At 46.2% G+C, this 121,896-nt stretch overlaps 2 protein-coding genes and 16 non-coding genes across 18 annotated transcripts; 2 read left to right on the top strand and 16 right to left on the bottom strand.

The window, feature by feature from the left end:
• Window positions 1-1,894: 1,894 nt before the first annotated feature.
• Trnag-gcc (transfer RNA glycine (anticodon GCC)) lies at window positions 1,895-1,965 on the bottom strand. Its single transcript has one exon. It is a non-coding gene; the product is annotated as a tRNA-Gly (tRNA).
• Window positions 1,966-5,294: 3,329 nt separating this feature from the next.
• Window positions 5,295-5,365, top strand: Trnag-gcc (transfer RNA glycine (anticodon GCC)). The gene has a single exon. It is a non-coding gene; the product is annotated as a tRNA-Gly (tRNA).
• Window positions 5,366-9,898: 4,533 nt separating this feature from the next.
• Window positions 9,899-9,969, bottom strand: Trnag-gcc (transfer RNA glycine (anticodon GCC)). Its single transcript has one exon. It is a non-coding gene; the product is annotated as a tRNA-Gly (tRNA).
• A 2,541-nt stretch (window positions 9,970-12,510) lies between these two features.
• On the top strand, window positions 12,511-14,167 carry LOC144175357 (uncharacterized). Its single transcript, XM_077704438.1, has 3 exons — window positions 12,511-12,547; window positions 13,113-13,298; window positions 13,843-14,167. The coding sequence occupies exons 1-3, from the start codon at window positions 12,511-12,513 to the stop codon at window positions 14,046-14,048; spliced, it is 429 nt and encodes a 142-aa protein (XP_077560564.1). The 3' UTR covers window positions 14,049-14,167.
• Window positions 14,168-27,600: 13,433 nt separating this feature from the next.
• On the bottom strand, window positions 27,601-27,671 carry Trnag-gcc (transfer RNA glycine (anticodon GCC)). Its single transcript has one exon. It is a non-coding gene; the product is annotated as a tRNA-Gly (tRNA).
• Window positions 27,672-36,173: 8,502 nt separating this feature from the next.
• Trnag-gcc (transfer RNA glycine (anticodon GCC)) lies at window positions 36,174-36,244 on the bottom strand. Its single transcript has one exon. It is a non-coding gene; the product is annotated as a tRNA-Gly (tRNA).
• A 293-nt stretch (window positions 36,245-36,537) lies between these two features.
• Window positions 36,538-36,608, bottom strand: Trnag-gcc (transfer RNA glycine (anticodon GCC)). The gene has a single exon. It is a non-coding gene; the product is annotated as a tRNA-Gly (tRNA).
• Window positions 36,609-42,423: 5,815 nt separating this feature from the next.
• On the bottom strand, window positions 42,424-42,494 carry Trnag-gcc (transfer RNA glycine (anticodon GCC)). Its single transcript has one exon. It is a non-coding gene; the product is annotated as a tRNA-Gly (tRNA).
• Window positions 42,495-42,787: 293 nt separating this feature from the next.
• Trnag-gcc (transfer RNA glycine (anticodon GCC)) lies at window positions 42,788-42,858 on the bottom strand. Its single transcript has one exon. It is a non-coding gene; the product is annotated as a tRNA-Gly (tRNA).
• Window positions 42,859-43,153: 295 nt separating this feature from the next.
• Window positions 43,154-43,224, bottom strand: Trnag-gcc (transfer RNA glycine (anticodon GCC)). The gene has a single exon. It is a non-coding gene; the product is annotated as a tRNA-Gly (tRNA).
• Window positions 43,225-45,423: 2,199 nt separating this feature from the next.
• Window positions 45,424-45,494, bottom strand: Trnag-gcc (transfer RNA glycine (anticodon GCC)). Its single transcript has one exon. It is a non-coding gene; the product is annotated as a tRNA-Gly (tRNA).
• Window positions 45,495-46,723: 1,229 nt separating this feature from the next.
• Trnag-gcc (transfer RNA glycine (anticodon GCC)) lies at window positions 46,724-46,794 on the bottom strand. Its single transcript has one exon. It is a non-coding gene; the product is annotated as a tRNA-Gly (tRNA).
• Window positions 46,795-47,086: 292 nt separating this feature from the next.
• Trnag-gcc (transfer RNA glycine (anticodon GCC)) lies at window positions 47,087-47,157 on the bottom strand. The gene has a single exon. It is a non-coding gene; the product is annotated as a tRNA-Gly (tRNA).
• Window positions 47,158-50,698: 3,541 nt separating this feature from the next.
• LOC144174979 (uncharacterized) lies at window positions 50,699-52,033 on the bottom strand. Its single transcript, XM_077703985.1, has one exon. The coding sequence runs from the start codon at window positions 52,031-52,033 to the stop codon at window positions 50,792-50,794; it is 1,242 nt and encodes a 413-aa protein (XP_077560111.1). The 3' UTR covers window positions 50,699-50,791.
• A 6,060-nt stretch (window positions 52,034-58,093) lies between these two features.
• On the bottom strand, window positions 58,094-58,164 carry Trnag-gcc (transfer RNA glycine (anticodon GCC)). Its single transcript has one exon. It is a non-coding gene; the product is annotated as a tRNA-Gly (tRNA).
• A 5,700-nt stretch (window positions 58,165-63,864) lies between these two features.
• On the bottom strand, window positions 63,865-63,935 carry Trnag-gcc (transfer RNA glycine (anticodon GCC)). The gene has a single exon. It is a non-coding gene; the product is annotated as a tRNA-Gly (tRNA).
• Window positions 63,936-70,999: 7,064 nt separating this feature from the next.
• Window positions 71,000-71,070, bottom strand: Trnag-gcc (transfer RNA glycine (anticodon GCC)). Its single transcript has one exon. It is a non-coding gene; the product is annotated as a tRNA-Gly (tRNA).
• Window positions 71,071-75,744: 4,674 nt separating this feature from the next.
• Trnag-gcc (transfer RNA glycine (anticodon GCC)) lies at window positions 75,745-75,815 on the bottom strand. Its single transcript has one exon. It is a non-coding gene; the product is annotated as a tRNA-Gly (tRNA).
• Window positions 75,816-121,896: the final 46,081 nt, after the last annotated feature.

Raw genomic sequence — 121,896 nt, 5'->3', positions numbered from 1 at the left:
CCTTACACCCCACCAAAAAGCAAAGAAAACACTTTACAATGGTGTAATTAGCAATAAATCATCCATCAATATGATGTAGTTTTGTTTTCGGCGAGGGTGTAAAGGTACGTTACAAACGACAAAACACCCGCAAAGGTGTTTTCCTTTGCTTTTTTGCTAGGGTGTAAGGGTGTTAGTTTTAGACAGTGATTTACACCCTTAAGGGTGTAAATCATTTTACAGCGAACTAATCTGACGAGCGGTGGAGGGACTAGGATGGTGATTCCTCCGCCCACTAAGCCTATAGGTGGTATTCATTGAAAAGTATAGCTGTCAATTTCGTTGCTTGGCAACACTGGAAACGTCCACAGACATGGCCGCAGCGCCACGGACACGGCGCGGCTTGTGCCACGCGGCCCGCATGCCGAAGAAAAAAAAAAACACCGGCGTGCGTCATCTGCTCCGCTTCAACCCGATTCTCAAAGGTGGTGTCAACAGAGATGTTTTTAATCGCACTCACAATGAACTCGAGGCATTAATTTGCGTTTGCTGGAACTTACAACACATATCATGTGCTTAGCAAGGACAAGTACCGCCATCCCGCGGAGCCCGACGTAACCAGTGGCGGCGCGCTCACATGGTTGCCTGCATGCGTGCCTCGCCAGTGAATACAAGCCATAGAATGGGCCTCTTCTGTACCCGCGGGTGGGACGGAGACAGGACAGAAATCGCAAAGCCGCTTCCCCTGAAATAAGATAGGGGGAGGAATACGTCATTGTTGAATACGTCATTGTGCTGTCTGTGTAACGGGATCGTGGTACCCCTCATCACGAGGTGTAGTGATGCGCTGCCGGCAGTATGGCGAGAAGAATGGGGACCCTTCTTTTCAAGGGCCATTATGGCGTGCCATGGGCTCCTCAATTAGCCTGGATAATGGAGAAGGTTTGTCCTACGTCTTCGGACGACGACGACGCCAGGGATGACGACGATTGCTACTGAATAAAACGCTGTACACACTTTAATGGTATTTGCTTTACAAGGGGCCGGGGGGTGTACATACGCAATCACCGCAAGTGTGTGGGGATGGATGCTTGCGTATGAATACGCCCCGCCTCTGTCATCGTATTCAGAGTTTTTACCCGTTAATTTTGCCAGAGCAATCAACTGCTGATTTTTGAAGACTCGTCTTTGTTGGTCCCGTTAATACGAAAATTTTGGTCTGTCTGCCTGTCCCCCGTTTCAACCATCCACACCAAAAACAACTAAAGGCATGCTCAAACACGAAGTATAAATATGCAACGTTAGTCCGATCTACTAATGGTTCATATACAGCGCCTTAATCTGCGCTATAGAAACCCCAGACATATGTAAGGCAAAATGCAAGTTCATACCCGACAGTGAATGCAGCGACCTTTTAATAGGAATACACGCTTGGAATGTTTTTTAAGATGATAAATAAAAAAAACGCGTTAAATATATGAGTTAAGAGAGGTTAAATTAAAGCAAAAGGAAAACAAAGAGCTCGAGCTGTTGCACGAAGAATAGAGACAAAGGGTAAGAAATGAAGGCGCGTCAGCGAACCGAATGCGAGAACATTAAATTGCGCTCAATTCCTATGCATTTATGCTGGGGACACTCAGGCGGGAGGGGAAAAGTGAGAGAGATGAGAGGTTGAGAGCGGATAGAATGTTAAGTGACGGGGGCAGATGACGACAAGTCGCCTTTCGAGAAATTTTGAGCAAGCAGATACCCGGCGCTTTCTTTTTCATGTCCGTGGACACGTTCCAGACAGAACAGTGTCAATAAAATGGATTTCTGTGACCGGCGGAAATTGACAAATAAAGGCAGAGGGAGGGAGGGGGCTTTTGCTCTACTGCAGAGCTCAGCCGGGAGAACATACAAAATAAAGGAGATTTGCGTCGGCCGGGAATCGAACCCGGGCCACCCGCGTGGCAGGCGAGTATTCTACCACTGAACCACCGACGCCGATGCACCGCTCTTGAAATCACTGAGCTCCGTACGAATGAATTGAAATATGGCCAAGGCCGGTTTCCCTACGTCTGGGCAAATGTAGGTCAGCGCAGTTGTTGGAAATGACGTGGCCACGCCGTGCACGGCTGCATAGCTTCTACTAGTTCCTCAAATCAATATAGTGCCGAGGAAACTGACGCTGGAACCACGTGTTATCGCAAGAATTTTAGAAAGAGCACAAATGATCCGTTCTCTTCGTAACTGACTTCGCTTGTAACGCTCTAGTGGTGGTGGGCACACGTCAGTTGCTGCAACAAAAAGACGATAAAGGTGTTTGTTGACATCGGAATGGTATTAGAATGCTTCAGCAATAAGCAAGTTAAATAAGGCGGGTTTTGTTCAGTTTTCTGGACTTTGTTAAGGAGGCCCACGTGAGGGAGGTCCACGCTGTTCTATGTTGGTGCAAGGTAGAGCACTCGTTATCTTTGCATTTTGCGTTTCTCTAGATATGTATTTACGGCCTATTTCTTACCTAACTTTCTCGTGTATTGTGTTTCTTTCTTGTGCCTTTCTCAAATATTGTTAATTTCGCACTTTTCTTATGTACTCCTCTTACTCAATGCCCTGTCAGGGACTGAAAGGTACTTTAAATAAATAAATAAATAAATAAATAAATAAATAAATAAATAAATAAATAAATAAATAAATAAATAAATAAATAAATAAATAAATCTAGCCGGTGGTTTAATGTGTACTGACAGGCCAAGTTAGTTTCTAAAAAAAATTGTTAACACTCGCGACATCCAACGAAACAGTTTTTAGTAAATTATTCATTATTTCGAACGAACAAAGCTGGACGTTGGCTTATTGGGGTAAGCAATGCTTGAAAAACAGCGCGAAAACCTTGGACAGAGTAGAGGACAACCACAAGCGCTGTAGTTGTCCTCTACTTCGTCCAAGATTGCCGCGCTGTTCTTCAAGAAATTTCGGTAGAATAGATAATTTGAGAAGAGCGCAAAAAATAAACGTTAGCGACATATCATTCGCACCGTGATCAAACCCACCAATGTATGCATATAACTTTTACGGACTCTTCTCGTAACTCATTGTGCTGTTTCTGATATCCACAAACTGCTTTACCGGTTATCTTTTTCTGTTCTGTTATTGTTCTTTTTATCTTACTTACTCTACAGTTTTTATAATCCGTGTTACTATTTTCGCCACCCACAAAATATAACAGCGAAGTTCAGGAGCTGCAGATAAACAGAATGAAAGGCAAGAAAGTAGGGATGAGCGACATAACGTCTTTGGAGTCAAATAAATATCATGTTATAGCTCCCTATCGCAATTATTATTTAAATCAGCTTTTAGAAAAAAAAAAACATAATATAATTTGAATGGACCGGCCGCGGTGGCTCAGTGGCTAAGGCGTTACGCTGCTAAGCACGAGGTCGCGGGTTCGATTCCCCGTCGCTGCGGCCGCTTTTCTGATGGAGGCGATAAACAAAAATGCCCGTGTTTACGAGCTTTCGGCGCACGTTAAGGATCCCCAGGTAGTCAAAATTAATCCGGAGCCCACCACTACGGCGCGCCTCATCGCCTGCGTTGCGTCGGTGCGTTAAACCCTACAATCAATCAATAGAATTCGAGTGGGAATCGTTAATACTTTCGCCCTTTCTACTCTTCTAAATTTAATTAGGACCGAACTTGTCGCGAATTTGGTAGATATCTGCTAACGCGAACTCAAACTAAGTGTTTACCAGCTTCTTTTCTTGCTTTCAGCATGGGAATGAATGAAATTCACTCTGCTACCGGTAGTTTGCGGAAAATAGCATTATTCTAGCATCAATTTCCTCCTAAGGAGGCGGATTCTTGAAAAATGAGCTGAGGATCGAAAAGTGGTGTGCAGAAACTGCAGTGACCCCACATGAGGGAGATGGGACGCCTTTCGGTTGCTGCTGCAGTGGAATACAAACTTCTGCACCCCACACTACATCATTTTGTTTTCTATTGGGTGTGTATTTCGAATAGATGTTTGCGAGCATTAATGCATCTGTTGCGATTATATTTCATTTCCCGCGTAGAAGTTTTCTTGTAGAAAGTTTTGCCCCAGAAAGCTTCACCCTGGTGTTATGAATCGTTCCTCCACTTGAGCATCTAGTGGAGGAGATCCTTGAAATCGATTTCCCCGTGCATAAGCACTGCGGAATCCTCCTCGCAGCCGAGTTGAGGTATCAGATGGGGTTGAGGAGGGACTCAGAATGAGGCCCTAAGTCGCAGACTATGAACTGATGCCAAGAAACCTTCCTCGAGATTAAATGATTCAAGATACCCATTTCTTATATTTATATCTGTTCTCACCCGCAACAGTACATGCATTTTTTTCTGGTTGCCTACGTTGTGTACTATCGTGTATTGTCTGCGAGGTAGCTGCAGCCAAACGTGTTGAAGCATGTGCGCTCCCCTTCAAACAAAACAACCCCATTTTATTCGACGCATTTCGTCGAGTACACAGTAAGCTTATGCCGTGCATGGGAACAGGCCATACTAAGAAATCTTGCCTGTCTGGAGCACTGATAAATGCTTTCGTGACAAGTATTGAAAATCAGACGACCACGCCCATATGGACATGCGTCCACAGAATATCGTAGAAAATATTCCAACTACCATTGGTATAGTACGCTAATAGGTTTTTGAGCACCTTATGGAGTGCTACTTGAATACAAAAATTTTCGTACTTACAAGTTTTATGCCAGCGTTGTATGGGTAGGGGCAGCTGACTCTAAAAGCTCTAGGAGATTTACAAGTTTTGAAGTATTAGCAAAAGAGGCCAAGAAAAATGTTAAGATCCCGATCCCAAGCCGGAATCCATCGTCGTCTCAACAAAGTTCTATTCACATACAAGGGTATTAGCAGAAAATAAATTTCTGTACTACTAGAAAAAAGTCAAATCGAAAATTTCCCAGGTGTGCCCCTAACAGGAAAGGCCGAAGATATTGTACGGGCCAACTTTCCCTCTCCTTCAAAAGAATCAATGCAGCGATCTTCCAGAATGCAGCGCTGGAAATTTTTGCCGCGTCATTTGCTATCACCCGAGCTTGATCACCTATCGCAGTTTCCGTATTATAAAGCAGCAAAATCTGCATCCATCATTTATTAGGCCAAGGCTGCAGCTTTCGTCTTTCTAAATGTTCTATCACTGCGATCTCAGGCGTCATAGAATCTGCAAGTTGCGTGCAGCGGGCAGCGCCTGACCACGCTGACCGAAACTGTAGTGACCTACATAACGGCCGACACACCGAAACCGGCTGTGCATGGATTTTTTATTACGCTTTAACCTGTCGGCGTCGGTGGTTCAGTGGTAGAATACTCGCCTGCCACGCGGGTGGCCCGGGTTCGATTCCCGGCCGACGCAAGCTTTTTTTTACCCGTCCAAGCTATACACAAGGTAAATATAATTGGTAGCGAAGCTTACATAGAAGCCCATGCGTTCAGAAAATGGCGGCTCTTAAGCTGCTCATGGGGCTTAGCGCCATCTGTGTGAGGAGGGAACACTTCCGGCGGAACAAAAAATAAACAGGATGTGACGCAAGATCCGGTCAGAAAGTGACGTCATTTTGGTGGCATTAGCGGGAAACTTTGACTTCAAAATAGCCTTAGCAGGCCTCTGACCACTGAGGGCCCAAGTCATTGCATCTGACGCAAGTTGGGCAGCCCTTGGCGCGTGTGCTTCAAGTCAACGGCAGCTTATACTCGTGACTAGAGAAACGTACTTTAGCATAATGTCGTATGATTCGCCTCGGTGTTTATAAAAACATCTTGCATCTTCTCTGAACCTTTATTCTGTATTCATGCCTTCCACTGCGGTATAAAAGCAATTTTGATTGCAGTGGGTGGCAAACGTACCCCCCCCCCCCCCCCACCAACCGGAATTTTTTTTCTGCCTTGGGATACAGAGCACAAAATGACACTTGACCACTCTCCCCGGCCCCCCTTTCATATAAAAAACGTCCCCACTGCTTAACCCGATACCGATTTCTACTAACGCCACTGCTTGGTTTAATTGCGTTGCACATAGGCAGGTTGCGTGCGTGCCTTACGTATAGATCAAGGTTATATAATGCTTGCTCAGTTTGTGTACTTCTGTTCCAAGAGAAGAAATAACGCATAGTCATGCTATAATCAAGACATTTGAATTTTATTCCAAGATAAACATAAAACAAATATACCACACTGCACAAAATCAGCACGTATTGTATAAGTACAAAATGTTCGTGGGCACTACATGCATTATGATTTTCCTTACGTGCCGAAAAATTGACTTTACCCGTAACACACGGCATTATAAGCAATGAAAGCGTCAACAGCAGAACTACTTCGAAACAAGAGAAAAGAACTAGGCACTGCATCTTGACGCAGAAAACCGGGGAGCAGGAATGCCGATTCACGAAAGTGCAGCGAGCACACCGCAGCTGTCCTGGCGTCTTGTCAAGTAGACATGGGTTTCTAAAGAAGTTCACTCAGCATTCACGCCTTCAATATCCTGGTTGCATTATTAGGCAACTCTGTCGCAACAGATAAGTAAAGAGAAAAATGGATCAATTCAAACGAAAGCGACGGCAGTATGTAAAAGCACATAGCAGGAAATATTTGGCAGCAGCGCAGCACGGAGCAGCACAACACAGTACTGCGATGGAAATAATGCTTGCGCATACAGGTGCGGGAAGCAACGAGCCCTACAAGCGTTGTAATGCAATAGAGAAGACACTGAAATAGACAGTTAAAGCGACTCGTTTAAATTCGAGTGGTACTACGCTGACAAGTCCTAGAGTAATTGACACCACTTGCTCCGAGCCAGCCTGAGGTGAAATCAAGAGATAACTGTGACATAACAAAGCTTTAGACCCATTTTTTTCGAAGCACCACCACGTACCCTTACACAACCCCCGAGCACGTATTTACTATAGTTTCGCGTTACCTGAGGAAATGAGAGGAAAATGGTGCAGTAAAACGCCAGGCGTACGGGAGTTGCTGTTGCAACCTTTACAGCACATCGTTTCCGTAGGTACCGAGGAAAGCGCTCCGCTCCAACCGTTGGCAGCATCGTCCCGTAGTTCACCGCACCCACCGGGCACGGTACTAAACGTGTTCACCGACGATCCAACGCACCTCGGAACTCCACGCACAGAAAAAATTAAGTGTACACCAAATTAACAAGGAAAAACGAATGCAAATGCGCACCACCAAAACACGCGAGGGGCGTTTCCCAGCAGACGAACTTTCGGAGCGCCTTACCGAACACTACAAGGACTGCATCACAGAGAAATGACATGTGCAATTCTTCAGAGGGCGCTACAAAAAAGGTTTTTAGAATGAACAGCATTTTCATAAATTATTTACACATTGTGCCTAAATAAATGTGATTCAGAAATAAATATCGTTCGTAAAATATAAATGTTGTTTTATTGTTGAACAAAACTTGGTTTTTTGCTACTAGTGTTTTTTCCCTCCTCACCTAGTCGCGCTTCAATCGCCACTCCCATAAGCCCCCATGCTGATGTCGCTGGTAATAGGTTCTGAACCGCTTTTCGCCCGAAGCTTCGCTACCATTTATATTTACCTTGCAATACATTCACAGTTACAGTGCATAGCGCGTAGGTCCCCCTCACAACAGGCTATAGGATAAGGGCCTCTGTTTTTCTCTCTGGAACTTGCCGAACCTATCATGCAAAGGCTCCACGTGATTTATCGAAAGAAATGCGGTGTTGCTTGCCAGAACTGCCCTCCATGACAAATGCAATCTTTTTTAAAAAAGAACAATTAGCGAATAAGCAATCATCTAATTTTATTAAAATAAAAAAAGAACTTTCAGGTGTAAAAACAGTGGACTTTGTTTTAATGCTGTCATGCCATACATCTCCATTTATCAGTCAAGAATAGGGACGCCACCAATTAGCCACCAATTAGTGGCACACAGTCATTCAGCTGGCATCAGTGCCAGGTTTGTCAAAGCCACAAAGTTATTTTATTTACCTCTCGCTCCAGTTCCAGATTTTAAATTTTCAAATCTCGTATAGGTTTCAAGTCTTGTTTCCCCCCCCCCCCCCTCCCCAAAATTAAAAGCCAATCCAGCGTCCCAGGTGACACCATCTGTAAGGTATCCGGGTGGTGTACGTCTGGGTTGTTGATTACATTATGGCATTCATTTCTATCATCGGCCTGATGTCTTGATTTTTGTAACAAGATCGGATAATTCAGGCAAAAAGGGCGATTTTTTAACGTCACAAATTTCGAAAAATAATGCCAAGAATGGCTTCACTGCATAGCTATGGCGAATGGAGGGAAAATTACAGGAGATTTCTACGAGAACAGTTCGACGAGTGCGACGGCTTTAAGTAATTAATACACTAAAAGCTCGGTAATTCGAAATTGAAGATCATAAAGTTGTTCGAATTAAGCGGAGTTCGAATTAGCGGGCGGTCGCTAGAAGGAATGGACATCGCGCCACATTACGCTGGCAGAACACAAAGAACCCACCTCTGGACTTCTTATCGCGAATTAGGCGCTACTACACGATTGTGGGTTTAGACGAGCGACCGTGGCACAAAGAAAACTGGAACACTGGGGCGGCGGCACGGCGCCCGCTGTGGAAGCGAAAGCTGCGAAACAAGCTGTCGCAGCAGCGTAGAGAGCGCGCTATGCTGTTGTCTCTTGTGTCGTTGTTTTGCATCTCTATTTATTTTGGTTTGATTTGGATTTCAAACACATTGTAATCACTCTGGGCCTACTTCTTCGGCGAGGACCGATGGAAACCAGGGGATCCCAGTTCGAATGAACCGTTCTGGATGCCGACCCGTTCGAATTATCAGGAACTTTCCCCCATCGATATATACAGGGCTGTGCAGGGACCAGGGCGTCGGTTCGAATTAACCGTAAGTTCGAATTAACCGACATCGAATTAACGAGCTTTCGCTGTATGGCAAATACAACTGCCATAAGGGTTTACTAGTCTCGTTTGATAAAACAAGCTTCCACGGTATGACTAGTATGAGTTAATTTTGACGAGCTTAAATTCCCTTTTAGGTGTCCTTGGTTTATGCGAATGAGTAATGGGAATGCAAGAACAAGTAGGATAACGTTAAACGGGGCAACGTCCGCAACTACCAAAACGACCGAACGGTGAGACAGCCACCAACACCAGTGCCGTAGGTCACGTTGTCGTAAGCGCCCCGCCGCCAATGTGGCTCATGCCGACAGCGGAAACACGCTGTAGTTTCTTTTCATTTCTTTTCCCGATTAAACGCGTACCTTGCAGAGTTAACCGGATGTGTGGGGTTTAGACCAGCCGGATGTAATTTTCAGTGGCGCTCGAGCGCGTTGCGCGAGCCAGTATCTTAACATGTTGTTTTTGCACTCTCTTTCCTCGCCTCTCTGTGACGCCATTCTGAATACCTTTTTTTCTTTATTTTGGCGAAAACCAGTCTAATGTGTATTTTTTATTACCAGAACGTTATAATGTTTCTTCTTTCACTTTTGTTGGGCCTAAAATGTGCCCTAGACTTGGCTTGCGCTGAGTAGAGTCGACAAGTACGAGACTGCCAGCTGTGCTAGAAGCTTGTAAAGGCTTTTGTATTTCGAAAAGTATATGTATGCTTAGTGGTCAGGCTGGCTATGGCAGAAATGATTTTTTTTGATCAGGAGCTGAAAACAGCTGGAATGATAGGAGCGATGCCGAAAGGCCAAGACCAAGAAACATGAGCTTAGAAGCGCACCAGCAGGTTCTTATGCGAACATTGATGGCGTAGAACTACCACATACAAAGAATTAAGCGCTTCACCGCCTTGTGTTAGGTTAGTGGCAGTGGTGTTTGCGGCAAAAAATGTGAAAACGCGAAAATCGTGGCGGAGTTCGCCATACTTCGCAAATTACAAGCCAGAAGAAAAAAATCTGCGTCGGCCGGGAATCGAACCCGGGCCACCCGCGTGGCAGGCGAGTATTCTACCACTGAACCACCGACGCCGCTGACTTCGAGTATATCGCATCTCCATGAAGCCGTTTCGTAACGTCTGACCGTATATAGGTTACTGCTATTCTCGTCGGCGACTTGGCTGTACTTATCCCGCAAGCTAAAAGGTTTTTCCTTTACGGGCGAAAACAGACCATCCCCCAGTATTACACGTGTTAATGTAATTTTCCCCGAAATATTCCCACAAAACATATTTTTGCTACAGCATAGGGTCCTGTCCCGCACGAAATTCCTCTTGCAAGATAAATAGCGCTGTGCAGAAAAGCCCGCGCAACATCTCCAATTAAAGTCACAAATACCACTTTGCTGTCCCTGTCGGTCATAAAATGTTATTTCTAGTTCAATGGCACAGCGCAAATATCAGCCTCTGAGCTAGCTGGATTAGTTTAATTTAAACCAGCCGAATGTAGTCACTGGCGACGCTCGAGCCCATGGAGTGAGACCTCCAGCGTTTTTTTTTAATAATTGATTCTTATTTTTTTACGTCAACGCTGCTGAGGATTTGACGGTGCATGTCGGGACAGAATTTCCAGTCCCTTGCTTACGGGTCCGCCACCAAAATGTAATGCTACACAAACAACAAAAAAGCGACGACACACAATACTTAGAATTGTCGGAACAGAATTTCCAGTCCCTTGCTTACGGGTCCGCCACCAAAATGTAATGCTACACAAACAACAAAAAAGTGACGACACACAATACTTACAATTGTCAGGACAGATGGAAAGGTTTCATTTCCTCGCGCCGGGCCACAACAAATGCCTAACTTGCGTTTTAATTAAATGGGCGGCCGTTTTATGCGGACTCAAGGAGGAATACCGCCTGACTGTAACATATACGATACTTTCACGGCATCTAAACAGACTATTACTAATATGTGCTCGGGCTTCATATTTTGAAATCAGACTCCTTACATTGCCCCTAAAAAAATGTCTTCCCACCAATTATTCTGTGCATAGTTATGAAATCAACTTTCAAGGCACTTGGTGTATTACGGCTACATGCGGTGTTGTTTGAGGCAGTTCATTAAAGGTCATTGGGCTATCGTTGATATCAGACATCTTATGTTGCCCATAAACATGTTTCCCCAGCAATGCTTTTCCGCGTAGTGGCTCGGTGTATAGCGCTGTATAGGAGGCTGTGGATTTATGGAGGCATTATTGTGAGTCCCTAAAACCTTCATGGTACTGTACAACGCTTCTCATAATTCCACCGAAAAATGTTGTCTCAGCAAAACATCCGTGTATGGCAGATAAGCATATTTTAAAATTTAAGCTTACGTATTACAACCAGGTCCCGGGCGCCTTCAGAGCGAGCCTTTGTCAGAGATGTAACATCTTACGCCATCAAAGGCCCTCCCTTGCTCTCATCTGTCATAACCTGTCGTAGGACATCTCCTTCATTGTGACCCACGCCGATCTCTTTGACTCGGGCAAGATAAACCTATTCGCAAGCTAATGTGAAAAACAGAACAAAAAAGCCCGGGCCATCTTCACTAACGTGAAATCTTGGTAGCGGTGTAGCATGCAGCGTATAAGTGTATGATACGGTTTCGATGATGCGGTTTAGATGTATGCTGAGGTTTCGAAATTATGATGAAGTCTATAATGGTGTTTTGATTTTGAGCACTCGGTATCTTAGGCCTTGGCACTTTTGCCCACGGAAATTGTACCGTTGGAAGTTGGAGGTATACAGCTTTGCTGTAAACGTCTCGTGTCTTTTAAGCGCGAAGCATTGTAGCGCGAGGCGTTGGAATCGAGTGTCCCAGTGTTTTAGTACCTTGACTACATGAGACGTCTGCCGCCCGAGCCCCTAAGGGGCCTCACCCCTAAGGAGGTAGAGTGTAGGGCCTTAAAGGTTTACACATCCCTTGCTGTCACCGAAAAAGGTTGTCTCCGCAAAGCATTTGGGAATAGTGGTGAAGCCGAACTTTGAAATGCTAGGTTTATATAGTTTTAGTAAGGCTACGTGGGGATTTTGTGGATGTTCTTAAAAGACCCCAAATCCTTCCTACTTTGGTGTTTTTATTACTTCTATAACGTCTCAAAAGGCCGTCTTACCAATTCATGTTTGTATAGCAAAACTGACCTTAGAGAGGCTTGGTGTCTATCAGAGCGGCTTATGGATATTTTGGACAGTTCGAATTGTATTTATTAAGTTCGTATTAAAGCCACTATTCGTCGTAATACGCCAGATGTGAGTACACAAACAACGCAGCGTGATTCTAGGATTCCTCTCATGGGAGCAACGGATCAAGTCATCCCTCAGTTTTCATGGGTTCTTCGCAACCTGGTTTTTAGGCTCGCGGCTTTAAAATTTGCTCACTAAATATTGTATATGCTCGCTTGTAAGAAAATAATCCCAATTCGATATTGTAGTGATTTCTTTCGCTTACTTGTTAGTACCTGCGTGAACGTGGCGGGCGTAGCAAGCGTTATAGGCACTTGTAAAGAGTATTGCTTTCCTATTCGTTTGTAATATCGATGTTACAAAGTAGTGATCTACTGGGTTTTCCCTAACAATGCCTGAGAGAAATGCCTATCTTGGAGTTCTGCGGAGGAATCAATGCTGGTATGCTTTAAATCGCCATCATCATTATGGATTCTCATGGCAGCTGGCGATTTGATTAGGAACTAATTTAAGTGTACTCTGCCGAACTTCCAATAAACGCTATCTGTCTTTCCTTCGCGTCCCGAAGGGCTAAGAAAGCTATAGTTACCGCCAGCACGGAGCGACACTGCGTGATTTGCTCGTCGCAGCAGACGTGCCTTCCGTTTCTGCTTTGCTTTTGTGGCTTTATTTTTAGAGTGGCCGTCGAATGCGTTCATTGCTGCAACTGGAGGAAAACCAGCCAATAGCCACTTCATTGCTGACGTAATGACGTAATTCCAGGTGTCGAAAAAAGCCGAGACCCGGAAAGAGAGAAAGCTTTTGAGCAAGTTTCAAAGTTGTCTGATGAGCATAGGGCAGTAATTTTTAGCTGCAGTACTTTGCGACCCCCCAATCTAAGTACTGGATGTGTTCGTTGACTACATTCTGCAAGCATTTAAGATTTCTAAACCAGTGGAAAAAAGCGTAGCAGGGTCCCTTTAAATCGTTGGTTCAGGAGAAACGCTTCTCTTCTACTCTGGTGCAGAGGCTCCCGCCGAATGTCTGGAGCCGGTCCTTTCCTCCAAGTGCACGGACGAAGATCTCGTTTTCCGCGAGCACTCGTTCTTCTTTGAGGAGGGCAACTGCACCAGGTACACGGGAGCCAAGTGCCTCTACGGCCCCAATCGGTTCACCACGGCGGAGCAATGCAAGCAGGCCTGCCTCGTAACAGGTAAGCCTTACAAGCTTTGCTCTCCTTAGCACATTATTGTCATCATCATCAGCCTGTTTGTTCACAGCAGGACAAACGGCTGTCTTCCGATCATTTCTACATTGAGTCGTTGAAGCCCACAATTTGAGAGCCATTTCCTTCCTACGGAAATCGGCTCTCACGCAACGTGATCCGCTTCGGAGGGAGGTCGCAGATGCGCTCGCTCAGAGCTTCGCCGCTGCGGTACCACGTGACGATGTGAGGGATTAACCGCTGCTTCACCGATGCTTGGTCGCTCAATCTCGCCATGGGCAGCACGCCGGCGTGTGTGCGCGTCAGCGCAAGCGACAGACTGAATCCAATTATTAAGCAGCCTACCGTTTAAACATGGTTTGCATGGTGTTTGCAAAACCAATCCGAAAAGAGCAGGCTCGTGATAATTAGGTTTACAGGTGTAAGCCAGACCAGACTAGATCTGTTTCAACCAGAAAGTTTTTTCCCGCGCTTTTACTTTTTTTTAACAACTTCATCGCGGTGTCGTACTGGCACCCTTTCTTGACCGCAGGCGATCCTTCCTGCCGTGTTCCACGTTTCCTCGGGGCGTGCCGGTCCAGCCAGAAGCGCTTTGGCTTCCACTACGACCATTCGCTGTCCGCTTGCATACCCTGGCGAACGGCCTGTCTGGCCGGGCCCAACCGCCACGAGTCACTCGCCGCATGCGCTGACACCTGCGAGAAAAACTTCTTCAAGAGGCTCGCCGGCGCATTCTAGGCGGAACGACCACTCGGCGCTGGTGGCTGCTGAAAAGGAGGGCAATCGAAGAATACTTCGACGAGACTAAATTTTGCGCGCTTTCACCCGGCGTTTTTTCAATATTACTTAATTTGACTTAGCGAATAACTCCTTCGAAGATGTTTTTTTACCGGCAACTTGGGATTCCGTGTTACTGAGTCTATGCACTCTAATCTCGACGCTCACGGGAAGGAAGAAATTGCCATGACGATTTTTGTATCATCGAAGATCAGTCCATTTGCTTTACAGTATACACTGTCCAATGTCTGTATCTTGGTCGAAATAAAGATCGCTGTAAAAGAAACAGTGTTATTTGCTGTAGAACTCAATCTAGTGGCACCGTCAGGTGCTTCAAAATAGCACTCTAGTCTGAAACTTGAAATAATTTCTTAGCATCCTACTCCGACCATGAAAGCGGAAAGTTTTCCCTTTTAGACGCGCTATCGCTCACTGGAATTGCTTCAGGTGGTTCCTTTTATTAAGGAGAAAGCTTCATATCTCTATGTTTCATAGAACGCGTGAGGCACAGAAAACCGGGGCGCGCAGAGGGAAAGGGAAACATCGCAGGAGGAAGGTTCCTAGAAAGCGCGACGGAGCGTGCGTGGAGAGAAGCCACTGCCGCGCGTGCAACACGCGCCGCCTTGAGAGTTTAACGCACCAGCGGGCTGAACAATGGGTTCATGGAGGTGGCCAGCCAGCGAGCGAGTCAGCGGAACGAGCTTCCGAGGGTGCTGTCCAGGGATCTGGCGAAATGGTTACGTGCGGGACCACATATTTCACCATGCAGTTGAACAGCAGATAAACATGAGGTCAAACTAGGCTTCCGCCTTCACATGCTTCTAGTTCTTACTAGAACTTCTAGTTCTATGCATCCTCCACGATGTTTTTATCTATTATTATATGAGGCTTTCTCAAAACCACCGTATCCGTTCAAATGGGCGAGAGAAGCCTCCGGAATCACGCCTGGGCAGTGAGGGTGTAACTTCAGTGGCCGGGTGCAGGCACGCAGGTGTCCTGTATTCCCGCTCGGTTGATCATACCTCCTCCCTTCTCACCTGTCCGGGCAGCTGTGTCAGGTCACAGCGCCTGCGCAGCAGAAACGTGACGTCATGTGGTCGGTCGCAGGCGCGTGGGTTGGTGTGTATGCGCATGACGCCCCGTGGCGAACGTGGCGTGGCGATCTTTAGTGCTCATGTCGGAACGCTGGGCATCCATGCTTACACATCCATAGCGCCGTTTAATCTTTTTCTAAATATAACGGATGACGATGTCAAGCTGCTAAAACGTCGCTGCAACGAAGCGATAACGTGCAAGTCGCTTTCACCGCTTCCGTCGTTTTGGTGCGTCAGTCGTTCCGTTTGGGTGGGAGTGTCATTCCTGTTTCTTCGTCCGGGAAGGAGAGATAGACTCGGCTTTGAACGTTTGAAGCGGAACAAGTGTTGGCACCGTCATGAAATGGCAACACAGAATGCACACCCTCCCATATTTTTAATAATATCACGGGAGCGATGTCCTATCGGCATATCAGCGCCTTATCACGGTGTCCACCGGCGAAGTAGGTGAGAGTACGCGCACGCGCGAAAACCCCTCTTATTTGTGAGCATCGTGTGCTACGATGTTTCCTTGAGAGCGACACAGCCGCTGCCACGGTATCGGCGTCCCTTTGTTTACTAGAAACCGCAGTTTATTTGAAGCACACGCACATCTCCAATGTGCGTTCGATTTTTCTTTCGTATCACTTGCGCGACACGTGCGTCAGGAATGTTACACTGCTTAGCCCGTGCGAAACGACCTCCGAAAGTAAGAGCAACAAGGGTGCGCTGCTTTAAGAAGAACAGCGTAAGAGATGACAGTCATACAGCATATAGTTGTATGCGCGTGCGCGTACCCTCGCCTATTTCGCCGTTAAACACCGTGATAAGGCTCTGACATTTTTAAATACGTGGGCGCTCACGTAAAAACCCTCGGTTCTACCCATTAGGCTGCGGAGGACCAACAGGGGAGGTCTTTTAGCAGTTGCTCGAAACAAAAGAACAATCAATAGAAACAATAGAATAGAATAGAAGCAATCGAAGTGAACCAATACATTGCGCTGCGTGCCCACAGGAAGTGGCGGCTTGTACCCACAGGGCAACAAAATCTCGCTTCCCAGCCACGTGACCGTCGCTCTTAATGGCGACGTCAGGGAGATACACACACCCGCGTTCGCGGCCAACGGAAATTTTGCTGTGCGATTTCTGTCTGCACGCTGCCCAATGGAATTTGGCAGGTTCTGGCCACGGGGAAATATGGAGGCTGCCTTTGTAACAGCGGAGCTGTTGTTGCTGGCCGTAAGTTCGCCGTTTCAGGAGGAAATACCAAGAAAATTGCGCGCGTTCGTCAGCGCGTGCCTCGTGGCGACCACCTGAGTACCCGCCTCGGGCACTGGCTTTAGGGAAAAAAAAAAAAAAAAAAACTCCACCCCTGTTTTCAAACGCTACCGCACATGTAAAAACAAAAATTCCAGCGTAAATACTAAAGTTGAAAATACACCTTGCTTGGGAGAGGTCACGGCCACCGCCGCATTCTCTAGAAGCCATTGTGGATAATTGGAGACATGGCTACGCCGGGGTTACTCCTTCCCAGGACGAGTTGCAGATCCCGCCACCGCTGCCTCGAGTCGATGACGAAGAGCTGGTGGAAGTCTACAATGCTGAGGATGACTTTGCATCCACCACTCGCCGCGAAGAAGACGACGACCTCTTCGATGAATGTGAAGACGATTGCTAGCACCGCAACTTTGCAAATAAACGATGATACTGAAACTTAACTGTGTGTACGGCGATGCTTACCTACAACAACTTCGCCTTTCAATTCTTGCGCGTGAGTGCAAGATTCTCTGAAATTTTAGCCAACTGAGCATAGTGATGCATAACTGATCACCAAGCATTCATGTGCAGCTTTCCCGCTCATGGCAGTGCTTTATAACAGTGATTACTCTATAGTTATTCAGCTAAATGTAAAGTATTTTCGCGCAGCTAATGTTAGGGGTGAAAACGTCCTTTGTGAGCAGTTTCAAGCCCTGAACGTTGGGCGTCCAAGTTCCAGAGCCATGGAAACTATCCGATACGAATGCACGGGCAGTAAGATTTGCAATGAATTACACAAAAAATATTGAGAATCCTGGAAAATCCTTCTGCACATTTCATCTTCACGTGAACTTCTTGCTGTATGCCAGATATCACTTTCCCGAAGTGGTTTTGCTAGGTTCCGCCGAGGTCGTAATTTTGAGCGAGACAGCTGGGTATGAAAAATTGAGAAGTTATGCCATTTCATGAAAGAGGGTCGCCAGCGAGGCTGTGTGGAAACGCCACAATTCTCCGACTCCCAATTACCACTTTACAGAGGGGAGAAAACAATACCCCCAACTGTGTGCGTGTACCTGTTGTGCCGACAAGTGACAGGATATTAATCTTCACCATGTTCTCGCAGCCACAAAATAAAGCGGACCAAGCGAGCGGCCCACAAGAACTATGGGCTAGACACTTCCCAGCCCAGCGCCTGTTGTCGAGACAGCTGAGGGCGCATGCGGGTCCTTCGATAATCAGCGGATATCAGTTTTCGGGATTTCGGCCGAAAAGCTTCGTTTGTCTCAAAAGTTGCACTCGACGGCACGCTCCGTCGCAGCGTGCGGCATTCACTGAAGCTGCAGCACCGTGCAGCTCCCAAGTATGTGCGTCAGGGACTCGTTTGAATTTGTATTCAGTCTCTGCAAAGTACCTCACACGTAACGCCATTCATCTGCACAAAAATTCGGAATTCGGGGAGTTAACGAACTTAATTTTTTTTTTATAGCGAAGATGAAGATCACCATCATTACCATCACCGATCCAATTCATTTCGCATCCACGGTGGCGACTTCTTGTAATTTTTTTTAGTGTTAATATATGCTGTATCACTTTTTTATTCCTGTCAATATGGCCCTCTCCTCTCTAACGCCTTGCAGCCATGATAGTAAATAAATGGAATGAAATGAAGTAACGGGCAGAAGGAAATTTTAAAACCGGGAAAGACAAGAAATTATAAATAGGAAATAAGAAAAATAAACTAACGAAATCAAAAAATCTATGTTATGCACCGCTATCACTGGACGGAGGCAAAAATAAAAAGCTCTGAAGAAACAAACCGAAAGGGAAAAAAATTAATAAAAATTCAGCGACCCGTAGCGCCCTGCATACAAATAGGTAAGCATAATTGACGAAGCTACCACGTTCAATCGTTGTAATATTGTAAATAACTGTGCAATATCTGGACGGAGGCAAAAATAAAAAGCTCTGAAGAAACAAACCGAAAGGGAAAAAAATTAATAAAAATTCACCGACCCGTAGCGCCCTGCATACAAATCGGTAAGCATAATTGACGAAGCTACCACGTTCAATCGTTGTAATATTGTAAATAACTGTGCAATATTTGGCAAAGGAAACAAACTTAGAAATCAGTAAAGCAACCCGCCGCGGTGGCTCAGTGGCCATGGCGTTGTGCTGCTGATCACAAGGACGCGGGTTCGATTCCCGGCCACGGCGGCCGCTTTTTTGATGAAGGCGAAAAGCAAGAATGCCCGTGTGTTCGAGATTTCGGCGCACGTTAAGATCCCCAGGTGGTCAAAATTAAGCCGGAGTCCTCCACTACGGCGAACCTAATCGCCTGCGTTGCGTCGGCGCGTTAAAACCTACAATCAATCAGAATGAAGTAAAGCGGCGCAGCAATGCTCGATGTTATCGCTTTTTTTTTTTTTTTTTTTGTTGCATACTGACCAACGTCAACCATTCAGTCATAGAAGTTTTATCGTCGAGTTGCTCCAACGCCAATCTATTGTAGAGCCAACAAAATGATAAGAACCGAGCTTCTTACGCACATATTACCTCGAAGCTGAACACAGACCTTTACAGGCTTCGGCACGTGCCAGAGGCTGCCGGCTGCTACAAAGAATCGTGCAGCTCGCTCCGGCGTGCGGTACAAGCTATCGCCGGGTGTATTATTGCACATAAACTAGGCGCTGCCATCGAAATCAAGAAAAGCTCCCACCTCCCCTCGCGGGAACCCCTGTGTAGATGCGACGCGTAGGGGGTTCACGTTGTAGCGAATTGGGCAGCGGAGGAACGGCGCTGGAACGATGGAGCGGAGCGGCGCAGGCACCGCGTTTTATAGCGCGCATAACGGTGAGGGGACGCGCCGGCGCCAGTGCGTCTGCCGCGGCTATGACGCAACGCAATCCAACACAATCCACTTTAATCCAATCCAATCCAAATCCAATCCAAGCCAAGCCAAGCCAAGCCAATTCATTCGAATCCAATCCAATGCCCCTCGCGAGAGAGTGTTCGCTATCGGAGAGGAGAGGGGGTGAGCGGCGGAGAGCGCAGCTCACGCGGCGAGGAGAATGGGGGAGGGGCGGACGCCGACACTGATCTCCACCAGAGTTGCTGGATGGCGCTTCGAGCTCTCCGGCGCACGGCCGCCGGAAGTTCGAGCGCTCCTCCCGGAAGTCGGGCCGTTCCAGCATAGCGCATGCTACGCATGGGCTGGTTTCGCACGCATTTCGCCAAAAATGCCTGCTTGTAGCGCCGTAAACTGCACAAGCAGACCAGAGCAGTCGTCTGGAAAGACGTTCTACTTGGAAGTATTACAATATTCTGAACGACGTGCGTGATACGCAGCGAAACGCAAATGTCATATCAGTGTCGTTTTTAAGCTGGGGCTCTTGTTACGCAGATTCCCTCGCTCTAAGCCGGATTTATACCGGCGTTGGGTGGCAAACTTATACCCTAGTTACACGGTGAAAGTAACCGCAGTTAAGTTTAACCGTGGTTACTAAACTTTAACCGCGGTTATCGTCAACTGCGGTTTTGGATGTTGCACGCGAAATTGCAAGTTTGGTAACCGCAGTCACTTGATTATGAGCGCAACAAAAATAAATTACCACACTTTTAACTTCACGATAAAAAAAGAGAACCAGTGTAGACAAAAAGAAATATCGTCAAAGCATTCGCTTCTGACACAAACGCAACGCACTCGTGGGCGGCGAGAAGAGGGGCTTCCCCAACAGCTCGCAACCGGCTTGGTTTGCTTAGGTCTGTTCGGTGTTGGGAACTTTCATCTTAGCATCGCGGTAGATATTTGACCACCGCTATCTCTACAACTGCAAATTACAATCCATAGCACAATTTTTCACCGCACTAACATTCATTTTCTCGAATGCGGAAGTTCTTTTCCGCGATCAGATTGATTTCGAAGAGCGGCGATGCGATAAGCTGTTGCTGCCGTGGTCTGGGACGGTTCGGGCCGCAAGCAGTGCCGTGCGGGCAGGCGCGCCGGCGTGTTTACAGGCACGGCCGACGCGCGCGCCGATCGTTTCCGTGTGCTGAAAACGCTTCAAGATTGCCTGCTATATCCATTTCTGGCGGACGACGCGCGGAATTTACAAATTTAGCACGGCGTTTGTCTTAGTTGATCGGGCGGATCGGGAAACGAGCCGCTGCTGACGGGCAGTCGCGCTGATTGCGAGAGCGATGCAAAGAACGTAAGCGCGTCTTGGGGACATGTAGCTTTTGGGCGCCCGCTATTTGAGAACCTTTGTCTCTTCCGAACGCCAGGTGATTTTTTTTTTTTTTGCCTCCGTTGATGCACCGCAAATTGCGTCCGAACTGAATTGTGCGATTTTGAGCACTGCGGCTGCAGAAAGTGCGGTTAGCGTGACCGAACTGAGGTGCCAAGCTCAGTTTGCGCTAACCATGGTTAGCGACGTAACCGCAGTTTCGTCTGTCGTGTAACGCAGCAAACTGCGGGTTTTGTCTAACCGCGGTTTGCTTAACCGTGGTTAACTGTGCCCGTGTAACTAGCTCTCCATCCCCAGGCAGCAGGCTCTGCAGTGACCACTTTACTGACAACTGTTTCGACAGAACGGGCGCACGAACTCGGCTACAGCCTGTCGCCGTGCTCACGTTGTTTTCTTTCTAGCATAAATCCCTAGCATAAATTTCTAGCATAAATCCCGTTACAGCTGCGTCGTCTCTCAAACCAAGACCCAAGTGACATTTTCGTTCTCCTTTGCAATTAAATTCTGCTTCATATTAACGTCGCATATTTCGGTTATAGCATATGTTGCGGTCTGAACGCAATGTGTATAGCCAAAATGCAATAAAGTGAGAACAAAATGCCAAAATCCGCCAATCGGGACGCTTATGAGCGGTTGAAAAGCATAGCAGACGCCCGACTTCCGGGACGAGCCGTTGAACTTCCGGTGGCCGTGCTCGCGCCGGGCCGCGACAGCGGCGAAGCGCCATCCAGCAACTAAGTGGAGATCAGTGGACGCCGACAACAACGCCGACGCCGGATGCAGGGACAAGGCGAGTGAATGATATGCAGTCGCATCTAGAATTGACCTGCAGAGACTGACTTACGAAGGTCCCGCATGTGCACTAATCTAGCTCAACACCAGGCGCTGGCCCCGAAGGTGTCGCACGGATAGTTTTCGCGCACCACTCGCTTGATCCGCCTTATTTTGTGGCCGTCGTATACATATCCCGGAAATCGCCCGAAGTTGACAGGGATAGCTTCGTGCAGGCGCACTTCATTCCGATTATAGTTGGCGCGGACTTCAATGTAGACGTTTCAACACCGGTCAAAATGCGGAACACCCACTTAATGTTGGAAGAGTTTCTACTAGAGAAGCCGTCATTCCTAACATGGTGCGTATAGTCTTTATTAATTTTGGGCCGATTCCCTACTACTGAATGTTGGGTAGGTGGGAATGTGGAAGTCTTTTTATTTACGAACCGACACGGAAATTGATCTTGATTCGCTAAAAATAAAATTTTCAGAATGACCAGACGGTGCTTACGATTATTAGTGTTAGCTAATCTTGTAAATAATTTAACTCGTTAGTTTTTCAATACCTTTAGTTCACCTACGGCAGTATTATTTTCAAGCGAAGGTTCGCTGGAAAGATTCGTAGATGCAGTTTTGTCAGGTGGATGAAATACAAAGACTGTAGGAACCTACCATAACACGGCAAAGTGCCGGTAAACATTTGTGCAGCAAGTTACTGTTCCTAAGCCTTTTTCGTATGTCACGTTGCACTTCTACAATGCGCTGCTTGTATATCATGAACTTCCTGTGGGCATTCATAGGTAAGCATGCCAAGTAGTGCTTCTAACGACACAAACGTCCTCTGTCAATTCTCCCTCTTTTCGGATTAGCCACATGTACAATAATTAAGAATGACTTTTGAGCTATTCGTGCGGCTAATATTTAGGTATATCACTGGCGAATGTGAGCATATCACAGGCCTAAGAGCTGGTGAGATACACGTTCTTGCCCAGAACCTGTATTTGTATCCTTTAGGTAGTAAGAACTTCACTTTTAGGGCGTCGTTGGCGGAACGTTTTCTAGAACTTCAACTCGCTAGGCTCCGCTGTTTTGGTAGCACGCCAAAATTCTACAAAACTTGGCTTTATTAGAGCTAACATTGTTACGGCGGAGACTGTCACAAACGCTGCAATTTTTTACGCATTTAAGCAGCCATCTGACGCAAAATAAATTAACTTTGGGCACATAAGAACCGCGAGGCATTTGTGAAAACCTGTTTATACAGATTAACTTCGACGAGAGGAACTTTTTTTTTTTAAATTTGGGAATGAATCACGGAACCCCTTTGAACGTTCAAAGTTTTTGGCTGGTTAAGGGATAAATTTGAAGACATCGTGCCGTTCATTTTTAAACATTTCTAGGAGCTTTGTTTAAAACAATTTGGTTAAATAAACAATTCAGGGAAGCTTGCACTCACGTGTAAGACTTGAATTGCAGACTTTGTTGTTGGTGGGCATTGCCGGACACATAGTTAGGTTTAAGTATCATTGTTTATTTGCATAGTTGTGGCGCTGTATAGTAATCGTCGTCATATGCATCGAAGATGTCGTCGTCGACTTCACGGCGAGGGGTGGATGCAAAGTCATCCTCGACATTGTGGACTTCCACCAGCTTTCCGTCATCGACTCGAGGTAGCGGTGGCGGCATCTGCAAGCCGTGTCGGAAGGATTGACACACTTGTAGCCATGTCTTCAATTATGTACAGTCAAACCCGGCTATAACGACCCGGATAGAGCGAATTATGCTATATATCGAACAAAAATATTTCAGTGACGGAAATACATGGGAAACATATTCCTTATAACGAAGTTCACATCCGATATATCGGACTCTGGGCGCCTAGAATGGCCACCGAAATGCATGATCTCGGAGCGGCGATTGAGATGTGGATTGGTCGCGACCACGAAGGAAGAGCCGCGACTGAGACATTGCCCCTCGCACGGAGCGACGTGACGCCCAATGCTTTCCGTAACTGTTTCCGACGCGCGGGACTCGCGACGGAACCCTCCCTGTCAGCGAGTCCGGACCAAGGCAGCAGGATCGGTCAACTGTGGGAAGAGCTCGCCAGCGTTCCCGATGATGTCGCGAGTGAAATCCGTCCGACGTCTATAACGAAGCGCTTTCGGCAGTCGATGTGTTCCGCCAATGCTTCTTAGATTTTTGAGGACGCGGACTCGAGCTGGTGCAAACAATGTTTCATGTAGAGAATGCTATGCTAGTTGAAGCCGCCAAAACAAAAGTGAAAACAAAAATCACCGCTTTGTTTTTTTGCAAAGTGGGCAGTTAAGGCGGAAAGTAGCTTTATTACTTGCAATAAATGGATTATTTTGGTGTGGTAATGGCTACTGTACTGTGTTCGTTTCTGCATACGCGGATGGCGGAGTTGGTGGGGGGGGGGAGCTCCCGCGGATTGCTAACTCGTAACAATAAGCTCGTTATAGGCGGGTTCGGCTATATCGAACTATTGGATATATCGAACTAATCGCGGTGCATATTGCAGTTCGTTATAAACGGGTTTGACTGTATAATGGCTTCCAGAGAATGCGGCGGCGGCGGTGACCTCTCCCAAGGAGGGGGTCTTTAGGGCGCTGCCATGCGCGACAACTCTTCTACGGTACCTAGCGCATGCGCACACGAGGACGAACGAACGAGGGGGGTTCGCTATGACGTGTCATTCTCGTTCCGAGCAAGTGTTGCCACGATCATTGAGATTACTAGTAAGTATACTAGAGCGGAAAGTGCGCCTGGTAATTCATGTCCGCGTGGGGAGATTATTTCGTTATGGGAAGACCACAGCTGCTCGCTTGGCATGTCTATTGGATTCTAAAGCGTCTTCGTGGGTATGGTGTCTTCACTGTGCATTCCTAGGTAGCTTCTCCAGCCGAAATGGCCGAAGCTCGCTTCGCTGCTCTCACTTCGTTTGTCTCACTTCACTTGGAAACCCAAAATTCGCTCCATTTGTTGATGCCAAAACACCTAGGCTTCATTGTAAGCAAGTGCGAGGACTAGTGCCGGCGAGAGACCATCAGTATATATTTACACAAGTACAAGCTCGCAATTTAAAACCGTTAGTGTGTGGTAAGGAGAGTGCGCTTCCCGGTTCTTTTTTGCAGTAGCCGTAAATGAGTTAACAGCACCCGGACGTCTTGATTGAGCGGGAAATTTGCCGCCGCGAAAGTTGTAGCGGACGGTCTGTTACGGAAACGCGAACGAAAACACATCGAAGGCGATGTTCTCATAGTTACAGGCATAAAACCTTTCTGAGCTTTTCAAATAATTTATTATTTTAAATGTTCGCAAATTAGTTTCTCCCAAAGTTTTACGATATTGTTAACTACCAGCTTCTTCTTAAGAATATTAGCATAACCGCTCTGGCAGACTTTCAGTAAAAAAAAACACGCTTTATTGTTAGCTTTTACGCTTTAAAACAGGGTATTTCATTTTATAATTATATAATTACACCCTTTTCCTTGCGTTCTTGGGGCATTTTATGTAAATTTATGGCCCCTAAAACGTTTCATTCCTAACCAATGATAAAGCTAAGGCGAGCGCACGGTGTAATGACGGCCCATGACGACACGGATGGCTTTATGTGAGCCGCATAGAATTGCACCAGATTCATTTCTAGTGTATACAGAAAGAAATTCTGTGATCCGGATTACTGGGAACGCGGGAGTGTTCTTTTTTTGCTAAAGCCACTGCGCAAGCCGGGGAGTCGGTGGTCGCGGCGAGGCACGCGCTCACTAGCGCTTGGAATTTTCTTGGTATTCTTTTCGGCCATACCGAACTTACGATTTGTACAGCCATTCCACTTACGACTTGTACAACCGTTCCGCTGTTTAAAAAAAATCTTACAATCATGAAGTTCGTTTTCACAGATGTGTATAATGACAACGTATGCATGAGTGACAATATAGAAGGAGATCCCAGAGACAGGGGCTGAAAGGGGACCTCGTGTGAGAACGCATAGACAATGGTACATGAAATATTGGCAGTAGATCAAGTAAATCAACAAAATTAGAACATAGACAAGAGCAACAGAAGACAGGCAGCTGCATATTGACAATAAAACGTGCCAATGTGGTCACGACTGTAGAAAAAATTCAAGAAGACCCCTTTTAAATACATGCAACGACGACGAGAGTTTAACGTTAGTTGGCAGGGAATTCCAAAACACGATAGCGGCAAAGTGGGCAGCTTGTTTTCTATAATTACAGTGTGCAATAGGTAATAGAAATTTATTATTAGACGCAAACCTAGTGAAATTTAAGTTAAGACTTGACCGAGTGAAAACATTCAGTGGTACCATGTTATGTAATGACTTTAACAACAAGATTGTCAGGTTATATTTGAATAATTCCATGATAAATATATACTCAACTGCCGAAGCAGGGAAGAAGCACGGGTGCAGAGTGGGCTAAAAGTTAATATGCAAATGACCTAATTTTGGATATGTTGCAATGGCATCAAATGAGTGGGGTATGTGTTACCCCATGAAGATTAGCAGCACGTAAAATGGCTATGAATAAAAGCAGAGTAAAGGGAAAGTTAAGTAGATATACTGAAAAATTGGCGTGCTTTGAGTAACATCCTGATGCCATGAGCAGCTTTTGCCCTTAAATATTAAATGTGCTGCGTATATTTTAAATGACTCTCAAGAACAACTCCAAGAAACATGCATTGGTTAACTACTTGAATTGTATGATTTTTAATACTTATTATTGGTTCATGTGTAAGGTGCCGTTAACTCGAATGGAAGATCATGAACATTGTTTTAGATGCGTTGATATGCAAACAGTTTTGGCTAAACCATAGCAAAATGTTGTTAAAGTCAGGGGTAAGTTTTTTTTCAGGGAATCAAGGCATTTGACAGAAACTAATATTATGGTATCGTCGGCGTAAAAGAAGGGTTCGTAGTTGGAAACACAATTAGGCTGGTCATTGATATATCAACAAGAGGGAAGGACCAAGTATTGAGCACTGGGACATGCCTTTGTTTGTGGTTTTAAATTTTGAAGGATATTGTGAAACACAGACTGCTTGTCTTCCATCAGATAAGTAGCTTTGAATAAGGGACAGAGCAGGTCCTACAACGCCTATTGCAGTCAGTTTATGAAACATAATGCCGTATATTATCGAATCTAAAGCTTTTGTTAGATCAATGAAGAGGGCTCCATCATAATTTTTGGCATTGAGCGCATATTTAATTTTGTTAGTGAAAGACAGTAAAGCAAGATTAATGGAGTGACAGGCGCGGAAGCCGAAATGATGTTTAGATATGGTGTTGAACTTTGATAAGTACTTGTTTAAACGCCGAACAATGCATTTTTCGATTATTTTTCTAAAACACGGCAGAATGGAAATTGGTCTTTCATTGGAGATTAAGGTTCGAACTCCTCTTTTTAAATACCGGTGTGGCTTTGGCTCTTTTTATTTGGGTAGGAAATACCCATGTTTTGAAAACAAGATAAATAATGTGAGCACGTGGTTCAGCTATCTGGTGAACTATCCATTTAATGTGGCAAGGGTTAATGTGGTCCAGGCCTGCGCTTGTAATTTTAGACTCTTTTATGGTATTGATAACTCCGTCCGGGCTAGTTGGAAGTAGAAAAAAACGACTTAAAGGAACGTTGGTGGTGCTGCTCAAGAATTACTGGCGAGCATGGTATATTAAGCAATCCCTAAAGCAAGTAATGGGTTAATAAACACTAGGAAAGCTTTGAAAACACGTTTAATCCACCCGCCGCGGTGGCTCAGTGGCTAAGGCGTTGTGCTGCTGAGCACGACGTCGCGGGTTTGATTCCCGGCCGCGGCGGCCGCTTTTCTGATGGAGGCGAAAAGAAAAATGCCCGTGTGTACGAGATTTCGGCGCACGTTAAAGATCCCCAGGTGGTCAAAATTAATCCGGAGCCCTCCACTACGGCGCGCCTCATCGCCTTCGTTGCGTCGGCGCGTTAAACGCTACAATCAATCAAAACACGTTTAATCCAGGTCTCACTCATTCTCAGAGTTATTACAGCAGAAAGAACGATCTCCGATGACATAAAGAATTTTCACACATCCAAATCAGGTGAAGCTGATGGATATACTTAAGTCAAAAAAAAAAAAAAAGAAAAAAAAAAAAACGTGCGTCGGCCGGGAATCGAACCCGGGCCACCCGCGTGGCAGGCGAGTATTCTACCACTGAACCACCGACGCCAGCTGTCACAACCGACGAAGCAATACAGGCAATTTCTTAACGGCCGTATAAATGTAGGTCACGCGCCCCTCTCAAGGTACGCCTCCCTACTGTTTCCCCCCGAGGTTCATGAAGCATCTTAATATCACGCGCTCCTTAAGTAAATCTTCTGGAATGTTCGAAAGGAGAACGTCAGTAGAGAGATATGACTGTGGCGAAACGGGGTGGAACGGGGCCAAACTTGACGGAAATATTTCAGGAGACAATCTTTAAGAGCAAACGGTTTTATAGTCTTTTTTCTAGTGAGAGGAGACATTGAGCCCTGTTCTGACTTCTAATTCACATGCAAATTTATTATTATTTTGTTATTTTTAAATATTATTGTGGCTATTTGCCGTGGGCAACAAGTAGATGAAGCAAAGAATTTTCAGGATTTGGAAAACGTAAACCTTCGCTTTTTAACTCAGAACGCTACAGGGTAATCGTTGGTGTTCGCGTTTTATTTAAATAGCGTTTTCTTTTCTAAAAATGATTTCGTATTTTAAAGTGGTTAGCGGGCCTGGTGTTTGAATTTTGTATTGCATGACATTTGTATAACATTTGTATAACTGTAAAGGACGTACGAGGCAGGCGTGCATAATTAATTGAAGCTATCCCGCGGTGATAATGCCTTATTCACTGCATCACCATCATCATCACCATCACCATCATCATCATCATCGCTAGCCTACTCAGGTCCACTGCAGGACTAGAGTGAACTAGTTCACTCTAGCAGGACGAAGGCCTCTCCCATCGACCTCCAACCGCTCCTCTCCCGCGCCGCTCGAGTCCATTCTTTGCATCCGAAATTGCTTATTTCGCGTTTAAAAATGGCGTGGAAGGCGGCCCTAAGAAAGGAACAGACGACCTCAGTCCCGTCTGCCGTGGTATTTTTCGACGCTAAAATGTACCATTAGCCATTGGCCTTCCCCTTTTTCTAGGCCTCTCTCGGTATCCACTATGTCACCTTGGTAGCCCTCTGGTTGTCATTTCGAGTGACTACGTGGACAGGCCAAGTCCATTTCTTTTCTTTATTCGAACTATGATATATTCTGCTGTAGCTGGTTTTCTTACCCAAGGAGCTCGTTTTCTCTCCTTTAACGTCATTCGGGGAATAGGCTAGAGAAATTGATTGATTCATGGTGGGGTTTAACGCGCCGACGCAACGCAGGCGATGAGGCGCGCCGTAGTGGAGGGCTCCAGATTAATTTTGACCACCTGGGGATCTTTGACGTGCGCCGAAATCGCACACGAACGGGCGTTTTCGCTTTTCGCCTCCATCAGAAAAGCGGCCGCTGCGGCCGAGATGCTAGAGACACGACAATGAAGGGTTCAAAAGCAGTTCTCAGGCGAGGTTAAGTTCTTTACACCGAATTTATTCTCCTCGAAACCCTCCTAAACTCCTTTAACATCCAAAGCTCTTTAGTCAACACGTACGTCCAGTCTCTAAATTAGGTGGCCTTGAAATACCCGAGCTGTTACTGCTCTGCACACGCAACGTACATTAAAAACTCGTACCAATAATTGTTCCTTCTTTCTCGAGTCCTTCAACGTTCCGGCATTCTTTTTGTGCTGATGTGAGGTTCTACAGGCTACGTATCCGAAATTGACCGGCTTCCCTTTGAAGTTGCAGGAGTGAAGTCGCTGAATATTGCCTTTATGGTAAATAATAGCTACAAACGTAAAGATGAATAAAAGCGTCTGTTGCGGTGAGCCAGTCACTGGGTCCCGTTTTGTGTTGGTGATAACTAAGCTGCTACAGTGCTTTCATTCACGAAGGAAAAAGCGAAAGCATTTTCCTGCCGTTCATTTATAAATAACGAGGGAAAGAACAAAGACAATTGGTTTGTTGTTATTCCTCTCGGGAGAGCGAAAAAAAAAGGATATTTCGTATGCATACTAAAGAGTATTTAGTATGCCAACTGAGAAGCTTTGTGCGAATGCTCAGCCCATTTAAAAGCTCATAACAGAAACAAAAGTTGCGCAAACTTCATAATACTTATCCGAGCTGGCCTACTCGCGTTACAAACGAAGGCCGAGGAGGCCTTGGCTGCCTCATACGTCGTATCTCGAAAGCTGTGAACAATGATACGGAGCTGTAAGTAGCATAACACTTGCAATCCGCTTATTTAGGGCGTGACGAGTAAGCCGTCTTTACGGGGGTTATTTTTAAGGAAGCTTCCTTAAACGGGAGCACTGTAAGCCTTGGCTCGGTCGCCTTACAAAACGACTCGCAGGTCTCTACTTCTGGTGTTCTAGAGCTACTGCAACGTTACTTGAGGTCTGCAAATGGAGCCGTTAGTTGCAGCGACGGGCGTCCGGATAGGCTAGTTAGTGCCTGCACTCAGCTACCTGTTTCTTTATATCCACCTACGAGGCATACATCTGGCGCAGACTGAAAACCGGCTCCTACTATAACTACATATCATCACCCACATATCCCCCTCCCTCTACAATCACCTATGCCAACACTGTGTCCTCACCCTCACCCCCTACCACTTAGCCTTCTCTTGCCCACATAAACCCCACCCTCCACGAAACCTTACCATCGAGCAATGGGAGACCACGCTGAACAAATCATCGCTGGAGCAACAGTAAGCCCTCGTGACTAGAGGCCTGTAAGCAGCGCGGGCTCGCGACCCCCTGGACTAAGGAGGCGGCACTCACACTCCTACCATCAAACTTACGTCAAATAATGTTATGACTACTACTATGAACTAGATTTTGTATGATCGCCTAGAGGGGATGGACATGGCGAAAGTTCTTAAGTTCACCTATGACTACCTACTCCTGCTTCGTATACCGACGGAATTACAACGAGAATTTCGCATTGTTTTGGGAACGTTTAGTACCACTTGTTGTAACGCCTGACGTGCCACATGATTCTTGCATAAGTTTTTTTAGGTTTGAATATTAAATAGGCCCCTGGACATGCCTGCTTGTAACCTTTGCTGCCAAATGTTTCGGCCCATTCCAAGCTTGTGAACTAAGTATTGGTAAGAGCCTGTTAAACGAGCGCTTCAAACAAGTCGTACTTGCAATGCTAGGGCTCCATTTTCAAAATCAAACGGAGCGCTAGCATTGGCAGGGTAGCCCTCGCACGGGCTCATGGCCAGGTTGTGCTATTTTTTAAAGCAGTTCCATTGTGTATAGGCATGCAAAACAACTGGCGCGAGAAATGACTAAAGAAGCAGCAATTCAAAAAGAAAAAAAAACTGCACAGCGTCCAGTTCGCACTGCAGACTACACTCTTAGCGTGGCACGAAGTATTAACTTATCTTACAATTTAAAGCAAAAAAAGGGAGCACAGAGAGGTCTTCGCTGCCTTCCTCCGTATTTACAGCTACAGAGTAACTTTCATCTCAATAAAATTTGAGCAAAATGTGTTGAGCTGCGTCGGCAGGGAATCGAACCCGGGCCACCCCCGTGGCAGGCGAGTTTCTACCACTGAACCTTCGACTTTTTTTTCTTTATTGCCTGCTTGGTGACAACACAAAACGCACTGCCCAGTACACAAATTAGTTGATCCAGCCACCAGGCGGCTGAAGGGGGTGGCTTAAAACCTCTTGAACTGCGCTAGAAGATCCAGAATGGGTAACCACTCAGGTTCTTCCGGCATGACTTTATACACTTTTCTTATATAAGCAACGCTTTCAATGAAATACTCTCGCACTGTGCGAGCATCTACTTCGGCACTTTGAACTGCCATGCGAGTTTTCCACAAGAATGCAGACTAAGACCCATGAACATATCATAGGGCACGCCTCCGTAATTGTTTACAGGCAAAAAGCGAATGCCATAAGGCGTTAATGGTAAGTCTTTTTTCATGGTTCCTTGGAGGATGTCCCAGTAAAACACCGCAACCCAACAGTCCAGGAAGATGTGCTCATTTGTTTCCAGCTTTTTGCATAATCGACAGTTAAGTGCCCGTGGGTGTGCGTATAGTCCTTTTTCCTGCAGCCAGGGTTTTACCGGTAGCGTGCCGATATGAAGTTTAAAGAAGAAACATTTAACGGATGAAGCCGACGGGCTGAAGGCTAACGGAACCTCGCACAGAGCGTGTTTTTCTAAGCTGATATCTAGGTCACAGGCATTTGTACGGGTTGGGGGGCTAAACTGTTTCCTGCTGCACTGAATTCCCTAATTTATGGTTATTTCACAAAAAGCGCCGATTCCGGAAAATTGCATGCCACGAATTTACGCGGAAGTTGTTGACCAACTGCAAAGGTCAGTTGCTATCCTTATTGCTCATACACGCAGCTTTTGGGTGCTTTTCGCCAATATAAGTGCAGGAAGGCTGGAATTGTTTTGTTCGTTTCAGCCTTTCCTTACTCTGCTTTATTACTTTTGTGCGGGACGCAATCCTAACAATACTTTTCATGTCGTGGTCGGGGACATTTTTAGAGCAAAGCTTTCTACCTCTACCAGCCAGCGGTTGTTTCGTGGCGTGCGGGACAAGAAACTCTCCTCTACGCTGCTTCGGACGGGGAGGGCGGTTTTCACTCACGGATCACAGTGTAGGTGGCGCGACGAATTACCCAGCGTTCCCCGCGCGCTCATGCTGGCGGGCGCATCGGCGCGACCCGGCTTTGTCGTCTGCTTTAGCGACTGTTGTTTTAAGCCTGTTTAGCCTTCGCGTCCATTGCGTGCTTCCTTCGCACGGCTTGATTAAATTGTTCGACAGCACTTGCTGGGTAATCCGGACATGACGGAATGAAGTGGTCGTACTGCACAGATACGTTAAATATTGGTTTGCAGGGCGGGAAAACAAGATGTAGAGGCTACATACCGACATCTGGCCGCTATGGAAACAGTACCTTTTGCGCACTGCTTGCAACGAATGGGGCTCCGTCCTCTAAATTGGTGTATACTAATTCGGTTGTGTTTTAACAGGTATTAAAATCAGGCGAAAAGATCAACTGATTCTGATAAATAGCCATTGTAAGAGATCCCTTAGCTTTCTAGCACTTCTCAAATTTAGTAAAGTAACCACTTTAAATCGGTATAAATGGGAATCACTATAAGATCACATGGCGAATTGTTTCGGTGTCCGCGCTTGGGTCGCTCGGTGGTGTAGCCCCGAGCTAGCACATCAGGATGGCTAGGTTCCGATGCTTGACCCTTAGAATGACGCTCCTCGCCGTATTTTTTTTTTTTTTTCTGCCGACGCGCGCCCGGGCTACATCGGTGGCGTCCGCCGCTCTAGCCCGGCTGCGACCGACGCTTCTGCTTTCGGGACGCCGCCCCTGCGAATTCTACGCAACGGCAGGCAGTATCTCTGGTTTCACTCTTTGTAGAGCCGTGTGTGTGAATTCAAGTTGCGTCGCATGGGCTAATGCTGTGGGTGTCGTTTACAGCTTTCCTTTCCAACCACCTTCACAGCCTAGATTGGAGCTATTTTTTTTATTTTTATACAGTGTAGCCCGGTTATAACGAAGTAAGCGGGAATCTGAAATTTCTTCGCTATAACCGCTTTTTCGCTATATCTGGACTATTATAAGACCGCTATAATTGGGACGGGAAATCAAGATCACTTCGTTATAACCGCTATATCGCTGTAAGTGGGTTCGTTATAAATGGGCTACACTGTACCTATATGCTGGCACATCAACACCAGAAACGTCTCCAAGTAGTTATAAATATTTCCTTCTACAGGAATACAATTTGTTATTATTTATTTATTGTATCATTGTCATGACGCAACCCAAATAAATGCCTTGGCCTCGAGGATGAGAGAATTGCGATTTTTTTAGCGGAAATCTGCGGCGCTAATATGCAATGCAACAACTGAGAAGGGGATAACACGGGAAAACAATTTGGCTCCACTTGCACTCCTTACCAGTCGGTACGTTAATAGGGACGCGACGCGTCCGTTCATTTTGTCAGGTGCCCACATTGAAGATGCTACACATTATTCCTAGATGGTGGGCCTGCAGTAAATTGTAAAAGAAAACTGGTTGTGATTGCAATGGCTACGAGATATTGAGTGCATGAATACCGTTCCTTCAAAACCAGCGATAAAATTTAAAAACTATTTTTGTTCATCTTGAACGATTTGTTTCGTAGCCAGAACTTTTAGTTGAATACAAGTGACTGTATACGTTTAGACAGGGTGGCATTCTAGTACAAACAGTTGGCCGCATTATTGTCACGCATGCATACAACGTAAAAGCAAAAATAGGAATATATCGTTACTGCGAGTTTTAATATTTTCTCTTGACAGTGGGCGGCGGCGCTGACCAGCTCCGACCCCTGCTCCCAGCTTCGGCTGGTGAATAGGGCACGGAAGGCCGGCTACAGCCAGGGAGTCCTGGACTGAGGACACCCCTCACTGGTCCGGAGTGACTGCGCTCAACGGATGGGACAAATAAAGTTTTTTCCTCCTCCTCCCTTCAAAAGATTACAAATTCTAATGATGTTTTCAGAATATTCCCGCATGTCGCATGATCAATATTCATACATTTTTATGATAAATCTCTATCCGGTCATAAAATGTGTATTCATACTTTGCTTAAGGGCATATGGAGCGTTCTTTCTTTAAGCTCTTTCTTGCTTTTCGGTTTGGTTACTTGAATGGTGAGTGGAAAGTTTATATTAACAGTTAGATATTCAGAAAGAATTGCACACGACACTCTCCTTTTTATTGTCTGGTTTAGTGCTTCCAGTTGGAATAGCATGGCAGGGGAGCCCAATTTCCAAGATTATTGTTTTATGAAAGCTACCTTTCATACACGTCAAGCAATTTTCAAAAGCAATGCAATCTTAAAGTAATCTTGCATGATGTAGCAATTAATACGGCGACTGTCGGAAGTACCTGTCGGAAGTAGTTGAGCTAACAGCAAATAAAACTTCGTTTCGGCCACATTTCCATTATGTATTAGTTGGCAACAAAGATATCAGTGGAGACTCTGCCCTTGTTGGCTACTGGTATTCATTGCTCCAATCATGTCCCCACTCTTTATGTTGTTTAATGGCCGTACCGCAAAATTCATCACAAAAGATCTGAAAAAACCTAGGCCTTTGCAAACACTTTTTAGTGAGCTAAGCAGAGACTTTACATCTCGTCAGTTTTTCCTATTCGTGTTCTGTAGATATAAACCTTAATGTTTGGTATTTAACTCTTATCTCTGAGGCGAAAAGTTCAGATATGGCGGTTTCAGAGCCACAAAGAGCTATTTTCGCAGACATAATTCCTCCGAGGGTCGACGTCAATGTTTGCTGCGATGTTTGTTTTAAAAAAACTGGAATTTAAATAAACCGCTGTTTAAAAAAATTCATGAATACCTTTCCGTTTTCGAACAGCAGTACAACAGCGTTGAGTGCTACACGCACACACACTGAAGCCCGCCTCGACCACACCGTGTGCACCGTATGCTAGTTTGCCTATTTATTCGAACAACAAAGAAACAAAGAACATGACGTTTTCTTATTGCGACAATCAGATTCCCCACGAACGCTGCACTACTTGTGCAAGGCATAGCGAACAAGCCGGCTGTTTTCACGAACTCGCTTGCCCGATCTCTGACATGGGACAAGGTTATTGGAAACGCCGTATTTAACCCTCTTGCTGTAAGCTGTGTAGGAAGCTTTAACATGTTAACAGGTACTCTTTGGCTTTAGTGTCCCTGAACATTGTGACATTAAGGATAACGAAGTCGCCGACAAAAAGAGCCATGTTCCCTGCTCTTCAATTCATAGTTAACAGTCGAATTTACCTTACCAGGATGAATGCCCATACGATAACAAAGTTACCCTGAAGGCACTGACAGGGAGGCTGCGGCAAAGACACGAAAAACTGCTAACACCCTCTGCGTAAAACTGCTGATAGCCAGATGTAAGGAAGAGACACTGTACGCGCCAATACAGGTCACAACTTCTGCCGGATGAGGATATCGCGATACTAACTAGGTACGGTAGTTGAAAAAGACATCCACCCTGAACTGTTGCTTATGTGTGGACTTCTTGGGATACAACATATCAGAGAAATATAAGAACTTAGAGCCACAACACTAATTCCCCTTCGCCGTGGAACTTCCTACAACACCTTCAAAAAATCGCATGGTTACAACATCGAATTTTCTTTGCGGAGGCAAATACCCTAAATTCAATATTACCATAGCCAAGAAAATTGTTTCTTCCGCGGATGTGATATCCGCTAAATCTGTTTTCTTAAAGGCTATTAATGAAAACGTTTGCCACCCAACCATGTATATAATCTATCGCGCGTGAAATGAAGCCTGAATTATGCAATTTTTTTCAATAGGTGGTTTTGTTTTTGCCACGCTTTCTTCTTACCGAAATCATCTTTCATTTCACCGTCATAGGCTAAGGGACAACTGCAGTATTTCTGAGAACACCTGCCCAAAAGCTTATGGGAGCAACCGTGAAAGAAAAACGGTTCCTTTAATCAAATGGAACCCTATACGGATGTATTATATAGGACTATACGGATCATGTGTGCGGCTAGTTTGAAAAAAGATCGCTGCGTCCGCCGGGAATCGAACCCGGGCCACCCGCGTGGCAGGGGAGTATTCTACCACTGAACCACCGACGCCGATGCAAGGCAGCAGTACTGGATACCGTTCCTCGTCTGATTTCAAAACGAGTTTCTTTAATTAGGTCACTTCTGGTGTAACCGAACTCTCCGTCACTGCCCGCTGCCTACGACTTTGACGAATCATTTGACCGAATATCCTGTAATGGGTATGATGCGCATCATAAACATATCTGTTCACCCAAAAAAGCAAATGCTACACAGTTTGCATTCTCCTCCCCCTCTTTTACAGCGATGTAGTAATGGCTTCCCCGACTTTGGCAGGAAGAGCATATGAACAAAAAAGAGCGACCTGCGTCGGCCGGGAATCGAACCCGGGCCACCCGCGTGGCAGGCGAGTATTCTACCACTGAACCACCGACTTTTTTTTTGTTTTTTTTTTTTTTCTTTATTGCCTGTTCACTCTCCAGAACAAAATAGAAATACACATCAGACACACCAAACACAGCAGCCACACACTGGCCGGAATGTAGTGCCTAGAATTGTTTTAGGCACGCCAATTCATCCAGAACTTTTGTCCACTCAGGGGGGTCGTTTTGGGCTTGAAAAACATCACGTATATAACACACACTTTCAATGAAGTTTTGCCGTACCGGGCGTGCATGCAAATCTGCATTATCTACCGCTGTTCTCGTTTTCCACATTGCGTGGAGGCTCAATAGCATTATCAGGTCGACTGGAATTTCTGTGTTATCAACCGGTAAGTAGCGGATACCGTGTGCACTGATAGGCAATTCTTTCTTTAGGGTTCTCTTCAAGACATCCCAGTGAAACACGGCGTCCCAACAATCAATGAATACATGTTCCACGGTTTCTGGTGTTTTGCAAAGGCGACAGTCCGTGCTCCATGGAACAAAAAGGCCCTTTTCATGCAACCACGTTTTAACTGACAATGTGTTTGTATGCAGCTTGAAAAAGAAAGTCTTAACTGATGGTTTAACTGGCATTTTTTTCACCCGTTTCAACACATCCTGGCCTTCCTTGCCAATGTAGTTTGCACGGTAAAGGGGAACAGGCAACAATGTGTCCACCAAATCACTGTACAACTTTTTTCTTGTAATTGTGGTCAGATACTCTCTCGAAAATCGAACTATTAAAAAACGATACGACGAAATAACTTCACGCAAGTACCCTGTTACGGACCATCCCATGCACTGAGTAGATGATACAATGAATTCAGGCAGGTGGCTTTGAAGACGCACCTGTATAACAGTACGCAGGAAAGGGTCACTTTGATCACGCAAGAAAATAAAGCGTGAAACGAGTTGCCTAATAAATAGGTGGGCAAGGCCAAGCCCTCCGCACCGCACAGATCGAAATAAGTTGGTTCGGCTCGTTCGCTCCCAACTAGATCCCCAAATAAACGTTGCGAACACTCTGTGTATTTTTTGAACACTGACGCGAGACATGAATAGCACTTGTAACACATACCAAACTTTAGCAACTAAAAACACATTGCAAACAAACGCACGCGCAAACATGGAAAAATCTCGTCCCTGCCACGCCTGCACCTTCTCGTTCATTTTTTTCGTTTCCCCTGCCCAATATTCCGTACTTTCTTTGTAACATTCCAGTGGCACTCCCAAGTACGCCGTCGGCAGCGTTGTCCACCGCATGTTTGCAAAGTACTCGGGCAGGCTCTGCCAGCAACCGTGCCAGAAACCAGCGCTCTTCTCCCAATTTATTGCACTCCCAGTCTGCGTGCAGTACTTTCTGACGTTTTCCTCAACCTTCAATACACTTTCACTGTCTGTGCAAAACACCGCTATGTCGTCTGCGTATGCAAGAATTTTAACTTCCTTGGTATGTAGTTGAAAGCCCCTTACACTTTCATCGTTAATGACACTTAAACAGAAAGGCTCCAAATAAATTGCAAATAATAACGGACTTAACGGGCAGCCCTGCCTTACGGACGATCGAACAGGTATGCTTTCCGTAAGATTCCTATTTATAACAATGCGGGTAGTACATTCGTTATACACCATTTTTACCCCTTCTAGAATAACACTTCCGACATTCACGTGCTTTAACACATCAAATAATATTTCATGCGATACCCTGTCGAATGCCTTAGCTAAATCTATCTGCATCATAGCTACTCGGCTCTCAAACGCGTCGCAGCATTCTAGCACACTCCGCGCAACGTGCACATTCGTCGCAATATTCCGTCCTTTAATACCGCACGTCTGGTGGGGGCCAACTACTTCTCTTATGATTGTTTGCATTCTTTTTGCTAGTACCTTCATATAGATCTTGTAATCTACATTGGTGAGGCTTATCGGACGATAAGACCCCACCGATATGAGTTTTTCTGGGTCATCCGTTTTTGGAATCAAAACCATATTGGCTGTTGTGAAAGACCGGGGCACACGCTTTAATGAATACGACTCCTCAATAACGGCGTGCAAGATTGGAGCTATCATGTGCTTGAAGGCCTTATAAAATCCCGCCCCCAAACCGTCTGGTCCGGGCGATTTTCCAGGGGCGAGTGCATCGATTGCGTCCTTTATCTCTTCCACGCTTATAACTTGCTCCAAGCTCTGCCTAACTTCGTCTTCTAATCTGGGCATGCGCATCAGAAAATTATTTGCAAACCCTTCTTCTGTTTGCCTTTTCTTACCGAACAATTCGTGATAGTGTTCAATAAAAGCCTGTTCAATTACTTTTTTGTCATCCGTTACTTGGTTCTTATACTGTATGCATTTAATCTCATTTTTTGTTGCGTATCTTTTTTCATCACTGAGGGCCCTTTTATTTGGTGCTTCGCCCGCCCACAATTTTTCGCTTCTAGAACGGATCATTGCGGCCCGATACCTTTCCGTGTCTATAACTTCTAGTTGGTTTTTCACGTCTTTTATTTCATTTAAAAACGTACCAGGCTGGGTGCTTTCTATTTCTGTGAGATAGACGAGTTGTGCTTTCAGCTCGTTTTCTTTTTTCCTTTCGTCATAGCGAAGGATGCTTCCTTTTTCTATTGCCATAAGTTTTATATTACTTTTTACTTCTTCCCACATCGCACTGTAGCTGTTCGTTTGACATGACAATAGTTTTTCTAACTGTCCCTCTACACATTCCACGAATTTCTCATCATTTAGCAGCTTTGTATTGAACTTCCACAGGTCCCAGTTAAAATTGGTCATTTTTTTCTTTACTCCCACAGTGAACATTACTAAGCTATGGTCACTAAATGACACATGCTTTACTTCATATGAGCTGATCAGTGGAACTAACTCTAATGACACGTAGGCCCGGTCGAGTCGGGCATGACACTCGCGCTGAAAATGCGTGTAGCGAGGGGTAACTCCGCTCCTGAGTGTGAGTCCTACATCCTCTAGGCACTGGGTACCAGTCATTGTGGACAACAACAAAGCACTCCTATCACGCGTGGCTGAATTCTTGGAACGATCTTCAGCAAAGCACACACAGTTAAAATCACCCAAGAATATTACACGTCTGTCACACTTCAAAAACGGTTCTACTGATTGAAAAAAAACATTTCGATCATTTTCCTTATTAGGAGCATAAACACAAATAATACGCCAACGGCATTCAATGTACAAAAAATCAACAACAACAAACCGTCCCACCTCACTCGTTACAACCGCCTCTATCACAATACCTAGACTGTTTCTAACAAAAATTACGCAACCAGCGGACATACCTATAGCGTGGCTCACACAAACGTAGTATCGTGTTGTAAATGGCTGCACCATCCGATCTGTATGCTCTTGGCTCTCGACTTTGGTCTCCTGAACGGCCACCAAATCTAAACCTTCGTCGAGAAGCAGTCGACTAAGCTGGTACTGCCTGCGCCTGGCCGACAACCCGCGAACATTTAGCGTGCCCACACACAATGCATGACTTTTATCGGCCATGGACAGTAGGTTAGGGGCGCACAAAACACTTTATCAACCAATAATGTGTACCGGTACTAGACACATTTTCCCCAAGAACACTTAGCGTAATGACCGTAGTAATATTTGCAGTCATGCTTGACCTTACCAATTTGTTGCACTTCATGTTCGGGGCTCGCCTTTCCGCGTCGAATGGTTCAGCGCCTCAACACACAACACTCGTAGCCGTTGCCCGCTAATGTGGGGGCGTTGCCGCCGCCGCACGGTCCTTTGTGACGTTGGGTTTCGGCTTGAAGGAAGATCGTCGCGCGAACGTTTCCCTTGCCGGTTCCGCAGACGTGGTAGCCGAAGGCTTCTCACCGCTGCTGCTGTCCTCCTTGCGCGGTCTTTTAACCACTGCTTCCAACTTGTCTTCGTCGTTGTCACTTTCGCCGCGTGAGTTGATTTTCAGCGTCCCCGACTCGTCCATTGGGTCGCCGTCATTGATTTTCTCTCCGGTGACGCCGTCAGCACCAGGACTGCCTTGTAGGGCCGGTTCCTTCGTTGCGGGGTCCACCTGTGTTACAGGTGGTTCGGTGGGCGGCGTTTCCCCTCCACCTCCCGCAGCAGCTTCCGCCTCCGCCTCGTCCATGACGAGTTCGGAGTCTTCCTCGTTCGTGACGGGCCCTGCCACATTCGCGTACGTTTTCACGCACTGGGTATCGTCGTGGCCAAGCCGACGACAAACACCACAGCGCGGTACACGGCACTCACGTCGTACGTGACCGGAGCAGTGGCAACGCAAACACATGGGCGCCCGTCCAGGCACCACAAGCAGGGCTTGGTCACCGGCGACGCGAAGCTGATGCGGTAGGTCGTCGGCCTTGACACCTGGCTTGAGCTGAAGCGTCACCCAGCGAGTCGTCGAACCTTTATCGACGACGCCGTGAACACGCCAGCGGTCCCTCGTCACGCTGACAACCTTGCCGTACGCGGCAAGGGCAACACGCACGTCGTCGTCCGGGACGTTGTACAGCAGCCAATGCAACTTAAACCGCACATCCTGGTTGCTGGGGTCGACAACGACGCAGCGGTGTCCTTTCACGGTGACTTCCTTGGCTTGCACCATTTTCCTTGTTGCGTCTGCGCTGCTGAACGTTATCGCCCAAACGTGATTCATCTGATACGCCCCCAGCGCGAGCACATCTGGGAGCAGCTTCAGATGAATCAAAGTGTCCCGGAAATCTTCTACACGATAAGGCCGGGCCCTGAGGTCTGCGTGCAAAAACACAGTATTATTTACCGAACGACCTGATGGGATACTTGGCAGCATGACTTGATAATCCTGGTCTTCGTTAACAGCATTCCTGTTTCCGCAACCCTGACGGGATGCTGTATCCGCTCTAGGAGAGCTCATGTTCACACGTCCGCTCACCTCGGTGGCCGGAAGTGGAATGCGGCCGACTTTTTTTTTGTATTTATTGCCTGTCTTTGACAATTCACAACAGATTACATCTCAACACTGCAAATATGTACACATACAAGAGGTGCAGTTGCCAGCCACTACAGGGCTGACTTTGTCCATTTAAAATGCCCTCATATTGATTAGTTGCTCTATTTGCGGCAGCCAATCAGGTAGTTCTTGGTGGAACTTAATAACTTCAACAAATCGCCCAATGCTCTCTTTGAAATACTCCCTTGCACATCGCGCATCAACATCACTGTACAACCTTGCTGTACGAGAGCGCCATATACTATGGAGACCCAGTGCCATGACTAAATCGTAAGGCACTCCATCCTCATTGTCTATTGCAAGGAAACGTATAGCGTGAGGATCTAGAGGAAAATCTTTGTGTAATGTCCTCTGTAGCACATCCCAAAAATATACTCCCTCCCAACAATGCAAAAATACATGATCTATTGTCTCGAGGGATTTACAACTAAAACAATCTGTCCCCCATGGTACGAATAACCCCCTTTCTTCCATAAATGTTCGTACTAATAATGTCCCTGTATGTAACCTAAACATAAAGGATTTGACCCCTGGTTGAATCGATGCAAGGCAGCAGTACTGGATACCGTTCCTCGTCTGATTTCAAAACGAGTTTCTTTAATTAGGTCACTTCTGGTGTAACCGAACTCTCCGTCGCTGCCCGCTGCCTACGACTTTGACGAATCATTTGACCGAATATCCTGTAATGGGTATGATGCGCATCATAAACATATCTGTTCACCCAAAAAAGCAAATGCTACACAGTTTGCATTCTCCTCCCCCTCTTTTACAGCGATGTAGTAAAGGCTTCCCCGACTTTGGCAGGAAGAGCATATGAACAAAAAAGAGCGACCTGCGTCGGCCGGGAATCGAACCCGGGCCACCCGCGTGGCAGGCGAGTATTCTACCACTGAACCACCGACGCCGATGCAAGGCAGCAGTACTGGATACCGTTCCTCGTCTGATTTCAAAACGAGTTTCTTTAATTAGGTCACTTCTGGTGTAACCGAACTCTCCGTCACTGCCCGCTGCCTACGACTTTGACGAATCATTTGACCGAATATCCTGTAATGGGTATGATGCGCATCATAAACATATCTGTTCACCCAAAAAAGCAAATGCTACACAGTTTGCATTCTCCTCCCCCTCTTTTACAGCGATGTAGTAAAGGCTTCCCCGACTTTGGCAGGAAGAGCATATGAACAAAAAAGAGCGACGTGCGTCGGCCGGGAATCGAACCCGGGCCACCCGCGTGGCAGGCGAGTATTCTACCACTGAACCACCGACGCCGAGGCAAGGCAGCAGAACTGGATACCGTTCCTCGTCTGATTTCAAAACGAGTTTCTTTAATTAGGTCACTTCTGGTGTGACCGAACTCTCTGTCGCTGCGCGCTGCCTACGACTTTGACGAATCATTTGACCGAATATCCTGTAATGGGTATGATGCGCATCATAAACATATCTGTTCACCGAAAAAAGCAAATGCTACACAGTTTGCATTCTCCTCCCCCTCTTTTACAGCGATGTAGTTAGGGAAGTTCCCCGACTTTGGCAGGAAGAGCATATGAACAAAAAAGAGCGACCTGCGTCGGCCGGGAATCAAACCCGGGCCACCCGCGTGGCAGGCGAATATTCTACCGCTGAACCACCGACACTTTTTTCTTTCTTTATTGCTAGTCTTCGACAGTTCAACACAACATAAAGGTACTACAGAAAGGCCGCCATGCCATGGTGGACTGGCGTTGTCATTTAAAATTCCCTAAGCTGGGCGAGGGGTTCCACCCTTGGCACCCACTCAGGAACAGAAAACTTCGCTCTCTGAATTTCAATGAACTTGGAAACAGTTTCGCGGAAATATTGTCGCGTCGGCCGCGCGTCTACATCACAGTTGAGCCATGCCATGCGCGACCGCTAACTACTGTGCAGGCCCAACAACATGACGAGATCGTACGGCACCCCATCCTCTCTCTCGATACATAAAAACCGTATTCCATGGGGGTTCAGTGGAAAGTCCTTTCGCAGTGTCCTTTGGAGGACATCCCATAGAAACACTGCTGCCCAACAATGGAGAAAGACATGCTCCACCGTTTCCGGTTGTTTGCAAATAGAGCAGTCAGTTCCCCATGGCATAGAAATCCCCTTAGCCTCCATCCATGTTGCAACTGAAAGCGTGCCCGTGTGTAGTTTAAAGAAGAAAGACTTCGCTCCTGGTGATACTTCCATTCGCCGAACCCTTTTTAGAACATCTTGTCCTGGGCCTGCACAGTATAAAACTCTATACATTGGTACAGGTATGACCACATCGCATACATGCTTATATAATTTTTTCCGCGTGACATTAGCCAAAGAGTGCATCGAAAACCGAGCAAACAAAAAACGGGATGACACAACAATCTCTTTAAAGTATCCATAGATGCCCCCTGTCATACTACTCGTAGAAACTACGTATTCAGGCAAAGCCCCAATTAGCCGCACTTGAAGTACTGTGCGCAGAAAAGTGTCTTGAACATCCCGCAAAAACAGAAATCGATTTACAAGCTGTCTTACAAAAAGGTGCGTTAACCCTAAGCCACCAACGCGGGTTCGTCGAAACAAATTCATTCGACTGGTCCTCTCCCAATTAGAAGCCCACACAAATACAGCGAACACGCGGTGAAGTCGTTGTATATTCACCCGAGAACAATGCAGAGCTTGCATAACATACCATAATTTGCTAGCCAGAAAAATGTTGCACACAGTTGCCCGAGCAAACATAGACAAACCAATGGCTCTCCATTTATTCGCTTTCTCACGCAGCTCCCGAGCTTGCGCACGCCAGTAGGGCTCGCTGTCTCTGTAAAACTCCAGTGGAATACCCAAGTATTTCACTGGATGGGTGACCCAAGTGACATTGGCGAAAATATCTGGGGTTGTCAGCCAATCACCATGCCAGAATCCCACACACTTTCCCCAGTTTACAAAGCTACCTGTTGCAACACCGAACCGTTTCACGATTTCTACGACAAGAGTGACACTTTCCTTGTCTGAACAGAAAACTGCAACGTCATCAGCATAAGCCAGAAGCTTGACTTCAGAAGAGCCTACACGAAATCCTCGAACCTGGTTGTTTTGTATGATGGTTAAACACAATGTTTCTATGTAAATACAAAAAAGCAGAGGGCTGAGGGGTCAACCCTGACGCACCGAACGTTGCACGCTAATGGGCGCTCCCAGTGAATTATTTACAATCAACCGCGTGGTGCACCGTCGATACGCCAGGCCAACACCCTCACTAATGACAGATCCCACATTTACATGGTCAAGAACAGAAAACAGAATATCATGGGACACGCAATCAAACGCCTTTTCAAGGTCAAGCTGGAGAAGCGTGACGGCGCCTCCAGCGGCGTCGCAGCACTCAAGCACACATCTCGCCGTGTGTATATTCGTTGTGATTGTGCGACCTTTGATGCCGCACGTCTGGTGTGGCCCTACAAGAAGTGTGATCACAGTTTGTAACCTCTGCGCTAGCACCTTCATCAATATTTTGTAATCAACGTTCGACCACTGAACCACCGACGCCGATGCAAGGCAGCAGTACTGGATACCGTTCCTCGTCTGATTTCAAAACGAGTTTCTTTAATTAGGTCACTTCTGGTGTGACCGAACTCTCCGTCACTGCCCGCTGCCTACGACTTTGACGAATCATTTGACCGAATATCCTGTAATGGGTATGATGCGCATCATAAACATACCCGTTCACCCAAAAAAGCAAATGCTACACAGTTTGCATTCTCCTCCCCCTCTTTTACAGCGATGTAGCAAGGGCTTCCCCGACTTTGGCAGGAAGAGCATATGAACAAAAAAGAGCGACCTGCATCGGCCGGGAATCCAACCCGGGCCACCCGCGTGGCAGGCGAGTATTCTACCACGGAACCACCGACGCTTTTTTTTTTATGCCTTCTTTGACAGGATGACAAAACAAAGACACAGGTAACTGATAATCTGTACACTCAATACTCAATACAAACACTAGGACTGCAGCACTTCTTGGGCAAGCGGGGTGATTTCAATATTCCTTCATTACCAACAATGCTTCAATTGTGGGTAGCCACTCTGGTTTAGAGGGCTGAAGTTTTTGTACCTGTACAAAAGAACCTATTGACTCTTTGAAGTAGTGTCTGATGAGCCTGGCATCTGGGTCGGAGTAGCGTACCGCCATCCTGTTTCTCCAGATGCTATGTAGTCCATACAGCATAATTGTGTCAAACGGTACACCGTCCTCATTTTCAACATTCAAAAACCTAATACCGTAAGCATTGACAGGCAAATCTTTTTTGAGTGTTCGCTGTAGGATGTCCCAAAAGAACACCGCTCCCCAACAGTCCAAGAACACGTGCTCAATTGTTTCTGGCTTTCGACAGAGAAAACAGTGCACACCCCATGGCACAAACCATCCCTTTTCCTCCATCCAGGTCTTTACTTCCAGTGTTCCAGTATGGAGTTTAAAAAAGAAAGATTTCGCTCCACCTGGGACCGTCATTCTTTTCCCTCGCTTAAGTACATCTCTCTCAGGCCTTAGATTACACTTGCTGCGGTATATTGACACTGGCAATACACTCTCGACGATATCTTTGTACAGTTTCTTCCGACTCACCCCGCTTAAGTACTCTAAAGAAAAACGCACAGAAAGAAAACGGTATGACCACACCACCTCCTTAAAAAAACCACGTACAGTTCCCCTCATGTACTCAGAGCTCACAACAAATTCAGGCAAAAGTCTTCCAAGTCGCAGCTGACAAACCGTCCTAAGAAACGCGTCTTCAACATCACGAAGAAACAGAAATCTATTGACCACTTGCCTTAAGAATAAGTGTGACGCCGATTCAAGGCAGCAGAACTGGATACCGTTCCTCGTCTGATTTCAAAACGAGTTTCTTTAATTAGGTCACTTCTGGTGTAACCGAACTCTCCGTCACTGCCCGCTGCCTAAGACTTTGACGAATCATTTGACCGAGTATCCTGTAATGGGTATGATGCGCATCATAAACATATCTGTCCACCCAAAAAAGCAAACGCTACACAGTTTGCATTCTTCTCCCCCTCTTTTACAGCGATGTAGTAAGGGCTTCCCCGACTTTGGCAGGAAGAGCATATGAACAAAAAAGAGCGACCTGCGTCGGCCGGGAATCGAACCCGGGCCACCCGCGTGGCAGGCGAGTATTCTACCACTGAACCACCGACGCCGATGCAAGGCAGCAGAACTGGATACCGTTCCTCGTCTGATTTCAAAACGAGTTTCTTCAATTAGGTCACTTCTGGTCTGACCGAACTCTCCGTCGCTGCGCGCTGCCTACAACTTTGACGAATAATTTGACCGAATATCCTGTCACGGGTATGATGCGCATCATAAACATATTTAACTGGTAACCCAAAAAGGGAGTGCCAGACGTTTTTCATTACCTTCCCCCTCTTACAGCGATGTAGTTAGGGCTTCCCAGACTTGCGTAGGAAGAGTACTTGAACAAAAAAGTGCACTGCGTTGGCCGGGAATCGAACCCGGGCCACCCGCGTGGCAGACGAGCATTCTACCACCGAACCACCGACGCTTTTTTTTTTTTTTTTTTTTTTAATGCCGGTCTTCGACACAACACAGAAACACAAAACAAACTTATTCACATGAGCAACTCGAGCGACAAGCCACCAACCTATATGAAGGCTGATGTCTCTCTAAAATTCCCTAAGCATAGTCAATGGTTCTATCCTTGACAGCCACTCAGGAGTGTATGCCTTGCGCTTCTGGACTTCTACGTACTGGGATATAGACTCACGAAACCATTGCCGCGTAGGGCGGGCGTCCACATCACCGTGGAGCCAGGCCATGCGCGAGCGCCATATGCTATGCAAGGCCACCAACATAACGAGGTCCAAGGGCGCCCCCTCCTCGTTTTCGACCGCTAGATAGCGTATGCCATGGGGGCTCAGCGGGAAATCTTTATGCAGGGTCCTCTGGAGGACATCCCACAAAAATACCGCAGCCCAACAATGCAGAAAAACGTGCTCTATCGTTTCTGGTTGTTTACAAATTGAACACTGAGTTCCCCATGGCACAGATATCCCTCTATCCTGCATCCAGGTTCCAACAGACAAGGTGCCTGTGTGTAATTTGAAGAAAAAGGTTTTCACACCAGAGTGAACCTCCATTCTTTTGACGCGCTTTAGCACATTTTGGCCTGGCCCAGCACGGTAATTATATCTATACATAGGGACGGGGAAAACAACATCGCAAATGTCCTTATACAGTTTTTTGCGTGTCACAGAGGACAGGTACTCGCCAGAAAAACGTGCGAATAGAAAACGGGCCGTCATAACTATTTCCTTAAAATACCCATACACGCCACCTGGCATGCACCATGTTGATACTACATATTCCGGCATAGCACGCGCCAGCCGTACTTGCATGACACTCTGCAAGAACGGGTCACGAACATCTCGCCAAAACAAAAACCGGTTTACCAGCTGTCGCACATAAAGGTGCGCCAGCCCCAAGCCACCATCTCGGACTCTCCGAAACAGGTTTGTTCTGCTGCACCTCTCCCATGTTGAGCCCCAAACGAACACCGCAAATACCCGGTGAAGCCTTTGGATGTTGATTCGCGAACAATGCAGTACCTGCATGATATACCAAATCTTCGCTACAAAGAATAAGTTACATGCCGTGGCCCTTGCAAAAATTGACAACCTTGCCCCCTTCCATTTCTCGGCCTTCTCCCTCAACGCCATTGTCTGGCTACGCCAGTATGGTTCACTATCCCTGTAATATTCGAGTTCAACGCCCAAGTACTTCACTGGAGTGGTGACCCAACTAATATTAGCGAAGGTTGGCGGTGTTGATGACCATTCCCCATGCCAAAATCCTAGGCACTTTGCCCAGTTCACAAAACTACCCGTCACCATGCCAAACTTTTTGACAGTGTCAACTACCAACTGAACGCTTTCTTCGTTCATACAAAAAACGGCAACGTCGTCTGCGTAAGCCAAAAGTTTAACTTCCGACTCATGCAGTCGGAAGCCTTCGATGGCACTATTTCTGATTATACTCATACACAGGGCTTCGATGTATATGCAAAACAATAGGGGGCTGAGGGGGCAGCCCTGGCGCACCGAACGCTGCACTTCAATTGGGGCTCCCAACTTTTTGTTCACGATCAGCCGCGTAGTGCAATTGCGGTACGCCAGGGCGACGCCCTCTTTAATTACAAACCCAACGTTCACATGGTCCAAAATACAAAACAATATCTCGTGTGACACACAGTCAAACGCTTTTTCCAAGTCAATCTGCAGGACTGCCACTCCCGTGTGCAGGGCGTCGCAGCACTCAAGGACACACCTTGCTTTATGGATATTTGTAAAAATATTGCGACCCTTAATTCCGCACGTCTGATGTGGCCCTACTATTTGTTGGACAACACTTTGAAGCCTTTGTGCCAGAACTTTCATAAAGATTTTGTAGTCGACGTTTGTTAATGATATTGGCCGGTACGACTTGACAAATTTAAGTTTCTCCGCTTCATCTGTCTTAGGAATGAGGACTGTGTGGGACGTGGAATATGATGGGGGCAGTGTTTTAAGATCATACGCTGCATTAAACAGCTTCGTTAGCACAGGTACCATTTCATATTTAAACATCTTATAAAAAGCAGCGCTTAACCCATCCGGCCCCGGCGACTTTCCCGGGTTCAGGCTTTCAATAGCACATTTCACTTCGTCTTCCGAAATAGGTCGTTCAAGCCAGTCCTTCATTTCATCTTCCAAACGAGGCAGCCCGTCTATGAAATCCCGCTTGAAGCTTTCTGCGTCCACCGCCTTAAGAGCGAACAGTGCTTGGTAATACTCATAAAAAGCATTATCGATTTCGCTTTTTTCACTCGTTACTTTACCCATGTAAGTTATCTCCTTGATCTGATTGCGTCGTGCATGTGCTTTTTCTATTCCGAGCGCACGCTTTGTGGGCGCCTCCCCTACTGCCCATTGCTCTGCTCTCGCGCGTACTAGGGCACCGCGATAGCGTTCTTCGTCAAAAAGTTCAAGCTTATGCTTTATCTGTGCTATGTCGTCCTTAAAAACCCCGGGCATTCTGCCCTCCTCTAACGTTAATTTTTGTAGGATGTTTCTAAGCATTCTTTCCTTTTTGGTTTCTTCATATTTAATACAGCTACACCGTTGTATGGCTTTTATTTTTATCTCTTGCTTGCTTAACTCCCACAGCTCCCCGATGTCACTATGTGTTCCATCTAGTTCGGCAGTTTTCTTTCTAACAAACGTCGTAAATGTTTCGTCCTCCAAAAGTTTAGAGTTTAATTTCCATAGGTCCCATGTAAAGGGGGACTCTTCTTTCTTGCCCCCTATCCTGCACTTAACCAAACAATGATCGGAAAAGGAAACCGCGTGCACATCATAGCTTTCGCATTTCTGTATTAAATCCAGCGAAACGTAAATCCTATCCAGCCTCGCGTGGCTGAAACCTTGAAAGTGGGTGAATCGGACTTCTTTTTCCCCGTCTAGACATTGCCCGACATCAACAAGTCCATAATCCGCAACAATTTCGGATAACAAATTGGTACTAGCATTTCTATACGCGTTGTTACTTGTTTTATCCCGGCCAGAAAGTACGCAGTTGAAATCACCTGTTATAATGAGCATTCTGTCTGTATCGACGTGTTGCCTGAGAGTCCCAAAAAATTTTTCCCTCTCTATTACAGCATTTGGAGCGTATACACAGACAATTCGCAAGTTCACATTATCAAGGCTGCAATCACACACAACAAGCCTGCCCGAACGACACGACGTCACACCCTCCACAAGCAGACCCGGCAGTTTCTTCAGCAACAATACACATCCCGCGGAGATCCCCACTGCATGACTTACGCAAGCATAGTACCTCGACGTGAAACGACGCACCATGGCCTCGGTCTCCTCCTCCCCCTCGACTTTCGTCTCCTGAACGGCTACAACGTCAATGTCCTGCTCTGTTAACAGACGGTAAACCTGACTTTGCTTTCGACGTGTCGACAGCCCCCGGACATTTAATGTTGCTACGCTCAGGGACCCACTCATTACTGTTCACTTAATGAAGGCTACGTACAGACCGGGCGCATGGTGCTTACCTGACACGTGAGGACTACGCTACGCGTTCTTAAACGGCGCCAAAGCATCTGGTGGAAGTTGCTGCACTGGCTGCGTCTATGGAGGCCCCCGACCGCGATGGACGTTCGTTCGAGGCTTGGATAACAGCCGTCGCCCCTGGTTCGTTTTCAGTGGCGGCTCCTCGCTGCTGGTTGTGGTTTCGTGGCCGCTCCCTTCACCCGACTTGTCAAGGCTGCGCTTGACTGTGCCTCCTGTACCACCTAGCGTATCCGCGGGCTGGTGCTCGGCGTCCCCCGTTGGCGGCTGAGACGCCGCTGCGGCCGGTCGCTCGGCGTCCCCCGTTGCTGGCTGAGACGCCGCTGCGGCCGGTTGCTCGGCGTCCCCCGTTGCTGGCTGAGACGCCGCTGCGGCCGGTTGCTCGGCGTCCCCCCTTGGTGGCTGAGACGCCGGTGCGGCTTCCTCCTGCGTCCTAGGCTCCGAGCTCTGAGAGAAGTCCGTTGTGCTTGTAGTCTCCTCCGCTGTCGACTGGTGTCCCGTGCCTTCCGCGGCCGCTTCCGCCTCGACCACGTCCATGAGGTGCTCGTCAAGTTCCTCGCGTTGCACAGGCCCCGTGACCGCCGCGTAAGTGCGAACGCACTGCGCTTCCGAGTGGCCGAAACGCCGGCACCGGGAGCAGCGTGGCACTTTGCAGTCTCTGCGGACGTGACCCGTTCCCTGGCAGCGAAGGCATTGCATCGGCCGGCCCGGTGCGACGAGGAGGGCCAGCTCCCCAGCCACCCGAATTTGATGGGGCAAATCTTCCAAAGTCACGCCAGATTTTAGCTTCAGCGTCACCACCCTCGTCGTAGACCCTTTGTCAAGGACACCTTGTACTCGCCATCTTTCTTTGGTGATCTCGATGACCTTGCCGAAGTTAGCGAGTGCTGCCCGGACGTCCTCGTCTTCAACGCCGTGCAGCAGCCAGTGTAGCTTAAGCCTCACTTGGTGGTCTTGCGGGTCGATGACGAGACACCGACGTCCCTTCACCTCCTGCTCGCCGGCCGCTAGCATTTTCTTCGTGGCCTCGGCACTCTTGAAGGTCACCGCCCACACGTGGTTGATTTGGTACGCCCCCAGCGCAATCACGTCGGGGAGCATACCAACACGGGCGAGCATGTCTCGGAAATCCTCTACACGAAACGGTCGGGCTTTCACGTCGCCGTGAAGGAACACCGTATTGGAAACAATACGTCCTGTAGGCAACTGAGGCAAAATAACTTGATACTCACTATCTCCCTTAGCATCTACCCTGTTTCCGCGGCCGACCTGGGCCGCTGTCGCCGCTCCAACGGAGCTCATGATTCCGCGTCCGCACGCTACGGTGGCAAGAGGTGGAAACCGAACCACCGACGCCGTCAAACTGCGGCTTACGCAGCAGCCTATTTCGGAATATATGTTCTATCTAGGCCACTGCGCGGAATTAAATGCACTCCGTGCGCTCTGCAGAACAGACAGGTTTTGGCGCAAAAGATAATTGATGTCGCGCACTTATTGAGTAACACATGATCCGTGCATAGTGGACCTTATTTTGCCGCGATATCGTGAAGCAAAGTTTTCACCCTCCACCACACGCACGCCCACTGGAGTCTTGCTCTTTCTTTCCCCACTGAAGCCGCACGCGCCGTGCGTTTCAAGTTCACCGTAATGTGGTGCACGCGAGACTACCGGTGCCGCCTGTTGCTACATTGCGTAACTACTACTTGTAGACGTTGCTCCAGATCGTTTTCTTTTCCCTCTGCATTTTTTGCGTTGCAATGTTCCAATCCAGGCTTCGTATAGCGTAATGCTCCAGATGCTGCACGCAGGACGGCCTTAATAAATTCTAGAATAACGGCTCATTCCCAGGGTGGGCTGCTCAACAATTAGGTTTATTCATCTGTTTGTGCTTCTCTTTCATATGACTGGTGGCCGAAGGGTCGGATCAGTAACTTGGTCGGCATGCCAGAGAGCGATGTTACCACAAATCGTCGTACTTCAGTTATGATATCAGCAATAAATAATATTTTGTGCGAGCTAAGAGTAGAAAGAGTGGGAAAAAAGATACGATGCTCTTTGTTTGGCCTGTTAAGGAAGCACGTTGTCTTGGCGAGCGTTCCATATTCGCTCCTTAGGCGCTGCCTTAACGAGCACTTGTAGACGATGGCAGTTCTGGAACGGTTATATTTAGCCCGTGAATTGCACCGCGAACACATATTCATGCAAGTATAGTGAAATTATTGATTGTGCTTTGTTGATCATGTTTTCCAGCAAGCGGTAAAAAGTTTGTGTCGGCACCAAGAATGAGAGACTGTGCGGTTTGTACTTGCCTCTATTGGTGATGTCACCTTCCTTACCTGTTGTTGTTTTGTTATGTTCAGGTTGTGCCTCCAGGAAGTAGATAAAGTTGTCGCATCGATTTTTCTTATGTTGTTTAGCTCATTCAAAATGCCTTGTTCGGAAGTGCGGTCAAAGCTGCGTTTAGACGGAGGAGGCTGCAGTGGCTTCATATCTGGAAGATTGTGCACTTTGAGAATACTATGCTAGGTACCACATAGCTCGCTGCAGCACATTTTTATGTCTTTAAAGCTTTGTTAACTGGTTGCTTAGTAATTACAAACAATTTGCGGAGACGGTACAATTGAAAGCGAGACACAGCGCTGTGGGGCGTGTTCCTTCTGCTGTTTGTCCGGACGTTTGTGCAGATCATTCGTAATAATGTAATACCAACTAAACACCTAGATTTCTCTAGTGAATCATCGCAATGGGTGGCGCGCATGTAAGACATTATTACCGTGCATGTTTTTCTTTTCCTAGACAGTAAAGTTACTTGCGTGCCTGTTCCGTGTTTGCCGTATGCGTGCCTCGCTTTTCTGCGCTGCTGTAGGGTTTCGCAAAAGAGCCGACTTATAAAACACGTTATGCGGAGAAGCAAGAATGATGAGCAAGTAAGCGGCCCTTATGGAAATCGTACAGACAAAATGATGGGGAAAGAGTCGCCTGCGGGAAAGAAACAGAAACGATTCGGTACATTTTGTTAGAATTCGTGACATCTGTCTAAATCCTCATGAGCCAAATATTCTCCCACCTGAATCGCTATGGGCTAAAGGTAATGCAGAGAAGGTAAACTATAAGGGGGTTGAGGTGGCTAAAAGAGAATTGGAATGCTGGTGGAAGAAAAGCGGGGAGGGCAAATAGTGCAGGACAGATACCCCTTTCTACAGACAAAATCTGATTTGAGTTTGTCGGTAATAATAGCAATACAAAAATTAACAGTTGTACGACACATCTAGGGAGATGACACGTGTCAGCGCCACATTGAAAACGCAATGTGAATAACAATAGATGAACAGCTAAGGAATGAAATTTGGCCCAGCTTGCACCAGCTGTGCAAGGCTGGAGAAACAATAGAGCTGAGGGTAATCATAGCTTCTCCCCACACAGATAGCGGATCCCAGGAGAGACGGAGCACCCAGACCCCAGCAGTGCAAAGCCGTTTTGGACGGCACTGTAAAGCGAAGACTGCTAAAGCATTCAGTAGTAATCGTTATCATCCCTCTCGTCGTCTGCCTTTTGTCTCTTGAGGGGGCAAGCCCTTTTGTAACGGGTCCTCGCCGCGGTAGACCTCCACTCTTTCGTCAGCCGGTCGGGTGGCTGTCTCCACGTGTGGACTGTGATGGCTTGACAGATTAGTCGCCATCGTCTTCGGCGTGGCGGACCCGTGGTGCGCGAGTCGGCGCTTCCGCTCACTGACATGCCAGAGTCATTATTAATAATTACCAGTGACTCTGGCTAGTCAGTGAGCGGAAGCGGTTTGGCCGGCTGGGTAAAAATCAAGACAGACTGCTCCCATGCAGTACAGCAATCCTCGCTGGTGTCGTTCCGCAACTGCAAACGGATCAGCCTGTCTTGATTTTACCCACCCGGACAAACTGCTTCCGCTCACTGACTAGCCATAGTCATTATTAATAATTACAGTGACTCTGGCTAGCCAGTGAGCGGAAGCGGTTCGGCCGGGTGGGTAAAATCAACTATGACTGCTCCCATTGCCGCCATAATGCGACACTAATTAGACCTTTGCCCAGGTCGCTACACGACGACGACGAGGAACACGGGCGCTCCTCATATTATGTAAGCCCACACACAAGCCTGGACGACGCCGCGCAATTGCCGCGAGGCAAGCGCTCTGTATTTTTTTAGCTAAAGCCACTGCGCCAACTTAGACCCACTAGATCAGGTTCCAGAATATCGGCACTCTTTTCTCGAGCGGCCATTAGTCGAACCGCGACACGTGACACTTCTTTACCCCGGAGCACCCATGGGCGGTGGTATTTTGGCATGGAGCGCTCGCGGCCCGCTTGTCACCGCGTGCGCTCATTCTTCCAACAATCGTGATTTTCGGAGCGCAGTGTGGCTGTATGGCACGCCGCGAGCGAGTTTTTAAGCCCCATACAGAGTAGCGATGCCGGGCTTCTCGGTACTGAGGTGATTCAACCAGCCGGAAGGTGGAGAGAGGGAGATATAATAAACGTTTTTAAAATCAAGAGATGGGCTTATACTGAAGCTTCAAGGAGGCGTGATTTGTTCAAGATGACTTGAGCGCGGGCGGCATCGACAGCCCTTTGCGCCAGACGAAGCTGGGCGTTCAGGCCGGTGCTCGCCAAGGCGCTATCCCAGAGTTGGGCAGCAGAAACTTGCAGGTTGGTGGGAATCAGTGGTGATTGGTCACACACACCGAGCATATGCTGAATCATTCAGGGTTCTCCGCTAAATCGACAGGGAAGGGATGTCTGACGGTTCAAAAGGTGGAGCCAGATAGAATGGGGGAATGTAGTTGTTTGGAGAGCGCGTAAATGACGTTCGTGGTCTCAGGGTAGATAATAAACGCCTGCTTCGCTCCCCGCTGGGAAAGAATGAAAGTGGGTTCGGGTAACCTATAGGCACTAGTAAAGCGTAGCTTATTTAGTGGCTCTAACCTCGAGTAACTAAATAAGCTACGCTGGCGTAACCGAGCCTGACCCTGTCCCACTGGCGCGCTGTCTCGAAATCCCCGAAAAGTAAACACAGCTGTCATTGTTGCCAAGCGGTGCCCGGACCTATTCCGCCCGTCAAAGTCGGCCGCCATTGGACGCATAAAGCTCTCTACCCTGGCCGTAGATACAAAATGGCTGCCTGCTGTCGGATCTCCGCGAAAGTAGTGTCCTGTGTTTCGAGCCGGGGGCGCCGGGCAATCGCCGCGGGACACGCGCTCACGTGCGCTCGGGGTTTTCTGTGCCCGCCTGACGGATTTGTGTCGCCCTAATCAGATCTTTTGTTAAAATAAATTTTGAAGGAAATCGTCGATGCTCCAGTGGTCGGTTAACGAAGGGATTATTCATACTGAGGGCGCCCACGCAGAAAGGCTGACCACAGGTTCGAGCAAGCTCTGCTCCGCACAAATTGTCTTCGCTGGTGCTACCTCTTCTTCGGACACCAATGCTGAACGTACCCGCATGGTCGGGTAGCGATTCGATGGGTTTTACGGCCGGTTTCATGGCGTGGGCTGATATTACTCGTTACATAAATAAATTAATAAATAGAACCAAGGTTTGCAATAAATGAAGATTTCGCTCGAAGCTCATTCCGCTGGATATTCGTTTGAAATTTGGAGGGCCTTCCTGCCGTGACGTCTAGAGGCTCACGAAGACAGGACGGCTCAAACTTTTACAGATGAACTTAGAAAGAAAGGAAGAATCATATTTTAATCTATTCCTTCTGATCTCTCAGGCACACAATCGTGATTAAATGATATGTTGCGGGGAAATATAACTACCACAAATGCCTACACGCTTACTTCAGAATTTTTTCCTAGTCTATCTCAAAAGAGCAGGAACATACTTGGCTGAGAAGTTCTTCCGTGGGCTTTGTACCGGGCGTGCTCTGGCGTAACCAAGAGATGGCAGACAACATGACCGACGCAGCAAAAGATGTAACTACAAACTGAGCTTAAAAAAAAACATTTGGTGAACTTCGTTCTGAGCGAGAATCGAATACAAAGCCTCTGTAGTGGTAGACGAGCACGCATACCCTACATCACCGCATCTTGATGACTTCAGCTGACTCAAGGGTGACTGGACAACTGTTTTTATCCTTCGGTTTATGAACTAGTTTTATAAACGTGTATGGATGGCTACGGGAGTAATTGGAGCGTGCTAACCACAGAAGTTGCAATTAGGCCTGCAGCCCAGCCCCTTCACACCAAATGTCGTCTTTGCCTTGTGATAAGAAAGAGGTCATGTGTCGACTTGACGGGAGACGTGCCATCGTAAGACTGACGCTGAAACCTGCAATTAGAGCCAAATCCAAATAGAGCCCGAGTAGTGCGAACATTAGGCCTAGGGGTACGCCTACGTTGCGCTTTGAACTATAACTTCGTCAAACGGTACTTCAACGTGACGCACAATGCATTTGATGTAGCCTGGTACGTCGTAAGGCTCAACCTTACAGCGGCGTGATATCATACAACAAGGGCGGTTGGCCAAGGCACTTATTCTCAGTAACACACAGAGAGAAAGGAATGGGGAAACTTGTCGAGGCGCCTGAGATTATGTGCGGCCTGACGTAAGTAATGGCATTGTACGGCATACACGGCGATTGCACTGCGCTGCTCCAACACATGGCGCGCAAGCAGTGCGAAATCGGCGGACACATTCGGAAATTAGAAGCCTATGCATTTGCATTCACTACATCATAACGTGGTTAGGTGGACTCGCAATTTTAATGCGTACGCATTGTTACCTGAGTACCCTAGCTGCCGACAGTTTTATGCCTTGTATCTCCACAAGAACTGCGTAATTGGCAAAATTGCGACATTTATTCGTTATAAATGTCAATGTAGATCATTGGAAAAAAACTAAACATAAAACAACGCATAATAACAGTGAATTAACAAAATCATAAACATCTATCTAATCCACCACCCACACGCGATTTAACCGGAACCTTCAGGGGCAACAGTTCTACTTCGTCAAACTAGCAAGTCTATCGAAGAACGTTTGAATTTTCGATAAGGAATCTGTTGTCTCTTTGCACAGTTAGAGCAACCGAACAAAATGGAGAAAAGTTTGACGGGTGCCCAATTAAAAAGACGTTGGGGTAATGCAGCGCAACCTGTGCGACAGTGCTGCCTGTGGTTTTTACAATGGTCTTTTGAATGAGCTTGACGACCGAACTCGCACTTTGATAAGGACGCATCGCTTTGTCATTAGAGTAGCTCGCTATCCGAAGAGTGGTCAGTATACACGTTCGCAGAAACAAAAGCGCGCGCAGATTGTATGAGCAGATATTAAACAATATGACAGCTAAATATTTATAGCGTCGAAAAAGAAAAAGCACGAAAAAAACTGCGTCGGCCGGGAATCGAACCCGGGCCACCCGCGTGGCAGGCGAGTATTCTACCACTGAACCACCGACGCCGACGGATAGCAGTTCCCTCCGACTGGACACAACGGATTCCGAAACGGTCGTAATATGTAGGTCAGCCTCTTTTTATAAAGGCCGTTGAGTTGCGCTTCCCCTAGAGCACGTGTCGAAGGAGATAAAGCAAAGTAAAACACGGTGTAACATTTTGCTTCAATCGTTTATCAGTGCCTAATCATTATTAGTTTAGAAAAACATGCGTTATTCCATTCCGTCGAGGTGCAGAACCAGCCAAGCTCTTTAAAAGAGCACCCGATAGAGAGGGAACATCGAATTTTGGGCACAAGTACGAATTCACACAGTGTGAACTGACAAATTAATACAGGTAAATGAAAGTACCCATAGTGATAGAGTCCTCTTAGTGTACAATTATCATGTAATATTTTTTGGAAAGTTAAGATAAAGCACGAGCTGCAGCCATTTTCCGTAACCATACTCCTCCCGTGGATGCCCATGTGTTTACAGTTGACGGGAATTCTATAGCATCTCCACCGTCAGTGTAAACTAGTTATGACTAGTATATGAAACTCCAAGTATTTAATAGAGTACTGTTATGAGCCAGTGATAATATCATTGTTCGTTTCTTGAAACTTCTTATGCAAGAGTCCCAGGCGTTTTCCACTCAGTATCTATTCGCAATAAAGTTGGCTTCTCCTCAAGGTGTTTCATCCAATCGCAGGGAAATGCACGACATCCTAGACATGTAAAACTGCTTGAAAAATACTGCAGCGAAACTTCGCTCCCCGAGCTTATATTTGTGGAGCGAACTAGTTGTTCTTCTGTATCCGATGAGGCTTCGGGATTTCGCGTGTAACTTGTGAGGTAGTGTAAAAAAACCAACTTGCCAGCTTCGGAAGTCCACTCAGCATCGATTTTACTTTAGGATCGCTGGAATTGTGTCGTCTCCTTCAGTCACGTCTGCATACATTTCTTGCAGAAAGTATTTTGGTCCTAATAAATGTATCACCTCCGTGTTTTTAGCTGTTCATTTGTAAAGTTTTTGAGCCAAAAAAGTTGTTATCTGATACAAAAAGTGTTAAAATTAGAGTTGTGCAGTTTAAATTAATCAGAGTTGTACTTCTTGCTCTAACTTAGTTGTACCTCCCTAGAACCCTTTCTCCCTTTGTAAAGTCCCGTTTTTCGAACTTGGTGGCTGTGGTCACTCTGATAAAAAGCCACAATAAAATTTTATAATCTCTGCAATCCGTATAGCCAACCATCAAGAACAATCGTGCTAACATATATATGAGAAGCTTCTTTTCAAAACGAGTCAAATCCACTTCAACAGAATTGCAGAAACACGCAAAAATTTGGGACCTGGCATAAAAGCAAAGTTACAAAGCTATTATATGATATATTGTACATGTAAACTAGGGGAAGTTAGCTTTGGCAGCGTTGCATTTAGGTCCGTTAACAAAATTTTCGCCTTTTTCTGAAATTTCGTTCGCGTGGATTTGACTCCTTTCAAAAAAGCTTCTGATATATCCATGTGCCAATTCGGGTTGAATCAGAGGCACTAACTTTCTTAACAGGTGCCGAAAGCAATGGTTTACTTATGACGCGGTGCAGGGAATCAAAAAGAACCTTTTAAAGAAGTTTTTTTTTACAAAACCCTTGCTGATGTTCTCAGAAAAAGATCGTGCAAACGTCTACAAGTAAGAGTCATGACACTGCTCGCAGTAGACATTTATATCATTTGTCACCTGAAAGAGGACGCTTGTAGCTGTTTTTAGGCGTTTCAAGATATCTTAAAGACCTCTTGCGCTTCGTAAGACGAGGTTATTAAACTAAATGAGTTGTGCACCACCGTGTGCAGCAACTTTTAATTAAGCTTTGCGATGTAACCTACGGGAATCTGCCAGGATGGTGAATCAAACTCCTCAGGAACTTGGACAGCGCTGTGTCTGTGGCGTTTCTTTCACCGTGTTCGTCTTGAGTGGTTTTTTTCTTGCTTATGCAACATCGTGTCCAAGAATCGAACTTAGATAAGCTGGTCGTCGGTGCCTCGGCCTCTCTGCAGGGCCTCCCATTTTCATGCCGCAGGTGGTAGCTTCAGACGAATCCTGAGGGTTGGTTCTTGCTTTGCAGTACTCTGTGGTAAAGAGGGTTGTCAACGTCCCGGCGGTACTTCTACTTTAAGTATGTGTTATGTGCAACGCATGTAGCAATGTGCCGCGGAGGTATACGTTGCCGTTTGGAGTCTTCTGCAAATGATTGCTTTGTTTGCTGTAATAGGATTTTCGTTACTCACTGAAATTACCTCGATTATCTGTTTATTTTTGTGCTGTAACCCTGGAGGAATGCGCAGTTTACATCTGTTCGAGGTGTGGCATGAGCCGCTGGGTTCGCTTGCGGGATTGTGCGCCATGGCGTAGTGGTAGACGTCTTGAAGGGTTCTATTTTGCAGTAGCTACACGGCCGTGTGACTGATTCTACCGTTCTGAAATCTCCTGAAGGCCCCTTGGGATGTTGTTGCAATAGTGCAAGCCCAATTACATGTGGCAATCGGCATGACAATCCCCGTTCCTTCAACTCCGGTTGCATCTCGTGCTTGTAGCGTTGTGCTGTTACTTGCCAGCTTCGTCGCTATTACACTTACTGCGTAGTAATCCTTTTCCTTGCACTTCACGGAATCCGGGTACCTCGGGCTTTGCTCTTGTTTCTTCGCGTTAGAAGTTTGTGTACCGCCTTAGTTATTGCAAACAGGCGCTCCTTCTCAGGCTCTGGATGAAAGATCCTGGGTACGCTTGAGTAATACGTCTTTTTTCTCATTTAGGATAGTATGTGTCTGGAACTTCGAGAATGATATTTAGTAGAGAAGGAAACCGAGTTTTTTTCTACCACCATGTCAAAACCGGAGCGCTTCTCAGTGCGGGAGGATGGTGGAAAATTTCCACGCCGACTAGAATTCGTACCACCGTATGAGCCTCCACACAGCGCTCCAAAGTTGTACGTTTTAATACGTAGCATTTTTTGCCGAGTACCCCCACAGCCAGGACCGTGCCAAACCCTGCATTTACACAAAACTGCAGATATCGTGGAAGTTCTACCTGTAATCGCTATAATGACGTAAATGTAAATAACTGGTCGCACCAAATTAGGAAAAAAAGAGAAAAAATATCATAAAAGTGTGGAAAATGGCGAAACATGTAACGCCCTGCATTTCCAAAGTAATGCAGAGTTAGCAAAAATTCCACCTGTAATCGTTATAATAGCGTGAATGGAGATAGTTGGTCGAACAAAATTTGGAAAAGCTAAAAAATAAGAAAAATATTAAAAAATACAGAAAATGGCGAACGGTGTAACGCCCTGAATTTCCACAACAATGCATATTTCGTGAATGTTCCAAATCTATTCCTTATAATAACGTCAATAGGTGGGAGGAAATTTTGAAAAACTAAAAAAAATAAGAGAAATAAAAAATACGGAAAATGGCGAAAAGTGTAACGCCCTGCATTTTCACAATAATACAGATTTCGCGAAAGTTCCGAGTGTAATCGCTATTATAAATTAAACGAAGATACTTGGTCAGACAAAATTTTGAAAAACTAAATGTAAGAAAAATATTTAAAAATAGGGGAAATTTCAAAACGTATAACGCATGGCATTTCCACAATAATGAAGATTTCTCAAAAGTTCCACCTGTAATCGTTGTAATCGCGTAAATGGAGATAATTGAGAAACAAAATTTCGAAAAACTAAAAAAATAAGATAAATATAAAATAATTATGGAAACTGGCGAACCGTGTAACGCCGTGCGTCCCCATAACAATGCAGATTTTGCGAAAGTTCTAATGTAATCGTTTAATAACGTAAAGGAAGATAATTGGCGGGCGAGATTTTTAAACTCTAAAAATAAGAGAAATGTTTAAAAATACGGAAAATAGCTATACCTATAACGCCCTGCATTTCCACAATAATGCAGATTTCGGTAAAGTTCCACCAGTAGTCATTATATTAACGTAAATGGAGGTTTCTACATTTTGAAATAAATAAATAAATAAATAACAAAAACATGAAAAAATACGGAATAGGGCAAATCGTATAACGATCTTAATTGCCACAATAACCCAGATTTTGCGGTAGTTCCACCTATAATCGTTACATTAGCGTAAATGAAATAATTGGTAGAAAGAAACTTTGACACACTTAAAATTAAGAAAAATTTTTGAAAATACGGAAAATGGCGAACCGCGGAACGCCCTGTATCTCCACAATAATGCAGATTACTCGAAACTTCCACTTCTACTTGTTATTTTAGTCTAAATAGAGACAGTTGGTCAGGAGGGATTTGAAAAAAAATCTGTATGGAAAAATCTCACACTCAAGCAAGCGGCATAAGAATCCTACGTATCAGTAGATAATGTTCTGAATTTCTGCAGATTTTTTTCGACTTGTTGGGGCCACTAACCACTATGACGACAACTGCGGAACACCGGAAATTGTAGAACACTGGTTGCTGGAGTGCCTCGCTTATAAACAAGTGAGGTGCCCTCTAATGCTCAGACTCAAGAGCCTCAGCCGAGGACCAGTGACAAAATAGTCAGTGAGTGTTCTGACTATTTTCTAAGAGGACACTGGCCTCATTGGGATGATTGTTATGATCGTCTCACTGTCTCCTCGAACTTTTGGCACATAATCAAAGCTCATGAGTTCTCTCTCTTTTTACTCGTCTGTCTTCTGCCCTGTGACCTACAAGGCCTCTTCTCATAAGATTGTATCCACGGATAACTGCGCGGTATCTCTGTGGTCATCAGTTCAAGGGCGTATAAAGAAAACATTTGGGCACTTATCCACGTATATTTCGGCAAATTTTCTTGCCTGAAAACATTCCGACATGATCGGCCACTTCGTATACCCGGGCAGCGAATTCGAGATGGTGCAGGTAATTCAAGGTTCTTTACGGCACGCATAGGCATCTCACAAAAAAATCCATTCCCCGTCATGTCCGAATGACGACGCATCGGTTCCTATTTGTGGGCAAATGAAACGAAAATAATAATAAACTGAAATGATATAAAATAAAATAAACATAATAAAAGTACACATATATGGCTCTGGCTAACGCCCGAAACCAGACAGGAGTCCACGTAAAGATTTATCAGCTGCAAGAAGAGAATGCAGGAAATTTTTAAAGAATTCTTGATTAACCTTCGGGGGGTATGCTCAAAACAGGAAATTTTGGAACGTAGAAATGCGAATTTTTGTCCCCAGTGCGGGCCATCACTGCCTAAACCTAATGATTTTGCCTCGTACTATTCCACTACGCCCACAAAAGAAAATATAAAAATACTCGCTTTCCTAAAAGCGCAGGAACAGAGCAAGACACCTCCATTGCATCCATTATGGGAGGAGCGGGGTGGAGGGGAAGAGAGCCGACGCAGTTGCGTGGCATTTGCGGCCAACGCCTATAGTCCTTCGACAACAATACAGCAAAGTAAGAAGGCACGTGGCTCAATTTTTATTTTTGCAGAAGTCCTCCCTAATTACATGGTGGAAGTGTGAGAGACAACTGCAAGACCTTCATATACTATACCTGCACTGACTGCATTGAGATATGCCGGAAAGCTGTAACGAGCAACAGCGAAAAGCTTGTCCGTTTAATGAAGTCAAAACAGTATTTCAAGAACTGCATGTGACGGGTGAATTTAGACGATCGCAAGATTAACATGGGTAAACTAACAAGCAAAAAACAATGCGTCGGCCGGGAATCGAACCCGGGCCACCCGCGTGGCAGGCGAGTATTCTACCACTGAACCACCGACGCCGACGTAAGAGCGGCAAGGCAGGCGCCTATACATAGCCTGTCCCTAAGCAACGTATCTCTGTAAGTAGGCCAGGACCGTTTGAACGGCCTCACGCGGAAGATATTCAGTCGGCGCACTGGACAGAAGAAACGTATGTTCGCGTGCGTTTAAACGACGGTACAGTTTACTCTCTGGCTAACGCCAGTTGAAGAATATTCTTAAAAAAGTTTTACAGCAAAACGTAGGATGGCAGCGTTAGTTTTCTTGGCCGATACGTACACATGTTAGCTAAGAAACCTTTCGAAAAAGACTGGTTTTTCTGGGTGGTTGATGTTTCTAGTCCGTGTTTAACTTTTACATAGGCATTATTTAGAGGAAAGTCTTCCCACGGTTACTTAAGAAGAATGGAAAAATTGTCTTTCTCGTGCCACGCATATCGTAGCGAAATAAAGGTACCGACTGTTTAGCTGCGCCAACGACTAAATGTCGTGCGAAAGCGGCACAAATGTTTTCCTGATAAAGTGCGGACTAATACCCCGCCGCGGGTGAGTATATAATAATCCGGTAGGTTTCAGGGTACATGCAGAGGATACGCAGTACGAGCATGTATTTCTGGCATTCTACACCCCTAACACTTGTACTCAAACGAATTAATTCGTAGCTTGATCGATTCATTCATAGCCCTGCCCACCACAGCTCTGCTGGTATGGGCAAATCTGTGGGTGTATATCACTATAGACTAGCTGCAGCAGTTGTCGGGTAAGCGCCGGCTTGGGCCTAGTAACGCTTTGTTTCCATGTATACCACTTCAACCGGCACCCACAGCTGGAAGTGCAATGAGTAATTATCACAACGGATATCGGCCAACGATTGATGTTAGGCTTCACAGGGTTATGTTAGGCCTTACGTCTTAAGATAAAGCATGACGTTAAATAACTCTCACGTTGAGCCTTACGACGTGCCAAACAACGCCGCGCTCATTTTACGTCCAGCTGTCGGAAAAACTTGACGAGGTTAGACCTCAAAGCACGGCGTTAGGCCTAACGTCTAGCCATCCCATTTCCACGTCGCCCCTTCCTTCGTTTAGTACTAACTACCCGGAGGCGAGTTGTGAACTTGAAAATACGGGAAGCTTTACAAATGGGGCTTCGGGGATGAGGATTCACAAAACAGGCTTTACGAATTTCGCGCGAAACTGGTCCAGGTAGGCGAATGGAAACTTTTTAAGCAAGAAGGATGAGAATAAAGAGTTCCCGAAATCTGGCCCTGTATAACTTTACGGCGAAACGGTACGGCGCCGCCTCCGCGACTGCGCTATGCGCGCCCCCACTTCAGAAACGACCACGTATACGTACCCCGAAAGGGACTCAGTTGCAGTAAGGTGTACCGCGCGGAAGCATTTAAGCCGTGCTTCCCCACAAATTCTTTGAAGAAAGTAATTTATCCAACCTTGTGTGCAACTTTATTTCTTCGCAACGGTACGAAAAGTTGATAATTTTCACCGGGCAATTTTACCTGAAAAATTTGCATAATAGAAAAAGAATACCGTGCCATTCGTAAGAACTCCTGGACTTTCAGCGTATTCTTCACAAAAAATTTTTGTTCACATTCAGCCGGCATTTTTAACGATCTGTTAGTAGACAAACAGGACCATGCGATAGTTGGCAACCAAGTACATTTATAACAAAATGTGCTTCCGCCAATTCTGCTTACAATGTGCAACGCTCACTTTGTAACAATAAATACTGGCAAAATTTGCGATCTTGTGCTTGTAGAATTCGCAATATATTTGAAATTCTAATTCGGTTCTTAAATGCCGTACAAGTTAGCATCAATAACACCATCCTTTTCATGCCCGACTTTCCTGCACCTTGCAGGACTACTTTTGTCTTTGTATCTGTATTCTGATTCTCGGTCACTTGGCGTTACTTTTTCTAACAGCACAAAGCGGCACGGACGTGCTGCGACTCAGTGTGCTAACAAGCAAATGTTGAAAGCTTCGTGACTGAGCATTTCTCCGGTAGACCAAAAAGTGCAGGGAAGCAAAGGTCTTGGTGATTCGATCTTTTCGTTTTTAAATGAACGAAAACCTTCCAATAATAAATGTAGTACATTTGTGCGCACATTGGGGGCAAAAACCAGCGTTATCTGCTTACGAAGACACAGGTAACAACACCACTCCCGCTTCAGCTGCGGCTCCCCGAACTCGACCCTGACCTGCCATGGTTTGGTGATCTGGCCATCATGAACCGTGCCTTTGCGAAAACGAGCTCACCAGAGGGTGGCTAAAACAACGGTGTCGACTTAACAGCAAACAAAAGCAGTCACCTCATTCCCTTTGGCGTTGCTTTTTGATCCTTTGGTTCTGCTCCGTACTATTCCCACCAGTGGCAATGGTCATGGAGTCGAGGGGCCATATTTGGAGGCATTTTTCTTTTCTTCTGTGCAAAACGTTTGCCACGCTCAGCAATATTTAGCGCACCTTCAACAGATACTGGCTTTCCCGAGGGTCTCAAGCAGAAGGACGCTACGGAGGAGTCTAGCTGCAGCCGTAATACGCAACAAGACTGTCTTTTTTACTCAACTATTCTGGTAATAAACGACACATCAACTCGTGTATTTAACGTGTTCATTCAGAGCGCGAGATCCTATTTAAGGGAATTTCTGTCATATTAGGGTTAATGTCTTCTACAAATGGAGTGCTTTGTTAAAAAAAAAACGGGCCATCTTTTTTAAGATGATAACTTGGGAGGGGTGAAGCATGCAGTGTATATATCTGCATTCAAAGATTACAACTCTCTCTTTTGCCACACGGCGCGCGCTGATTGGGCTCCGGAGAGGCGCCGGTGGGAGGAGCAATCGTGCGCTTGCTGAGGCGGTGGCGCGATGTATTGCGTTGAACCGGATTTAAGCAATTTACATGCCCCATTTGCCCAGTTTGGGGTAGTGGCAGGGGTCAACTCGAGGGCAGTGCAATGCCTGTGCCTCTCCCTGGGGGCTTGTCCTCGGCGATCATCGAGGCGCCGGCAACGGGGAAGTGTGCTTTCTCTTTTTTTTTTTTGACCGACCACCCGACCCTATCAGGCATAGCGTCGACAGCCGGTGGGCACCTGAGTGTAACTCAAATTCTAACCCGTCTACAAACGGCTTCTGCTTGTGCTTGATGCTTGCTGAAGCGGACAGGAAGGGTTCTACAAAACTGTAAATCAGGGTAGTTTATTTTAGGCCGGTTTTATCCCTCATACACTTTTCTTTTACTACGCGTTACGTTCTAGCGCGAGGCGTTGAAAAATGAGTGTCCCAGTGATTAGAACCGTGACAAAAGGATACGAAGACGGGAGACGCCGACAGTCCGAGCTCCTAAATGGTGCTTCGCCCCTAAACGCATATTCTTTGTCAGCCTCGACCCAAGGCCGCACGCTACCCAGGTGGCAGTAGAGTAGCATGCTACTGAAATGCCAATTCCTGCATTGTCTATGCGAATGCGCATGGCATGCGTATACAGGTTTTTAGATTCCGTCTCTATGCAGGTCAATGGTTGTGAAGGCGCTATTATTCCTCGTACTGGACACTACTGCAGCTTGTGGAAATATTCACGTAATTGTCATATTTCAGAAAGAAAACTTAATATTACAAGCACTGATTCGTGGGATCCGGACCGAGTTTTAAAACAGACTCATTCTAACAAACTAGACAAACGATCACTCATGGCGAGTACTCTGCGCGGTTGTCTACATAAGCCTTGCATCACCTCCGCTACGTAGAACATTATATTCAACACGCTAAAGGTAAATCTGGCGCCAGAGTCAAGGGGAGGCTCATGAAGACAAAATGCAAGTTTATTTTATTCAAAGCACTTGGTGTTTTATAGCCCCCCCCCCCCTTCCTTGCTTGTCCGTCAGCAAACTATGCTTAATTCCTTTAGAAATAACCAATTTTAAGCCAAAATTTCAATTCTCCCGCTAAATCGTATGTTTCGCGCATGGTGCAAGAATATGTTTAGCGACGTCATCGAGGACGTGTTCTGGGAACGTTTCTGAAACGGAAGTTAGTATGTGGGCTAAGGGTGCTGCGAACGGTGAAATGTGTAATTTCTTGTCGGTTTACTGGCCGCATTAATAGGTGGCCCCATAGTACCGTTCAGAGATCGCTCAGTGCTTGCTCTATTTTTGGCCGGATGTGCACCTGGCTTACTTTTGTTACGGTTGTAAGTAATCGTTCGTGGGAAGGATGGGTGTCTTCGACAAACAGGATCACGTAAGTAGCCATGTCGCTTATGACAGCCCCCAACGCGCCCGACGGCTGTGCAGCTTCGGCCGGCTTAGTGCGCGCCATACGCACCGGTATTTCAATGTTGACGTGTCCTTTCGTAAATTACATGGTTTATCCCATCAATCTTACACAATCAGAAAGGATGCACACTAAATTTAGGCGTGAATAATTCTTCCTCGAGGCTTACAAACTCTGTTTACTTTGCGTTGGATTTTTTCGGCCTCAGCCAATCACAACAAGCTGCCCGTAATACATATTAGTTTAGTCCAAAGCGAGGTTCAACCGGGAGCGTCGCTTTGGACGGCGGCATTGCTCAACAACACAAAGGTATTCCCCTGTCTTGTCCGCACTTTCCCGCCCCAAAACAACGCCCCCCCCCCCCCCCAAAAAAAAAAAAAAATGCATGCATTCGCATGCAAGCACCACTTCGCTTCAAAACGACGCCCCTTTTACGGAGCATTCGGCCTCATTACTGCAGGCTACAGATCGCGCGAACGGAGCAAGCGCTACCGATTCAATGCGAGCAAATCAGCCAGTCATGGTCCAGCCGCGACCCTGCTTGAACAATCGCTTGGGCAATTTTACCCTCCAGAAGCAGATAATGCGACTTGGGAGGGAATTTTGGCCGATAAAAAGAGCACCTCAGCCTCTTAGTCGGCGTTCTGAGCCGAGTGCCCGAATGTATTCCATCGGAGAGACTTCTGCGTTTCTGCCAAGCTAGTTAATGTTATACTGTTGAAGTTTGTTACACATTTCTTTGCAAATAACACCATTCCTGGTATCTTCGTGCGTGCCGTACCTTCGGAATAAGATTACAGTTCGCAGCACGGGAACCGTTTGGAGCAGCCCACCACCCCGATACCGCCGCGTCCATGAGGGTGCGCTGAAGCGGTGAGTTATGTGGCAAAGCCGCGTTTTCAGTAGGGGCGTGCGAAGGAGCTGGGCTTAGGTTTAATTTGGCCCTGCTGAGACATCTGGCAATTTGGTGGCGAAATAGGGCAACTTTGAATTTGTACACGAGAAAAGGTGAACAGACATGACGAGCGCTGGATATAAGCTTAACTTTACTCAAAATAAAAAAGAACACGTTTACACAAGCATGTCTTTTTCCAACTGTCAAGCGCACACGCTATCACGTAAATGGCAGAACATCAATCTCAAAACGTACTGAAAAGGGTGATCACGCGCACATTTACTAACAATAAACAAAAAACGTTTTGTGTAAACACACCGAAGCTTGTCTCATGCACTTATCCCCAAGATCATTGGAGTTATTATTATGCCTCTATTATTTCACGGTGAAATCCATTGGTGTGTTTGTACCCAATGCTTGTATTTTATAAATATATCCACGGGGTGGACGTCGCTACCGCTCGTTTCAGGTTCTCAGCTTAACTTTCATATAACACGCGGGCGCCTTCGCTTTAAATACAAGAAAGAAGTAAAATCCATGTAGGTAGTTGCGACGATGCTGATGTCTCTTGAAATGATATTGTATCATCCAACGTACATCCCCACCATATGTGACTCTTATATATCATTCTGCCCTCGCGTCATTGGTTTAGCGAAAGAATTGAGCCGTTCCCCTGTGTGAGGTTGGATTACTGGTGAAGCTTTGTACCCACCCCATAAACGCCCACCCCATTTGTACCCACCGCTTCACCGAATGCCATTTCCTCGAAGAAATGTTTGTTTCTTCGAAGCCATTACATCGAACGCCGTTTCATCGAGTCGGTGGTGCCCGTTTCGTCAAGAATGAAGCACTCGGAAAATTAACTACATTTTTGACAGATTTCGACAGAATTCGTGGGTACCATGCCAGCATCGTACATTACTAATTATTCATTAAATCTGGAAAGTGTTTCTACGTTGCGAACGCAAACAATGTGCTATGGCTGTATTTGTAAGACGGAGAGAATATTCTTACAAACGCCGTTAGATGAAGTGTGCAGACCCAGTTTTAGTTAGGTCACTTCTGATGTAGCCGCACTGTGCGCCACTGCACGCTGCTTAATACTCGACGAACATTTTAAGCGAATCACCTGGCACTTCGCGTCTTACGCATCATAAACCTCTCGTTTGATTTGAACTCCGATGAAGAGGACGAGACGTTTTTGCTCCTTCTCCCCCCCCCCCCCTTTTTTTTTTTTGCAGCGATGTCGTCCGGGCAACCAGACTTGTATAAAAAAAAGTTACAGCCGTTCCACTCTACGTGAAAACTGTTGGAAATGCAGAGCACTGATTCGCCATAATGGGCTGTAGCGCCGTTATCTGCTCACTGCTACCACCCGACGCATTTCAAATTTCCCGCCTTCGCAGTGCTCGCGCGCCCCCTGCCTGAAACTGCGCCAGCAGGAGTTCTGTTCTTTTTGTGCTTGTTTTCCCTCCCGCATCGCCGTCCGACGTTCACGAATGGCTGCGGCTTCTCGCTGGCGAAGTTCGGCGTCGGCGGCTCGCTTGCGGCGCTTGCGCTCAGCATCCGCAGCACGCCGCCGCGCCGCCTTCTCTTCCCGCGTAGACATTGTCGATGAAGTCAATGGTGAAACGTGAAACGTGCCGTGAACCCCCTGCCGCGGCTATGACGCAACGTGGAGCGGCTATGACGCAACGTGGCGCGGCTATGACGCAACACAATCCAACACAATCCACTTTAATCCAATCCAATCCAAATCCAAACCAATCCAAGCCAAGCCAAGCCAATCCAATCCAACCCAATCCAAGCCAATCCAATGCCAGAGACGGGGAGCGATGCGGACTACGGACGCCAACGCGGGTGACATCGTGAGTTACTGAAATGCTCTGCATTTAATATTGCGTCGGCCGGGAATCGAACCCGGGCCACCCGCGTGGCAGGCGAGTATTCTACCACTGAACCACCGACGCCGGCAACTGGAAGCAGCAGCCTCTTCTATATCATATGTTCTATCTAGGCCACTGCAGAGAACGCATATAATTGGTGCGAATCTCAGAACAAAGAGAGTTTGCTTTAAAATATAACAATTTATGTCAGACAATCACTGGGTAATACACGCTCCGCACGCACGGAATCCTATTTTTCCAATAAATAGCGCAGGAACGTTATTTTTTGCATCCTACCCACACAATCGCATATCAGTCTTGCCAGTCTTCCTTTTTTGAATCAATCAGGGCGTGCCGTTTGCATGGAGGAACCATGGCCGTTTGTTACAACTTCTCCATAACGCGGTTCAGGTAAGGCTTTACGGTACAGGTGGCGCCGTCTCTTTGTAGACCGCGTAACTAGTCACCGCAGACCGTGGCAGCTGATCGCGGAGGGTACGCGTAGATGTCGCTCCCGCCAATTTTTTCCCGTCTGGCGTTTTATGAGGGAATCGTAGTGCGCAATGCTTATGATGTTGCACGTCGGATCGTCCCATTGGGTCCTGATAATGGACTTATCCCCCCGGGTGACAGCTCAATAAAGGCGTTTACTCGTCCTTCTTTGTTCCTTTGTAACATGAGTGGCGGCCAAAGGGCGGGATTTTTAAAATGGTCCTCGTGCAGAAAAGCCATGTTGCCACAAATTTTTGTACTGGAGTGATGCCATGAGTCCTATGAAATTACTGTATTTGAGTTAAACGAAGAAAAAGTGGAAAACTGTTACAACGCTCTTTCTTTCACCATTGAAAGGAACACGTTGAACGTCCAGGCCGGCTCATTAGGCGGACCCATAACAATACTACTATGGTTATATTTAACACCTGAATTGCACCGCCAACACATTTATATGAGCACAGTGCCATCATTGCTTATGCTTTGTCTATCACGCTTAGACTACAGGCGGTAGACATTTTGTGTCTGCAACAAAAGAGAGAAACTGTGCGGATTGCGCTTGGTTCCCTATGTTGTTGTCCCCTTGCCTAGCTGGTATTTTGTTTTGTTATGCCGAAGTTGGATCCCGAGGAATTTCTTAACAAAGTCCACTTGGTTCGTGTTAGGTGTTTCACTTCATTGAAAAGGGCCCTGTTTTGGGACTGGCCGTCGAAGCAGCGTGCAAATGCAGACAGCGACTAAGACTCCTTCCAAACCCGAACATCGTGTGTTTTCATTACACTGCCCTACGTGCTGCGTAACCGCCTACGGGGCATTTTGATAAGCATACAAAGGTTAATTTGCCACTGAGAGCTTAGTAATTATAAATCCTTTGCACAAACGACGGGGAAAACCGAAACCGAAACACAAAGCGCTACGTGGTGTGCTCCCTCTTAGTTTGTCTCGTCGTTTGCGCGAATTATGACTGCTTATGCAAGACCAACTAGACCTCTAAATTGCTCTGGAGAATCTGAGCAATGATGCACGCATGTGAGTCAAATTTTCATTGTAATTCTTTTGTAGTAAGCCGCTAAAGCGGCTCGTATACTCGTTTCGTGCAACCGTTTTGCGTTCTTCACTTTCCTGCACAGCTTCAGGGTTGTGCAATACAGCCGACTTATAAAGCACGCTATGCGGAGAAACCAGCGTGATGCGCACATAAGGGGCCCCTATGGAAATGCATACACAACAACGCCCCAAAGAATAAAGGAATAAAGAAAGGAAAGGCAGGAATGTCAACCAGGCTGTGGCCTAGTTTGCTATCCTACACGTGGAAAAGGGGAAAAACGGGGAAAAATGAAAACAGTAAAAGTAAGGACAGAGCGTAAAGAGGTGTGCCCAGCCTACGACACCATGAACGTGTGCCCGAGAGTTCGGCGAACGTTACAGATCCCCAGGTGGTCAACATTGATCTGGAGCCCTTCATGACACCCCCTCCCCTCACCTGTGTAGAGTCGGCACGTTAAGCCTCATATTACACCAAATCAATTAATCATATTTCGCTCGTATATTGTATGGCTTCCATGGAGACCTGTCGATGCACGTTTGGGTTGTGACAACAGCGGTGGAGGTTACTGGAAGGCATCTACTCGCGGCCACCCCCCATGACCAATAAGCCACCATGCCTTGCTCCTTTTTTGACGAAGTTAAAGCGTTATTCATCCATCCATTAAGCGGGCTAATACGCAAGGCACCATTTTCCTCAAGACACAGTATAACCCGTTAAAAATAAATTTATTTTTTGTTTCACGAGTAAAACTAAAATATTACGTGAAATAATTATCTAAAATCTATTCTTTTGTTATTTTAGCGTTAATTTTGAGCTGATAAACAATGCTTGGCTGGTTACAGCGATGGCTGTACCAGGAAGCGCGGAGAATAATGTCACGTGCCAAACTGTGGGATGACAGCGTTATCAAGTAGGACGGACATGCTAACGGACATGCTAATCCCCCGCCTGGGTACGTTCCGTGTGACGGGGCACAGCAGAGGACGACGAAGGAGCGCGTTAGCTAGAGGCTCGTGTGCTTGGTTTTTGTTCACCACATTACTAACCACCAACCCGTACTCTCGGTGTGTTTCACCTGGCAGGTTAGGCACCTCGCCTAATAAATACTTTGCTCCTGCGTCTTCGTAAAGACACCTTCCGTGTGTCCCTGTCTGACAGGACGCAACAATATGTTTCATATCGCCTGCACGCAGCCGAGAGTGTCATATATCGTCTGCGCGCTACCAGCAGCAACGTACAATTTCAATATTCGTGCAGATTTCTTTCCTCGAGTTGGGACCACGAGTACGGATGATGTCGATTGCGTTGGGATTGATCTAAGGGGTAAAACTCCGTGGAAGATCGCGAAGCTGATGGCATGTCAAGAAGAAAAATCTCCGAATGACACTGCCCGAGCTATGACAACAACGGATGGTCGAACCGTTTTGTCGTGAACCGTAACCGTTAATATTTTTTTTTTGTCCCAAGAGGGAGATAACCTAAAAGCTGACGAATACCTCAAAGCTACGCCCCTGCGAAAATACCCCGACATACTCGCCCGAGGGCCAACAATACCCAGCACCCTGCCCACACCGACCCAGAACCGAAGCTACTTATTCCGACGGCTACAAACGAACTCTTAACCCCAGAATACCCTACTCCATGCAATGTCCTCCACCCTCTACCCCGGCCCTTGCAAATACTGTCCTTACCCTGGCAACCGATACCATGTGGCATGGGGGTGTCAACAAACGCGTCCCTTCCTCCTAATCCCCAACCTACATACGAGTAGTGGGTGGCACGGCTGACCAGCTCCGACCTCTCCTCCCAGCGTAGCCTGGTGGAGATGGCCCGGGTGGCCAGCGTAGTAGGCAAGAGTATCCCCGTCTAGAGGAAACCCCCCACCAAGCGGGTGCCCAGACATATCTTCCTCAATTCCGGTTCGGGTTCAGCCTCCAAAAAATTATAATAATAACGGTTTCGGTTCGGGGGTAGCCCGAAAAAAATACCGGTTTGTTGCCGGTTTCCGGTTCCGTTCGCTTACGATTCGACACCACGATTTCAGAATGACGAAGGGGTTTTGGCTATCACCCTCCGGTGCAACAATTGGACTTGGTCAAATTACAAGTGGCTACAGAGCAACGTTTCAATTTTTGATAAAAAATTCCTTGTATTTCTACCTTGTTATAGCAACGCAACGAAATGGCGAAATTTTTTGACGAGTCGCCTATACACAACGCGTTGGAGGAATGCAGCGAAACACGGAGTTTTACATCCATCCTGTTGACCGATCCCGCGCTTTGACGACGACGAGCATTCTTCTGTCGTTAAAGTAAATTGTCATCCGAAGAGGGGCTCACTCACTCTCTCAGAAAAAGAAAAAGCAAAAAAGGAAAGAGCGCGCGCATGCGAAAGGACAACCCCAGAACAGTGTATCGCAACTGAATCTTCATAACCGAAGCCCTGTCCCCCCCCCTCAGCCCCCCCCTCCCCCCCCCCCCCCCCCCCCCCGCCTCCCGAAAAAAAAAGATGCTGCATCGGCCGGGAACCGAACCACTGCCACCCGCGAGGCAAGCGAGTTTTCTGTCATTGAACCAGCGACGCCCAGTTTTTATAACAGTGACTTTGTTTGCACAATTTCAGAGGTTTCATGGAACTTTACGCATACAGAGAAATACGCATTCGGGAAGTATTCGAGCGCAAATTCAGCATGCACGCTTCGCCAGGAAGTCAAACTAGTCGAGGGGTAATAGTAGCAAAGGTAGAGAGTTTTGGCTATATTTATTCTAGTAACAGTGTCAAATGGGTAGCGATGACATTTGTGAACAGCTTCAAGGGAACGAGATGGGAGCAAAGAGATGGGGAGGGAGGTCCTGGATGAAAGTCGTTGACTGGCAGTTTTTTTTTTTTTTTGGTTTATCGGTGACGGACTTCGTCGAAAGCAAAGAGTTCCTCGTCTTATTTCCTAATGAGTTGCAATAATTAGGTCCCTTTGGTGGAAGCCGCAATCTTCGCCGCTGCACGCGGCTCACTACGCGGATGAACTTTTTAGGCGAATATCCTGTATCATGTTCGATATGCCAGACCACACTGCTTCCATTACAATTATTATGAACATATCTTACAATTTCTAACGCCAGAAAAAGGAGGACGTTTTTGTTTTGTTATATCTTCCCCGTCTTCTACAAGGATGCAGTCAAGGGTAACATGTCTTGCATGAAGGGATATAAAAAAAATACTGCGTCGGCCGGGAATCGAACCCGGGCCACCCGCGTGGCAGGCGAGTATTCTACCACTGAACCACCGACGCCGACAGTCAGCTGTTCGCCGGCTACTGGCATAACCGGCTTCGAAGCGATCGTAATATGTGGGTCAGTCTATTTCTTCAAGAGCCGTGGAATTGCGCTTTCCCTGTTGCAGGTATCAAAGGTGATAATGTGGTATTAAAGCAAAAGAAACCCCTGCGTGACATCTCGCATGAAACGATGATAAGTACCTAATCACAATTAGTTTTAAAAATAATGCGACATTCCACTCTGTGATGATGGACTACCAGCGAATCGGTTTGCACACGACACAAAACTGACACCGAATTTTGAAGAAACGTGCGAATCAATCCTTCGTGAATTTAATGACTATGACAAGTAAATTAAACTAGGTGAAATAATAAATACGTCTCAACGGGCAATTGTCACGTTGTTTTTATTAGGAAAGCGTGGATAAAACAAAAGTTACAGCCGTTCCCCGGAATGATACTCCTGCCGTCAATGGCCATGCACTTACAGATGATAGAAATTTGCGGTAAACTAATTATGAGAAGTAAATGAAACTCAGAAATAGAGAACTCGTAGCTGCTAATTGTCAGAGCATCATATAATTCCAAGTTCTGATAAAAGAAGAACTGCAGCCGTTTCCTGCTGTTCAAGCAATTATTGTGCATACGTATGTATGTATGTATGTATGTATGTATGTATGTATGTATGTATGTATGTATGTATGTATGTATGTATGTATGTATGTATGTATGTATGTATGTATGTATGTATGTATGTATGTATGTATGTTGTGCAATGGGGATGCCGGCAGCATTTGCTCTTGGTTGTCGCAGTAAGCCCGCGATAACGAAGGGGCCGCATCCCCGTGGCCGGCGATATCCCCGTGGCCGGCGATATTTTTCCGCCGCGTCTTCTTACTTGCATGGCCCAGGATCCTAAATGGACCATGAAAACGAAGCCCTACCTTGCCTTATTTGAAAGATCTGCCTTTGGTGACTCGTTAAGGACGTTGTTTTTGTAAGGAGTGGTGAGAAACACCGAAAAAACTTTCAAATTTTCTGCCGCCGAGCATCTGCAGTGACGTAACAAGGAAGTAATTCAAGCAAAATGGGCAATGTCTTAAGTCATTATTAGCATCCTAGCAGTACAATAAAACGAAGCAAGTGGCACCAATAAATAACACACTCATGCCTCCTGGCGGTAACTTTGTGTAGTCTCTATGACGACAGTAGGGGTGGTGAAAAATAGGCTGGTACATTTTCTGTTACACCTGGCCTAGATTTTCAAATTTGACAGTAGTATTGGAGCTCATTTTAAACAACCACTAGTTCGAGTGAAGAAAAAAATACTTCTGTTTTAAGATGAATTTTAAGTATAAAAAACTGATTTTTCTCACATTGCTAATAATTCAGTTCTGAACCGGTTCGCAAACCGGTTCAAGCTTTCGAACCGGTTCGTGAACTATTTCGTTGCGTGATTTAGTCGAACCGGGACTGAACCGGAACGAAATGAATTTGCCCGAACCCGAACCTTAACCGAACCGGTATTTCTCCGGTTTGATACACTCGTATGTATGTATGTATGTATGTATGTATGTATGTATGTATGTATGTATGTATGTATGTATGTATGTATGTATGTATGTATGTATGTATGTATGTATGTATGTATGTATGTATGTATGTATGTATGTATGTATGTATGTCTGTATGTATGTATGTATGTATGTATGTATGTATTATGTATGTGCATTCGGCAGGCATTCTCAGATAATGAATGGCAGCCTACCATTGTCCCTTAAGAAGAAAGTGTATGACAGCTGCATCCTACCGGTACTCACCTACGGGGCAGAAACTTGGAGGCTCACTAAGAGGGTTCAACTTAAATTGAGGACGACTCAGGGCGCAATGGAACGGAAAATGATAGGTGTAACATTAAGGGACAAGAAGAGAGCGGAGTGGGTCAGGGAACAAACGCGTTTTAAGGACATATTAGTAGAGATCAAGCAGAAGAAATGGACGTGCGCAGGGCATGTAATGCGAAGGCAAGATAACCGTTTGTCGTTAAGGGTAACTGCTTGGATCCCTAGAGAAGGCAAGCGTTGCAGGGGGCGGCAGAAAGTTAGATGGGCCGACGAGATGAAGAAGTTTGCGGGGATAAATTGGTGGCTGTTAGCACAGGACCGGGTCAATTGGAGGATAATGGGAGAGGCCTTTGCCCTGCAGTGGGCGTAGATAGGGTGGTGATGATGATGATGATGATGATTATGTAGGTATGTATGTATATATACGCAGCTCTGTGAGGCGCGCAGCCTGCGCAGACTCTCTTATGGCCGCCATGTCCACAGTGGAAGCAGTTCGCTCCTCATCTCTCATGGTTCGGCTCATATTTGTTCGGCCGCCATGTAACAATATAATGCAAGCAAAGAGACTGACACACGTGGCCAACATTTAACAAATGTGATGCATTTCTCACGTTTCAGGACGGGGACTTCCTTTCTTCAGTGTCCTCTTCCTGAAACGTTAGTAGTAAATTTCATTAGGTAAGGTAGGTATTGTTCACTTGCGTCTGTATCTTTCCCTACATTAATTTTTCGCACTCTTTGTGAGTTTCATTTGTTTCGAAATTATATATATATATATATATATATATATATATATATATATATATATATATATAAGGTTTGGCAGTCAAGAAAACCTCGGAAAGCAAATGGGACGATGTGGTAGGTCATTTAAACAGATAAGGAATTTGGAAAGACAGAAAGAAAGCGGAGAAAAAATGGCCCCCGGTTGGGATCCGAACCCACGACCTTCAGAATACGCGGCTGGTGCAATGACCACTACGCTACCAGAGGGGCTATTTTCCCCTCCATCTTCTGGGATGTTTATGTTAAGGTACGCTTCCTGCGCTTGGGGATGGTAGCCAGCGCCACTCGGACTACTCGGGGTGAAGGAGACCTTCTCTTTAACCACCGGGCCGTGACTCGAGTGTGTACGACATGTCGAGAGTGGTAGACCAGCGTTGAACCCTCTTTAGCTCCCTATGGCACCAACACTGCCAGAACAGAAACCCTCGCTTTCCGAATTCGTTATCTGTTTCAATGACGCACCACATCCTCCCCTTTGCTTTCCGACGTTTTCTTGACTGCGAAACCTTATTTCTGTCTTAATTCAAGGAGCCCCTCATTTCCCATTCTGATTAAGTATATGCATAGCGAGGGCCTGTGTTCTGGCAGAGGGGTTCAACGCTGGTTGAACCCCTCCGAGGACGAGGATTTAGAGCTAAGTGAGGTGTGCATCGGCGTGTACAAAAAATACTATTTAGGCTTTGTACTGTAGATTAAGAAAATTTTTATAGTGCACTCTGTCAGGTGCCAGGCGGCGGTGGATAAATATGGAAATTGCTTAGGAATTGAAATAGCGCTGTGTCTGCTCGTGTTTTACGTTTTTTTGTCTTGCGCTGTTTTTTCTTGCATAATTCGCCACATCGCCCCAGCAGTCGATTTAGTAAATCCGTAGTTTAAGTCCCCACCATTCTGCTGGGCCACCCATTGGTCTTCGGTCGGCGGTGGCAGTTCAAGCGCCTTGAAGGTCTTCTCCTGCGTTGTAGTACAATGTGGTAGAGAGTGTAATCAGCGTCTGGACAGTACGTTCACCGCGCGTATGTGCTAGGCTGGGTCGCACGTAGCAATGTGCCGTGGAGGTAAGCTCCAGTGTGGATTATTCTGCAAATGACTACTGTGTTCTCTTATGAAGACCCGAGTTGTATTTTCCTGGTTCCTTCTGTAATTATTGGATATATCCGCGTATTTATATGGATTGGTTTCATCTTAGCCGTAGGGGTATGGGGGTGCTGGGGGTACGCGGTACTTCGGGGATACCCGGTTTATGTGCGTTCAAGCTGTGGCATGCGCCGCTCGGTTCACTAACAGAATTGTGCGCCCCGGCGTCGTGAGAATATAGATGTCGGGCATGGTCCTGCTTTAACAGATTCAGGGCCATGTGGCTGATTCGAAAATTTTGAAATTTTAGGCAAGCCTCTTGTGAGCTTGTTACGGTAGTGAACGCCCCATTACACGCGGTCATGGTCACGGCTATCGCCGTTCTGGCAGCGTCTCGAGATTGTCGTGTCGCAACCGTTACCTGCATCTCTCCTTCGTCAATTACACTTACTGCGTAGTTGTCTTTTCCTTTGACTTTGCCGCATTCGTACGTCTCAGGCTTCGGCTTGTGTTTCTTCCCTTCAGCGCTTTGTGCACATCCTTCACCTTGCCAATCGGCGCTCCTGGTAGTACTCTAGATGCAAGATACTTCGTATACTTGAGACGAAAATCTTCTTTCTTATTTCCAACAGCATGCGTATGGGACTTGGAAAGGGGTCTTCATTACACGGGGACACATAGCTGTTGTTTGCCGGCATGATACCACCGGCATGCTACTCGGCGGGAGAAGGGGGAAGGGAAGGGAACTTCCGCGCCTACTAGTCTTCGTACCACCGACTCAGCCTCAACGCCGCGCTCATAAAGTCGCACCTTTTTCAACTGCGGGACCACGAATTTTTACGGCGACAACTGCGAATCACTGGAAATCGTGGAACACTTGCAGCTAGAGGGCCTCACTTAGGTACAATATATATAATCGAGGGTCCATTTGCGGGTCAGACTCAAGAGCCTCAGCCGTGGACCCAAGACATCGAAAGTACTTATTGGTCCATGGTCCTTTCCTTGGTCTCAACGGAAAGCACAAGCGGCGTTTGATTACCGAGAAATCCTTAGTGTTACTTAGATTATTTATAAGAATATCGGTATGTTTTGGCTGCTTAACCAAGCGTTTCACACAAACAATGTTTAGGACTTTTCTTTCCTTTTTGTTTTTTCTAGTCTCCCTTCGGCCTTGTTATCTGTAGGGCCTTTTCACACCAGAAGAAATCTCCCAATAACTGCGGAGTATCTCTGGGGTCGTCAGTTCATGGGCGTATAGAAAAACTGTTCGGGCAGCTGCCCAAGTTTATTTCGGCCAATTTTTTGCTCGTAAACATTCGACATGATTGGCCACTTCGTAGGTCCGGCAAGTCAGTTAGATATGGCGTAAACGAAGCCAAGGTTCCTTACGGCACGCGCAGCGAATCTCACACGGAAACCAAGCGCTTTTCAAGTCCAAATGACGCCGCAAATGGGCAAATGAGGCTAAAGCGTATTTGTACATTTCCGCTTATGTAGCGTGATAAGTGCTGCGAAGTGTCGGCAATATTCGCAATATCCATTGAGGGCTGCAATTTTAGCTTTATGTATTCACGAACTTTCTAAGTTGATTCCGCATGTTTGGTTAGCAATGAATAACTTTCTGATCAAGGTAGGCTCGATTGCTATTTATGTATTTGTCAGGGATACTCATTTGTGAGGCGTTCACTTATTAAGCACGCCTGCAAGGGTAGGTAATGGGGGTTTACCAGTTTCTCTCTTGTAACTGCATTGCGCATTTTAACCCGTGTAATCCATAACCTGGACGTTTTGCGGAAGTTTAGCGTTCGCGTTTGGTAGTTGAGCAGAACGGTATGCTAAAGCGACTACAGTGCGCGGAATGAGAAGTTTTATATTCTCGCAATGAAATTTAATATCATGACATTGGACAATTAATCTACAGCGGCGCTCAAAATACGCTTTCCGATCTAATGGTCGGACTTTAATCTGCTGCAGACAGAAACAAAATAAGAATAAAAGCATCCGCTCAAATTTAACCAATCAGCAACCGCTTTTATTGCAGTGACGTGAACTCAGGATATGAATCTACGAGCTTGCAAAATAAACTCCTGCCACTTCCTACAGTTGTCATACCCCAGTCTAAAATCACAATAGGAATACCGCAAAAACCTAACAAGAATTTTGGTCATGCGATAAAAAACTTGTTTACGACTAAGCCATCTATTGTTACGACACACATTTCTGTCTTAGCGAAAAAGTCAATATTCTCGACGACAAACATTATTGTAGTGACAACATAACTCCCGTTTACACTACTCTTCACACTGAGAAATAACATTAGGACCATGTGCAACTACTGATGGAACATCAGGAACACGACAAGACCGGAATTCGGCACGACGGAACATCAAAGTGAGGACAGGAATACGACACACGACAGAACATCAGAATCCCGACATGACAGGAATACGACAAGACGACCGTACGAAGCGCGAAAATACGACAAAGTAAAGAAATTTTTCTTGTCATTTCCGACTGCGACGAAATACTCTCTGGTGGTATCTATCCCTGGAATAGTTTAGTGCCCATGCATTTTGACAGGTCGTGGACTTCTACGGGAGTGTTTGTGCAACTATACTTGAAAGGCTTCCTGGTACCCGAAGAAATGCCCTCTCAAAAGAAGACAATCGGCCACCCTAGACTAATGTTCGGCCCAAACTTCCACATCACTAGGAGGGGGCTTCGGTCCTGCAGTGGGCACTAATAGAGTGATGATGATAATATGGTGCAGAGTACATTCCCGACATCCTTTGGAAGTGGCAACAGCCTTACCTACAATGCACCATCGCCGTGCCGTTGAAGGTCTCCTTGGCTGGGAGTCAACCACCCCCGCCCGTTCCGTTCTCGCGCTTTGATGACCTTGTCTCACACAAGCGCGCCCAGTGGAACGTCCTCAAAGACCAGTAGATTGGCATCCCACTATTTCATATCTTACATTTTTTTCATCGACTGACGGATTTCATATCTTTTTTTTTTTTTTCATTGACTGACGGGTAACATTCGTCATTTTCAAATGCATGCGCAGTTCGTCCTTTACGTCTAATATACAACTAGTAATGACAAGATTGTTCAGTGTGGCACCTCTACGACATTGCCAAGAATTGCCAACGGGTGATACCAAGACGCCAGGAGGGCACTGTCGATTTTTGTGGCCACGTCGGAGCATTTACAAGTAAGGCAAATCTTTCATAACTTACCTTGCCCTGCCACAAGTTCTGTTCATGAAAATTGTGTGAACATGAAACCGACAAGTAAGCGTTTTTATTTAGCGGTTGCTCAATAGAACGGTCATAACCATTTTGTAAGACTTGACATATACCCTGACAGCACTGATACTGAAACACTTGTAGCGAAAGTCACCTTATCGGACGAAAGGCTCCCTTTCACTAACAGTACCACACGAAAACCAACCAGACGATGTTTAGCTACTCGGAATAAAAATGAACCCTGAATGAAAAGGCTGTAGCACAACTTCACCGGGTCCGGTTATTAAAAACCATTTCTTAGCCTCTGTAAACGCTTCTTCAATAAATCTTTTATACAAGTGTTTCTTTCCTGCACCAGTTACTAAAGCACACCTCGGCAAATACGATAATTTAAGTTCAGTTTTTGCATCAGCAACTGCGAAAGGTCACCTACCATTCTAGAATATTTGTTTCTGTGTGAAATTAAAATTATTACTCGCGGTGCATTGACCCTGAAATCCTGAATGACGGTACGCACATGCCTAGTGCCACACAACCCGCCATCTGGTAGTGAAACGGCAGCAGAATAATTCGACCTTTCCTATAACAGGGTCGGCCTGGATGCGGTCGCTCGTCCAGTGCGGCCGTGACTATAGACGAGCGCCTGCTGTGTCCGCCAACAGGTGGCGCAAGCGCCGCAGCCACAGAACCTACCAGCTGTTGAGCGCGCTCCTGGGTCTGTTTGAATGCAAGAAACGTTGCGTTGCCAGCGAGGTGAAACAAGAGGGCCTCTTTGGAAAGAAGGAACGAAAGAAAAGAACCTAAAAGGGCGAGACAAACTGAATAGTCATTGAAAGTTTGGTTTTGTGCTAACCGACAAAATACAAGGTGATTTTTTCCCAACCAATTGGCAAGGACACACATGGGCTTCCGAATAAATGTCCCGTTATTAAGGAAAACCGTGCTTGAGGTATACGACGGAGAGGGAATTAATAAATAAGGAAATCAACAACTGTGTGGCGTTTTGAGTAACCCATTTGAACACTTGCTTACTCTTTCCACACACACACACACTCAGACACACGCACACGAACACGTACGTTCGCGCGGGCGCACGCACACTGTGTGTGTGTCTGTGTGTGTGTGTGTGTGTGTGTGTGTGTGCGTATGTGGGTGGTGTGCGTCTTCGTGCGTGCATGTGTGTGTGTGCGTGTGCGTGTGCGTGTGCGTACGTGCGCGCGTGCGTGCGTGTGTGCGTGCGCGTGCGTGTGTGTGCGTGCGTGTGTGTATGTGTGGGTGGTGTGCGTGTTCGTGCGTGCGTGCGAGCGAGCGTGTGTGTGTATATATGTGCGTGCGTGCGTGCGTGTGTGTGCGCGCGTGTGTAGTGCGTGTGTGTGCGTGTGTGTGTGGTGTGTGCGTGCGTGTGTGTGCGTGTGTGCGTGCGTGTGTGTATGTGTGCGCATGCGTGTGTGTGTGTGTGCGCGCATGCGTGCGTGTGCGCCTGCGTGTGTGTGTGTGTGTGTGTGTGTGTGTGTGTGTGTCCATGCAGGCCATCTTTGGCGCCAACGTGCGGTCATAAAATTTCTCGTAAGAGAGCCGATTCCGGTTGGGGATATTCACTAGGTGCTTTAAAGGGGCACTGAAGGCAACCAGCAATTTGATTTCCGACGAAAGTTTGACCTTCCCATAGCCATTTTAGCGTTCATTCGGTGCCAAAAGGTGTCTTAACTGCCGAGAAATCGCCAGTCAAACAACGCATTTCCCTTCTTCATATCGCCCACAGTGATCCCGTGACGCAAACAGTGGCCTGCTGCTATTTGCGCCGCCGTAAACCGGAAGCAAGCGAGGCATCGGTGTTATTTAGCGGTATAGAAGCAACCGAATACAACGATAACACGTACCGAGTGGTTTGGTCAGTTTCGGGAAAACCAGTCCTGCTTTCCGTAACTCCCAAGTCCTTTGCAGTTACGGGCCACTAAGCAAATATTTCATGGAACGCTGGATCAGTATTGACACTTTGCTGAAGAAAAACATATTGTCCTTTTTAGGCCGCGTGAATGCGGGCGTCGGGACAACCGCTCGTGCGCAGCTCGCACGCCTCCTGACAAAGCGGCGACGCCAACAGCATGGACGAGTAGCGCCATCCTGCGGCTGCCAGGGAAGACGTTGCGTACGGCAGACACTGCACACACTTGGAAGCAGTTACTTTTGCCAAAAAAGTTATTAGGACAACAAAAGCACGCAAAGGGTCATAATAAAAGTAACTATGCACACAGTACTGCACAAGGGCCACACAATTATCTGGCTCAGTATTGCACTAGCTCTTGCACCGAAACCAAAACGAGCTTCTTGGCGTTTGGTATCGGCGCGTGATCCAGTGGCTGTGCTCCCATCATATTGTTTCTACCTTTCTTTTTGTTTTTCCACGCTCAAACTCGACACTGCCAAAACTTCGAGTTAAGTTTTTACAAGCTTCTGAAGGCGCATTGTTAAAATATTTGTCACGCACTTTTGACCCCTTCTGGTGTAAGCCTCCCCATATTCGCTATTTCCTACCTTAATTTAGAAAAGCTATGCGTAAGAGTGCTATGTTCGTGTTCTCGGCGAGCTAATCTAGATATCTATAGCCACTTGTATTTTCTCTTCAGATTCCGTATAAGATGGTGTATGCTATAGTTACCACACGACTACGAGCAGGGTGCGAAGATCGGAGAAGCAAGTTAGAAATCATCGATCAAGCACTGCAGACCCAGATTCTTAGTGGTAGCCCTCGACAGGAGCAGCGGCCTCCATTCAGAGCGCTGATGCTGGACCCACCGAATGACACAGGGGAGCTACACAGAATGAAATAGCGAGAGTGACGGAAATAGGGCACAATGGAGTTCAGCGGATGATTCAAAGATTAGGATAGCAGAAAATATGCACCGTCTGGGTTGTGCGCTTTCAACGCCCATAAATTTAAGCAAAACCTCAGTGCTCAAGAACTATTTTAAAAACGTCGAAAGGAAGTAGAATGTTTCTTGCTCTGTATTGGATGTGGTTGTGACTCACTGTTTTGTTCCTGAAATAAAATGACTAAAAATGTAGCAGAACTACCCGAATTCAACACAAAATAAGGACAGCAATGTGCCATCAGCTACCAATGGTATGGCTATGGGAGAAGCACGGTTTTGTTTTGGTAGATTTACTTTATTCCCGCGAACCAGTAGAGGTTCCTCGGCATATTGCACCATTTTGGAGTGGTGTCGTACGCGACCGGCAAGAAAACTCCTCTTACGGCACAAAGATGATTGGCAAAGTGAGCTGGGGAGATCTTCCTCACCAACGTTAAAGTGTCCTTAGCTGGCTCACTGAGACTTTCGTACATTTTTGTACATTAAAGGTCAGATACAACTGATAAAACTGTAGCAACTGCTACAGGGATACCCGACGCGCCCCGGTCAGCACAGCGTCAAAGACTACTGAAGACTGGAAAAATCTTGCGTAGACATTGACTTTAATAAAAATTTTCAAACTTCGTGATCGGTGAGAAAAGTGCATGTGAACAAATAGAAACCACAAGAAAAAAGCGAACGAATGTCTTCAAAACAAGCACATACGTTCATTCCCAGTAATGCGCTATAATGGCTTCTAAAAAGGTGTCACCTCATTCAGTACGATCCTCGCATCTACAAACTTCCAGAGGTTACGGTAACAAGATAACGGCACACCACCAACGACATAACGGTAACAAAGAAGATCGTCACCATAAAGGCCCTTCCAAATACCTTTGGGCCTTTCTGTCTGATCCAGTTTGCAACACTCGGCAGTATGATTGGCAGCCAAGGAAAATGATACGAGAATGTCTTGAGGCCCGTTACTTCCGCTTGGCATATGTTGGGCAACAAACGCGAACTGGGGAAGATGACAGCCTGGCGTTACGTTGTTGTCTTATCGAATGTAAAACAATGCACGTCATTTTTACACGCATGATGATAACTCCACTTCTAAATGAGCGCAAGCCTTGCTTTCTTCTTCCGCCGTTAGTGATCAGTGATGTCACATTCACTGGTCATTAATGAATACACCTGCCGAATAACTCTCGCGTTAACCTACCTATCCAAGAGCATGCAAAGTTGTCCTTCAACTTGTCCTCCAAGGCCTAACTGCACTGTGCGGCTAAACAGAAACCGGAGAAGTCTGCGCAGTTTTGTTCATGTAAGTGCAGAAATAAGTGTCTGCCTAAAAATCTCTGTAAAAATGACACATGATTTAACTTCCAGAGGGGCGGGTAAGACGGGTGGCTTCCATTGAGAAATTCTCCCCTCGTCCTTCTAAAAACCAGCGCCATTTTAGTACCGTGGAACACATGAGAATGGTGAGGTTTTGAGCAACTGACACCCAAGAAGAGTCCTGAGCGTCTAACCAGTAGCGTGACGCCAGAAATCAATTGTGAAATCCAGTGCCAGCTGCTTGAGCACGCAGCCATACACAAAGGCGGATCGCAAGCACGAAATAGCCAAGGATGAGTTAGTGCCGTCGCTTTAGAGCAGCGCAAGGCATAAACAGAAAAAAAAAATCTTTAGCCACCCAAGCGCGCGGTATGCATCTCACAATCTTTCCAGCAAACCGAGCACGCCAGCATATTGTTAAAAAGAAGAAAAAAAACGCGGAACGGGAGCTTTGCAAGGTTACGCTCTAATTCCGGTCCGGTACGAAGTCAGCACGTCCGGATGGCCCGAGAACAAGCGCCGCCCTCGTTTTTTTCAAATCAACCAGTAAGAGCACTAGTTTCGGTTTCCCGTCCAGCCAATCGGCGTAGGCGACGACCAGGCGTCGTGGCGCCGAAGTTTACGCGCGCGTACCGTGAACGTGAAGAAGTTGAGAGAAGAGGGGAAGAGGAAATGCCGCATTTTTTCGTGCCTACTTGGATTGTTTTGTTTCTTGAGGCCGTCGACCTTAGCGAGGGGTCGTCGAGCGTCTGCGAAGCACGCGCGGTCCTTCAACCTGCTGCATCGGAGAAGGGGGGGTCTCCGGGAGCAAGTTTAGCGTCAAAAGTGGGCCAATGGCAGTGGCGCGAACGTGCCTGCGAGCGTTCACAATCAATTGGCCACGCGACGGCGCGAGGGGTGCAGCCGCGAGGAACCGGGGAGGAGGCGAGACGGGCCGCGTGTCTAACGGAATGCAGCGGTCGCCACTGTGGCTAACGGGGAGCCGCCGACAGATGGCGCCAGTGTAACTGAATGCGAGCACGTTTCCTCTGGCTACTCCTGGCAGCTACCGTACGGTAGCGATTGTAAGCAGCATTGAGTAGGGAACACTCTGGTGGAAGACATTGTAATTTAAATTTAAGCTAAAGAAGTGACGTTGGGCAGGACGAGTCATGCGCACGAGGGACAACAGGTGGATTACCGTTTAACAGTACGACTACCAACGGACCGTAAACAAAATAGGAGCAGACCAAGAACTCCATGGAGTGATCAGCCCAGAAGAGGCCGGAGAAAGATTTTCTTTAATGCGTCAATATGCCCTCTGGCATAAATTAGCGTATTTTACAAATACAAATTGGCTCCCGTTTCGAGGAGGAAGGCCCTAAGGCAGCGGTAGTGATGTCCCCACAACCACCGCTGGAAATCAGGAGTTCTACGATGGAGGCCCGTGCTTCGAAGGTGTCGGGTTCTCGCTGATTCGGATGAAGGGCAAGTTCATTGGTAGGTGACTCGTGTCAGTTAAGTCGGCAGTATGCGGCGTAAATCCGCTTGTGCTGCCACAGAGTCAGCGTACATTTGTATGCGATCGACAGGAAATACAGACGCAGATTTCACGGGCACGCCAGTACTGGCGGCTGGGATCCATTCTCAGGTGATACAGGCCTTTGTGGACGCTGGGACCCACAATGGCGTTCTGCCTAGAGTGACGGAATGCCCCGCTTACCCAGAAGCCACTCGAACGTGTGTCTATCAATTAGTCCACACACTGCAGTCGATGCCGGCGGAACACACAGCCATCCGAGACGGGCTACAGGCGCTAACGTTGGCGCTAAAACAAATTCAGGTCCCACTATAAAAATGGGGTAAGAATGGACTCGGCAAACTCACGGTAGACGTGACTCGAAATATTTGGAGAAGCGTTCCTTCTGCAGTAGACAAAAACAGACTGATCGTGATGATGATGACGATGATGTATAGCACCGGATTCCAAACGTTATGTAATGGACATGTTTCGACACAAAGTTGGTATCTAAAGGGAGCATCACTGAGGCGTTCGTTGGCTAATTTGGCGAAAACCGAGCTCTCTTCAGATCCGCGCAGCAACAAAGTGAAGCCATATGAACCTGTCATCAAAATTCGTGTCAACTAGGAACAGACCTTCAAAGATAAAAAAAAAAGTCTTTATGGTCATCTTATCATAGCATGACTGGTGTTATTTCCCCTGAAAGAATTTCTTTCCGGAAATGTGTTTGAGTAAAATAGTGAAGCCGACTTTAAAGGAGGCCAGCGTAAAGTCTTGTTGTTTATCTAAAGCTCAGTTGGCAACATTGAACACTGCACCGAAACTCATTCGTAAAGAAAAAAAAAAAGTATTTGCTTCTTTCGCGACATCATACACTTCTCAATACAAAACTCTGCAGCCCGAAACTCAGCGATACCACTCAACCATGTAACTCAGCGGCATAACTACGCAAAAAGTGATGCCATCTCTTACATTATGACATCGTGATGATGATACTAACTTTATTTTGGCCAAAACTAAGAGGAAGCTTCCTTTTACAGTCTTTCTGCATTTGTTCTTCTTTTAATGCGGCCGCTGATTTTCTGGGTAATGAGCCCATCAATCGTGAACCCTTGCGCAAAACGAGAATATAATATGCCAGGATTGTCAAAGAAGAAGCTGTAGTGGCAAAAAGATCTCGATTTGTCAACTTAGGCTGTTTGCGATGTAGCTGTAAAAAACGGAAGAGAAAAAACCAAGCTTCTACGTATCCAGGTGTTTTAACGCCTATCAAACGGTTCAGTAACGCAAAAAGCTTTTCTTTTAGTACATTTGTTGCCCACTGTTATGCCGTACTTTATACATGCCCCTCGACGCATCTCTCCCTCTTCCCGCCCCAGGCACCCCGAAAGAAGCCTGAAGCCCATCATCATCATCTCCATTATCATCATCATGCAGGGTGGTACGACAATAATGGCAACACTTCAAATGTTTTTCTTGAGCGAACCCCTGCTCGGTTCGCGCTTAAATTTCGCACGAACTTGTAGTTCATTTTGTTTGACACCGGGAACAACAACGGTTCTTACCTTTTTATTCTGCGTCAGAAAAAAGGTCGTTTAATGAAGCGCTTTCTGGTTTCTTGCACACTTCGCCTAGAAAATTTCGGCTGTACTTTGGCGATCAGAAAGAAGGGATTGAACAAATCGCGGTTGACTCTGATGTTGTAGCTCAGAAACAAGATATAGCTAATGGTTTCAATCACATTTCAAAGTCTGTATATACAAAACTGGCATTTACGGATGAAGAAAAAAAATGGCCCATACTGGCGAATGCGCCATGGATCCAGTTTCATTTGATCAAATGGGCGTGTTTCAGCAGTTACTTAATTTGAACGAAAAGAAGGCTAACGGACCGGATGGAATACCAACTGTGTCTTTGAGGCGGTATGCGGAGTGGATATCGTTTTATTTAGTCATTATCTCCGAAAAATTGCTCTTGACACATTCGCTCCCAAAAGACTGGCTGAGCGCCAGTTTTCAACCGGTATTTAAAGATGGCGATAGGATGCACTTTACCAACTACAGGCCAGTGTCTCTGGCGTGGCGTTGATGTAAGTTTTTTGAATACGTCATCCCAAAATACACGGTTATTTTCTTGGAGACAAATGGCTGATATGTGGGCAACAGCACGGGTTCAGGGAAGGGCTTTCCACGCTATCCCAACTGGTTGAAACTCTCCACGATTTTACCGCTGCTGTAGATAACAAGGAACAAGCCGATGTAATATGCATAGACTTTGCAAAAGCCTTCTACAAGGTCTCGCACCATAAATTGTTCTTCAAGCTCGAACAAACAGGCGTAAACGAAAATATCAAAAGTGGATTGAGGCATACTTAACGAACCGCAAGCATTTGGTGCAAATTGATGGTTTGAGTCTGAATCTCTTGATGTTTATTGCGTTGTTCCATAAGAGACCGTGTTGGGCCCATTGCTGTTTTTGGTGTATATAAATGAGGTTGATGTTGTTAACCCTCCTGTAAAAATTAAATCGTTTGCCGGGGATTGTTTAATCTGTGCCGCAGTGACATGTACGAATGACCAAAATGTAATAATGATTGCCTGCAGGATTTTCAAACATGATGGAATAAATGGGGAATAAAAAATATTATAAGACAACATATACGCATATACTAATAAGAAGAACATTCTACCATTTACCTACACCATTGAACCTAATTACTTACCGCAGGTATGCGCATATAAATATTCGGGAGTGCATATTATGAATGACCTAGAATGGCGTGCACGTGTTGAGAAAGTATGCTGGGCCTCTTTCAGAAAACTGCGTTTCTTGCGTGCTAAATTATCGAAGGCTACGAAAGACGTTAAGCTGCTTGCATATAAAACATTTGTGCACCCTGTTTGAGAATATGCTTGTGCTGCCTAGAGCCCCCCCCCCCCCCCTTCCAAAAAAAAAGGACCAAATGGTTAAGCCAGAACGAATTCCGATTCAGAGACTTTTCTCACGATTTATATGGTCAAAGTATAACGGACCGTATTCAGTTACCGAGATAATAAAACTAAGCTATTTGGAATCTTTCAAAACTAGAAGAGAAAAGCATTGCTTAAAGCATTGCTTAATCTTCCAGATATTACAAGTTCAAATAAGAATTCAAGAATTTACGTACACCCCCCGAATAAGCGCAGCAGCTGAATGAACCATGACGCGGCAGTGCGCCCTTTGGGGGATTGCACGGACGTCTTTCGTAATTCGTTTCTTCCGTATGTTATATCAGCATGGAACAAATTGCCGCGACATACTGTTGAAAATTCTGACGTTAAGAAATTTGATTGTGTTCTTGATGTTTACTTCGCACAGCAATGAATATGTAATTGTGTTCTTCTGCTAAGTTGCTGAAAGCATCAATGACTGAATTTGCTTTCCGTATCCTTTGCTTCCCTCTCAGTAATGACCCTCAAGTGAGGGTTGACAATATAAATAAATAAATAAATAAATAAATAAATAAATAAATAAATAAATAAATAAATAAATAAATAAATAAATAAATAAATAAATAAATAAATAAATAAATAAATAAATAAATAAATAAATAAATAAATAAATAAATAAATAAATAAATAAATAAATAAATAAATAAATAAATAAATAAATAAATAAATAAATAAATAAATAAATAAATAAATAAATAAATAAATAAATAAATAAATAAATAAATAAATAAATAAATAAATAAATAAATAAATAAATAAATAAATAAATAAATAAATAAATAAATAAATAAATAAATAAATAAATAAATAAATAAATAAATAAATAAATAAATAAATAAATAAATAAACGATTTTCGCTTTGGAAAAATGGGGGCTGACTTCCAAGTGCGAGCCCGTGCAGGCTGATCTTTGAACGGCGCCGCCAGCTGGGGCATGCGGAGCGAAACGGACGATGGGGACTCACGATTCTTACAGGCAGGAAGGACCCAAATGGGGTAGCAGACGATCGGAAAATGTGGAAGCAGGTGAGGAAACAAATCCAACGTTTATTGGCCACGATGAACCGGGGGAATATTTTATTATGATTGGTATCAGCTGTTATGCAACCATTTGTCATCATCGTACAGTAGAGACGAAAGAGATTTTTGACCCTCTGCGACCTCATTTGGTGCCTTCCTACCGTGAATCCCAGTCGTCCGTCTCGCTCTGCATAGCCCAGGTGGCGCCGTCGTTCCAAGATCAGCTTGCACTGGCTCCCACGTCCAAATCGGCCACCGTTTTCCCATAGGCGAAAATCATTTTTATTTATTTTCAGAATAAACAGGTGAGTACCGTCGTTGCTCCCGGTGTCAAACAAAATAGACCAAAAAATGCGGCCATAAAGTTCGAGCACGAACCGAGCAGCGGTTCGCTCGGGAAATTTTTTTAGATTGTTCCAATTATCGTCGTAACACCCTGTATTTAGGTACCCTGCAGGACGAAAGCCTCTCCCATTGACCACCGACCTTTCCTGTCCTGGCTGCTTCCCTCCCAAAATTTTTGAACGCTGCCATTTTATCGTTCAGCCGCGAAGGAGATAAACTAAGATGAGAAAAAATCTGCAGAAATTCAGAGAATTATCTACTAATGCGTAGCATTCTTTTGCTGCTTGTCTTGAGTGTGAGTTTTTTCCAGGCAAATTTTTTGGTTTTCAAAATCCTGTTCGACAAATTATCGTTATTTACGCTATTATAACGATTAGAAGCGGAACTTTCGCGAAGTCTGCACTATTGTGGAAATGCCACGCCTTATACGTTTTGCCTATTTCCGTAATTTTTAATATTTCTTATATTTTTATTTTATTTCAAAACTTCGTCCGACCAATTATTTCCATTTACGTTATTACAACGCTTAGATTTGGAACTTTGCCGCTATCTGCATTATTGCGGGAATGCCATGCGTTACACGTCTCGCCATTTCCGTATTTCTAATATTTTTCTTATTTTCTAGTTTTTCAGAATTTCGTGCGACCAGTTATCCCCATTTACGATATTATAGCGAATACAGGTGGAACTTCCGCGATATCTGAATTTTTGTGGAAATGCAGGGCGTTACGTAAGTCATGGCTTTGGGGGTAGTCGGTAAAGATTGCTACGCAGTAAAAACACTGAGGCGTCCTTTTATTCTGGCATGGTGAAACCGCAAACTTGGTGGAGCAACATAATGCAAGTTGGCACAACATATAGCAACGAATTGTTCCGTTGCGATTCCATCTTCCTGGGGTGATGAAGGACGCTAGTGGGAATACGATGCTCGATGGATGTTTGAATCCAGAGACTGGATTCATTTATTAACTCTCAGTTTACACATCACTTTACACACTAAAGGAACATCAGAATCAATCAAGTAGCAGCTTATAACGCAAGAAATCTAAAATTGTGAGGACAGGTATCGCACACCCTCATACATTTCCCAGCTCATGTGATTTGGGGCGTAACAAGTCGGGAATGACTAAACCTGTTTTCTAGGGTTGAGGGGGGGAGGGGGGGGGGGTCGGAACGTGTTCTAAGCATTTCTAAAGGTGCAGGGACATGCTAAGGCAACGAATGCAGAATTTTCTGCTGAACGCATGTTTTCAAAAATACATAAAATACCGCTTTTAAGCGCCGTAAAAGTGGGTCCCCGCTGAAAAATAGAAGCAAGCGTTGTTCCAGCTTGTATTTCAGTGACACGTTTTGTCTTGCTGCAAAGTATAGTAAAAACATGTGTGCAGGTGAACGCGAGCGCAATGGTTTGCTTTGACTGCCGGCAGCTATTATCATCAGCGGCAGAAGTGGGGCATTGTTCGAGCAATCTACTACACGATAAGCGCGGTCACCAACGTTACGGATCGCCGTGTTGAGCAATCGCGCCGGCGGTTTCGACATGTTCTCTTAAATGACAGCCCGTACCACCCTTGCTTGTTCTCCTTGTTTGGTGCACTTTGTCTACTCGGCACGCTTAAAAGGCAGTGCAGATAAATATAAGGGGAACAAGAACAAAACTACAAGCTCAAGTTTAGTTATTTCTTTCTAAACAATCGACCGATAGTTTGCCCCTAAAAAAGAGCCTTGCAGGTGTTCTGTTTCATTTAAAACGAAAACGCCATTTTCCCTTTAGTCCCCCTTGAAGCCAGTGTTCTTAATTATGAGGTTTAACGCTCGGACGCTACACAGAGGATCAGGCGCGCTGCAGTGGAGGGCTTCGGAATAGTTTTGACCTCCTGGGGATCTTTAATGTGCGCCAAAACCCAAACACACGGGCATTTTCGCTTTTCGCCTCCATAAGAAAAGCGGCCGCCACGGTCGGGAATCGAACCCTCGTCTTTCGCCTAAGCAGCACAACGCCTTAGCCACTTAGCCACCACGGCGGGTAAGCCAGTGTTCTTCAGGGAGGAAGTCTGTTCTTTGTCATTTATTTATTTATCTATCTACAAACACTAGTGGCCAGTGACCTAAGCACGAGGGGCAAACAATATATGTTAACATTAAAGAACATTCTGATACAATAGCAAGGAACACGAAGTGGGGCGGCGCTAGTTGACCGGGCTCTGAGCAGTCGTAAATACAAAACCCCGCGGTATAGTCGAGAGAGGAGTCGCCGCGGAACTAGCTCAATGGTAGAGCACCGCACGTGTTATGCGGAGGTTGTGGGTTCGATTCCCGCTTCCAGAAAAAACGGCGCATTTTTTATCGACTTGTATTTTCAATTATTTATTCCTGCATAAAAAAAAGGGCAATCATACCTCATTCGGCACTATAAAGCACTTAAAACGCCAAACAGCACTGGCAATAAGGACTGCAACTTTGATATATATATATATATATATATATATATATATATATATATATATATATATATATATATAGAGAGAGAGAGAGAGAGAGAGAGAGAGCTTTTAAATGTGGACTGGTCAGATCAGCTCTGCCAGTGGCAGTGCTTGCTATGCCAGATGGGGAGGATTACAATGCAGTGAGGTGGATATGAGAGATTGGGAAGGCAACAACGAGAGAGGAAGCAAAACTAAATAAAGAAGGACGCACAATGAAATGCAAGAAACAAAACTCTAAATAAGGGTGATTAAAAAAGTTGAGCAAATGGTGCCGAGGAAGCCCAGAACGACAAACAACGTAAAGGAGAACAAAAAGACGTAGATTACGACGCAAACGCGTAAGATATAGTCACGCGCACAGTTCAAGAATTTTAAAAAATTCGCTAGTCCAGAGTCTCGCAAAAAACGCAGCAAAATTTTTGTGCATAAAGATGAGTCATTGTTGTTGGCCCAGGGTCCAACATAGTGACACGAGTGAAGCCTTGCTCCACGTCATACAGGAGAAAGGCAGCTAGCCGCTGTCGCTTGCGCAGCGCAAAATCCCGGGCATATACACGACAAGTGCTCGGTAGTCTCGCGCACAGCGGACGTGGGTCACAGTGGTGACTCCTCCCACCCTTTTTTGAAGTTGAAGCTTCGGGTGTAAGCCACGTTGAAAGGCAAACGATGCCGTACACCTTCAGAGCCTTTTGTAAGGTCGTGTGGAAAACGGAATTTACAGAGAGGGTCAATGGCTGCGAGGGTTCTGCCACTTCGACAGAGAGAGAGAACAAAACTTTATTTAAAAAACCGGGTTAGCCAGGGGGGGTGGCGGAGGACCAGAGGTCCGCCGCCTCCCAGAGCTCGGGAGGTGACCAGTACTTGGCTGGACTCCTCGGAGCTGCCCAGGGCGTGCTCCCAGTGGGATGAGGAGGGGAGTGGGGAGTATGGGTCAGCAGGACATTCACAAAGAGAGTGATACAGAGTATCCAGCTGACCGCAGTTGGGGCAATGGGGTGTGTGGAATTGATGTGGATGCGTATGTATTAGTTGAGTACGATGAGGGACATGTGCATTTGTAGTATCCGCCACATGTGGGCAGCCTCGGGGGATAGGTGTGGGTGTTGGGGTGAGAAAGTACGACGGAGGAGGCAGTAATGAAGGGTAATTTCCCTGAAACTGAAAAGAGACTCGGAGGTCTCATTTTCGGGAGGCCCGTGTATAGGTGTACGAGAAACAGCGGCCCGGGAAGTAAGAGCTCGAGCGTGTGCATTCGCTGCCTCGTTAGCACCTATGCCGGTGTGGGCCGGGGTCCACACCAGCTGCCCGGGGTCGGTCGGAGGGCTTTGGAGAAGAATTTCGACATCTGCACATTCGTCTAGCTCGAGAGATAAGGGCACAACGATCTTCACGAGGCAAATGAAGTTGTGTCGTGTTGCGTAGAGAGTGGTCGGCGCTGGCGGCTGCATCAGACGCAATATTGCCTTCTATTCCCGAGTGACCAACCAGCCATTGAAGCACAATGTGATGTCTGCGCGCACTGCCGCTATGCGGAATTCGCTGATTTCGCCCACAAGCAGACTACGGTAGTTGGATAGCCTTCGTAGAGCTTGCAAAGCACCCCGTGAGTCTAAGAAGATCGCCCATCGCCGGGCATGGTGTGCACCAAAGAAATGAAGGGCAACCCTTACAGCCACTAGCTCAGTAGCGGTGGCGGATGTTTTGTGACTCAGTTTTTCCTGATTGTACACTGTACCGACAGAATCCACACGCCAATGGCGGAAGATTCCGCGGTCACTGAGCCACCCGCATAAACATGCGTGTGGTCTGCACACGCGGTAAATATATATTTTGAGTAAAAAAACTTCAGTGCAGAAACGGGCATAGATGGCTTATTCCTGGATTTTTGGTTATGATATTCGACCTGAATTTACGTGGTGCAAACCCCTGCACATTGGTTATACGACCTTTCTTTTGCAATGAGTCTGTTTTACTTGAGAGCATTTCGCCTGGCGCCTATGTCAGACACAATGATAACCTAAAAAAAAATTCGTTGGGCCTATCATCGCATACGTAAATATTGTATGGATCCCACATTGAACTAATTAGGGTAACAGAAATCGGAAAGTAACAAAATAAAGTTATAAGTTTCACTCGTACTCAGAACAAGTTTGATGCGCGCAGTAACCGATTGACATTTCCGGTCCATCTACGCTAGAAGCGCGAAGAGATAGGCACAGTTAGAATTTCTTTACCAGTTGCTCCGCATACATTATAAACAGAGATATCAAATAATATTTCCTTTTGCATCTCAAGCTACACGGCAAAAACCTTCTGAATAGTTCCAATTTGCGTTTCGGGAATGAAATCTATGAGGGCAAGGGACCACAAGCAACAATTCAGGAATCTAATTCTACGAGAACAGTGGGAATGTCAACTAGCAACCAAGTTTTAAGCTGCATTTTTGTAAATGAACTGAAGTATTGTAATGAACCTGCCGTAATTGCGAACTTTGTGGCAGAAACCGTACCGGGTGGCTTTTGTAGCAGTTTTTATTGTATTCTTAGTTGAATAAAGATACAGAATAACAGGAATTCAATGAATTTGCGCGTGCAGAAATAATTGCCCGCCATCTGTCACTGGTTTAAACTGCAGCTTAGGAAAACAGTAAACTGAACGAGTGGATATGATAAAAACAAAAGCCTCAATTAATCAAAATGTAGTTGATAGCCTGAGCTGGAGTCGTTCTGTTCTTCTTCCAAAGTGTTCGCTTTGCGCAGTTTTTCGCGATGATGTATGTTATATCGGCTAAACATAGGCGACTCCAAATTCCAAATTTCTTCTATAAGAAGTTTTTCAGCTGCGAGCAGTGGGCAAAATCCTATAAACTGGGAACACTAAGGCGCCATAGTTTCAGCGTCTTAAGCACTTTGAGCGCTGAATCTACAGCGTTGCATGCCATATTGGGATGTGGTAACAGTCACGATGCAAAGGCGTATTCGCAATCCAGTACTTGGAGGATCAAAATTTTCTTGCCTGCTTTCAAGTTCACGCAATGGGCATGCTACTACGTAATGCATGTAGCCCAGTGTTTACTTTGTTCATTTCGGGGCCCGTAAAAATACATACTCATCGAAAAAAATAGAACAAGAAGCCCCAACTTAGACCCCCATCGCAAGACGCGCCCGCGAGCGCAAGTGCAATACGAACTTGGACTTGCGCGGTGTTACACAGTCAACACAGTAAATGTCGCACAGCGTAAAACTCACTCACTGACGCCAGCTCGGAGCGGATAGCCGAAGCAAAGTTGCCGTCTACAGCTAGTTATTGATGGTTTTAATTAAGGATCCTTCAAAATCAATTTCTAGGACCTTCTGTGGAGCTTCTGGCAATCATCCACGCATTAAGGGGCGTGAAAGCGTCATTAAAAACAGGGTGCCGACACGTATTATGCGGTGTCAGGTTCCGCTGGGTATCCGAGACGACTGTCCAAGAATATTAACCGCGGCCTTTCAAGGCTGCTCCTCAAATTATTTTAATAGCAGTGACGGTGATCAGTTTCATATCATGCTCTCGGGACATACATGTATTGGAGTGGTATACGGTTGTTACCTTTTAGCGAGACACCCGCTGATGGCGCCTCAAGCTCCTGTCGGCGTCGAAACGGTCATTTGTTAAAGGAAGCCAGGAGGAAGTGTGTCGCCGTACCCTATTTTTGGGGCCTGTGACAAAAAAGATCGATCGCGTTATTCGAGGACACCCCATGCGCTGACGTCGTTCGTGTGGTGCGTCCAAAATATGTGGCGTGCAGTTTAGCCGGCTGGAAGCCATATATGGATGTGCTCAGGCGCGTAGCCAGGAATTTTTTTCGAAGGGGGGGGGGGGGGGGTGCGGTCGACCAAAAGATGGGACGGGGAAATATGTAGGCAAGGCTTCTTGCGCGCTGTTTTTCAAACGAAGCTTGAAATAACTGACTTTACCATGCGATTTGTGTATACAGAACGCTAACAGTAAAGCCCACTTTAGGAGCTTAGATGATGATGATGATGATAATGATGATATCTAAATTCTCATTCGCCGGTCTATGGGTAGGCCACGGGTGATACGTTCGTCCGTAGAGCAGGCGGTTATGCGGGCACGCGCTCGTGAGCGTGATCATGAGTGTGCTCGTCAGTGACGCGCGGTCCCCGAAGTTCGTCAGGTGGAAGTGGAGGCCAACACTGGTTGCTTACTATCAAGATTCGCGTGTTTCGCGATTAATAAGTTATTCGCGACTAATAAGTTTTCTTGTCAGCTATGAAGTACAGTCGAGCACGATTTGAAGGTTATCCCGCCAGCATTGAGCGGCCACGCGTGCCACCGTCCTACAGCTTCGTTTCGGAACCATGAAAATCAAGATTTCGCTCCCTTCCGTCCCTTGTTGGCTGTTCCATGCTACAACCTTGGCCCGCACGACTGACTAGTTACCCTGTGGGTTTCAAGCTTTACATTCGTTGTTATCAAGCACAGACTTGGTTGCCTTTTATCTACGTCGACAATAACGAAACTGGCATAGAAGATTTGCTAAAGCTGGTGTTCTGTCTGCTTCATTTGACAGAGTAGCTTTCCCGCGATAACCGTCGCATCGCGGTGGACTGTACGTGCGGCACATTCGTATATTATGGTAGTAAAGCTAGCGAACGTGGGTCTTGGGGCCCTATTCTCGACTGCACAAATTGCCGGCATTTCGCCCATGTTTTTTTGCGTAAGCACGACGTAAGCAATCAGTGACGTCCTGCACCTATAGCTATGACGACACGCAGTGTAATTTGACGAGTCACTCATAAAGATCGCTACCAAGGTATCAAATATTGTGCAAGAAAGATATAAAAACACTTGGCATGTACTATAAAAATTAAGACGGTAGCTGAGGCTGACAAGAAAAACACATTTCTGGAGGTCAAATTTGACGCCAACACCACAAGGCGATCGACTAACGTTGATCCAAAAGCAAGCGAAAGGCGGATGTCGAGCTAAAGAACATCACACAATTTTTTTACCGTATCTATTTATTTCTTTCGATTGCTTTTATTAACATAGCTTGGCTCTCTGCTTCAATGCAAGCTTTGTTGCGTTATCACCTTCCCTGCCGCCACCGCCACCACGCCATCGTCTGCTGCTATGTTACAAGTTTATGGCGTGATCACAGAAAAAGACGGCCGCGACCATCGCTTCTATGACACATAAGAGCAGCGAAGCGCTACGACTGATAACCGCTGAGCGCACAGATGTCGCCGGTTCACTCATTCGTCAAGCTCGGCTGCAATCAGCGCTGTAATGAACCAAATAGTCACTTTTCATTGTTATTTTTCTCTTGAGTTCGATCATGTGACCCAACAGCTTACTAGTACAAGTATGGACAAATACCATGCATTGGGTTCTCTGTGTCATGGAGAGGCTTGTACTGCCCTCTTATGTTGCGGTTACGCCAAACAAATAATTTTTATTTCATTGCAAAACATAAAAGCCAAATACTGCATGTTATTTGTATGCTCAATGATCGCTGACTTGGAAGCACTTGAAACTATAATTTGTTTCGGTAAGAAACATGCTTTAAACAGCGCGCATGAGAAACTGCGCCTGCTGCAAATTGCCGCACATTTCGCGGCGCCGTAAACCGGGGCAATATTTTGCCCTATTTTGCTTGTATTTTGCGACAAAAACAGCCGCCATTTTTAAGCTGTTACGTATCATTACGTCGCTTTTACGCAGGCTGAAGTTGCCAATGCATGACGTAATCGTTCCCGCAAACTGTTTAAATTACGTCACGCCTTCTCAGCCAATCACAGAGGGGGTGTTTATTACAGGCAGTATTGTTGTTGAATAGCAAAGACAGGCTTACGTTGTCATGTCCGCTGCATTTAGTCTGGTTTTTCATTGCCGGCCAAGAATTATGCGCCTTTAGTAACGAGAAATAAGGCAAACTTTAGAACTGGTGTCCGTAAACGACATGAAACGTCAAAATGACGACAGCACACACCACCGCTTTGTCAACCGGAAGCACGTGACCAAAATTGAAAGCCAATCAGAAAAAGACTTCCGGAAAATTGCCTGAATTGCCGGAAATTTGTGCAGTCGAGAATAGGGCCCTTGGTCCTTAATTAAGTAATCGCCTTTTTGGTATTTTTTGTGCTAGTAACGTGAATAGTAAACTTACGCTTAGCGGAATACCTTATAGCACTGCCGTTGAATGTTGACCTTGTTGCACATTTCTTAAATTTCATTCTATTTCTATCCGTTAAATCGAGCAGACATGGCTTCAGTAAAATTCCGGTTGAGCGAATTCAGAATGCTGATTCTAACCAAGAGGGAGGTCAAGGAAACAATGGAATAGTGCCAAAAAGACAAAGCTCCGCAATAAAGAGAATTGTTAAATTTTGTTGATGTGGAGGAAAAACAAGATGGGCAGAGCAATGCTTTTCATACAGCAGAAGTTATGGAACTGCATTAGTCAATGTAATGCGATGTCGGTAGAAAAATAAACATATCAAGGATTGATATTTGACTGAACAAAATATAGTGACATCCTCTGTCATGTGCTTATACTTTGTACCAGTGTAAAGACAAGGAATGACGTGCTAAAGTCCAGACCACATGTATGCATATATGAGGCATTTCCCGGCCGTGCTGTTCCGCCAGCGAAACAGCGGGACTGCCTCGTTCGGCTCGCGGCAGGTTCCTGGCGCTGTTCGGTATATCCGGCGCGAAATGCCGCCAGGCTGTATATGTTGACATGTACAGCCGGTAAAAGGCTTGTCTATAACACAGCTTTCGCACTCTTAGCCCTATCCTGCCCCGCCAGAGCAGGATTTCAATAAAATTACTGTGGAATTCTGATGTCTTAGCCCTTCGCTTTTGCCTCCGACATGTTTGGAACGAGTATGTTTGGGCAGTTTTCGGATGTAGCTGGTTGAAGTCGAAATCGCTGTTATAGACAAGCGTTTTACCGACTGTACAGTATCTGGAGCGGGCACAGGGATCAGACGTTGGCCTAGCCCTTGTTTTCAGCTTTATATGAGCAGGAATGTCCTTAAACCTGCAAGTTCCGCGCCTGCAGGCGACTTCCGGCGGTTATTCAGGCTACTTAAACCGCACCCCAGTCTGGCACGAAACATTTCGGGGGCGGGGGGGGTGGCACGGGCCCGGTGCGGCCCCCCCCCCCACACCCCCTGGCTACACCCCTGGATGTGCGACTGGATCGTGAGTCCTGACAAGAGGAACGACCGGACGGCAAGGTTTAAAGTGATTGTTTTTCTTCTACAATTCGCTTTAGGAAGCTGACAAGCTCCAGGGGGTCCACTTTAAAACTTGAAATCAATGGTTTATCATCTCGGCGTGTAATTCAATGACTGTTGTTCTCAATTGACCCTTTTGACCATCAGCTTCCTTTATGGGCTTTCGTTTTGCTCCTGAGCTTCCAGCAGCCGACAAACGAGATATGTGCGTATTCAGGTTTACTTGTTTAATTATTTATTTCATGACCACATACTACCAATTCCATTTGGGATTCTCGTTGAGCCGGCTTGCTAGATAAATCGCACCTATGAAATGGGGCTGTTGGAAAAGGCAGCTTCTGGCCGACATAGATGTTCGAGTGGTAAAACGCGGGGGCTGGTAAGAGGGAGGTACCAGGTTCAAATCCTGGGATGCGAAATACCTACCAGTTTCTGTGCAGGTTTACATGCGATCCCCGGAGCTGGGATCGCCAGGACGTGGGAATCAACGCTTGTAGCTCTACCACAAGCAGCCATAAAGGCATGGGAAGTTTCTCAGACCCCTCTGTGCGGGGTCTAGCTCTGCTGGACACCCACCAGTCAAAAACAGTCAAAAGGGTTCAAGCGGCCCCTGTCTCGGCAGGGTATAAGGGGCTTGGCAACGCTCTACCACTGCGATACACGTGGAAGGTTCCTCGATCCCCTTTGGGCGGGGTGTGGAGGCGCTGGTCACCCGCCAGAATAAAAATGGGTACAGGCACCCCCCGTACGGAGGATTCAGTGTACTGAAGCACCACATTGGTTCATACCATGGGTACAAACCAGTGGTAGGTACTTCGATACCTCTGGGAACCAACCAGTAAAAATGGTACAAGCACCCCCAGTGAAGGTGATCTAGTGATCGGGACGTTACCCAATTTTGTCGAGAAGTGCCCCAGTAGAACTGGTCGAAGTTTTTAAGAACTGCAGAGATAGCTCAGAGGTGCAACAGTCATCTCGTATGCGGGAGGTACCGAGTTCAAATCCGCGTACCGCAGGGCACCGACCAACTTTTTTTAAGAAGTTCAGTCGTCCCTGGTCGAGTGTTTGCTGTTGAAAGGGGAATTTACGCCTGGGAAGCTGCCTATACCGTTGCGAAAGGCCCCTGACCCTTTTCGATCTGGCGGGGGCCCCCGGCAATGCGGTGTTGTAGAAGGCCTGAAGGCAACGCCACAGCATGGCGGCATGTCCTGCCCCACGCCGTTACTGAGCTGAGCGTCCATCGTCACTGTGAAAGTCACCATGTGAATCGTGTACGTTAGTTGGGCCGCGCAGCTCGCGATAAAATAGTTACAAGCAGTTTCCCGGCCTGGCGCTCGATCCTTGTGTGGGACAACAACGCTTGGGAAGTTGACCCGGCTTGTACGAGGAATCACTTGGGTGAAATGGGGTGGCTACGCAGAGAATAAATTCATAAAGTGTCGGACGGAGAGAGAGAGAGAGAGAGAGAGAGAGAGAGAGAGAGAGAGAGAGAGCTTTTATGAGTACTGACGAGGTTAGCCCCACAAAAGGCGGGGCTTGCTACTTCCGATGGAGGGAAGATAGTGAGACGAAAAAGAAAGGGGAAGAAGTACTTAGTAACAATGAAAAAGAGGGAGAAGAAAATGAAAACGGCTTGGGCCATAGAAAACATTAACAGAATTAGGAGAAAAAATCTGAGGATCTCAAGGTTCAAGAACCTCGACTAAACCCGAGTCAGACAAAAATGTCAAAAGGTCATTCGTCCCTTGCACCGCATCAGCATGATGTTGGCGCGGACCAACAAAGTGATGCAGTTATACAGAGTTTCCGCGTATAGCAGACGCACAAGACTTCTTTTCGCTCTTTTGCGTTCAGTTGCATACGTCAGGCAGTAGCACAAGACATGCTGGATGTCTTCTTTCATAGTTCACACGGAGAACAAGGACGAGTCCGCCCAGCCCATCTAAAACAGAAAACTGCGAGTGAAGGCAACGTTCAGGCGAAGTCTGTAAAGGACACCCTCCGTTTGCTTTGGTAGGCCTCGCGCAAACTGGAAATCGCACTGAGGGTGAATCGCATGCAGATGCACGGGTACCCTAAGGGGACCTTGCAAAGCTGATAGCTGCAGTTTCCATCTCAGCGCAGAGACGGCCGTACTTCGATTTTGTCTGGAATACGGGATTCAAACAGACTCAAGCAGATTGTGCGCCTCTTTCGCTGCTGCGTCAGCGACGACGTTCCCCTGCATGTCAGAATGACGGGGCAGCCACTGAAGCGAGATTTGGTACCAGTCTTGTAGTCCAAATGTGTACAATACGTTCACCGCATGCACAAGTTGTCTCCGGTGGTGGGATGTCTTCTTCAGTGCGCGCAGAGCAGGCCGAGAGTCAACAAAGATCACCCATTGTCGAGCAGGACTATTGGTGATGGAAAGGAGTGCCACCCTAATAGCGGTTAACTCAGTGACGGTGGGCGGTGTCCTGTGGCTGAGTTTCTCATTTACAGTTCGCCCACCGACGGAATCCACACTCCAAAAGCTGACGAGTCAGACTTCATGGAGCCGTCTTTATATACCTGAAGGTGGCCGTGATAACGTGAGCTGATGTACTCAAGCGTGAAGTACCGCAAGGATGGCTCTGGCAGCGATGATTTTTTACTTGTACCTTGTATGGTGACACACTTATCCCACGGTGCAAACTTCCATGGCAGAAAGGCAGGCTTGCTTGGGCGTTCAAAATTGGCCAGTAAGAAGCTACTCACATGAGAGGAAGACACCTGTATTAGAGGATGGTCAGCCCACCGGGTTACGTGAAGGAAGCTGGTGCGAGGGAACTCTTGAGCTTGGAGTGTCTGGGCTGACATGCACCTTGTTTCACGGAGAGTTCAATGTGCACCTTGGAAGGCCCAGGAAGATGCGTAAAACTTGAAATTGTGCACTGTCTAGAACTCTGAAGTTCGTCTTAGACAAACCAGGCTGGTCTGGTAGGCTGTACCACAAAATGCCAAGAAAGATGCTTTATAAAGTCGCAGTAGTGAAGGCCATGAGCATCCCTCGTGTTTCTACTGTCAACATCCGGAAAATGAGCATCAATGAGTGCAGGTATTCTCTGAAGCCACGGATATAGGGGCCCAAGATTGTGATCGATCTATAGTGTTTCTCCAAAGAATTTAAGGTTGTGAACATTAGGTATTTCTGTGTCATTTATGGCGACAGTATAGCGGCATACCCGTAAAGGCAACTGCGGCTCAGGTATCGGGTGAAATTTGCAACCCGCCAGTACTGGGGTACTTTTGAATTGCAAGGAGAGCTTTCTGCAGTTTGGACCGTATACTGCTCTGGTTTTTGCTAGAACCCAGACACAAATGCCATCAACACAAAGAGATATGTTGACACCCTGGTGATGCGGATGAGGCACATGCTAAAGAGGACAGGACTTAGAACGCCGCCTTGAGGGACGCCCTGTGTGACCGCGTGCCGCCTTTTGTGGCCTTCATTGGTGGTCATATACACATGACAATTCTGCAAGTAGCCAAAGAGCCAAGTGTTCATCTGCCCTCGTAGCCCTACAAACAGAATTCCCCTTCGAATAGCTTCCTGAGCAACGCTGGCAAAAGCCGCCTTGATGTAAATGAATACAGCTACCGTGATATTTTTGCAGCCTTTTGCAGATCAATTTCTCTCACCAAAGCAATGACATTGTCGATGCTACTTCTGCCTTCTCTGAATCCTGATATCTCTGGGGGATAGACTTCCCGGTCCTCTAAATCCCAGACGAGTCGCTCCAGCACAATTTTCGCCATTACCTACCACATGAAGCTGAGTAGAACAATAGGGCGGTAAGCGTTGATGTCCGTTGGCGGTTTTCCAGGCAACTTTCCAGCTTACTTCTACGTGGCCTGTCTGCCTCGACTTGTTGTAGAACGTAAGCAGTTGCCGCAGGGCGTTACTGCCGAGATGTCGCAAAGCTGAGTACGGAACACCATCGGCGCTCGGAGAAGAAGGCAGGTTAACGCCAACGCTATTATTAACTCATGGATAGCACACTAAACTTTTTTACACCCTTTTAGCCAAAAATTTCCACACAGTGTGAATAGCATTCTTACCCTACTGTGAGCTCTATGTAGTTCTGTGGCTCGACCAGTGGCGGTCCCAAGGGGGGGGGGGGGGGGTACCATAAGTGGAAAATGGGTGTTGGGAGGCCTTCACACCCTTTTTTCTTGAATCGCAACTCTCTTTTCCTACCTCTACACCCTTTTTGTGTGAAAAAATGGTGTTGATCAACTCCAACAACCTTGGTTTTTTCTAGGGTGTTGAAAGGGTGTGGAAAAGGTGTTCAGCTTTTCATTGAATAAGGCCATGCTGGATGCATAATAGCACTGTAAAGAACAAGACATCCCCTTATATACTTCTCTACTCGCAAGAAATTTTCAAACGCAAAAAAAATTGCTCGTATGCAATGATCGCTCGTTTCTATATGCGGTGAACCTCATCCCCAAGTTTAGCTTTGGCACGTGAAACGCCAATTTGAACCTTCAAAGTTAAGACTATATTCGTATGGCGAAAAGGGTGTTTACCGACTGCAACACGCTTGGCTTTCTGTAGGCTGTTGAAACGGTGTGAAATAGGCGTTCAGTTGCAAAAAAAGAACAGCGGAGCTCGGGGTCGACCTACTTTCTTCCGGTGTTGCTAAGTTTTGTTATGTTTGCTAAGCTTTGCAATGTTCTTCCTAAGCTAGGATGACCGCTGACGGGTGAGGCCAAGTCTAACCGGATTTTACAAGGCTGTTCCTGTGTACCCCCCCCCCCCCCCCCCACTGCCATGAAACCCGAGGGGGAAACAAGCTGGGTCGACCCCCAGCTATATTGTTTCTCCAGCCTTGCACCACTATTGCAAGCTGCGCCATTTTTTTGCCTTTTAGAATCCAAAAAAGACTAGTACCTTTGGAATGGTATAGTGACAGGTGCGCATACACATACGCCCCTGTGCTCACACTCTTTCGAGCTCGCAAGCCGACTTCACTGTTATAATACCCTATTTGCGGTGGTGCACCCATTACAGGGGTCGCAGTTCTTTTTCTTTGTATTTTTTGCTAACGCCACTGAAACTAGCTCTAGCTTAAACAGCCTTAACTGGTAATAAATTATGCAAATTCATATTGCTTTAAACATCGTGAAGTACGAAACAGCCCCCGCTTGTAGAAAATGTTCAGTCCACCCATGTAAAGAGGTAAAAATTCCTCCAAAGTTGGAGGTCTCTTCCCTTTTTTTCTTAGGTGGTGGTCGTTGCTTACACCTTTTTTCTTACACGCTTTTTCTTTACGCCCTTTCCCTTAGTTTCAAACACCCTAATTTGTAGCTTTCCTTATAGCTTTCCTTAAGCTTTCCTTACTTTAATTCACTTGTACTGGCGCTACTCTGAGGCCGGTGAGATGTGCCCACGTGTACTAGACCAGTAGAATTTTTCACAGCAATCTTAAGCAATGTCGGACGCAGACTTTAGGCATTAAGTAGCGCCCATTTTTGTGTTGGGAAATTCACCTAACGCTGTCTTTGGCTAGGATACGACATACTAATGAATAACTGAAAGGTATCCGCCTGCTCACATCTGGCCCTCAACTGGCCATAGCTATAGCGTTTAAGAACTTCGCGGAGGCAGCAGCAACCTATGACATCGTGAGCACGCTTCAAGCGACGGTAACACTTCTACCTGCGGGCAATGAAATTAACCGAAAGCCCGACATTCACCACAAGAGTTTCAAGTGGGGCAAGAATTAGTGTTCTTCGCCACCTCACACCGGTACAGAAGCACAGGCGGCGTTAGGGAGCGGACCTGCCAGGGCTGCTGGATTCCTCTGCGTGGGTGGCTTTCGTAACGAGCTTCCAGGGGTCATCCGCTCGCTTCGCCGAAGAGCCTTCTCAATGAACCCCTCGTGCTCCGGTCGTCCAAAGAGCGGCACCGCCGCTCAAGCCGCTAAAGGCGATCGGCGTCTTGATGGATGGCCGTTCTCTTCGACGGTTCCCTTCACCCGATGAGCGTCTCAAGCGCTAATCTGCGGCTTTGCGCAGACGCGACGCTATGCGATTTGCATAGGAAGCCACGTGCTTGCCGCAAGAATCACCAAAGCAGGGTGCAAGAAAAGCGACGTGTCCTCCCGCAGTGAGGACCGGCTTTTTTGCCGGCGTTTAGCTCGGTGGGAGGAGCTTCAGTCATGCGCTGTCTGCAGCAGCTTACACCGTCCGTTGTTCTGGCGAGCTGGGCTCAGCTGGCGGTCGCCTGCGAGTACAAAGCCCCTTTCTGTGTCGCCGACAGGCACGCCTGCAACCGGCGCAGTGTTTGTGTCACATACAAATTTCACGCGCAAGGCAGGCGGCCTGTTACTGACGCCATGAACCTTTCATGCCGGGTTAGATCTCGTCTGCACAGCCGCCTCCGCTATGCGGTGCAGCGTGCATGTCTCCAAGCCCTGCTAGACGATCCGTCTTGTCTTCCCCTGCTTCTGTTACACGTCCAGCACCTTATGCACAGCAGTCCCTCTTTCTTTGGTTGAGGAGTACAGCATAGATAGCGCCTTTTATTCCGTTCACATGTGAGACTTAGTGCGCTAGAAATATTCCGCTTGTTTGTGCGATAAGTATGGCAGCTGCAGTCTACCATTCCGCTCTTACGGTGAGGTGGTTCGCAGTTGTTCGTGTCTACGCTGGAAGTCCCTCCTAAAAGACGTAAGGTGACCAAGACAATACATGCACGTGAGAAACAGGAAAATAATATGAAGGCGATGTACCGGTGTGTAATTTTAAATTTTCGCACAGCTGGTGTAAGGCTTTTGCAGGTTTTTTGCCATTGATAGGGCATTCTATACATATTAGATTGCTAACATTACATGGAGCCGTAGTTTAGTGAAGCAGAACCTGAATATTTATAGATTTGAAATCGTAATATGTCCCGTGCGCCAGGTCGTTGAGCGGTACACGCAGTGCTCACCTGGCATAATGGCTGTTTTTCGATCTATGGCCGAATCTCTTAATAATCACTCGCTCGTCAACGAACAATGGCACCACCCCTGCGCCAAACTAGGCAAGGAACGCGGCCTCTCCAAATTGTTGCGGGTATACCTCGGAATCTCTGTGTAGAGGTAGCATAAGCTGACCGCGTTTTCTCACACTGAAGAACACCCCTGAAATTATGGAACATCCGTGGATAACTAGTTGGTTACCCCATGTTTCCCTCACTACGCACCCTTCGCCCAGTGGCCAGTATTTCGGTCTCAGCATCACGTTAACTCTGACCAAGATACAGGCTATCCACGAAGCAAATCACGTTCGTTGCCAGGCCTTGATGGAGTCACCTGGCAAAGCCTTTGTAATCTGAATGATGCTACCAACGTAGTGTTTCTGCATATATTAAGGTTCTTTGAACTACAGACGATGTTACGGACAACCCCAAGCTTCCTCAATTCTGTCCCAAAACCAAATACCCTAGTAATCAGTATAAACTTCGGCTGATACCTTTGACTCGAACACTCAGCGAATTCACGCCGCATCTTATCAATATTCCAACGAAACACTATACGCCTCGAGATTCTCGATCGCTGCGCCGCCTGCCGCCGCTTCTCCGCGGCGTTTGCGGGATTAGCGCTGCGTGGCTGATAGGTAGTCATGCAGTGTTTTGGTTCTCTTTCGCTTCTCTTTGCCTTTCCGCGCACTAAGCAACTTGTTATGGCGACGTCTGTAAGCTAACTGCACGTTTAGGGCACTTAAAAAAAAACAGCTTTTCATCCAGCGGCCGTGGTAGAGCGCTCTAACGTCAACAAGAGCTACCCGGGGAGGCGGTTCTGCGCGCATCTTGGCCGCTCTTGCGGGCGTCGGCGACGGCAGCAGCATATCACCGCTGTCACCTTCGAACACGTCAGCACAAGTGAATTCTATTTATTGTCGCCTCGTTTAGACCTGATATTGGCACTGTAAGAGGTTGGTTCGTTTTGCAGCGCAGACAACAAATGCGGCTTTGCTTCGAATATGTACGTCGTAGAAAAATATGTTTCGGGGTGGTGATAACCCAATAGCTGACAAAAACTTGTGCCTTTTATGGGAATATAAGCCAAGCGAAAATGTTAAGTACACTCAAAGGCTGGGAATTGTCAGATATGTGCCCACTCATGCCTTATAGTAAGAACCAAAGTATATGTTACTGAAACCACGGGAAAATGAAAGGTGTGCAAGTCAGGAATAAATAGAATAGTCGTACGGGAATAAAAAAAAACCGAGTGCAGCTTCTGAAATGCTAAAAACGTTTGTTTGAGCAAGGTAGTATTCACCAGACCAACTAGATGCGAAATGCACCGATATTTCGCTAGACATGGGGGGGTGGGGGTGAGGAGGAGGACGCTCAACTATCGTTGTTTACAAATGCGGAGCGATATCAACGAATGAACGTTTTAGTAATCACATACACAAGCTGCGTGTTCACTTTTCGTTTGTTTTTCGCCTTCAGCGAACCGCTGATAACTCGGCGGGCGCATTTTTTTGAAGAATACAGAGTAGGCAGTTCACAAGCGATACGAGGTGTCGTTGGAAGAGTTGATTGATTGATTGCAGGGTTTAACGCGCCGACGCAACGGAAACGATGAGGCACGCCGTAGTGGAGGGCTCCGGATTAATTTTGACCTCCTGGAGATCCTTAACGTGCGCCGAAATCTTGTACACACGGCCTTGTTGGAAGAGTGTCGTATCTGATAAGGGTATCTGATTTCGGTTTATGCTAGATTCTGCAGTCTCCCTGTGTCATATGACTATGTTTCGAAGAAGAGTTTGGTCGCGGACGCGGATTGCTCTATAAGCCCATCTTCGCGCTTCTCGTGAAGGATAAATGTAACAGATGAATATTTGCGAGCGCTCACCTCGGGACAAGACGACCCAGCATTAAATTTGTCGTCGTGTGCTGACTCCGGAGTGTAATTTTGCATTATTCATCGTACTTCTTTGGTACAATGTTTGTGAAATTTATGCCGCACTGGCGTGTTCATGGTACTGATCAATATCTGATATGTGATATTGGCAGGCGTAACTTGCGTGCTGTCAGGTATGAGTGCTCCGCTGGATTTTGTAAGTGCGCAAAGTCGATTTACATCATAGTGTGTATGGCCGCAACATGACCATCGGAGGAAACACTGCTTACGGAGACACTGCCACTAAATTTCAGGGCAGCGGAATTGCAATCAGCTGCATGCGAATGCTGGCTTCGGGACGCCGGCCTGTGACACACGCCGGCGCTCATATAGATATCACTAAGAGCGCCTCATAAACGTTTATTCTCTCGTGAACACACCACGCTTGCGAACAGAGTGCCTGCTCCACGTTAATCGGTATTTCGAACGCGGACAAACGGTAAATCGCTGTCTTGAACGAGCCCCAAAAGCAACGGCGACAGGGGGGAGCGGGTCGGGGACTCCCGCGCCTGCTTTCGAAACGGGCCGCTAGGGGGATTTCAGTGGCGCCCCTACAGGCCGCGCTCGAGGCGTATATGGGATATGCACTACTATCGCTCTAGCCGTCACAAGCTTCCACACCTGTTAATATGGCTGCTGCGATGAGTCGTAAATTGTGATTCATAAGCAGGCACCACTGGCTCCATGCATCATTGCTATCGATATACGCAGAACACTTGATTACGTGAGCCACGCTTCAATCCTTACGGAGTTTGCACTAATGTTTCCAGGCTAGAGCGACCAAAAATGCACGAGGTCCTTTCTATACAATTGCCGCATCTATCTCACCGTCACGTACGTGGTATGGAGCCGCAAGACGTACTTCCTGGCCAAAGGCCTGCCTCGAGGCTCTATCCCTTGCCCCTCGCTTCTTGAGATGACGATGGCTCGCGCTGAACGGCAGTTATAAAAGGAGTCTTCCGCACTTCCCGCAAGCCGTTCAGACAATATTAGTCTCTCAAGCGAAGCTGCAAAATGCACGTCAACCGAAGACAATAACTGAGTCGCAAGCGACAGCCAACAGGTTCACGACGAACCTTCCGGCATTAGGGTTAGGTGTGGTTTCTGATAAAACAGAGTTCCTGTTGTTTCCCGGATTGCATCACATACCTCCCGAAGTTATCCCCCCTTCATCTTATTGACTCACGCAACATACTCCAGTGCGTCGTTATGGGCCCGCTTTGTCTCCCTTGCGGTTTCCCATAGGGTAACGTGGTGTTTGAAGGACCTGAAATACTATGTTTTATATAATCGCTAGAATGTCCTACAAGCGCTTTGAATTAGCCTAGCACAGGCAGTTGTCCCATGTCGCGTCCTCTAAAGCACCCTTTCTGCAAGTTCTTAACCGTTCTCTCAAGCACTACTGCATAGGGCCATGCTCCGAACAATAACTGAATTACCGCGACATACCAGTGACCAGCCGCGTTGGCTCTGTGGCAAATTGGCCCGGTGCTAATGAGCCCAAGACGCGGGTTTGGTCATAAAGCGGGCGGTCGTTTTTTTTTTTTACAGAGACGCAAAAGAAATAAAAATGGTTCGTACCCCCTAAATAGACTGCTTTTTCCAACATGCTGGTATCGATCCCCTCCAGAAAGTAGCTTCACTGCCTCCTCTCGAAGCACTCTGCTCGGAAACTGCCCTACGACACGTACATGCCGATCTCGTGAGAGCAAAGGTGCAGGGCCCGCTTTATGGGATTGGGTTACGGTGCTGCTACTATGACTGAAGCAGGCACCGCCAATCTTCTAAGAAAGACCCCTTCTGATATCCCTTCATCGGCAACCTGTCATTCAAAAAGCATAATTCATTCCACACCAAAAGAACCTTCGTCGTATGCTGCGCAGAAAGCTTCCAGATGACACCGACATTGTTTGCGATACCAGTATGGGCCAACTCCGAATAAGCCTCGCTAAGTATTTTCAAGGCAAACCCGATTTTGACGGCTTTGTTGATGAGCATGCAATTTCTTTGTCTACCGCTTAGGGAGAGCTGCATTGCCTACTTAGACTTCTATTCTTCTAGACTTAGTCTTCTAGCCCACATCATCTCTTTTATACTATTTTCGCGCGTTCGTATCCTCACCGACTTCAAAACAGATTTTGAGTGAGTACGACAAGGTCTTTTATGACCAAGCTAGCTTGTTCCAAGCTAGCGACTACAGCCTTACCAGCTTCGCTTGCTTTCTTTCAATTATCGGAGTATTGTAAATAAGTTAGATAAACTTGAAGATTTGTTGCTGCTATATGACCCGCATGTTTGCGTCATCACAGAAACTTGGAAAAACGAGTTTATTCGGAATGATGAAGTTGTGTCGCCGGAATATCAGTTGCACAGACGAGACAGAGGCTCCCGTGGCGGTGGCGTAGCTGTAGTGGCACGAAAAGGTGTTGACGGACAAGTTCTTGACCAAATTGATAACCATGAAAGCTTGTTCTTGAGTATTACGTTCGTTCTAGGCGCTGTTTATCGCCCTCCAGAGTCCGATTCGTCGTACCTGAACCAATTGTACGATCATGCACTAAAATTTCAAGAAAAGAATGTAATATTAACCGGTGATTTTAATTTACCTTTTATTGATTGGCAGAGGCTTAGCTATGGCTGTTTCACCCACGGAGACACTATATTGGACATTATGCTTAACCTAGAACAAGTAGTGACGGCAAACACAAAAGAAAATTCGGCTCTAGATCTTTTGTTTCCCAGTGAATTTATTGGGAGTGGAACTCTGTCAGTTGAAAAGGGTATTTCAGATCATAAGTTAATTTTTTGCTCATTGAACAACAGTACTGTTGAAAGGAAAAATACTTCAGTAGTGAAAATTATCAAGGATTTTGTTCGAGCAGATGATGTTGCAATAATAGACTACCTGGATGCTAACCTTTGCGGGCCTATCAGTAATGTTGCGACAGCATGGCAGCTTTTTTATAATGTTGTTCTGTATTGCATCGGAGACTTTGTGCCAACAAAAACGTTCTGCCAGCGTCGTCAAAACCCGTGGATTACCAGAGAAATAATCCAAACTAAACGCAAAATCAAGCGGTTGAGGAAGAAACGTAAAACAGAATCAGAGCAGTTTAGAATCCGTCAGGGCGTTTTGCTAACAAAGGTTAGAGAAGCAAGAAATACATTTTTCAACAACACTCTAGCAGAGTTTATAAAAAACGATCCATCGAAATTCTGGCGCAACTTAGGCAACAGTAAAACTAAAGTGTCCAAATTGAATGTTGAGGGCGTTGCTTCGACTGATGCTTTAACATAGCGGAAAGCTTTAATCGGTACTCTCACAGTGTTTTTTTCTGAACTTGAAGAATATGAGCCCCGAACCAGCGCATCGGACATCCCACAGGTCATTACGATAACGCGAGAAGGTGTTTTGGCGATGATTTTAAGCATTGATATACGGAAAGCCGCGGGGACGGACGGCCTCCCAAACCAGTTTTTGAGGCGATATGCTGATCAACTGTCTTGTTTTTTAACGAAATTATTTAATTTGTCACTGGCAACGGGTGAGATTCCAGATAACTGGCGTAACGCACGTGTAGCTCCGATACATAAGAAGGGCAGCCGGCTTCTGCCTGATAACTACCGCCCGGTTTCCATGACCAGCCAATGCTGCAAAATGTTAGAGCATGTGATTGCTAAACACATACGGGAATTTCTTGTTGAACATAAGGTGTTGTCAGTTTACCAACACGGGTTTAGACAAGGTATGTCCACTATTACCCAGCTAATATCAACGTTACATGACTTGTTCTATGTTCTTGACACGGCTGGCCAAGTAGATGTTTTGTTTATGGATTTTTGCAAGGCGTTTGACGAGGTACCGCATGGCAAATTGTTATACAAGTTGTAGAGCATTGGTCTTCCTTCCTGTATTATTAGGTGGATCTCCGCATACCTTAAAACAAAAAACAATTCGTACAAGTGAAAATGTTTCTTCTAGTATGCTTCCTGTCACCTCCGGGGTTCTACAGGGCAGTGTATTAGGACCTCTATTGTTTTTAATTTATATAAATGATTTAGCAGAAGTGATACCACATGATGTTTCAATAAGATTATTTGCCGACTGTGTTGTTTTTAAAACAATCGAGACCGAAAGCGACCATGCTTCTCTACAGGCAACTGTTGTGACAATTCATGACTTGTGTGTGAAGTGGGGCATGGCCCTGAATGGTGAAAAAACTGTCCTGCTTGTAACAAGAAAAAAAATCCCGAGTGTTTGCAGTTACCAGCTTAACAGCAGCACTATTAAAGAGGCTGATAAATATAAATACCTAGGGGTAACACTAACCAGTAATCTATCGGGGGGGGGGGGGGGGGGGGGTGCACATTTCTGAAATCTGCATGTCAGCTTTTCAAACATTATGTTTTCTTAAGAGGAAACTTAAAAATGCCACTTCAAGTGTTCGGCTTTTAGCGTACAATGCGTGTGTGAGGTCCAAGTTAGAATAGGCGTCGGCACTATGGGACCCACATGTTAAGAAGGATATATTAAAACTTGAACGCATACAGAGGAAGGCCGTAAGATTTATTTTTGGCAAACACAAAAGGACAGATTCGCCGTCATCGATTATGAAGGATAATAGCATTGCTACACTGGAAACACGCAGGAAAATAAGCCGGCTGCTTTTACTTCACAAGTGTATTTCAGGAAAAATTGCTCTAAATGAGACGAATATTATCCAACCTGCTCTGACACAAAAAACAAGGCACACGGCTAAGCATGCCCTAACCCGTATTTTTGCGAAGACTAATTCATATAAGTATAGTTTCTTTCCAAGAACGGTGAGTGAATGGAATGACTTGCCACCAAATGTTGTCAATGCCAACAATGTTTTGCCAGAGTTGGAACGCTTCTTTTGTGATCTGTAGAAACCGCAGTTTTGCCGGTGCATGCTATCTTGTGGTTATTAAGGTGCTATTATATTTTATGCTGTTTTCTTTTTCTTCTATCTTTTCTGTTGGTTTATTTATTAGGTTATGGTTTGTGCGTTTTGTGTTCTGCATTTTATTAAGTTTACGCTCTTATGTTCTCAGTGTTGGCGATGATTCTGTTACCTGTTTTTGTTTTGGCATTATGTCTGCCCATTGTACTAGCGTAGTCCACTGTGATACTTTTTGAATTATACTGTTTATCATTGTTTATGTAATGCCCCTCCTGCCAGGGCCAAAAAATTGGCCTCCAGTATTCCTAAATAAATAAATAATAAATAAATAAATAAACCTCCCTGCTGTCCAGATTCGAGATCAGGATGGCACTAAAATGCGCCTTACATATGGGTACCGGAACACGATTCCGGGCAATGGCAACTGGACCACGCACTCCGAGGCTAAGGAGGGCCTCCTGGCGACTTCTCCGTTGGCTGATCGACCCCTCCTGCTGTCTTACGTGGTTCGAGTTCCACACATGCGGAACTAAAGAATTTCCGGTCCGATGGCTTACGCTGTGAGAAGTATGTGCTAGCACTGAGTGCTCTTAGTGCTACGCTACTCGGTTACGGTAAGAATGGCTGACGACGTAGTCAGTCATGGGGTCGTACAGGCTTCAAGAGACGCTGGAGTTAATAGGAAACGTTGTCTTATTACCACCAGATTGAAGCCATAAACGTGTAGTTCGTAGACGGATTTACGTGCATTTAGAAACAAGAAATGCGTGTTAAAAGGGGTCACTGGCTTCGCAACTTCCTTGCCACCGAATCGCTGACGTCGGCTATGACGAGAAAGTAGTGAATCCGCATGCGGAGACTTGGTGCATTGCTAGCCTTTTTTTAAAGACTATAGCCTTTCTAGGGTAAATCTATCGCGAAAAGTTTGGTCTGTCTGTATGTATGCCTGTGAGTGTGTCTGCCCCGCGATACAGCCGCCAGGCCAAAAGTTAAAATAAATTCTTCTTCGAGGCGCTTGTATAGAAAAACACTTTCAATCCAATAGATCTAGAGATGCATTCCATATTTATCAACATTGTTTAGCAAAAACATAATATTAGGCTTATTAGATTCCTATTGGAGTAACAACATGACTGGTGTTTGCAGTGTTTTTTTAATTAAAAGAAGTAGTGCGCTCGTTTTATGCGAGAACAAATTAAAACGCTTTGAAAACAGTGTTTTAAACATACAATACAAACAACGCTGGCGCTAAGTCACAACAGTTCCAACAGTCCTAGCAGATGGCGCGGCAGTGCGAACGCGGCAAAATTGAACTTCTTAAACCTCCAATTGGTGGACCGAGACATTGAGTGGAACAGGGTGAAAAGTGGCTGTGGGAGAGAGGAGAAGCAGTTACGTGGCAACGGCGGCAGAAGATTGTCGTCTTTCGGCGACATTTGCAGCAACGCAAGCAGTGCGCGGCAATTCCTGTGCAACCCGTGCGTTAATAAACAAAAACTAGATATTAAACTTGCAGGGAATTAGTTTATATTAATACAGTAGAATGTCGATAAACAGAAATTGCTTAAACGGAATTGCCGCCTTAACAGAACAGTAGCCTGTAAGTTGGTTGGTTTTGTATTCAGATAACGTAAAAAAACTCTGGGCAATCGGAACTAAAATTTCGGCGTTACCGCGTAAACAAAACCAGAAATGGAACTTCTTGTGGAACTCATTGGGACGAGAATCAGCTTTTTAAGGGTTCCGGCTGTTTCGTTTTTCTTTCTTCCTCCATGATTTTTAATCTCGTTGGCCTCGTAAGCCCCGTTTCGTTAGTGGTCAGCCCTGTTAGCGCAACGAATGTAACATCGCAGTTCTTGTTCCAGTCGTTCGGTCTCTACTTAAGACGGTGAGGTGACAGGGTTCAGCTCCTGCCACTCGTTCGTGCCATCCTGGTGCTATTCGGGCTTCATTAACGCGTTGCCGTCATCTACATTCGGTAGTTTGTAAGCAGTCTCGAAGTTGAGGCCTCTAGCCTCTGTGAAGATGCAGTTGCAAGGACTCAAAAAAAATGATCGATGCATTTTTTAGTGCACAACGACTCATTGTTGCCAAATCAACTTCGGGAATTCTATGCCTAAACCTCTTCTAGTTTTCTTGCTTTCTGAAAAACTATCTGCTACATTCAGTGCTTAGACTTCCATGAAATGGTATTAAGAGTGTGTACTCAAATAAATTTGCACTTTCACACATATCTCTCAATAAACGGAACTACTGTTAAACGGAACCAATTTTTTTCGTTCCCTTGAAGTTTCGTTTTGAATGCTTATATACCATAAAAATACGTTTCGAACCAGTGTGGCATCACTGCAGTAGGCTTGCCATTTTGTTTTATACGAATGATTACACATAACCAGGGTTCTAGACAACTATCACGGAATGAAGTGTTGAACTGCACAGTGGAAGCGCTAAAATAGCGTTTGGGCAGAGTCGCCTCACAGTTTTTTTTTTTTTTTTCAAGTTCGCTTGAAATTAGGCTTAGCTGCTTCCACTAATTTGGCGAACTGATTGTTGCTTATTTCTGCGTTGGGGAAGTAAACCGATAAGGACTTATAACAAGATGCGCCAGCTCGAACATGTCTGAACATAGTGATTATAGCTGCTTTAAGTAACATCCCAATGTATTCCTACTTCCGTATTTTTACTTGTACTTACCTTAGAGCTGTCCCAGCAAGACACCGTACTTGCTGGGACAGCTTGACGTCTCTTTCGACGGGCTAGATAAATGTTTTTGAAATCGTCGCCATGGTATAGCCTTCGGAGATATTTACAAGTGGTCACGCCTGTATAATGCATCTTTTTAATTGCTACTCGCTGATCGTATTTCGTATGCCAATGCCAAAGAAGGCGGGACGCTTTCTCTGGAAAACACTTTTCTGCTCGAACGCCGCTCACTCTCGTGGCCGTATTAGCCGATCGCGACAAGGGTGTTTGCCGCGAGCTCCAACGAGTTAGTTCTGCGATAACGTGGCGCCGCCTAATTGCTAGATGGGCATTAGGAAATTCGCTAATGCCTCCCCGAAAGATTCCTCCAGCCCGTGCATGCACTTAGCGCAAATCGTCCACGTTGGTGGCCGTATGCACCTGCCTGGTATTCAATTTGCCGTGGGGTGCGTGGCGTCCACACGTAGGGGACATGCCCGAAACGTTCTTCTGTCGCGCAGTTTTTCTCGAGGCCAAACAAGGCCAGTTTGGCACGAGGCGAAGAGCCCGTGTCACGAAAGCGCAGTGACACGTTTAGCGCACGCGGACCGGTTGATAGCACCGCCGCCGGGCGGCTGTGGTAATTGCTACCGTGCTGCAGCGTTTCCTGGGTCGCACGCGTGGTGGACCTTACTCTGAAGCGCAATTTCTGCGTTTCCCAGACTTCCTAGTAATAAACGAGAGACAAAAGTCTCTCGTTTATTACTAGAAAGTCTGGGAACCGGAGACAAAAGTCCGGAGAGTCGCTACCGGAGACAAAAGTCCGGAAAAAGAGGGGGAGAAAAAGTGGGAGGGTAGGTTAAGAGCACTTCAGGGTGTTGCAGTTGTGATTCCCTCTTTACAGGAATCAATGAGCCCTCTGAGCATCGCACTCTTCTGGTGAGCAGGAGATGATGCGAAAGACAGCAGACGGGCAGCAGCATCTCCCACTGTTCTTGGGGGTAGCGTAGGGGCGGGGAAAGGATGGCTGATGTTGGTTTCGTCCTCACCAAACAACACGTATGAGTGTACCTTGCTGTTGAGAGCATTTGTATTCGGCTATGCATATGTTGGAAAATGCCAGGCGCAGCCTGGTTGGTCGTGGGAAAGCTTTCGTTTGACAGCAGACGTTCAAGCACTGCTTCTTTGGACATCATGAGTTTTGGTGATGTAGTGGGATCGGCCTCCTGCTAACCTCTTTTACTGTCTTCGTTTAAGTGCTGTTTTACTGTTTTATGATGAACCAACTAGCCCAAACCCAAACCTTATACCCCTGTCACACGCGCCAACCTAATGTCATTTTAGACGAATGAGATTCGTTTCAAATGACATTCGTTTTCTGCATAGGTGCTACACGAACAAACCAAATGTCATTCACGTGTGATGTCAATGGCAATCGGTAGTATACTTGGCGCACTCGAAATTGCATAGAATGGTGATGTAATCCAGATAAGCGTTTATACTTTGAGAAAAAGTATCTAAAATGCTTTAGCATGCCTTATGCGCACTCTTTTTAGGCCGTAATTTGTTGCAATAAGTCATACGAAGCCAAGACAAATAACAAGGAGATCCGCCATGATCCATACCGCAATTTGTCCACAAACATGGCGGCGCGCGGGTACGACGCCGCGATGAGCGACGTGAAAAAGGCTGTCGCCGAGCGAACGTCTCGCTAGTTCACTGTAGTCTCGCTCTCGGACCATTGCGTGCGTTCGTTTGGGTTTCCCGCGGCATTGCGGGCGCGCGCATTTTCCGTCCCCATGCCCAAAAAACGTTGCCCATGCCGACGGCAGCCATGTTGAAATGGTTAAAAGTTGGAAAAGCCGGGAACCCATGCGGTCACACTGAAAGCGGAAGTCATTCATTCAAAGTGCTCAATAAAGCAAGCGAAAGTTTTAAAACAGGCAAGATCAAATAAAAAGTGGCAAGCAATAAGTTTCTTATTTTTTTAAAGATATTTTTTTTCTGGTCTTCTGCTGTTGAGAGTACGCAGTTGGTCCGAATTCACAGTCGAATGAGTTCTCTGGACTCATTTGGTACCGAATGTCATTAGACCGAGCCCGTGTGACAGCAGACGAATGTCATTTGAAACGAATCTCATTCGTCTAAAATGACATTACGTTGGCGCGTGTGACAGGGGTATTAGTTTAGATGAAGAAGTTGGCGGTGCTAAATTGGTCGCCGTTGGCCCAGGGCCGGCCGGGATCAATTCACACCTATGGGAAAGGCCTTTGCCCTGCAGTGGGCGTAGGCAGACTGCATATATATATATATATATATATATATATATATATATATATATATATATATATATATATATATATATATATATATATATATATATATATATATATATATATATATATAGAAACAGTTTCCCCTTGTGAAAAAAGGACACACGTCGAAAAAGGAATGGTTTTTAATGTTTCGGCTTACCCCTATTCTGATGAAGGCCTGTCCCCGGCCGAAACATTCAAAACCATTCCTTTTTCGATGTGTGTCTTTTTTCATTATATCATCATCATCATCATCATGAGCCTTGTTGTGTCCACTGCACGATGCAAGCCTCTCCCAAAGAACTCCAGCCACGCCTATAGAGTGCTAGATGAGTCCATACTTTTCCCCAAAATTTGCGTACCTCATCTCTCCATCGAGTTCTGGGCCTACCCCTATTGCGTTTGCGGTCTAATGGCAGCCACTCTGTTAAACGTATGGTCCACTTGTAGTCCGTCATACGCATTACGTGACCCGTCCATGCTCTTTTCCTTCCCTTAATTTGAACTAGAGTGTCCT

Source organism: Haemaphysalis longicornis, unplaced genomic scaffold (assembly GCF_048455015.1).
Source record: "Haemaphysalis longicornis isolate Haplotype H1 unplaced genomic scaffold, Haemaphysalis longicornis Haplotype H1 scaffold_3, whole genome shotgun sequence".
NCBI lineage: Eukaryota > Metazoa > Arthropoda > Arachnida > Ixodida > Ixodidae > Haemaphysalis > Haemaphysalis longicornis.
The sequence above is the reverse complement of the archived record's forward strand: the minus strand, read 5'-3'. Positions and strand labels throughout refer to the sequence as shown.

Coding starts and splice junctions, on each gene's coding strand:
- LOC144175357 (XM_077704438.1), top strand. CDS start 12,511: ATGCCTATCTTGGAGTTCTGCGGAGGAATCAATGCTG. Junction 12,548..13,112: donor CTGCGGAGGAATCAATGCTG/GTATGCTTTAAA, acceptor ACTCTGGTGCAG/AGGCTCCCGCCGAATGTCTG. Junction 13,299..13,842: donor GCAGGCCTGCCTCGTAACAG/GTAAGCCTTACA, acceptor TCTTGACCGCAG/GCGATCCTTCCTGCCGTGTT.
- LOC144174979 (XM_077703985.1), bottom strand. CDS start 52,033: ATGAGCTCCGTTGGAGCGGCGACAGCGGCCCAGGTCGGCCGCGGAAAC.